Raw genomic sequence first — 121896 nt, 5'->3', positions numbered from 1 at the left:
CTTACTAGGTAGAGGAAACATATTTTTGTCCTCATTTTGCAGATAAGGATATTGAGACTTTGAGGATTTCATTGATTTGCCTAAGCCAATGTTTAAGGTCAAAGTAGTGCTTGCTATGCTAAAAGAATCAGTAAGGAACATGGACATAACTTTTTTTTTTAAAGATTTTATTTTTCCCTTTTTCTCCCCAAAGCCCCTCCGGTACATAGTTATATATTCTTCCTTGTGGGTCCTTCTAGTTATGGCATGTGGGATGCTGTCTCAGCGTGGTTTGATGAGCAGTGCCATGTCCGCCCCCAGGATTTGAACCAAGGAAACAATGGGCCGCCTGCAGCGGAGCTCCCGAACTTAACCACTCGGCCACGGGGCAAGCCCCATGGACATAACTTTTTTAACCTGTTAATATTAACTTTTATAGCGATAGATAGAATTTCCACTTGAATTGCTCATTTGAACCCAGCATCTATATGTGAGCTATTTTTCCTTCAAATGAATCTGCTTAATTGAAATTAGAGTAATATATATTTTTTTGGTGTCACAAGAGCACATTAAAAGTTTGAACAGAAAAGTATTAAAATATGTTTTACTCATTAAATAATCTTCATGCCTGTTTAGGCTGATGTCTGTTGACATTTTATAAACTGAGAATTCTCTTTTGAGAGGTGTATTTCAAATTTTTAAAAACTCAAGAAACTAAAATGAATACTTCAGTTGCTATTTTTGGTGCCCTTAATTCTGAAAACAGGTATTTTGATAAAACTAACACTTCAAGAGAATCTGAGTATGAGGTAGCTATCAAGTGATGTTTAATGAGATTTTGCTAACTGTTCTTTACATTGTTAAATGGAGACTGTTTCTCAGTTGTTTGATAAATCTCTGGTAAGATGATAAATGATATTATCATAATTTGACATTTGCTCCTAATCTTTTTGATAAACTGTGATCCCTAAAGCTCTTTGGGAGAACTTTAACTTTACTTAACAATTTGTATGTTAATAACCTTTCACCACAGTTCCTCCTCCACTACTTCCCAAAAGGTGAGGGGCTTGAAAGTATTTGTAAACTACTTTGCCCATTTCAAATTAAGTATCTACTCTGCTTTTTTTTTTTTCCTTAAGATTTTATTTTTCTCCTCAAAGCTCCCCGGTACATAGTTGTATATTTCGTTGTGGGTCCTTCTAGTTGTGGCATGTGGGACGCTGCCTCAGTGTGGTCTGATGAGCAGTGCCATGTCGGCACCCAGGATTCGAACCAACGAAACACTGGGCCGCCTGCAGTGGAGCGCGTGAACTTGACCACTGGGCCACGGCGCCAGCCCCTCTACTCTGCTTTTTACCTGGGGAAACAGCACTGCTGTAACAGGACCTTTAGGCTACTCTAAGCTTAATAACTACATTAAAAAAAAAATTTTCAGTTGGTAAATGTGCTGCTTTTTATTTTCATTTAATGTCCTCTTATTCTTGTGCCAAGGAGAAATTATTATAAACACATCTTAATTGGTTCTTATTTTGTTCTAGGTTATTCTTTTATTGTCCTGTGGAAGTCATAGATGGATACAAAATATCATATTTAATAATTACTCTAGTCTCTCTTCTAATGATTTTGCTTCTAAAAGGCCCCCCTTTTTTTTTTTCAGCCCATGAATTTTTCTTCAGCATGATTTTAACTGAAGGCTGCATTCAAGGTGAGATATGCCCTTTATTTCTCTAGCTGCAAGATGCTGTTTTCTGAATCCTCTTCTTGTCAGTTGCCCCTTTTAATGCAATTGAGCTGAGCCTCTTCTGTTTTTCATGGTGACACTTTGGTCTTTCCCAAGAGGATTCAGCTATTTCAGAGCCTATCAGGTTTTAAGTGAGTAATTTACATCATATTTTAAAATGTGTTTCAAATTGTGGTTGCTTATATTGAAATTCACGCTTCATGGAAAAATGCGCGTCAGTGCAACACTTGACAGCAGCCACGTATACAAAACTACACAGTTCTTGGGTTTAGGTAATAGTGTGCTGGCCGTCTGACATTCCTCGCATGATAATTGTTACAGAGAAATGGCCAAATGTAAAAAGGCCAATCCTACATCTGAATATAGGTTGATTTGCTTTTTACTTCAACTGAGGAATCAATTTCACAATACTTTTTGTTCTTGAAAAAACTACTCGGAGCTTTGCTGTCTGTGGAACAAAAGAATTTAATCATGCACAGGTAACGCCAGGTGTTAGTGCCATTGTTTATGGTGAGCATATTTTCCAACTCAAAATAGCATAGTTTGATGATAAGTTGGCTTTTTTAAGGAAACAGTGAATGAGACCACACATTTAAGATCTTCTCTGTACCTGACGCACCACACCTCTGGTATTTTACTTCTGAAGATAAAATATGGAAAGGAAAGTTGAGTTGCTGACCATTCTAAACAATTCAATTTTTCTGGACTCAGTCGCCTTAACTTTGTCGGGTTTTCCGGGGGTTCTGTAAAAAAAAAGTTCCACTGTAGGCTTTAAAAGCCCTTAGTCCTGGAAAGGCTGGAGGTCTAATCCCTTCCTCTACGCAAATGTTAATTTATAGCAAATCCTCTGAGGAGAACAGTATTAGACATGAAACCCTCCCATCTCGGTCCTATTCCTGCTATACCGTAACGATCAGCAAGATCCTGCATAAAATAAAGTTGCTTAACGTTACAAGCTAATGACCCTTGGGAGGGATGGGTCTCTGAAGCCGTCACTGCTTAGCTGGGCGGCGAGAAGGGCGGCCTCTGACACTTTCCCAAGCAGGCGGGGATCCAAGTGCCCGGAAACGGCCGGGAGCTGGCCGAAGGGGGAGCAGGGGAGGAGGTCCCGGCTTCTAGGAGGGAGGCCTCGGCAGCCGCTTTGACACGCAGCCGTGTCAAGACCAACCCTCTTTCTCTCTTTTCTCCTGCCAGGCCAGCACCCAGGACCCCGGCTCCGGCGGCTGGAGGCCGTGCCTGCCTCTGCACGCTCGGCGCCCGGGGCTTGACTGAGCGCCCGCCCCGCGGCCGGCTCCCCGTGAGGCTGCGCGCCTGCGCACCGTGACCGAGCGCGCGAGCGTTCCTCCCCGGCCCCGCGTTCCTCCGTCCTCCGCGCGCCTGCGCGCCGGCTGGGAGGAACTCGGCGTCTCGGCCCCGGCGGGCGGGCGGACGCGCGCGCGCCCGCGGCGAGGGAGGCGGGCCGCGCGCGCCGGTGGGAAGCGTTCGGCTGCCACAGCGCCAGCTCAGTCGTAGTCGCTGCCGCCCAGGTCCCGCTCGCCCCTCCTCCCCGCTCCCCCGCCCGCCGCCGCCCGGGCGCATGCGCCGCCGGAGCGCGAGGGTCGGCTTCGGGTGTGTGGTGGCGGCAGAGCCGAGCTGCGAGTCCCGAGAGTCAGAACCTGGGGGAGAGGGATGGTCTCTGCACGGGGGGGAGCCGGAGGAGCCGCCGCCGCTGCCGACGCCACCGCCGCAGCCGCCGCCGCCGCCGCCTCGGCGCCCGCCTCCCGGTGCTGACGGGCTCGTACGAAGCCGGCGAGGGGGAGCCCGCACTAGCGGTCGCCGGCGCGCCGCCCAGCATGGTCCGGGAAACCAGGCACCTCTGGGTGGGCAACTTACCGGAGAATGTGCGGGAAGAGAAGATCATCGAGCATTTCAAACGGTGAGTGACACGAGACCCGGCCGCGCTCTCCTCGGGCGCCGCTGCCCGCCCCGGCCCGTTGCCGGCCCCTCCCCGTGCGCTGGACTGGTGCGGGGACCCGGGCCAGCCCCGCGGGCGGGTGCGGAGAGCGCGGGCTGCCCGCCGCCCTCGGTCCGCGTCGCGGCGCCCGGCCTCAGCGGAGCGGGTCCGGCCGCCCTCGCCCTTCCCGGGGAGGAGGCGGCTGCGGCTCGGTCTCCGCGAAGCCAGCGCCGGGAGGGTGCCTCACGCCGGCGCGGCAGCCGCGGGGTCGCGTCCTTGCGCGACACGCCGGACCGAGCGGCGGCGGCCGGGACCCGACCCCGACCCCTACCCCGCCCCGCGGCCGCTCCGGAGTCCGCTCCTCGCCCGGCGGACGCGTGGAGATGTCTCGGCTAGAGAGGGGTTGGTGCGGAAGGGGAGGCTGTACACAAGCAGCGGTCCCGGTAGGTGCTGGGGGGACGTCCCGGAGCGGGGAGGACGCCGCTGGGTTCCAGGGAGCCCTCACGGAAGGCTCCCAGCCTAGACGCTGGAGGGAAACGGCCAGCGCTCGGTTTTTGCTTTTTTCCTCGTTTTGCGCGGTCGGGTAGAGGATGGTGTCTGAAACAAGGCGGTGCGCCCGTTCGCGCTGCCTGGCCTTCCCGCGGCCCCCGCGCCGGGGCGGAGGACCCTGCGGACCCTGCGACGTGCGGCGGCCCTCCCGCAGCGGCCCGCGCCGCGCCTCCCTCCCGCCCGGCGCTCTGCCGTCGGCGCGGAGACGGGCGAGGCTTTTCGGGGTGGAAGATGTCGCTTTCTAAAAAACTTCCCCAACATTTTTTGTGTAAGAACTACAGGAATAAGTGTCGTTCTTGATACATCTTACTCAGCGCCCGCGTTCTCTGCGAAATGTCAGCGCTACAACTGAGCGTGTGCTCGGCATAAATCTGAAAAGGACGAGTGACTTGGCCTGGTGCAGATTGAGGGGGACTGTAGCACATCCATGACTGTCCTCGAAAATCACTGTTTCCCCCGACGTTCAGGACCCTGCGCGGGTTTCAGTGTGGTTTATTCTGGGTTCCTCTGCCTGTCCAGTGAGGGAAGGGAATTAGGGAGCGCCCTCATTAGTGAGTCACCATGGGAAAAGTCGATTGCGTCGCTCGCCGGGAGCAGCTCGGATGAGGAAATGGAAGCGGCGGAGCTCCGCTCTGGCTTCCAAATGGAGGATCCTCGCCTGTCGGAGGCTGCTGTTCCTGGGCATTAAATCTTCGCCGCTGGAGCGCGCGTCTGCGCGTGTCCGCGTGTGAAAGGAGCCGGGAATAGCGAGGCCATTCATAACCTGCTACCGCCGTCCGCGGCGGGGCTGGGGGAGGCGCGCTTCCAGGGACTCTCCCGGTGTTTACTACGTCGCGCTGCGGAACCAGGCGGGGGGAAGGCCGGCGAGAGCCCGTCTCTGCCTCCTGTGAGAGGCGAGGGCTCGGGCTCGGCTGGGAAGCAGATGGGAACTCTTTCTCCCTGGCGCTGCTGCACGCCTCCTTCCCCCAATATCTTCAGTGTTTTGGTGGAAAATCACGTAGGTGCAGATTATTGGAGTGGAAAAGCCAGTTAGCTGTGCTCACTTTTATCTCCCTGTGGATTTTCTCTGGAGGGCTCCGCCTGGGAAATTCGTGTGCGCCGACGTGCAAACACGTGCATTGCAGCATTCGCTTTGCTCCTCGGTGTTCTGTGGCCAGACGTGTCATTTTGTATTAGGCAGATTCCGGAGACTTTGCATGCCTATCGCGGCGAGTGTGATCCCTCTGCCAGATGAAGGGTTGGGGGAGGAAACGAGGAAATCATCCAAGGGAGTTTGGGAAGGTTTTTAAGTGGATGGTGCTGCGGTCCGGCTTGTGTGAATGACTTTCTAAAATGGCGGCCAGGACCCACTTTATGTGGGAATCAGCAGAGCAGATCTCAGAATGCACGGAGGGAGGAGGGGGCGGAGGAGGCGAGCCGCCGAGGGAAGCGGCGGGCTGGAGGAGCGCTGCCGTGTTGAAGAGGGCTTAGTTGGCACGTTGCTCGCCACTGCGTTCAAAGGAGTGTCTTACCTATCGCAGAGCAAAAGCAGATGCGACTGATAAAAGATTATTTTAAAACTAAACAGACTGTGTCCTTGAAACTGTTTTAGTTTAAAAACGACTTAAAATTTAAACAAATTTATTTAGGTCTTTGAATAGGTCGTGCATTCATATGGGTTTAAAAAGTGTAAAAGGTTTTCGGAGAAAAATCTCTCTTTCACCCCTGACCCTGGGATTCCCAGTTCCCATCCTCCCCTTCCCACCCTCATCCCTCAAAAGGTAAGCTCTATTTCTAGTCTCTTGTTTACCCTTCAACGTGTACAAGAAATGTTCTTGCTGATCCAGCTGTGGAGCTAAATGTACCTTGTTTGGAGGAATTCAAGGCCTTTATCCTTGTTGTAGAGAACGTTTTGGAAAATGTGTGATTGCTACCGGGAGGGGAACTAAATCTGGATAATTTAATTGAAAGGGATAAAAGGGTAATTGTACCAGAATAATAGCCCTGCAAGAAAATTTGAGGATATTCACTTCTGGTGTCTTCTAGAGATCAGAATGAGAAAAACCGTGCAGTACGTGTGTTACAACTGAGGTTAAAGTGCTTGCATTTACCCTTTTCCCTAGCCGATTACAACATTAACTAATAACTGTTTTACAGGATTAAGAGGTGTAGCTGGGAATACATTACATAAAACGTTTTCAAAATGAATATTCCTGTAACAGTGATTACGCTTTGTTGTAAGTGTTTGGGTTTTAAAAAAAAGATTAAACCAAATGGCTTTGGGAGCAGGGTGTTTAGGGGCATTTGGCAGGGCGGGGAGGAAAGAGAGCCAGAGCCAATTCTTTGTTTGTTTATATTTCGATCAGTTTTTGGTATAAAATAGATTGAAGGAAGGATGCTGATTTGGCTTTTTTCCCTCCGTGCCGAAGAAAGACCAAACCTTTAAAACGTAAGCAGAGCAGTTTCAAAATTTGGCTTTCCCTTATTTCAATAAGAATACATCTATTGTGTTCATTATTTTTACAGCTTTCAGTATGCTAGTTGAAAAAAATTAAATGAAGATGATTTCTGAATCAGATTTTAGTTAACAAAGGTTCATTGCAGGGACTGCATTTGCACAATAGAGAAAGTCCTTTCCTTTGTATGTTAGCTGGGTTGAAGGGGGAAGGGAGGAGTAATACAACAATTGGTTGCTGTCTTTTAGTTGTAAGGAGAGAGGTGTGTGCAAAGGCGACTCCCTGAATTAGAATGAGCAAATAAATAGAACCTTTTAAAGGATATGAAAGTCTATATCATTTTCAGGTTTTAAGTAAATCACATATTCAAGTTCTTCCCAACCATCCCTCAGTTTTAGAGAATAGGTTAAAAATGCTGAGGTTGAGCAAGGTAGCAGCTCATGTAAAAATTTTGTCAAAGGATGAGACCCAATTAAAGATGTATTTTGTATTTGCTAATTTTGAATGTCTTATCACGATGTTTTTCCTGAGTTTAAATAGCTGGAATATACATTGTATGTTACATGTATTTGGATATCTGTACTTCTGGGACACAATATAAAATATTATGGAAGAATTCCTTGTCAGTACAGATTCCATAACTAGAGATATTTTTAGACTTAAGCAAATTTGACTCAGGTAGCCTACGTTACTGCTACATCTTTCTTCTTTTGAGCCTAGCCAGTTTCTATGTGGAAACACCTCTGGTTTTGAATATTGTCATTTTGGATATCTATTTTCATGATAGGCTTCTGCACATTTTAGAAATAAAATTAAGAAATTTCAGAGTATCTTGAGAAATAACGTTAAAAAGTTAATACAGAACACTTAATATGTTGTGTTTTATTTCCTGAGTAGAATGCCTCTGGCAGATTGGAAGAAAACTTAGGGCTCAGTGCCAGGAAAAATGATGGCATTTGACTTGTGTAGAGGACATCTTTTCCCAACTACCTTTCTTGTGGACTCTTGATTGCTCAGGCATTGGGTGGTTTGTTATATTTATGAAGATATTTTTGGCTTGATTTATGAGACATTTTTAATCCTGTGAGCACTGATGCTTTGGGAAGATTTATATAGAAGTTATAAAGATAGTGGTAATGTGAAAGTTTTTCCAAATAGTCATTCAAGTCTTACTTTCTCCTTAGTTTGAAATTTTGCTTAACTTTTAAAAGATATTTGAATGTTGTGAAAACCAGCATAACAATTGGAGACTATATATTTCTCTGCTTTTACTTTTAAGAATCTGTAGCGTTTGAGCTGTAGTTAACTAGTCCACAGTATTTAAACATTCTAGTCTTGGGGCCAGCCTGGCGGCATAGGGGTTAAGTTCACGCACTCTGCTATGTGGCCTGGGGTTTGGACCTGGGGCATGGACCTACACACTGCTCATCAAGCCATGCTGTGGCGGTGTCCAACATACAAAATAGAGGAAGATTGCTACAGATGTTAGCTCAGGGCCAGTCTTCCTCAGCAAAAAACAAACAAAACAAAACAGACAAACATTGTAGTCTGAAAATACCTTGAGTGTATATATTCATTAAAATTGGCTTTCTGAATTTCATTATTGGACGATTTGAAAAAAATATTGTTCAGCACCTTGAAACAGATATACATTAACTGGTTGAACAAGGAGACTAAATAAAGTAACATTTTTCTGTAGTTAAATTTCTAACCTATACTCTTTGTTTTCATTATTTATTATTATTACTTACCTTACAGCTACTCATATTTTGAATGAAAGCATAATCTATTGTGGAAACATGATGTTTAATCATTTTATTAGAAACCATCTAATTTTTGTTTGCTGTCTAGTTGGCTTTTAGTGTGTGGAAATATGCTTTGCAGTGAAATTATATCTTGATATAATTTTACAGTATTGTAATATTCAGATTTTTCCCTGTACATGTGTCTATGTCTGCCAAGTTGAAAATTATAAACATCTTAAAAATCTACAATGGAATGTCTCTATAAAACTTTAACTTAAATTTTGTGAATTCTTGGATTTAATTACTTAGGATTTTATTTTGAGTATAGAGATGAATTGACGTCTAGCATATTTAAAGATTTTTATTATATAATATAAGGAACTGCTTCAATTCCTACAGTTAGGGAATATTTGTGGGAAAATTCAAGTGGGAAATACTTATTATTACTTGTCCTGTATACATGGTGCTAGATTTTTAGGCCAGCATTAAACTCTAGGGGTATGTATATGTCCTTGTGTCTATGTATTAGATACTGAGTTTGGATTACTTGAGAACATTGACAAATGAAATGATCATTTTCTGATTATACCTTGTATTGACTTTGTTACATTCCTATCACGTTTACACACAGTATATGTACTTTGGCATTTAATACATTTATAGTTTCTTTGATTCTTAAAATTGAGTCAGTGATTTCTTTAACCTTCATCTCATCATTTTATTCCTTTGATTTAAAAACTAAGACATCTGTATTCTTATTAAGAATATTCTGTACTTTACAAGACTACATTTGGCATATAGTGATTGTCTTTTATAAATCAATAAATTGGTAGGTGGTAGTTTTTTTGTCTCAGCCATAAATCTTTAAAAACTATACTGTCTGCAGTCAAGTCTCTTGCATTCAAGATTATTTAAATCACTTTGGATTGAAAGAAAGAAGATTTTAAAAGTTTATTACTTAATTAAACTAAAAGGATGTTAGAATATTCAATGAAAACTATTACCATTTAGACCAGAGTTTAGGAGGAGGTACTTAAACTGGTATAGGAAGCTATATCTTTATTTTCATTAACCTCTTGCCAGAATTTAGTAATTATAAGATTGTAGTATCGTGGTAGTATCAAGATAGTAGTATGAATAGTATACCTCTGATTTCACTGCCAACACAGATCAGATGTATTTTCATATTTTACATTATGGTTGTTGCACATATCTCATTTATGCTCATAACAGCTTGGAAGTTACAGTAGTTATTAAACCTGCTGCTAGATACTTTTATTTAATGCATTAATAAAGACACATATATATTACCATATATTATCATACGGTTGATGTGTGTTGCAGATGTTTTTAAAATTCTACCTTGGAGAATTGAGCATACACAAAAGTAGAAAAATAGTAAATGAATCTGATGTACCCATCATTCAGCCCCAACAACCATCACCCATGACCTGTCCTGCCTTATGAGGAAAAATAAAGCAAAGAAGGAGATAGAGAGTATTGGGGGTGGGGGTGATGAGGAAGGCCTCTTTGAAAAGATGGCATTTGATGTACCAGAATGAAGGCCTGTCCACACCTAGATCCACTTCTCTCTTTCTTGTCTTACTTTTTTCATTTAAAATTTATTTTGAAATAGTTCAGGAACAGTCCAAAGAATTCCAACATCCCCTTCACCCCAATTCCCCAGTTGTTAACATTTTACCACATTTTCTCTGTTACCCTCTCTTGTCTTTTTGTGGCGCGGTATCGTATCACCCCTAAGTGCTCTAGTGTATACCTCCCCAAAGGACGCTCTCTTGCATTGCACCATATAGTCTTCCCAGGTAGGAAATCAGCATTGGTTCAACACTACTGCCCAATCCATAGCGCTCATTCAAGTGATGCCAGCCATCCCAACAAGGTCTCTTTTTCCTTTTTGGTCTAGGGTCCTATCCAGTACCACGTGTTACCTTTGGTTGTCATGTCTCATCAGTCTGGACAGTTTTTCAGTCTTATTCTAATTCTCATGTACCTGATAGTATTAAAGAGCATAGGTCTTTCATTCTTGAGGATGACTCTCCACCTGGGTCTGTTCAGTATTACTTCATGACCAGATCAGGTCATGCGTTCTTGGCAGGAATGCCACAGAAGTGATTCTATGCCCTTCTCAGAGTATCATATAAGGAGGCAAAAACAGTATCGCTCCATTCCACTACTGGTGATGTTAACTTTGACCACCTAGTCAGGTTAGTGTCTTCGCCATTTTCCTTCTTCTAATATTATGCTGATAGTCTCTTCATCAGCAAGCCTACACTCACTAGCCTTAGCATCCATTCATAACTCTTGCCTCTATTATATACCGCTGTGATTGTTACCAAGTGATTGTCTATTACTACAGTTCCTTCTACATTTATTCTACTGTAGGTAAGAACTTTACATAAATACATAAAACACTCATGATTCCTATTTTTTCAATGGGTTTTAGTCCAAGACTTACTTATTTTGATACCAGATTGTCCTAGATTTGACGAGTTGGAGCTCCTTCAAACTGGCTGTTGTGTCCTTTTGATATCTCCTCCTCATTCTTTAAGCATTTTTTTATTTCTGGCACAACAGCGGCTCATCTTGTACTTTCCCTGCCCCAGTCCTGGAATCAGCCCTTTCTCCAAGAAGCCCTGGTTCCTTTTAGTGTGGGTTGGGAAACCAAGATCTGAGTACTCAGTTTGCCCATCCCTACACAGCTAAGAAGATGTGTGTTATGTGTGCACACATGTATGCGTGTATGTTTATATGTACACAATACATGTACATCTGTGTCATGTTTAAAACCTGTGGGTTCATACGTATTCTAGAACATGAGGATTCTTTCTAACATCCCCATTTCCGTGTTTGTAAATCCTCAGAAGGTGAGAAACCCCCCGTTATTCTCAGTATATTTACTTATTTGTCCAATGTTATGTTCTCAATGTAACTAATATCCCAACCATTCTGCCTCCCTGCCTCTGCCATCTCTGGGTGCGTTGCCCCTGCCGCCTCTGCATCGAATTCCCTCCCTGTCAACTACTCTCTCCTTTGGAAGCCAGCATTTAGGGAGTGGGGGTAGTGACAAGGGAAGGGAAAGAAGGTGGGACTAGGAGTGACTGCATGTTTTTGCCGTCAGTTTTTTCTCTCTTAGGAGACAACTTGTGGATGGATGAGTTACCTGCTTCTGCTGACAGTTTTAAGCAGATTTAGAGCTACCCCATTCTTAAAGTTTTAGTTTTGGTTCTATTTCTACCACTGACTTTGTGATGTGAGCTTAATCATTCTGTCAGTCTGAGCTTTATTATGTGCTGAGTCGCACAGAAGAGGGGGTAGTGAGAAGGGAGTTTATTTCTTAGGAGTAATATTAGGAATCATCATTGCTCCATTTATTTGGGTGTCAGTCACCTGTTTTCTGTAGTATCTCAGCAAAATTTTGCCCTGGCGCTGCCTCCCCCCAAACCTTGTTGACCTCAACCTTTTTTCTTTCTTTTTTTTTAATTTACTTTTTTTATTGAGCGATCATTGACATATAACATTATATTAGCTCCAGGTATAACATAATGATTTAATATTTGTATATATTATATTGCAAAATGATCACAATAAGTTTAGTTAACATTTCACCATACATAGTTACAAAAAAATTTTTCTTCTTGTCATGAGGACTTTTAAGTTTATTCTCTTAGCAACTTTCAAACGTGCAATCCAGTGTTAGTAACTATAGTCACCATGCAGTGTGTTACACCCTATAACTGACTTATTTGATAACTGCACCTTTACACCTTTTGATCCCCTGTCACCCGTTATGTCCACCCCCCACTCTGACAACCACCAATCTGTTCTCTGTATCTATGAGCTTGTTTTTCTTTTTTCTTTTAGGATCTACATATAAGTGAGATCATACAGTATTCGTCTTTTTCTGTTTGACTTACTTCACTTAGCAGAATACCTTCAAGGTCCATCCATGTTGTCTCAAATGGCAAAATTTCCTTCTTTTCTTTTTTTTTGAGGAAGATGAGCTCTGAGCTAACTACTACCAATCCTCCGCTTTTTGCCGAGGAAGACTGGCCCTGAGCTTCATCCATGCCCATCTTCCTCTACTTTATATGTGGGACGCCTCCCAGAGCATGGCTTTTGCCAAGTGGTGCCATGTCCGCATCCGGGATCTGAACCGGCAAACCCCGGGCCACCAAGAACTGGAACGTGTGCACTTAACTGCCCCGATTTCCTTCTTTTCTATGGCTGAATAATATTCCGTTGTGTGTGTGTATATATATATATATATATACACACACACACACACATACACACACACCACATCTTCTTCATCGATTCATCAATCAGTGGACACTTAGGTTGTTCCCATATCTTGGCTATTGTAAATAATGCTGCAGTAGACATGGGGATGCATATATCTTTTCGAGTTAATGTTTTCCTTTTCTTGAGATAAATTCTCAGAAGTGGAATTGCTGAATCATATGGTCATTTTGAGGAACCTCCATACTGTTTTCCATAGTGGCTACACTCAATTTTATTTCTTTTTTTCTCCTTTTACACTACTCTTGGCCCCCAACTAAGGAGTTCCTTAGTGAATTAAGACCCCTTATTCCTTGGCACAAGCTCCAGAATGTTGGAGTTTGTATAATTTTGAAGTTGATTCCAGACATCTCATTTTATTCATAAATATTTCTTTTCTTTTCTTTTCTTTTTTTTGAGGAAGATTAGCCCTGAGCTAATATCTGCTGCCAATCCTCTTCTTTTTGCTGAGAAAGATGGCCCTGAGCTAATACCCGTTCCCATCTTTCTCTATTTTGTATGTGGGACGCCTGCCACAGCATGGCTTGATAAGCAGTGTGTAAGTCCACACCTGGGATCTGAACCAGCAAACCCTGGGCTGCCAAAGCAGAATATGTGAACTGCTGTACCACCAGGCTGGCTCCTATTCATAAATATTTCACTATTTCTCTCTAGAAGATAAGGACTGTTTAACAATACTGTGGTATATCCCTATTTCAAATACCCAGTCAGTATTCAAGTTTGTGTACTTGTTTTCTTTCTTTCTTTGTTTTGGTGAGGAAGATTGGCTCTGAGCTGACATCTGTTGCCAATCTTCCTCTTTTTGCTTGAGAAAATCTTTTACTGAACTAACATCTGTGCCATTCTTCCTGTATTTGCTTGAGAAAGACTGTTGCTGAGCTAACGTCTGTGCCAGTCTTCCTCCACTTGTATGTGGGACACTGCCACAGCGTGGCTTGATGAGCGGTGTGTAGGTCTGCGCCCACAATCCTAACCTGTGAACCCTGGGCCACCAAAGCAGTGTGTGAACTTAACCACTACACCACTGGGCCAGCCCTGTAGTTGTTTTAAGAATCTTTTTTTAACTCAGGCTCTAAATATGTACATAAATTGTGATTGATGATATATATATATATTTTTTTAAATTAGGTACAATTTGCATATAATGTACCTCTTTTCGGTATAGAATTTGTTGAATTTTGAAAAATGTAGGTGTCCTCTTAATCACCACCACCACAGTCAAGATACCACACTTTGTTTATTTACTTATCGATGGACATTTGGACTATTTAAGTTTTTAAAATTTTTTTTAAAGATTTTATTTTTCCTTTTTCTCCCAAAGCCCCCCGGTACATAGGCGTGTATTTTTAGTTATGTGTCTTTCTAGTTGTGTCACGTGGGATGCCACCTCAGCCTGGCCTGACAAGCGGTGCCGTGTCCGCCCCCAGGATTCAAACTGGCGAAACCCTGGGCCATCAAAGCAGAGCATGTGAACTTAACCACTCAGCCATGGGGCCAGCACCTATTTAAGTCTTTTTTAATCTATCGGTTTAATCTTTCTCTCTCCTTCAACTTAATTTGTTGGAAATTAGGTTGATTGTTCTGTAGAGTTTCTCACAGTGTGCATTTTCCTGATTACATTCTTGTCCTGTGGTATACATGTGGTTAACATGGCTTTTGTCCTCTGTGTTTCCTGTATGTTCATATGTGGACCTGTTCTTAGATATTTTGATTATTATATTTCAATACGATTGGTTTTCTTTGTAATTTTGTAGATTTTATTTTATTGACTTACTAGTATTATTGTGAGAAAGGGTTTATATAGATTTCACCAGACTCAAAGCAGCCCTTGGCAAACCATTGGTTTAGACACACTATTAAGAGTAGAATGCTAGCAGCATATGTAAGTATTAATTTTAGCTTTGATATAAAAAGGTTGAGGTGACAAAGTTAAAATCACCAAAAAACTTTGACTAGAAAACGAAACGATAGTGTCCTATGAATAGCTTGATTCTTTTCCCACCTTTTTTTCATATTGTACACTTAATAACTAGAACTGCTGTTTTATTGTGGAGATTTTTTTCTGTTTTTACATTACCCCTCCCCAGTTTTATCCTAGAAATCATGGAATGTTTAGATTTTTAAAGTTGTTCCTTTTAGTCAGCTTGAATTCTTTCAATGAAATAAATTTCAGGCACATCCATAGTTAGAATTAAATACCATAATAGATACTGACTTCTATTAGATAGGTGGGCTCAGCTTTAATCAAAGAAAACAAAGATTGCAAAAATCTCAAGTTGCTAGAGAGCTCCTAAAATTCAGTTAGTATGTGATGCTATGTATAAAGTAAGACACTTGAACTCTTCAGTAACACATTTATTATCTAAAGTGGGCACATTTGATTTTGCCCATAGGAGCTGGCCCTGTGGCCAAGTGGTTAAGTTTGCCTGCTCCGCTTTGGCAGCTCTGGGTTTCGCTGGTTTGGATCCTGAGCACGGTGCTGCTCATCAGGCCATGCTGAGGCAGCGTCCCTAGAAGGACCCACAACTAGAATATACAACTACGTCCTGGGGAACTTTGGGAGAAGAAGAAGAAGAAGAAAAAAAAAGATTGGCAACAGATTTTAGCTCAGGTGCCAGTCTTAAAAAAAATTTCTCCTGTAAATTGAGTGGGTTGGATTATAAGATTTCTAAGGTCTTTTCAGTTTAAGAAATCTTGTTATAGCTGTCATTCTTCATAACACATAAAGGTCACTGGAATGCTATGATGATATGAAAAGTATGTATGTTAATGGTCAGTTGGATTATAAAAGAGTTTAATACCTGGAAGTACTGTGTAGCCATCATACAAAACATTGATGTATCAGGTACTTTGCAATGCATCATCGTGCTAACCAGTTATGATCAATCAAAAATAGCCTTCCTGGGTCAAGACTTAAGTGGTATATGAAAACTTTCAAATAGTTTTAAATTACATTACAGTTAAATTTTTTTTCCTTCCTTCCTCCCTTTCTTTCTTTCTTTTTTATTTTTGGTGAGGAAGATTGGCCCTGAGCTGTCTGTTGCCAGTCTTCCTCTTTTTGCTTGAGGAAGATTGTCACTGAGCTAATATCGGTTTCAATCTTCCTCTATTTTGTATGTGGGGACACCACCACAGCGTGGCTTGATGAGTGATGTGTGGATTTGTGCCTGGGATCCGGACCCGTGAACCCCAGGCTGCCAAAGTGGAGTGCATGAACTTCACCACCACACCTCCAGCCCGGCCCCTGCAGTTAGTTTTTTAAAATGGTGTATGTACTTCCTTACACTAATCTAAGGTATATAAGTATTTCTTGTCATTTTCACCTCTCTTTTTCTTATGAAGTAGGTAACCCTTTCCACAATGGTTTTTGATAGAGATCATTCCTTTTTGGTGTAAATTTGCTTTGTCATTCTAAAAGTGGATGTATAAAAGGAACTTACATCACAGCTTTGGGTCTTACAGGGTTATGACATTTCATTTCCTTTGTGTCGATTTTATTGGAAATTTGTTTTTAAAACATTTTTCTGAGAGGATTCATCCTAAAAGGCTTTTTGTTTGTAGAAAAAGCTTTTTTGTTCTAGAGATTATAATTAGATTAAAATATTGACTGGGGAAGTTTGCATATTTAATAAGTTTAAGGTATAATTGACATAGAGACTAGTGACTTATTTTTTAATTTCATGGTGTTAATTTCATGCCAGAGTTCTTTGTTGGGAAGCATGTTTACTTAAAAGTTTATAAAACATTGGGATTGAATAGAAAAATCCAAACATCTTTTAAGATTGAAGAGTGTTAAAGAAGAACCTATTTCCTTAATCTGGAAGTAGAGGCAGTTTTCAAAGATTTTACAAAAATACTCATTGTGGTCTATGAAAAGAATATGGAATTTATATTTATTACAGGTAGGTGGGATCACATTTTTCTCTTGATTCTGTTCTGTCTAAAAAACCGTATATTACGAAATAAGGATAAAAGTCACTAGTCAGGCCGGCCCAGTGGTGCAGCGGTTAAGTTCCCATGTTCCGCTTCTCGGCAGCCCCCGGGTTCACAGGTTCGGATCCCGGGTGCAGACATGGCGCCACTTGGCAAAAGCCATGCTGTGGTAGGCGTCCCACATATGAAGTAGAGGAAGATGTGCACGGATGTTAGCTCAGGGCCAGTCTTCCTTAGCAAAAAGAGGAGGATTGGCAGTAGTTAGCTCAGGGCTAATCTTCAAAAAAATAAAAAAAGTCACTGGTCAAGTGAAATATTAGAAGTACTCATGAATTTCCCAAAGTAATTTTTTAAATCATAATTTTACTAAGTCATAAAGTTGGAAGTTAATTTTCTCTCAGCAATGGTACAGTAAATAATAGTCCTGTTAAGCAAGGTAGGAAGAGGCCTTTGCATTCACACCAGGGACTCTTGATGTGGACTTTTGCTAATTTATTTTTTAGTCTCTTGGCTTCTGCTACTTCAACTTTGTTGTCTCCAGCCTTTGCTTTTTTTTTTTTTTTGAGGAAGATTAGCCCTAAGCTTACATCTGCCAATCCTCCTCTTTTTGCTGAGGAAGACTGGCCCTGAGCTCACATCTGTGCCCATCTTCCTCTACTTTATATGTGGGATGCCTACCACAGCATGGCTTGCCAAGTGGTGCCATGTCCGCACCCGGGATCTGAACCGGTGACCCCTGGGCCACCGAGAAGTGGAACGTGTGAACTTAACCACTGTGCTACTGGGCCAGCCCCCCAGCCTTTGCTTTTTGATCAGCTTGCCTTGCTCCTGTTTTCTTCATCTAACTGCTTTATTTATTGCCGTTACTTTAAGAAATAGTTAATCATGCTCATTTGCATTCTATTTACAATTATACTTGAGCTTTACCCAGAAAAATACTATGTAAATCAGACACATTTATGAAATTATTCATGAATTATTATGAAAATAAAGGTCCAAACATTAACTTAGTGGTTATCATGAATATCTATATTCCTGCAGACTTCTCCCTCCTGTTCTCTTGAGAAGTACATTATGAATTCTTTCTAAGATTGTATAAAAGATTCGGCTTTCAATTTGATTTAACCAGTAGGATCTAAAGATTATAGAATCTTTGAAATTTTTCTCCTCATAGTGGGATAATCTTTTAGAAATTGACATATCAGTTGAACACTATCCTTTTGTTAAAAATTAATTTTACTTAGTAAATAGATTCTCATTAGATTGGTATAAAATAATGCACGTATATATATTTTTTTTCCTGAAGTAGTGCTGCCTGTAATAGTTCTGAAGAATTTTGTCATTCAAGGCTTTAGTGAAAACATTGCCATTTCCCAAGAGTTATAATCATCAAATTTTCATGTATAGGAATCTAGGCACTCACTACAGATTCAGTAAACAGATGATTATGGTTTTATTGGTTTAATTAAGCTTATCTTCAGTCTTCAAGTTTTCTTAAACCCCTTCTAATTAGAACCAAAAGGTAGTTTTTCGTGTAAAAAAAGTATTACGTTCATAGCAGCATTATTCACAATATGTAAAAGATGGAAGCAACCCTGGTGTCCATGACCTGTGAATGGATGAACAGGATACATACAATCAAGTATTATTCAGCCTTAGAAAGAAAGGAATTTCTGACATGTTTCAACATGGATGAACCTTGAGGACATTATGCTAAGTGAAATAAGGCAGTCACAAAAAGACAAATATTGTATGATTCTACTTATATGAGGTAGCTAGAGCAGTCAGATACATAGAGACAGAAAGTGGAATGGTGGTTGCTAAGCAGTTTTGTACACTGCTTGCAGATGTGCAGTTATACATGTATGATAAATTCCTATGAACAGAATTTCTGGGGATGTGTACTTAGTTCTCAATGCTAGATACTATCAAATTATCTTCCTAAGAGGTTTCTCTAATTTATACCCCAGACACTGTTGTGAAAAGTGCCTATTTTCTTGTACTCTTAGTAATACCTACGTATTGTTAAAATTTAAGTCTTTGTGTTATATGGTACTGTTCTTTAAAATTTGGATTTTCAAAATTTTGAGTGAAATTGAGCAGCTTTTTTGTTTCATTTTGATTTTTTTGGTGGGGAAGATTTGACCTGAGCTAACATATCCATTGCCAATCTTCCCCCCCTTTTTTTGTTTTTACTTGAGGAAGATTAGCCTTGAGCTAACATCTGTGTTAATCTTCCTCTATTCTGTATGTGGGATGCCTCCACAGCATGGCTGATGAGTGGAGTAGGTCTGCACCTGGTATCCGAACCTGTGAACCTGTGCCGCCTAAGCGGAGCCAGCGGAACTTTTTTTTTTTTTTTTTGAGGAAGATTAGCCCTGAGCTAACTGCTGCCAATCCTTTTTGCTGAGGAAGACTGGCCCTGAGCTAACATCCGTGCCCATCTTCCTCTACTTTATACGTGGGACACCTGCCACAACATGGCTTGCCACATGGTGCCATGTGTGCACCCAGGATTCGAGCCTGTGAACCCCGGGCTCCTGAAGCAGAATGTGCAAACTTAATTGCTGTGCCACAGGCCGGTCCCGCCAGCAGAACTTTAACCACTCCACCATGGCGCTGGCCCCTGAGCAGATTTTTTGAATGTTTTTGTTCTGTTTTGTTTACCAATTGTGTGTATGTGTGTATTTTTTAAAAACTTCCTATTCATATATTTTGCCTGTTTTTTGTTTGGGCCTCTGTCTTCTCCCTTGATTTGTAAGAACTGTTTGTATATTGAAGAAATCATTTATTTCTTATGCATTGCAAGTATTTTTCCCCATTTGTCTTTTGACTATATTTTGCTATTCAGGAGCTCTAGTTTTTATGTATTTGATTTATGTGGTCTTTTCCTTTATGACTTAGGGATTTTACCTCATGCTGAGAGTCTAGACCCAAGATTATACAGCAAATTAATAAAGTCTGTTTGGGAGAGGTTGGGGAGAGAGAGAACACAAATCAGCAAACTATTATGGATCATTCCTTCTCTTCCTTCTTTTTCTCCCTTCCCCCACACCTCTCCAAGTGGAGACACATCAGGGTATTAGCTTTTTCTAAAATGAGACTAGGGCTCTGTGGTTGACTGCCTCTTGCCAGCATTAGGGACTCTGAGTCTGTCTTTTGCCATCTTGGTAATTATTCGTCCTTCCTCAAAAGAGTGATTAAAAGAAGAATATATTATTTAAGAATAGTTTATAAGTCTATTTTATATGTTTATTTCACAGTAGGTTTCCTGAAAGAATTCTGTATCACCATGAAATGAAAAGAGCAGGTTTTGAGTGTCATCAGTAATGGGTTACTTATCTTCCCAGTCAGGCATGCTTGAAATAGAAAATGTCTTCCAGGTTTGCCCAGTTAGAGGAAACGTGGCATATTGTTGATTCATGTTGAGATAATGTAGACACTTGTGACTAAAGGAGATATAAAATCTTTTGTATTAAAGGACAGTGACAGATACTATTTTATATCTTTTAATGTTTTATCAAGACATAATTCATATGGCATAAAATTCATCCTTTTAAAGTGTACAATTCACTTATTTTTAGTATATTCACAGAGTTGTGCAGCCATCACCATTAATTTAAGAACATTTTATCACTTCAGAATGAAACCCCATACCCATTAGCAATCACTCCCCTTTCTCCCTTCTCCCCAGCCCCTGGCAGTCACTAACCTACTTTGTAGTTCTGTGGATTTGCCTGTTTTGGACCTTTCATGTATATGAAATCATAATATGAGACTGGCTTTTGTTACTTAGCATAATGTTTTCAAGGTTCACCCATGTTATAGCATGTATTAGAGCCTTTTTCCTTTTTATTGCCAAACTATATTCCATTGTACAGACATACAATATTTTTAAAACCTGTTCATTAGTTGTTGGACATTTGAGTTGTTTCCACTTTTTGGGTATTATGAAAATGCTGTTATGCACCTTTCTGTACCTGTTTTTATGTGGACATACATTTTCAGTTCTCTCGGAGTAGGAGAGGGATCGCTGGGTTATATGGTAATTCTAAATTTAACATTTTAAGGAGGGGCTTGCCCCGTGGCGGAGTTGTTAAGTTCTCGCGCTCCACTGCAGGCGGCCCGGTGTTTCGTTGGTTCGAATCCTGGGCGCGGACATGGCACTGCTCATCAAACCACGCTGAGGCAGCATCCCACATGCCACAACTAGAAGGACCCACAACAAAGAATATACAACTATGTACCGAGGGGCTTTGTGGAGAAAAAGGAAAAAAATAAATAAATAAAATCTTTAAGAAAAAAAATTTTAAGGAACTGCCAAACTGCCACGGTGGCTACACCATTTTACAGTCTTACCAGCAATGCATTAGGGTTTACATTTCTCCTTGTGATCACTTGTTATTATCTGTCTTTTTTATTTTAGCCATCCTAGTGGGTGTGAAGTGGTATCTCATTGTGGTTTTGGTTTGTATTTCCCTAAAGACTAATGTTGCTGAGCAAATTTTTGTATGTTTGTTGGCCATTTGTATATTTTCTTTGGAGAAATGTGTATTTATATCCTTTGCCCACTTTTTTTTTTTGAGATTTTTTATTTTTCCTTTTTCTCCCAAAGCCCCCCGGTAGATAGTTGTGTATTTTTAGTTGTGGGTCCTTCTAGTTGTGGCATGTGGGATGCCACCTCAACGTGGCTCAGCGAGCAGTGCCATGTCCGCGCCCAGGATTCAAACCGGCAAAACCCCAGGCTGCCAAAGCAGAGGGCATGAACTCAATCACTCGGCCACTGGGCTGGCCCTCTTTGCCCACTATTAAATTGCATTATGTCTTTTTCATTGTTGAGTTGTAGGAGCTCCTTATCAGATAAATAATTTGCAAATATTTTCTCCCTGTTTTCTCTGTGTTTATATCAATTTTTGATATTTATCTTGGATTGAGTAAACCATTAACTTTTAATTTATCATTGTCATGCTAATGATATAAATTTGTCTTTATCATTGTAAGTAACTGTTAAAACTTAAGTTTTAGTTTTGGTTTTAACTTACTTTAACTGTTATAACGAGACATGACATTTTACAGATCTTGCCATCTTATTTGGTTATGTCCAAATTGCAGTTTTGCAATCTAAGTATATGATTCTGAGTTTTACACTGTATTTAATGTGTTGACATATGGAGGTGTCAGTAATTGTGAATGAGGTAGCTTTAATATCTACCTCTCTTATGTTGATGACAAGCAATAGCTTTGATTAATTTTAAGATTGGAATTATACAGTTAAAAATGGTTAAAATAGCTAGTTTTATGTTGTATTTTATCATAATAAAATTTTTAAAAAGTTTGACCTGTGATTATATAGGAAAATGTGGCCAGCTCTGATTTAAGTGCTATTATAATGTAGTATTTAAGTTTCTAGGGATTCTGCCTTTTGGTATACTTGAAGGATTTTCAGTCGCTGATATAGGAAATAAAATAAAGGTCTGACACAGAGATGAAACCAGTCTTTTGATCTAAATATAAGATCAAGTGCGTTGATTTATAAGTTAGTAATTCCTTTGTAAAAATTCTTGCTATAAAAAGGTAGTATAAGTGTTGATGTTACTGCGTTATTTCAGATGGTGTGGTGGTTGTAATGGATATATTTATGACCCCACTGAGTTCGAAAGAGGAGTGATTTTTAACATAAAAAAACAAACAGACACAAGCATTTATTGTCTTTAGTATTATAGGTAGCCCAACCAAGCCTTAATATTCATCTTTTAGGCCTTTTTATTCCTTTTTTTAAAAAATTATTTAATTTTTTATTTTTTTGAGTAAGATTAGCCCTGGGCTAACTACTGCCAATCCTCCTCTTTTTGCTGAGGAAGACTGGCCCTGAGCTAACATCCGTGCCCATCTTCCTCTACTTTATATGTGGGACGCCTACCACAACATGGCTTGTCAAATGGTGCCATGTCCGCACCTGGAATCCAAAGTGGTGAACCGCTGGCCACGGAGAAGCGGAACGTGCGCACTTAACTAACCGCTGTGCCACCCACCCGGCCCCAGGCCTTTTTGTTCCTTATGGTGTGTTCATTTGCTCTTTGCTTTCTGTTTATACTTATTGATCATTTTCTGTTTCTTTTTTTCTTTGTCTCCCAAAGCCCCCTAGTACATAGTTGTGTATTTTTAGTTGTGGGTCCTTCTAGTTGTGGCATGCGGGATGCCGCCTCAGCATGGGGCCGTGTCTGCACCCAGAATTTGAACTGGCGAAACCCTGGGCCGCTGAAGTGGAGCACACGAACTTAACCACTTGGCCACGGGCCGACCCCCTAATAAGAACTTATACCTTTTCACTTAAAGGAAGCACTTTACGACTTGGCTTTGGCATATCCAAATTGCCAGCATCACTATTCTTGTGCTTTGGGGCCATTGTGAAGTAAAATAAGAGTTACTTGAACACAAGCACTGTGATGCAGAGACAGTTGGTCTGATAACTGAGATGGCTGCTAAATGACTAACGGGCATATAGGTAGCATGTACAGCATGTATGTGCTAGGCAGAGGGCTGATTCACCACCTCCCAAGCAGAAGGGAGCGAGATTTCATCACACTACTCAGAATGGCACATGCGATTTAAAACTTAGGAATTGTTTATTTCTGGAATTTTCCATGTAGTATTTTTGGGCCATGGTTGACCTGGTTGGTATGGAAGGAACTATTTCAGTTTTTCAGTTTTCTTTTCCAAATTAAAAAGGTCCTTTCAGCAGTTCATTTACACCAAATAATTTTGACCTGAGAAGTGAAACCATGAATAAGGAGGGGACTGCTATATTCCATTGTATGTATATACCACATTTTGTTTATCCACTCATCCTTTGATGGACACTTGGGTTGTTTTCATCTTTTGGCTGTTGTGGATAATATTGGTGTACGTATTTCTATTTGAGCCCCCGTTTTCAGTTCTTTTAGGTATATGCCTAGGCATGGAATTGCTGGGTCATATGGTAATTCTCTGCTTAACTTTTTGAGAAAATGCCAAACTTTTCCACAGCGGCTGCACCATTCTACAGTTCTACGAGCTATGGACAAGGTTTCAGATTTCTCCATATCCTTGCCAACACTTGTTCTTTCTTCTCTTTTTTTTTCTTTAAATAATAGCTATCTTACTGAATATGAAGTGGTATCTCATTGTGATTTTGATTTGCATTTCCCCAATGACTAATGATTTTGAGCATCTTTTCCTGGTTTTTTTTTTTGCCATCTGTATGTCTTCTTTGGTGAAGTGTTTTGCCTATTTAAAAAAAATCGATTGAGTTGTAAGATTTCTTGTATTCTAGATACAAGTCCTTTGTCAGATACATTGGAAGGTATTTTTTAATGTTTATATGAAAAGAACTATTTCAATTATTATCAGTTTTCTTTTCCAAATTAAAAAGATCCTTTCATCAGTTCATTTACACCCAATAATTTTGTTACTTCTAGTTCAGTTGTGTGATGAAACTGGATTTTAGTATTATGTTTCCCTTGTGAGAGCTAATAACTTAAACTATACTAGAGGATATAAGAAGAAAAGTTCTGCTTTCTGATAGTGCTGCCAGCTTCTTCAGGGGAAGTGCAAAATTATGATCTTGGATTGTCAGCAAATAAGAGTGCTATATTTGAAAGTGCTGCTCCTGCCGTTCTAAAATGCCAAATTATAAGTGCATAAAATATAATTAATTCCCAGTGAAATTTGTAGAATATTCATGAATTATTTTATTCCAAATAATTATATTTCTTGTATGTATGCTTCAAAATATAAAAGGTGCCTTAAAATTTTTCTTTACAGACATAGTAAACTTTCTTTGGAATAAAAATAACATATGGTCTATCATAGATTTTCTCAGATTTATTAATGAAAAACACTTTTAATTATACCTAAGTTATAAATTTTAAGTTTTCTTTTAACCCCTTGAAAAAGAAAATTCAATAGCAAAAAATTTCATTAAAATTTTAGACTGTCACTTGCAAATGGACACACAAAATATTTATCTTGCCTTCAAGTAAGCAGTGTTGCAACTCATCTCTTTTTCAGTAAGATCATTTTCACTTAATGAATTAAGATGGAATTTTTATAAAGTAACTTTCTAGTTTCAGTTTTTACTTTAATAATCTTTTAAGATTTGTAGGTTACTTAGATCAATTTTAGGCTCAAGATCCTTTTTTTAGAATGTAAAAATTCCTGAAAACTTCTGAGAGATTCATTTGAGCTAAGTGTTGTAGAAACGTAAAAGACAGTTTAGTAACTATTATATTTAAGAAATGAGAGCAATAAAATAATGTGATTAAAACATTTGTAAATACTTGCCCCAAGAAAGAACAACATGAGTGTAGAAGCCATTTTAAATGTTACTTTGCAGCCCCTCCCCCATACATGCATAATGTAAATTGTCTAAAAATAAGAAATTTTCAGAAACTGTTTTTGGAAAATTATTGCTGTGCAACAATAATGTTGACTTTATCTTTTCCAGATATGGCCGCGTGGAGAGTGTCAAAATTCTCCCCAAGAGGGGATCTGAAGGAGGAGTGGCTGCCTTTGTGGATTTTGTGGACATCAAAAGTGCACAGAAAGCTCACAATTCAGTCAACAAAATGGGAGATAGAGACCTACGCACGGATTATAATGAACCAGGCACCATTCCGAGTGCTGCTCGGGGATTGGATGATACAGTTTCCATAGCATCTCGTAGTAGAGAGGTTTCTGGGTTCAGAGGAGGTGGTGGAGGGCCTGCTTATGGCCCCCCACCATCACTTCATGCACGAGAAGGACGTTATGAGCGGAGACTTGATGGGTAAGTTCCAAGGTTTCTCTAGGCAGGTATTTTGTATTTGATATGGTGAGAAACAGAAACTCGTATTTAGGGGCCCCAGATGGATTTAAAGTTTTGGGCATTCTCAATGTTTCCTATTTTGGGTTGGAAACGGAAGTGATTTCTATCCCAGTGGCTGGTATCTTATGGAATCGTAGAGGATATTTCCTGCAGCTGGTTGGATATCTACTCCTGACATATAAAGTGGTGGAAGATTTTGTGTGGCAGCATCAGTTTTGGAGTTACCTGTCTTCTAGAATTAATTATTCCTTCTCTTGGATAATGTTAAGGCCTTCCTTGGATATATCCCTTCTACCTGATGGAGCTATTTGGCTACAGATTTTGTGGTTGTACTATATGGAATATTTCTGGAATATTAGAACCTACCGATTCTTTTAGAAGTTGATATCTGCTTCTCAGTCTTCACCACATCAAGTGTACAAGTGAATTGGATTGTCACCAAAAAACCTAGCAGACCATAATGATTCAACCACTTGGATTCTACAAACAATACTTTAACCTGGAAATGTGTATTTGGATGAAGAAGAGTGAAGTCAGTGTCTGATTTTTCCATTTTGGATCTACACAATTTCCGTGTTGGAATTATACTCCTTGATGGAATGGGGAAAAATCGAGATGATGGACGTTCCTAAAACCTGGAATATAGCCATTCTTTTCTAATTGCTGGAATGTATGGGATGTCACGCAGTCAAGATTCCATTAGCCCAGGGGAAGAGGATTACTATCTTATTTCTTAAGCAAGTTGCTATCCAATTAAAGGTACTTTAGCTTTGAACACATGGTGACGATCAGTTGTGGATACAGCAATCAAAATTGACTGTGCTGGATGGCTACAAAGGTGAACTATTGGCGAGCAACTGTGCCTTCCTCATTTGGTGGAATCATAGAGGATATTTCCTCTTCTGTCAGCTGCCTGATTCATACTTAGGGCTGGAAATTTTTATGAATGTGGATCAATTTATAATTGTCTACTATCTCAAGAAAGAAGTCTGGGGGTTTGAGAGTTACAGTTTGTCTGGGACTGCTTGCTTCCAGTGGAATTATTTTATCTGGTCACTAAGATTTTTTTTTTCCTTGTGGTTCATCTAAATATCATTTGACACCCTTGCCCATTAAGAAGGTGGATTACCCCCATAAGAGGGGCCAAAATTGGGGAAGTTATGTTCACAATTCTCTCCCTAGATTTAATTGGGATTATAGGTCGTGTTTCCACAGTTGGAAAAGGTTGGTATGTCCTGACCTGTGTATATTAGCCCCTCTCCTAACCCAAGTCACACTTTCTCTTTTTTCCTCACTAACTCTAGAAGTATTTAGTACTAATAGATGAATCAGAGAATAGTTGTTAGATTTCAGCTCTGCTAGCTCTTGTGCCTGCCTTCTGTATTTTCCTAATGGATAAGAACTTGGCGTATTTATAAAATATCAGCTGTAGCAGTAATTCTCCTAGAACTATTGCCTGTTGCTTCTGTTATATCATTAATAACAGCTTTCACTGATTAACATTTGATAAGGTGCTAATTGAATTATTTATGAAATTTTCTCTTAAGTACCAAAGGAAACCCTCTTGTTTGTTAGACATTGAAATAATCTATCCAAATTCCAGAAATGTAGTGAAAGGAGAAAGTCATTTAATACATTTAATTAGGAAAGATTTTTTTTTGCCATGCCAGTTGCTTTTCATAGTAGCAGCGAAAAGCAAAAATAGCCTAGGAAGGTATGGTTGCTAATAAGTGAAATGGTGAGTGAAGATGAAGATTAGTTGGAGATATTTGGGATCTAGGCACATATTGGGGACATTGTGTTAGTTGTAAGATTTTTGCTAGGTATTCTTCTTTGGAGAGATTGTAATTCTTCTATATCTTTCATGATTTCTTAATCTCTTTTGATAGAAAACAGATCCAAAGATAAGGTTGAGAAGAAACTCAACCTCAACTTGAAATTCAAGTGAAATGATCTTTTAGGAACTCAGGAAATGAGTTCTGGTCTCCGCAAAACTAGAGAACTTAAGATTTCTTTATAGGATTAGAATTGGTTTTTAATAACGCATAATTGCAGGTATGCTAAGGCTGACAAATATTCATGTCCTATGGAAATATTTTTTAAGTTAAATCATTGTTAATAGCAACCTTAGAGTACCTTACAGTTCCTGAAGTTGCCTAATTTTATGATAGGCAACTTGAGAATAGCTAAAACCTAAGAGAACATATTTCCTATAACCATTAAGATCAAACATTAACAAATTGAATCATGGAAGAGGTGTTTTAAAAATTCTGTGCAATTTGGTAGCACAAGGAGATAAAATAACCTTTGTTCTTTAATTAATAAAATTTACCATAGAATAGCATGTGGCAACCCAATATTTTGATATCCTAAGTGTTTTTTGTTTGTTTGCTTGTCTCTTTAAGGTTCTTTTTATTATTAAAGTTGATTGGGCACAGCAATTTACATAACCTAGTAATTTTTATAATTACTCAGCAAGTTGAAAGTTAGTGAGAAAAAGTTATTTAAATATTTTTCTGAACTTTGAAAATGCCCTCCTGCTGCTGGGACATGCATTTCAATAGGGCTTTCATGTCTATGTTAAAATGTATCATGGAAATTTTGCTTAAAATAAATTTGCAAAGAAAATAAAAGTTTGGCATATATTTTAATCAGATGAAAGTATAGAAAACTTTGATATTAAAATAACAGTCTCTTCTTGTTCCATTAAACTTAAAAATGAAAAGGAGGTGGCATTTGTATATTTCTGTATATAAGTCAGAAAATCCCTAAAAAAAAAGAGCAACTGATTGGCAGAACACTAGTCATGAAAGCCCAGTCTACAATTAAGACTATGATTGCTCAGCTGTGAAAATAGTCTCTGGAGTCAAGTAAAATGTTAAGCTTGTTAGTGTTTGCTTACTAAGTAGGTTTATGCTGTTCAGAAAATGACCAGTTGCAAAGACAAAAGACAATGCTGAAGTGAATGTTTGCATGACTTGCTTTTAGTTTTGCTTGCCCCTTTCTGATTGATTAAATATTTTTCCCCCCTCCTAAATGCAGGGCTTCAGATAACAGGGAGCGTGCTTATGAACATAGTGCCTATGGACACCATGAACGGGGGACGGGAGGATTTGATCGGACAAGACATTACGATCAGGATTACTATAGAGATCCTCGAGAACGGACTTTACAACATGGGCTCTATTATACTTCTCGGAGTCGAAGTCCAAACCGTTTTGATGCTCATGACCCCCGATACGAACCTAGGGCTCGGGAGCAGTTTACACTGCCCAGTGTGGTACACAGGGATATCTACAGGGATGATATTACCCGGGAGGTCCGAGGCAGAAGGCCAGAGCGGAATTACCAGCACAGCAGGAGTCGGTCACCACATTCATCCCAGTCTAGAAATCAGTCTCCTCAGAGGCTGGCTAGCCAAGCGTCTAGACCCACAAGGTCCCCTAGCGGCAGCGGCTCTAGGAGTAGATCCTCCAGTAGTGATTCAATCAGCAGCAGCAGTAGTACCAGCAGTGACAGGTAGGTTAACAGCCTTTTGTTATCACAGACGAGCTGTTGAATAAATTGTCACAATTTCTGCACCATCAGTGATAATGATTTTTAGCATAGTAATATATTTAAAAGAAACTAATCTTGGATCATGTATTTAATGAGTGAAGAAACTTTGATTAGCCTGCGGCCATTGAATTAACCATTCTGTCAAGTACTTGAAACTAAGTGATGATCTGCAGATACTGCGTCATCCTCCAGATGCTCAATATTGAAATTGCCAACTAGGAAGAAAAGTGGTAACTTTAGCTGTGTGAAACGAATCTGTGCCACTGAAAATGTGGCATCTCTTTGAAATTTTTAATTTCTTACATGTATAATAACTTCTATTATTTTGGTTGAAAGTTCGTAAAAGCTGTTTGATTAAAGACGTACTGGTGAAATATGTTGTTGACACTTATTATCAACGACTAAATCAACTTATGAACACATTTTAACTAATTTTAGCATCAAGGTGTGGTAGCCAGTTTATAGACTCAAGTAGAAAAACTTTCTTTAAATGCAGGTTCTAACTTTGCTGTTCACTAAGCCTGAGTAAGCGAATTTCATTAGTTGAAGTTTTTTTTTTTTACGGAAGAGTTTTATTCTAAAGACGAAAATAATAAATTGAAGGTAATCTTAACAGAAAATAGCTTAGAAGTTAGGTATATGGGTTTTGAAATCATAGATCTAGGTAGATGGTGTGCTTTACTACTTTTATAATCTTGGACAAGTTACTTAAACTTTCTAGGCCTCAGCTTCTCATGTTTTATAAGAACCATACTTCATAAAGTTATTTTGAAGATTAAATGAAAAAATGTGTGTAAAGTGCTTATCTTGATACCCATATACGTTATATAAATACTGCCTTTAATAATTTCTAGTTCTTATTATTACTACTTTAGATGTTGATAATCTTTGAGCATTTCCCATTTCCAGTTATTGTTATTCAACCTGTTAATCCCAGATATCCTAGTTTTAAATTTAGATGATATATATTTTAAATTTACAGGATACAGATCCTTTGACCTGATTACAATGACCAGATTAGTTATTCTTCTTTTAGTGTTGCCTGCTTAGAATTAATTTAAGAAAAGTGAATGATTGTGTAATTTGTGAATGGTTCCTTTTAGGTCTCTTAAATTTTCTAATTCAAAATAATAAATGGAAACATTTTATACATCTATTATCTGTCTAGATGTAATTCAAACATTCTGGAAGATGTAGCATATTATGATGAAACAAGCACTTAGTTTTAGGAAATCAGGAGAGTTAGGTTCTGTCTCCAGCTTGCAGCTCTGTGACATGAATGAAAATCCTTAACTCCTCTTGATTTCATTTGGTATATTGTTGAGATAAATGATTGACAAGATTCATTTGAATTCTATAAACTGATTATAAAATCTTGTTCTGTTCCACTTTTTCCTACATAGAATTGTCTAAGATATTCAGGTTTTAGTCATTTCCCCCAAACCTCCCTTTTTAAAGGGATGCCACTACATCCCACTGGCTCAAAATTTTTTGAAGAGCCAACTGATTGTGGAGGCATTGAAGTTAGAGGAGAAACACGATACAAGGCCTTCAGGATGGTATTGTACTTTAGTGGGAGTTAACAGTGGTTTGGGATCTGGCCCTTAGCATTGTAGACTCAAAAGCTTGAACCCAGAGGTGATCTGGTGGAATTTAACAGAGCTAATTCCTGTTTATATAATCAAAAGAAACAGTTGTATGCTTCTGACTATTTACAGTCAAAAAGATAACTCCCACAAATGCAGGATGAGCTTAGAACATCTATGGTGGCACTAAATTACAGTTGTAGAGGGTATTTCCTCTTCTGTCAGCTACCAGATTCATACTTGGAGCTGGAGATTTTTATGATTTTGAGCTATGAAGGATATGTAGGACTTGAGCAAGAAGAGATGAGTTTTAGGCTAGACAGGGAACATTGTGAGCAGGAGGAACAACTTGAAGAGATACAAGTGGGTGGAAGAATGTTTTGAGAACAGCAAATAATTTAGGATGACTTGACCACGCTAATGATTTTGGGTTTTATTCTTGATGCAGAAATGAGCCATTGAAGGATTTTGAGAAGGGAGATAGCTTGTTGATATCTGTGCTTTAGAAAGGCATCTGGTGACTTAGAATAGGAGAGAGATTCCGGTTAGGAGGCTATTTCTATAGCTTGGACAAGGAAAACTTGGACTGTGAGAGTGCCTAACGTGGCACACGTGGGAGAGACATTGTATTAAGAATCAGATTATGTTGATTTATGAAAAACAGAATGAACTTTTTGGAGATTTGACTGAATAATCAGCATTTTGATGCTATCCTGTAGGAATAGGACCAGGTCTTCCTTCATGCACACTGCAGAGTCTAGTATATTGTCTTTCTCAGAGTCATGTTCAACAAATAGTTGAAATACATAGACACAGTTCTTAGTTTACAGGAAAAGTAAAGCAAAATTGATGTAAATAGGTAAAAGATGTGATCATTATATTGTGATTGAAGCAAGTACACAGAAATAAAATCATTTGGTATTCAGAGCATATCCATTATCCCTGGGTTCAATCTCCCTTATCAGATGTCCTCTATAATTATGTTGACTTCCACGTGTAGTATTATGAGATGATATTTGGATTCAGAATGTTCAATTTCCTTTTGGAAGAAATAAGTTCTCTTTTGTATCTTTAAAACTTTATGATTGTGAAACTGACATTCCAAGTCCTTTAAAAAATGTTTAAAATTAGCATCTTATAGTAGACAAAATATAGCTTGGTTTTATCTATAGAAACAAGTTTCTATTCTGTCTGCATGGCTGACTGGGAAATTAATCACCCTCTATCACCCTTAATTGTTACAGCTTTAGTGAACAGATTCCTAGCAGTGCATTTCAAATGAGTAAACATGGGATTAATGGCAGTCTAGTTGTGAAGTCCTTATAAATGATAGGCTTAGTATTCAACTAGTGAGAACTGGGTTGTTTTTGTTTTTTATTTTAAAGATTTTGTTTTTCCTTTTTCTCCCCAAAGCCCCCCACTACATAGTTGTATATTTTTAGTTGTGGGTCATTGTAGTTGTGGCATGTGCGATGCTGCCTCAGCGTGACTTGATGAGCGGTGCGATGTCCGCACCCAGGATCCGAACCGGCGAAACCCTGGGCCACCGAAGCAAAGCATGCGATCTTAACGACTCAGCCACGGGGCCAGCCCCAGAACTGGGTCTTAGTAAACTTTCCTATGTGCAGCCCTGTGCTGCTGTATTTCTTTCTTTCTCTGTAATGGTCATTTAGGGAATCACTTTTCCTTTCAACAGAAAAATTTAAATACACAAATTCCACAAAAGCATTTATTTTAAAAGCCCTTCCTTGAAGTTGAACATGCTTTCTTTCTATAGTTTCCTCTCATTGGGTGTTTTTTCTATCACGTTTTAAGAATTTTTTTAATATAGGCTAAAGGAATTGAATAATTTGCAGTTAAATTAATTCATAAACTTTCCTAACACCTTAAAGTAGTTTTGACTGAGTTTTGTTTCCCGGTTGTTTACTTTGATTACCACCAGAGACAGTTGGGCTGGCTCAAGGTCCCTGAACTTGCATGGGGGAAAAAAATTACATCTTTTTACTAACCTATAACTGAAATTAAGTGTTGCCTCCCATTATGAAAATAGGCAACAAAAAACCAGTAGTATTAACAGTATGAGTTACTTTGTTACCAATATAAATCCATAAGCAATTTATTATTATTATAGTTGCACATATCTCAAAATTGGGCTTATAGTCATCATTACTGGGAAATAGTTATTAAAACTCAGCATTAGGTATTGTTTAATGTTAATAAAGACATACATTACTGTATCACCGAAATTGAAACATTTTAATTAGTGTGTCAATATAATTGGTTTTCTTTTTATCCCTATTTATTTTACTTTTTGCCTTTAGAAACATTATTCTGAAAAATGGTCCGTAAACTTCAGCAGGTTGCTGAGAAGACATTCTGGCACCTTCATAGCTGCAGTTAGCCCTGGGTTCTACAGCATATAAAGGTTTACTGAATGAATGGGGGGAAAATGGATGAAAGGGTAATGGGAGGGAGTTGAGAGTTGGATAATCCAAAACTTTTCTTGTTCCATCCCCTCCCCTTCAATAGGTTACTTCCCGAAATCTCTTTTTAGGCTAAAGTTAACTTTGGAGTTTACATTTAGCCATCTATTTATTTAACGAATAGTGCTTTTTTTGTGCATTAAATTTATGGAATAAGATAGCAGGTTGTATGAAGTCTCAAGAATAGAGTCAGTTTTAATTAAACACTGGCTATGGCTAATCCAAAACAGAAAAATCTACATGTGTCTAATTAAGAGTTAGCTTGTAATTAAATTAATCTGTGTGTCTATGGCTACGTGTATCTTTTCCAGCTTTACCAAAAGCAGCCCCATCTTCTGCCCTCTTAAAAATTTTTGGGCTGGTAGTCAGCCTTTTCCTTTTCCTTTGAACCCTTTGGTTTGTTTAAAGATGATGTTAGGTAACTACAGACTTTTTTTCTTTCTAGCCACAAAAAAAGACATTTAGACGGAAATTCTTAAAATGAATGTAGTAATAAGAAAGATAACTATATGAAAATAACTGTAGTGGGTGACATCTCATTGTCTCTTGTCTCTGGCTTTCAGTAAGCCATGTGGCCTTAAATTGTGCTTAGTTAGCTGTTAGGAGAAATTAGAATTTTAGAGCAATCTTTCGTAGATAGATTTTAAAAACTGTAATAAGTTGATTTTAAAAATGTATTTGATGAAATTTTCCTCATATAGTTATTACATTATTAGAATTTCTTTTTAATTGTCATAAGTTGAAAGATATAATGAAGAATCTTGGGGACAGGAAAGGAAGAGAGGCATGCTTTATGTACCTCTCTTGTCCAGTGTATTAGCTTTTCATTAGCATAATTTACTTTTTATTGAAAGAGAAATGAAAAATATTGTTTTTCTTTTTTTTTTTTAAGATTGGCACCTGAGCTAACAACTATTGCCAATCTTCTTTTTTTCTTTCTTTCTGCTTTTTCTCCCCAAATCCCCCTAGTACATAGTTGTATATTTTAGTTGTGGGTCCTTTTAGTTGTGGCACGTGAGATGCCACCTCAACGTGGCCTGACAAGCGGTGCCATGTCCGCGCAGGATCCAAACCAGCAAAACCCGGAACCGCAGAAGTGGAGTGCGCGAACTTAACCACTGGGCCACGGGGCCGGTCCCTGAAAAATATTTCTTATTGCTAGGTATTTGTAGAACTTGTTTGTATATTTCTTTTCTTTCTTTTTTTTTTTTTTTAAGATTTTATTTTTCCTTTTTCTCCCCAAAGCCCCCCAGTACGTAGTTGTGTATTTTTAGTTGTGGATCCTTCGAGCTGTGGCATGTGGGATGCTGCCCCAGCATGGCCTCATGAGCCGTGTCATATCCGTGCCCAGGATTCGAACTTGTGAAACCCTAGGCCACCGAAGCGGAGTGTGCAGACCCAACCACTCGGCTATGGGGCTGGCTCCATGTATATTTCTTTTAAATTATATATGTTGAGTAAATTATATCAAGTTGTCTACAGCCCCACTCATTTTTTTCTAATGTTAGTTAATTTAAGATTAATTTACCTGAATTATAGTTAAACAGTAATTAGAATATTCAACAAATTCTGGATTTTTACAACAGATATAGTTAAAAGGAATGTGACCTTTTTAACTAAAAAAGTGTTAGCATGAAAATCCCTAATCTGATAGGAAGCTTTTTTTCCCCTATAAAGACCAGTTCTTTTAATCATTTTCCGAACAATCTAGATGTTATAGGTTACAGTTTCCTAGAGGGAGAATTTTATTCCAGTATCCTTTTGTGTAAGATTTCATGAGGAAGTTTTGCAGTTCATTTATTTTAGTTATGAGAGATAATTTCTTTTCATGTTCATGTAGACAGTTCAAAATTGATGTCATCTTGCAGCCTTGTGAAAGAACATGGATGAGAGTGAAAAGGTGAGAAAGAAACCATTGGGAATGGTAGCGTTGCAGGTATCAAAGTGATAGTGATAGTGTACCTTCCATTCCTCTGATTTTACAAGTATGCTTATTTAGAATGTTGATTGGGGGAAGATATGCTCATTTCATTACCTGGGTGTACAGTTTGTTATGATACATATTTTATGCTGGAAACTGTCAGATATGGCAGCAGTTTTAATACACACATGAAGTAAAAGTCAGTTTCTTAAAGTGTTAAAGGAGTTAATATTATTAGCAATTTTTTGGTAATTGTTGCAATGTTTAATCATAAAGACTTTTTTCTGAATTATCATCACCAAAAGTGTTCTTCCCTATAATGAATAGGGAGATAATTTCTGGACGCAGTTGGAGATAAAATTTTGTTTTGTTGCACTGTGATTCCTTATTCTCAGATGTATTTTGTGGGGCCAAAATAGTTTGTATATCACTAAAAATAATGTCTTTTAACCTCAGAGAAAATGACATAACTGAAATTAAACCGTACTTCAGAAATGGGTGACTAGAAACTATGTTTGTAGCTGCATAGGATTGAAATGAGAGTAGAAATTAAGTAGGTTTTATTGCATAATACCAACTTTCTCCTCTTTGCTACTCTGTTTATACCTGTTTGAGATGAATCACTTTAATTGAAATGGGATTTTTTTGTTCTTTGAGTGTATAAAGAGAAGATACCTGTGCTCAGAGACCACTGAAACATACATGATACTAACTAAAATGTGAAAATCAGCGATCAGATGCTCATTGATATTGGGGATAACAAGTGAAGTATATGTTTTGGGAGCATTCAGAGAACTTTCAGAGAGGACCACTAAAGGTTTCTCTAAGACTTTAAGAAGCCAAAGTCAAGAATAATAAACATTCTTACGAGGGGTGTAACTTTTCTTTTCTTTTTTTTTTTTTTTCTTCTTCTCCCCAAAGCCCCCCAGGACATAGTTGTATATTCTAGTTGTGAGTGCCTCTGGCTGTGCTGTGTGGGACACCGCCTCAGTACAGCCTGACTAGTGGTACCATGTCCATGCCTGGGATCTGAACTGGTGAAACCCTGGGCCACCGAAGCAGAGTGCACGAACTTAACCACTCCGCCATGGGGCTGCCCCCTCCCCCCACCTTTTTAAGGAGGGATGTTTCTTACTTTATCTTTTGCCCCTATTTTCATTTAAAATGAAAATATCTGCACTCTTATTTAAACCTAAGTAAAATACCATAAATTTCATTTTAAATAGCAGATTTTTTCTGGATTTCACAACCATTATTTGCCTGTTTTGTCCTTCTGCCTCAGTTTTACTTTTTTTTTTAAATGCATTTTCTTTTTTTTAAAGATTTTATTTTTTTCCTTTTTCTCCCCAAAGCCCCCCAGTACACAGTTGTATATTCTTCGTTGTGGGTCCTTCTAGTTGTGGCATGTGGGACGCTGCCTCAGCATGGTTTGACGAGCAGTGGCATGTCCGCGCCCAGGATTCAAACCAACGAAACACTGGGCCGCCTGCAGCGGAGCGTGCGAACGTAACCACTCGGCCGCGGGGCCAGCCCTCAGTTTTACTTTTTTAGATAGTTGAAATTATCTGAGAATTCAAAATGTTTTGCTAAAAGATCAATGTTAAGAATAAAATGTATTCATTGCCGGGGACCTTTCCAGCTATTAAATGCAATTTTTATCTTGAAATTTGCAGCTCTTATTTGTGATGGAATTAAGTGAAAGCCAACTAGTGGTTTTATGGACTGTATGATTAACTGTTCTCTCTCCTTGAAATATTGGTATCTAAAAGTTCTTTAAAAAGTTACCTACTTGGAGGGAGACGGGTTGGTGGAAAAAAAAACGGCAGGCATATTAGTGTGTCTGCAGTCCTGAAGAAAGCCATTAGATTTAGCACATTGTCTTGCCTCATTTTGAGTGGCTGCCTTAAATACCTACTACTTTCCAAAATAATAAGCATTTGCTCATTCCCTGCTTAATGCAGTTTTGGGGCTGTTTAGCAGCATGGGATAAATGTTTAGCAGTGTGTGCTTTGGGGAGAAGTGCACCAAATAAGTAAACACACACACACAAAGACAGACAGACACATATATATCTATATTTTTGGTAGTATTCTTTTCATTCCCATCAGTGGTAGGCAAACTGCAGAGATCACTTGAAGAGCCCCCATTTTTGAAACACATTCCTTTCTAGGCTGCTGTATAGTTTGTTGTTGGGCAGTAAGCTACACACAGTCTTTTGGAGTCATGTTAACCAGCCAAGCCTTTTTTGTACTAAATTATGGAAAATGGAGGTATTTGCTTTCTAATTGCTCTGGTGGGCTTAGCTTCCATTATGGAGATCTATAAATAGATCAGTTTCCTTTCTGGTTTTCCTTTTTTGTCAAGTACAGCATTTAAGTAAGGTTTTAGAGAGGTGTAGGTATTGTCAGTATTAGGGTTCTGTATGGAATAGGCAGTTTTAGAAATAAGTGCTGGCCTAACCCATATTTGCTCTGTGATGGGCACCGTACTTTCATTTAAGATCCCCTGATGTTAGGGAAATGAGAACAAGGTAGACTTTACTCTGAGAGTAAATCAGGAGAGCTCGTTGTGTGCTGCCTGGGCAGCCTGTGTGTCTGAATATTGTGGAAAAAGCTAGGAACTGCTTGTTTGTGAGTCAAACCAGCCTAAACTGGAATCATCCAGTTCGAGTTGGCTGCTTGCCACCTCCCAGAGGCTTCCTTATTTTGCCAGAGTTTCTGCCCGGCCCTCAGTCCAGGGGGCGGGGCCAGGCAAGGGGGAGCAGGCGGGCTTCAGCGCTGCGGGGAGGAGCAGCTGTGGCTGCCAGTTAGCCGGGTTCACTCCTAGAGAGGATGCAGTTCAGATACAGTAAGAAGCCAGCCCAAAACTAGAAGCTGGTGTGAACCCTGCTATTTTCAATACATCTTCCCATTATTACTCCTTTGATTTCACTGTAACTTTTTGTCTTCTGCCCTTTAGAAGCTGTCTTGAAAAGCAGCTTCTGCCATATCAAACACTGCTTGGGTACATGACAATATGGTCTGCATTTGGTGATAAAGAATTTCTTACCAAAAAATAAGTTAATGACCAAAGTTCCCCATGATCTTAGCTTTTAGTTAAGTTAGTCTGTTTGAAGTAAAGAACTGTCTCTCCTTTCCCCCTTTTTGTTCTTCTCACTTGGGTGGTGCTGGGGTTTATTTTGGTTTGATTGATTGTTAGGTAGAAGGAATGAAAATAGGTTTGTTTGGTTTTTTAAGATTTTATTTATTTTTTCTTTTCCTCCCCAAAGCCCCCCTGATACGTAGTTGTGTATTTTCAGTTGTGGGTCCTTCTAGTTGTGGCATGTGGGATGCCGCCTCAGTGTGGCTTGATCAGCGGTGCCATGTCCGTGCCCAGGATTTGAACAGGCGAGACCCTGGGCCGTGGAAGCAGAACACATGGACTTAACTGAAAATAGGTTTTGGGGTAAACATGTCACTTGGTATCTCTGTGTTTCAATTTAATCTTGATGTAAATATTTTTAAATGTTTTGAAAATTAACAAAATAATTCAGATTAAAGTCCTAAACAACAAATTTTAAAATTAAAAATGCTATGCCAAGTTGTGCTTATTTGACTTGGAAGCAAATTCTTAAAAAAAACCCAAAACTGGGGCTGGCTTGGTGGCAGTGGTTAAGTTCCCGAGCGCTGCTTCAGCAGCCCAGCGTTCCCAGGATCGCATCAAGCCATGCTGTCGTGGTATCCCACATACAAAATAGGAAGAAAAACCAAAACAGTATTATGCTTAAATTGCAAGTTTTTAGTGTCGCGGCTACTTTGTGCATAAAGGGCCTCTTTCTTAGCTTGCCTCTTTGAGAAATAAGGGGTTAAGTGATTAAACATGGCCTGATTCCTGATCAGAGAACATCTATAAGTCACTAAGCAATATTAAAGCCGCAAATAAAAGAGTACATTTATTTTTGTCTTTCTGGATGCCAGGTCTATATAGAAAACATAAGTTTCCATAACCTTGCTTATGTTTTAAACTTTTGGAATGAGCCTGAAACTTCAGCTCGTCTTTTTTTACTTATGGTGAAAGATTACTCAGAGCAGTTTTGGTGATCTCTCTGTTATCCTTTTTGGGTTGTTTCACTTGGAGGCTTTCTATGGTCATTCTCAGAAGCCGTGGTATAATTTCACCCAGCCCTGAACAAGAAATAAAGACACAGAAATAAAGGAAAATGTGGTATTCTCATTTAAAAATAAATATTAGCATTTTCTGAAGCTCAGAGTTAGCCAAGATTTCTTTACAGGCACCCTGCCCCTAATTTTTTTTTTGTAAATCTGTGTCTTAGAGTATAAACTGAGTGATTGCGTTTATCTGTAAAGAGTAGTTTTGTGATTGCTGCTTCTGTGAGAAAACAGAGAAAGAGCACCCTCTGGTAATTTTACTTAAATTATTAGTCATTCATTAAGTTATATGCTACTAGAATTTACTGCTGCTAGAAATTGCATACAGTCACCTTTATAGAACATTTTTCTAAATCCACTTTGTACAATAATGAACTTACTCTTTCCAGGTAGATAAAATAGTAAGTGAAATATATTTTTAAATTAACTTTGTAAAACAGAGTGGGTTTTTCCTAAGAATCTCAGAGTCGTACTCTAAAAACATTTCTTGGTGTAGAAGAGGAGATTAGAAATATATGTTAAGATCAGGGTAGTGACATATATTGTTAGAATCAGGTGGGAAAACATATATAGCTCCATAAAATAGGGTTGGACATTTTTAGAATTTGTCTTAGTTAATAACTATTTGAATTTTTCTTAATGCCATTAAATTAAAAAAAATTTTTTTTAACTTACGTGCATTGTTGATATAATCCTGACCAAGGGATGGTGGGTTTTTTAAAAAATCATTAACAAAGATAGATCGTAAAGTTTAAAGTGGTAAGTACCCTGGAACTGAATTCCACTTTTTGTATTAATTCCTCTGTACTTTTAAAGTGGAAATTTATGCAATTAGGAATCATTTTGCTCATATGTTGGAGTTATCTGGAATTATGAGAAATATAAGTGACTTTATCAAGGTAACACCCTGATACAGGTTTTTCTCAATGGTTTTATATATACTATAACAATTATTTTTAAATGTGCTAAACCTCTAAAGCGTTACCTCTCATAAGTGACATTTCTTTAAGGATTCTAATGGCTTTAATTTGGTTTCTTATTTAAAGGACGATATGCTTGTTTATTGGGCATATTTTTGGTTCTAGAACTAGCTTGTCCCATACTGTATCCACTAGCCACATGTGGCTATTGAGCACTTAAAATTTGGCTAGTCTGTGTACCAGTACTGAGCCATGCTATAGCACGGATAAACCTCCAAAAACATGCTAAGTGAAAAGCCAGTACAAAAGACCATGTTATATAACTGTTTATATGAAATGTCCAGAATAGGTGCATTTGTAGAGACAGAAAGCAGATTAGTGGTTGCCTCTTGCTGGGGCTGGAAGAGAATGGGGAGTGACTGCGAATAGATGTGAGGTTTCTTTCTGGGGTGATGTGTAGCTACTAAAGTTACATTATGATGATTGCATAACTCCATAAAGATACTAAAAACCATTTATTGTACACTTTAAAATGGGTCAGTTTTATGGTGTTAAATTATATCTCAGTAGAACTATTTAAAAAAATAGACACTGAATTTTGAACACGTAGCAAAAATGTATTAATTTTTATGTTAAGTGCATGTTGAAATATCTTGAGCATTTTACATTAAATAGAATACATTATTAAAATTCACCTATTTCTTTTTACTTTTTAAAGCATAGCTACTTAAAAAATTTAAATTATATTTTTGGCTTCTATTAAATTTCTATTGGACAGCACTGTTCTAGAACCAGGTTGTATCAAGATATAACATCATGAAATAATTTGTACATCCATTTAGTTAAGTGCTTTCCATTTTGCTTAAAGAAGAATAGAATCCGTTATTTTTCTTTCTTTTTTTAAATTCTCAGGACCCTTCTATCTTTTTTAAATTATGGGTTAATGGAAAAGGCTCTTGGGACTCTTAAGCCTAAAGTATTGACTGAACTACTTTAACAAATTTGGTATTGGTCAGGCTAAAATACGTGTTGATTTCCAGAGTGACCAAGAGAATGTTTCAGCTGTTGAAAACTTTAATATCTAAGCCCCTAAATAAATTAGTTTAATCCCCTAAGAAGAAAATTAAAGCATTTTAACCAGAGTAATCTTTTTTAATTAAAAAAAATCTTAACCTGAAGATAAATTTTTATGTGATGGCTAATACTTTTGATAGAGGTTTAAAATATGTCTGTTAATATACAGTGGAATTCTAGTGTTGGAATTAGAATAAGACACACATTTAATAGACACCCGTGTTGCTTCTAGACATGATTTATATGACCAAAACTGGAGAGTTCCAAGATTCTTGGATGTTATTTTCAGTGCTTGGTGGAGGGGCAGACTAACCTCCTGAATGTGCTGTGTCATGGTGGTTGGAGCAGTTTGGACTGTAGCTTTGTGTTTGTTTCCACTGGAAGAAACTGCAGAGGAGTTGTTTAAGCAAAACGACTGTACCACTTTACGCTGGAGTTTCGTAGTGAGTAATTTGAAGTCATTTATAAGTAAATAAACAAGTGCATCAAACAGTAGATGACTTTAGGCTTCCTGGTGGGGAGTTAGGTTTCCTTCTAACCTCTTGGGTCTGGAACTGCTTTGAAAGTTCAAAAGTGGGAAGTAGCAAACTTCTTCTTTATTCTGGATAGGTAGGAGATGTAATTAGTACTCAAGTTAAATTGGAAAAAGGCAAAACCCAAGGTTCAAATTTAATTTTGTTTTGGTAAAGTCTCCAGCAGTTGTGTGTAACCATTTGGAATAAAAAAAGCACAGTTTCACTCAATCTGTACGCTTTCTTGGTTTATGCCTTTTGAAACATTTTAGTTGTTCATACAAGAAATATATCTGGTTTTCTATACTGTGTACAGTTAAGGGAAGGAGAAAATCCCATTGTTTAATAATTGGCAATTTAGATTTCTCTTCAGTCTGTCTCTTGAATAAAGCATCCCATGATGTGGCTTTGTTGCCATGCAGAAGGATTTTTTGTTCCTTAGGCAGACACGTTATATCTGCTTATTACTGTCACAGAGCATGTATGTTTGATGCTTTTTGTTTTGAGTTACTTGAGTAGCGGGTTTTCTGAGTTTTAAGAGATTGCCAAGAATGCCGTGAGTTTGTGGGCCCACGCTCTTTGGAATTTAAGCTAAAAGTGTACTCTAGGGCCAAGGTTGTTTTGGATAGAGTGAGAATACTTAGAAAAATATTTTTTTCACTTTACCCACTATGCGTTTTGTCCTTAGCAGAATCTGATCATGTATCTGCCTCCTCAAAAATCTGAACATAAAATGGTAAGCAGCACTTTGTGACTAGGTCTCTGCTAGTCCATCATCTTACAGTTCTTAAAGTTAACTAGGGAATTTTAGGCCCCCTTAAAGCCCACCAGAAAATAAGCCACATGCTTCTTAGTAATAGATTAATACGAGCATAGCCTCTTTCCATTTTTGCTGTTATTAGAAAAATTGTTGTCATTACTATCAATCCTCTCCAGAACTTTTTTAAAATTTTCCTTGAGATTAGGATAGTTTACAACCTTGTGAAATTTCAGTTGTACATTATTGTTTGTCAGTCGTGTTGTAGGTGCACCACTTCACCCTTTGTGCCCACCCTCCCCCCTTTCCCCTGGTAGCCACTAATCTGTTCTCTTTGTCTACGTGTTTAACTTCCTCGTATGAGTGGAGTTGTACAGAGATTGTCTTTCTCTGTCTGGCTCATTTCACTTAACATATTACCCTCAAAGTCCATCCATGTTGTGAATGGGACGATTTTATTCTTTTTGATGGCTGAGTAGTATTCCATTGTACATATATACCATATCTTCTTTATCCAGTCATCAGTTGATGGGCACTTAGGTTGCTTCCACGTCTCGGCTATTGTAAATAATGCTGCAATGAACTTACGGGTGTGTGGGACTTTTGGAATTGCTGATTTCAAGTTCTTTGGATAGATACCCAGTAGTGCGATGGCTGGGTCATATGGTATTTCTATTTTTAATTTTTTGAGAAATCTCCATACTGTTTTCTATAGTGGCTGCACCAGTTTGCATTCCCACCAGCAGTGTATGCCTCTCTAGAACTTTTTCATCTTCCCAAAGTGAAACTCTGTAGCAATTGAACAGGAACTTCCCCTTCTTCTCTCACCCAGTCCCTGGTAACCACCCTTCTATTTTCTATCTTTATGAATTAACTACTCCAGGTACCACAGATAAATGGAATCATCTGATATTAGTCCTTTTGCATTTGGCTTATTTCACTTAGCATAATGTTTTAAAGGTTATCCGTGTTGTAGCAAATGTCAGAATTTCCTTCCTTCTTTAAGACTGAATAATATTCCTTCAGGTTTTTTGGGGTAAGCTTTATTTATCCGGCAGTCATCCTGTAGATTCCCTGCTTGCGTATTCCTTTTATTTAACCTCACCTAAAGACAGTAGTGAGCTTTATAACATTAACTGCAGCTGTAATTGCATCCCACCCCACGGTTACTTGTTCTTAATCTTTTGTGAGAAAGCTACCACATGTAGCATGTTTAACCTCCATTTTAAACATTACTTCCTGCCAAAATAAGGCATTCTTTAAAAAGTAGTTTTTAATGATTTTGTTTTTTCTCTCATTTATGTAAACTTTTGGATTTAAGACTAGGAAGAGAAATAAAACCAGTTATTTTAGTAGTTGTGGTTGAATTTACCACTACTTTAATGACCATGAACAATAAATAGGTTTATATTTAGTCTTAATCTTACCTACCTATAAAGTGGAGCCAGTACCTATCTAAGGTTTAGACATGCTTGATATTTATAGATGCTCATAGGTAAAGGCTAGATGAAACTAGAACTCAAGAAAAGTTAATTTCTGAGGTCTAGATTTTCTACTAAGAAATCCTTAGGAAATAAATTATTCATTTTTTATATCAGCAGTAAAAGCTGATTGCAGTAAAAAGAAAAATGACTGTCAGTGGATTCTGGTTCTCTTTCTGCCTCTACCTTTGTCTACTAAGAGAAAGCTTTCCTTTTTTGTCATTTTCACTCCAATTCAGTTAATCATTATCTTTTTAAAAAATTAGATCTTTTCCCATTAGAAGTCTTTGTAGTTTCCAATGATAGAAGAAATCTGTGGGCCAAAACAAAATTAAAGTATTGGTTCCATAATAAAAATGCGTTTTCATTCTTTAATGTATCAATACAGTTTTTCTTTTCTTTTTCAAGATTGGCACCTGTTGCCAAGCTGCTGCTGCTTTTTTTTCCCTCCTCCTTCTCCCCAGAGCACCCCCAGTATATAGTTGTAGATTCTAGTTGTGAGTGCCTCTGGTTGTGCTCTGTGGGACGCCGCCTCAGCCTGGCCTGATGAGCGGTGGTGCTGTGTCTGTGCCTGGGATCTGAACTGGCAAAACTCAGGGCCGCTGAACTGGAGTGCGCCAACTTAACCACTCAGCCACTGGGTCGGTTCCTAGTTTTTCTTAATGAGTACCCTAAATTTAAAGAATTTAGACAACTTCTTATTACCTTTGACTCTAAAGAGCTTAATTGATCATTTATACAGTTGTCTTAACAGTGTTTTCCCTGTTTCTTTTGCAGTAGTTGCAGTATCACCAGGTAGAGCTGACTCATTTCTCTGAAATCATTTCTGAGGAACTTTACCTGGATAAACCAGGTTGTAAGACCCTTGATTCAGCAGAGCTTTTTTGACAAAAAGCAGCAGGTAGCCTGTTAGGTCCACTGGTTTGGAATCTCATCTTTTTCTAAGGAACAGAGAGAAGAACCGCTCACTTTGTATTTTACTTCTTAGGTCATCTTTGTGTGTGTGTGTGGTAAAATAACATAAAATTTATCACTTTAACCGTTTTTAAGTATACAGTTCAGTGATTTTAACATTCACATTGTTGTGCAGCTATCACCACCAGCCATCTCTAGAGCCTTTTCATCTTTCCAAACTGACACTCCATGTACATTAAGCAACAACTCCCCCCTTCTCCTCCTCCCCAGCCCCTGGCAACCACCTTTCTACTTCTGTCTCTATGATTTTGACTACTCTAGTTACCTCACATAAGTTGAATCATGCAATAGTTGTCTTTTTGTAACTGGCTTATGTCACTTAGCATAACGTCTTAAAGTTTCATCCAACTTGTAGCGTATGTCACAATTTCCTCCCTCTTAAAGGCTGAATAACATTCCATTGTATGTAGATACCGTATTTTGTTTATCCAGTCATCTGTTGATGGATACTTGATTGCTTCACTTTTTGGTTATTAATTCATGCTGTGAATGTGGATGTACAACTGTCTGTTCATGTCCCTGCTTTCGGTTCTTTTAGTGATACAGTTGGCCCTCCGTATGGGAGAGTTCTGCACCGACTGCGGATGGAAAGGCCTACAATGGTTGTCTCTGTACTGATCGTGTACAGACATTTTTTTCCTCGTCATTATTTCCTAAACAATAACGGTATAACAGCTATTTACATAGCATTTTACATCATATTAGGTATTATAAGTAATCTAGAGATGATTTAAAGTATATGTGTAGGTTATATGCATATACTACTCCACTTTGTATAAGGGATTTGAACATCCCTGGATTTTGGTATCCTGGGCAGGGAGTCTTGCAACCAATCCTCCCCAGATACTGAGGGATGACTGTATACCCGGAAATGGAATTGCTGAATCATATGGGAATTCTGTTTCAGAGGAACTGCCATACTGTTTTCCACAGTGTCTACATCATTTTACCTCCCCACCAGCAGTGCACAAGGGTTCCAGTTTCTTTACATCCTTGCCAACACTTGTTTTATTCTGTTTTTTGATAATAGCCATTCTAATGAGTGCGAAATGGTAGCTTTTTGCAGTTTTGATTGGAATTTCTCTAACGTTTAGTCATGTGGAGTATCTTTTCATGTGCTTTTTGGCCATTTGTATATCTTTGGGAAAATAACTGTTTAATTTCAGAGGTGCCCATTTTTGCATCTGGTTGGTGGTTTTTCTGCTGTTGAGTTACATCGTCATTTTTAAAGGCAAATTTAAAGTGTCTTAAAGTTATAAAACAAAATACCCATTAAGCTTTTTATGCAAAATAGAAGTTTTACTAATTTCTCCTGGACATGGTTCTTTGGTGAGGAAAAATCTAATTGTGATACTAAACTACCACCTTAAATCCCTAGTTTGAGGGTAAAGAAAGCTATTGAGCTAAGAAATCATTTTAATTTGAATGGAATAGTTTTCATTGATGTAAACCTTACTAGAATAGGGGTAGCAGTACTGTATATTCCACTCATCATTTGTTTAAAATGATGAAACAGTTTTGTCTACAGGTGCTTTGACCTATTATTGACATGGCCAAGCACGTGTTGTAAAAAGCTATTTGCGGTTTCCCTTTTTATCGTAGTTTCCAAAGTTGAGTCACACCAGGATATTTCGGATCCCGTCTTCCTCTTGAATAGTCTGGTTTTCAGAAGTTGACCTTTATTCTTCACTTTTTTGTCTTCTAAGTTTCGGGTTATTGAAAGATGATTTATGAAATGATTTGTTAGTAATAAGAATAGTCAATTTAAGGATCACGTTTGAATTGCAGCTTAAAATTAGCATGTTAGATTTTTCAGGAAAAGGGAAAGCAGACAGAGAAATAATGTAGCAGAGTTTGTCAACTTTGGCACTATTCACATCTGAGGCCAGGTAATGCTTTGTTGTGAGGGCTGTCCTATGCACTGTAAGATGTAGCAGCACCCCTCGCCTCTACTCACTAGATGGCAGTAAGCCTCACCCCACTCACAGTTGTGACAACCACAGATGTCCCTTGGGGGTCAAAATCTCCCTCAGTGAGAGCCACTGATGTATTCATAATTATAGGATTTGTGAATGAAATAGAATAGTGCATCCAAAGTCTCTGGACTTTGTTAGACGTTTAAAACATGTTTTTGTGATTGTTTTAATTGTGCTTTTACTTTCATCCCAGAAAATGTATATTTTTAAAAATCATCTTCCACAAAGTTCTAGATAATGGGATCTATGAGGCATTTTTGTTTTTACAGATATCAGTGATTTTTCAGTCAGGTTATTAATATGTGTCAGTTCAAGTTCTAGAACCTTAGAACAGCCATTATTTTTCTTGAATAATTAATGAAACTTTAAAGAAGAAATACTTTGCAGTCTTCAACAAAGTAACATTTTATCAGAAATTTTCATTTCGCTCTTAGATACCGAGTTTAGTTAATACCTTCTTTTTACTGAGCTTGGTGTATTTTCCTAGGCATTAATTTCAATTGCATACACAGTTCAAATCAGTAATTTCTTGGAGGTACATCCCTTACATATCGGGCACCATACTAGGCTCTGTGTTTACAAAGATGAATCTAGTATTGGACTTTCAAGAGGCTAGTAAATGAGTAGTTACAATACGGAGTGAAGGGATTTGAGATAGACATTGTAGTAAAAGAGGCTTAGAAATACACAATTAAGAGACCAGTGAATGCTGTGGGGTGGAGTCAAACAGCTGCAGAGCAGAAGGTTAACTTTGGAGCTAATCCTTGAAGGCAGGGCAGTCAAGGAGGGTCCCTTCAACAGGAATGGGTATGGACGAGAGCTCTCATATGCTTGCTATATGCTTGGCAGAGTGCTAAGCACTTTATAATGGTTAACTCGATAAATCCTCACCTCTGCTCCTCACATATGGTAGGTATTATCACCATTTACATAGTCATGAGTTGCTTGGGTGGCGGCGGGGAGGGAGGATACTCCTGAGAAATGCATCGTTAAGACGATTTTGTCCTGCAAACATAGAGTGTTTTCACACAAAGATGGTAAAACCTACTACACACCTAGGCTGTCTGATACTACTAATCTTATGTGACCACCGTCGTATATGCAGTACATTGTTGACCAAAATGTCATTGTCCATGTCTGTACAAGAAAATTAAGGTTTAAAGAAGTAATTTAACCAAGGACTTATATATCTAATCAGGAAAAAAAGGTTGTAAAGGATCCTCTTTCCCTTGTTTAAGAATGTGGACTTGATCCTGTAGGTGTTTCGGAGTTATCAGAGATGGAAGGTTGGAGGTAGGTGGAGAATCATAGAACCCTACAGTTAGCAAGACTTTGAAGGTCATGAGGTCTGGTAACCCACTAGGGAAATTAAAGTTTAGAGAGGCAAAATGAGGTACCTTACTAGACCACACATTTGAGTATTTCCTTCCTCTTTTTCTTATAAAAAACAAAGACTTAATTCAGGTTACATCAGAAGTGGTAGAGTTAAAAATGGAATTGGGATCACATAAGACTGTCTACTAAACTAGTGTTTTTCTTTTAACTTTCTGGGCGCAGGACCCTTTTAAACATTCTTGAATTAGTTTTTGTTTATTGTAGGTAATGTCTATTAACATTTGCCATATTAGAAATTAAGACTTTTAATTTGAATTTTTTATTAATTAATTTATTTGACGTAACTCTGTTTTAATTTTAATAGTTTGTTTTAGCAAAAATCGACTTGAATGGGCAGTGCCAAACCGGAAGTGGTTAGGAGCACTCCACCAACAAGAACTAGGGGAAGTTTATAGAGAAAAGGCAAAAGCAAAACAAGGAAATTATTTGATCGCTTATAGCTTAAGCGTTTGCCTTATTTGGAAAAGCCTAATTGGCTGTTGATAATTGGTTGTCTTTAGGTTTGATTTCTTAACCTTGAGGCATTTACAGGCTTAGCTTTTGCTTTCCTTAGGTAGGCTGCTAAGGTATGAGAACCACCCTCAGTCTAATGGCCTCCCTGTTTAATTAATTTATCAACTCTTCTCTTTTGGTCATCCTCTCATACTGAGAGGTTAACCAAAAATTTGGTACTAGTGCCACTCTTGGTCACCATCAGGTTGTTGTCTTGTTCTTGTCTTGTCGTGAAACTCATAGGTTATGATGTCAGTCTGTGGAAGAATTATTTTTGCTGTTCATCTTGTTTCTGTTTCTCCAAGTGCAGTGAGACCATCTGATGTCCTGCTGATGGCTGCAAACATGAATTTAAGACTTGAAAGAGCATAGCCCACCAGGGAGACTACAATGTGGCTATCAGTTGGCTAATACCAAGAGACTGAAAAGTATGCTCCTTAGTCAGGGCCCCCTATGAACCAAACCAATAAAATAAAAAAATGTACCTGAAGGGGTATCAACCTGGTTTAGCCAAGAGGCTTGTTTGTTAATTTCTTGTATTTGCTACAATATCAGAGCTGCTGATCCAAGTCCAGCAGGAAGTATTTGCTATGGCATAGACTTATGGCTTGTTCAGCCAATAAGTAATCTTAAGCAATTATGTTATCTAGAACCACCTTAGCGGGGCCGGCCCCGTAGCTGAGTGGTTAAGTTTGCATGTTCCTCTTCTCCGGTGGCGGCAGCGGCCCAGGGTTTCACCTGTCCGAATCCTGGGCGCGGACATGGCACCACTCATCAAGCCATGCTGAGGCAGCATCCCACATGCCACAACTAAAAAAAATACACAACTATGTACCGGGGGGCTTTGGGAAGAAAAAGGAAAATAAAAAATAATTAAAAAAATAAAACCGCCTTAGCAAGACATTCTAGGGTCTCTGGTTGTGCAGCTATGGCCTTAGTGGTAGGTTTAGCGACAGTTGCAGAGTTAAGAAGCATTGTCTTCCTGTGCATTAACAGAGAAAAAAAGCAAGTAGCGAAAACACAAAAGGAATAAAGGTTTCATACTGGAGGTGAAGATCTTCATCCATGATCTTGGGAGAGCCATCTGCCTCAAGATGTTGTCTGCTTCTGGGGAGGAACCTCTCTAGTCAGTTTTAATTTTAGATCTTTAACTGGTATGACATAGCTTTTTTAAAGCAAAAAATAGTGAGATGTGGGGCATTGTTGTATCTTTTTGCACGTCTCTTTAGTGTCTGGCTTAATAAGATAGCTAGATTTTCATAACTACATCTGTATTCAAACTGTGATTATGAGTTTTTTGTGTGAAGTATATGAAGAAAATCTGGTCTCACACAGATATATAATGGAAATAGGGAAGACCTTCCCGACCCCCTAAAAGGATCTTGGGGGCCCGCACAGGTCCTCAGACCACATTTAAAGAACTGCTGCACTAAGAAGATATGATCGTCTTGAAAATTTGGACCTGTAAAAAATTGGTTATAGACAGTTTATTATCTCATGTGAGGATACATTTCATTTAAGAAATTAGATGATAATCCTCCTCATTTGATGGAAGCATCGAGGACAGTGGGCACATTTTGAATTGCCCAAGTCTGGTGGAAAATCTGCATTTTGCGTCTTTTCCCTTTTGACTCATATATATTGATTATGTAGAGAGAAGAAATTATTAGCTCCTGGTAGAAGAGAATAGAGATTGTTGGAAAATTGTCACTTGAGATTAAATCTGCTCTTAACAAATGGGCCCTCTTAACTTCTAATTGCAAAATTTTCTAGTTGCTTTAATTGCTTCTTTTTTTTAAAAAAAAAAAAATCCCTTTATGCCAGATTTTTGTCTCTTAATTTGGTTAAATGCTTTTTTTTTTTTTTCCCCCTTTTCTCCCAAAGCCCCCCAGTACATAGTTGTGTATTTTTTGGTTGTAGGTCCTTCTAGTTGTGGCATGTGGGGTGCCACCTCAGCATGGCTTGCTGAGCAGTGCCATGTCCAGGCCCAGGATTCGAACTGGTGAAACCCTGGGCCGCTGGAGCAGAGCACGCAACCTTAGCCACTTGGCCACCAGGCTGGCCCCAGTTAAATGTTTTTTAATCTTCTAGCTTTAAAAAAAATGACATAGATGCATATTTATTATAATCAAATGTTTACAGATAATATAGGGAAATGGATGCAGAAGTCAGTTCTTGGATGTTACTCTTGTGTCTGAACAAGTTTAGCCCTGAGTCATCTTACAAATAGTACATCCAGCGCCTACCCATTGACGTTTTCAGCGTTAAGAGTCAAATACTTCGGATAGTTCTGTGTATAAAATGCCTGTAGAAACAGGGATAGTTGATTATTTGACGTGATAATTTGGTTTAAGAGAATCCTGGCATCCCATGTTCTGTTTGTTTAACAAGAGTTTTGTAAGCAGTTGCTTATTCTTATGTTTCTCAATTAGGCAAATTTTGATCAGATCTGCTTCTTAGTTTTCCTACTAATTTTAATCAAAAATTATAAGGACATATAAGAAGTACTTCAGCCTTAATTGTCCTATGTGCTTATGAAAAGTATAACTAGACTTCTTTTAAATTATATTTCTCTCAAGTTCGTTACCATTTAGACTTTTAATTGGCATTGAAAATGTGATATTGATGTGGCAGGTAAATTTAAAGTCTCCTTTCCTAAAACTGTTAGCAGATGTACCATCATTACTGCTTCTTGAAGACAATTTAGATTGGAACAGCTTCTGGTTAAGTAATTTTGGCTTTTAAGAAACAGCTAAATACTATATATTATATGGTTCGATGAACTGTTGTGACTCTTGTAACAAAATTATGAAAATAAGAATTTTTAATATTAAAATTGACACATATTCTGGACATTTGGGCTTTCTGCCATTTTGTAGGACTGAAAAGTATTTGAGGGGGTCTAAATTTGTGACCTCATTTTGACTTAGGATTTTGAAATTCATAGTATGTTTAATAGACTCTACTGGAAATGTACATTGCAGTTTAGGGTTAGCATATCAAAATGTGACCTCAAAAGTTGTATCATTTTATAATTCACCTTTCCCCCTTTCTAGTTATTACTTTAAATTAGTCAGCAGATAATTTTCCCAGTTAGATTCTACATCGTTTTAAAATTGGCGTGGTAGCAGGGAATTCACCAAGTGTGTGATGACGCTTAGAACAAGTCTAATTTCTGTCACTATTTTGTACTTTAAAATCATAGTTAGCGTTGATTGATCATCTTTCTGTTCATTTTTATAATACAGACTTACACAGAACTTTCTTTTTGCTGCCTCATTAATTATTTCGGTAGCCAGAAATTCTACTCTTGCCCATATTTGTTTACTTCTTTACCCTTTATTGCTCAGGAATTTTGGTGTATATAATATTAGTGTTACATAGTATTGTAGTTAAAGGATTTTCCTTACTGGTTATTTTATGATTCATTGGAATTAAGTTGATAAATCATGTAACATTTTCTATACTGTAGTCATCTAGTGGCCTTGTGAATAATCTTGTGTTGCTGGGAGTACTTTAACACATATGATAGACTTTTTTTCCTTCTGTGCTAAAAATAAAAGATTAATTTTGTTAACCCTTAATTTAAATGAAAATATAGTATCCTATTCACTTATTACTAGTAACACTGCTTTTTCTGAATGATCTAGAGAAAAATTTCTTTTTATGGATGGAAAGACTGAAGCCCAGTCATTTATAGGAGGCGTGGCAATGAGGACTTGTAGTTCTGTTGCGAGGCTTTTATCCCTAGTAGTTCGTATTTTGTAACTTAGATATCTCTTTTTTAGGTCTTACTGGCATAGGTTTAATTCCCTATATGTTTCAAACTGCAGAAAGCTGTGATAAGCCAGTGAAGTTTTCATCTTTTGCCTTAGCCCATGAGAGCTAAATAAAAATGCTGTGTAAGTTCTTAGTTATGGCAGTCTGTTTTCTTATAGTATTTATGTCTTTACTTTTTAAAAATCAATAGCAAATTTATCTCAGATCTTAGGGTTGGACTTATCCATCTAGCTGGCTTAGAGATTGTCTTGGATGTGAGAGCTGTCGTCTTAGCAACTATCGGGTCTTTCCTCTGGTGAATGTGCTTAAGGTGGATTAACCCCCTGGAGTTACTTGCTTAAAGGATAAAGCTTCCACAACAAGGAGGGTAGAGTATGAAGTAAAATTTCAGAAACCTGTAAATAGCAGAACCTATAAAATAGCTTTTTATTAATTTATTTGAGGATATTATAAAAGAACTTAAAACACACAAATCCAATCTTCCACATCCAGTCCTGAAAAGAGAATTTTATGTTTCTCACATAGTTCTCAGGCATAATAAACTTGTTTAAGTGTCTCTTTTTTTTTGAGGAAGATTAGCCTTGAGCTAACTGCTACCAATCCTCCTGTTTTTTCTGAGGAAGACTGGCCCTGAGCTAACATCCATGCCCATCTTCCTCTACTTTCTATGTGGGATGCCTACCACAGCATGGCTTTTGCCAAGTGGTGCCATGTCTGCACCCGGGATCTGAACCGGCAAACCCCGGGCTGCTGAAGCAGAATGAGTGCACTTAACCACTGCGCCACTGGGCTGGCCCAGTATATCTCTCTCTTAATCTGACCATGTTGGTAACATTTTCTCCTTATCTTTCAACTAACTGTCTCCCACTCTGAGGATTATATTAAACTGAAGAGAGTTGGGGCCAGCCCTGTGGCCGAGTGGTTAAGTTCATGCACTCAGCTGCGACAGCCAGGGTTTTCGCTGGTTCGGATCCTGGGTGTGGACATGGCACCGCTTGTCAGGCCATGCTGAGGTGGCGTCCCACATGTCACAACCAGAAGGACCGACAACTAAAGTATATACTATGTACCAGGGGGCTTTAGGGAGAAAAATCAGAAAAAAAAAAAAAATTGGCAATAGTTGGTAGCTCAGAAAAAAAACGAAATGAAGAGAGTAATAAATTCAATTTCAGTGACTCTCATTTCCAACATTATTCACAGAGAAAAGAGCCTAAACTAACAAACCTCAAGTAACTTACATAATATTTCTTCATTTAGTCCTTTAAAAATTTAAATTACCTGGCAAATTATTTTGGATATTTATGTTTTCCTAAAAATTAATTTACCCATGAGGTAGTATAGTAGTAGTAGCAGCAGCAGCAGAAGAGTGTCACTTTATTTATTATTGGTTTTTAAAATGATTTTTAGTTTTCTTAGGTTTTTTTTTTTTAGTAGGGAAAGATTTGTCCTGAGCTAACATCTGTTGCCAATCATCTTCTTTTTTTTCTTCCCTCCCCAAAGTCCCAGTGCATGGTTATATATCCTAGTTGTAAATCCTTCTCACTCTTCTGTGTGAGCCACCAGCACAGCATGGCAACTGACAGATGAGTGGTGTGGTTCCACGACCAGGAAACAAACCTGGGCCACCAAAGTGGTGAGAGCACTGAACTCTAACCATTAGGCCGTCAGGGCTGGCTCCACTTTATTTATTGAATGCTGTGATATTCCAAACTCTGTAAACCTGTGGGTTATTTTATTTCATTCTTAACCTAATGAGATAGGTACTCTTAAATTATTATTTCCATTTTACAGTTGTGGAAACTGAGACTTAGCAAGAGGTTAAGTGACTTGTCCAAGGATACATGCTGTACAGCTGAACCAAGATTTGAATTGAGATTCCTGAATCCAAAACTCATATATCCACTATTTTATTGTTATTACCCTTAAGTGAATCACATTTACTAGTAGTATTTCATTTCGAAAAATTTGTTCAAATTTTGCACAGAATGAAACATTTGTCTTTAGGTGGCATGTGGTGGTAAAATGTTGTTACTTTTGCTACTACATTCTCAGGCCAGTGTTTGCTGTCTTCTGCCGTCTCTGAAGGTGGAATATCAACGAGATGTGGAGAAGATAGGGTATCCACAAATCGTAGACCTAAAATTAGGACCTTTTAATTGTTGCCACTTGTCGATTTTGAGAGTTTTATATACTACTCATTTTTTGTTTGTCTTTTCACTAAAAATTTTCTTTGCCCTTCTGCAGCACTGATTCTAGCAGTAGCTCAAGTGATGACTCTCCAGCCCGATCAGTTCAGTCTGCAGCAGTCCCAGCACCCACTTCCCAGTTGCTTTCAGCCCTGGAAAAAGATGAGCCTCGTAAAAGTTTTGGGATCAAGGTTCAGAATCTTCCAGTACGCTCTACAGGTAAAATTTTGTGTTGCTGTATTTTCCTTTCTGCTACTATTGGGGAATGAGAGACTGAGCAAGTTGAATTTTATACTTTGTAGTGACAACAAGCTTTGTTTTTGTGGTTCATTAATATTTAATGCCATGTAAGAAAAAGTAAAGGAGTATTATAACTTTATGTAGTTTCTAGGTTGTTATATATATAAAGATTGCCTGTTATTTTATTTGTACTTATTATATACACATATATATGTACGTATACATTATTATGCATATATATATACACACACACACACACACATAATAATTGTATGGTACATGTTGTATAAAGAAACCATGGTTTACTTTTGAATAAACCATGCTTTCTGGATTTAGTATTTTGATATTAGGGGAAATTTGATATGATGAAATTGTAGAAATACTGCTTCTAGTTAGATTTATTATATTGGTCTGGAGTCCCATGTTACGCGAAATAACTTTGGACATAAAATTATGATAGGAAACCCGTTTCAAAATATTAACATTTTAAATGAGGAAAGTCATGAATAATGGAAAAGTCTAGTTAAAAGCTATACTGTCGTTTTTCCTTTACTTCTGATATCTTTAATTGACAGTTGACCATAATATACTGTTATTGCTACATTAGGCATATTGAGTATGTAAACAACTGTTAGTAGATGGTCATACCAGCAAAGACCAATGTAAGTATTTCTTAGCTTAGTGTATTTCAGTGATTACTGATTTATTAAAACAGCGTGTAAGATCTACATACCAAGTTTGTGAATAGAGATGTTGTACACAAATATTGATGAGCTTTTGATTTGGATTACTTGGTAATTTAGGAATGGATGGGGGTAAAATTGGCTTGTCTTTCTGTACTATTTTAATTTTGAAAATGAAGCAAATAAACACAAGACCCCCGGATGGTATGATTCATCTGTGAAAGGCCTTAAAGTTGTTTAGCATGTTAACATGCTACTTCCCATGCAGTTTTATCATTGACATGACTCTTGGAAAGCTAGAAATATGAAATATGGCTTACTTTCTCAAGTCTTTAAAAGCTTTATATATGTATATGTACATATGTGTGTGTCTGTGTAAAGTTTTTATTATAAAAATTTAAACATACCCAAAAGTAGGAGTAGCAAAATGAACTCCCCTTACACCATACCCCAGATTAAAAAATCATCAGTATTTTGCCACACTTGCATTATCTGTCTCAGTTCTTCTTTCTTGTTTTTGTTGCCTTTTCTTTCTTTATTTTAAGGTGAATCCCTGATGTTACATCATTTCATACCAACTTTTAAAGATACTTTTGTATTTATCTATAAAAGATAAGGGCATTTTTCTGCATAACCATAATATCATTCTTACCTAACAAATAATCAGTAATATCTTCTAACACCTAGTTTATTTTCTGAATTGTACAGTAGTCTCCAGAATGCCTCTTTAGAGTTATTTTATTTGAAAAAGGTAATGTTTTAATGCTAACAAAACTTAGGTCAAAAATCAGGCTAAAGATTTAGTAGCTTACTTATTGAGTTGTAACTAAATTAGAAAAATAAGCAACTTGTTTTTGTTTGGGGGTTTAGATACAAGCCTTAAAGATGGCCTTTTCCATGAGTTTAAGAAATTTGGAAAGGTGACTTCAGTGCAGATACACGGAGCTTCAGAAGAGAGGTATGGTCTGGTATTCTTTCGGCAGCAAGAGGACCAAGAAAAAGCATTGACTGCATCGAAAGGAAAACTTTTCTTTGGCATGCAGATTGAAGTAACAGCATGGATAGGGCCAGGTAAGAGACAAGGTAGCTGAGTGTAATTTGTATTCCAGCTTATGAAAGGGCAGCATATTATCCGAATGTGGACACTATTCCAGCTTTATTTATTGGCGCTCTTCCAGCGTCTTCTGTTTTAAAGAGTGTTACATTTATTGTTCAACTTAATAAAAGATGTAGTTTTGGTTAGTGAGGGTAAAGATTGTTCTGTTTCTCTATATGGGAGAAATGCTGACTTTTAAGAGTCTGAAAGGCAGAGTTAAGCTAACCCTTGTTAATTCCTGCCTTCCCAAAAGGATTGAATTGATTGAGATAAGGAGATAGGTCCTAGGAGAATGACAACAGAATTATCATGAATTAGAAAACAGACTACTAGTTAGATTGATTTGAGATCCTAGTTAGACCTGTTGTCTTTCCATTATGCCCAACATAAATTGCGCCTGTTATTCTAGCTTCCATGACCCTGAAAGATAAGTGACAAAGAAACAAGACTAAGTCTTAGGAGTGCAACCCATTGAGAATATCAAGGGGACATTTTATTAGCTTGAACCTACCTATAAGACCTATTTTAAGGCAGGAAGTCTTCTCAGGCATGGCTTAGGTCAGTATTTCTCCTGTTTCAGAACCACCCGCAGTGCTTGATTAAAATGCAGGCTCTGTGACCCCACCCTAGCATACTGGTTCAGAATTCAATACTCAAGATTGGGAACCCCTGATTTAAGGCAACCTGTGAGCAAATTTGTAGAGGAATGAATAGAAACGTTAAAATTATGCAGTCACGTCATGCAGCTGAGACAATTGAACTTTAAGATGTTGAGTGGAATTTATAGGGTAAACATAGCCCCTTATCTTGGAATAGTCATTTTATTTGACAATTAAGAGGAAAAAATAGAATTTCCCTGACAAGAACGTGTAAGTGTTATTTGTGTATTAAAATAGGCACAGAGTTGTTAGAATGAAGACTGCAATATGCATAATTTTATGATAAAATGTAGGAATTCAAAGGAATATTATCTTTTCAAAGGAATTATAGGTTACGCCTTCACATTCCCTCCTCTGCCAAGTTTGAGATGTACTGTCCTAAGTTATACGGGCTAAGAGCAACTCAGGAATTCTTATTTAACACATTTGGAATAGGTCAGAACTGACTTGAATAATATTTAGAATGTCATATAATCTATACAGGTTTTTAGAGCCATATATAATTATTAAGTAGTGAGGATCTAATTCAGGGTCGTTATCAATAGGTGATCCTCTGATCTCCAAGTGGTAGGGCTAACTTGAGATTTTTATTGTCAAAAAGCATTTTACCTAATTAGTTAGCACCCAGGATGTCACTGGGCTTTAACTACCTGCCAGTGAAGATTTTGGGAAGCTTGGTTAGTTCAGGATAGGAAAGCTGAAGGTACTTTGTCCAGATGGGACAACATGAAACACCAGTGGAATGAGATATTTGAAAGCAGTTGAGTCTGAATATGGAGACTTGGTTGGAATTATGCTCTTGGATGGTTAAGTCATAAATGTTTTGTATTGAAATGTATGGAGCTGATTGCTTCTTAGGCCAAGGACCTCTTGGAATTAAAAAGATCCAAATCTAAGAAACCCAGCTTTGCAGTTAGACCCCTGGTGGCTTCTGAGATTGTGCTTTCTTGCTCCTGTGCACCGTATTAGAAGCCCCTAGACATGAAATTACAGGAAAGAAGAGTTTTTTTCAATGACATGTGGGTATTAAGACTTAAACTAGTCGTGAAGATTAAATAGATTACATGTGGAAAATATACTCTTTTTTTTCTTTCCTAAACTGAATTTCTGATTTTGAAACTTTTGCTGAGCTATGTGGTGGAAATGAAGTTGTTACAGATTTTAATGGTTGCAAATCATGCTTTTTATCCTTCTGATGCTGCCTTTTGGAGTTCCAACCTCAAGATGTGTCTGAATTATTTTTTCTTTTCATTTTTCTTCCTTTTTAAATATTCCTAAATATGTGCCCTCTGTTAGTTAGTTTGAAGAAAACCTAGTTGAGCTTGAAATGAGATAAACCCCTGTGAGATATGACGAAAATACAGAGACAAGCATATGAGCTGTGGGCAGTTTCTGGGTCCACCTGACTCTGTGAAAGTACATTTTCTTTGATGACACTGGCAAGATTAAGCTGAGCTACCATTACCTCTTATCCAGCTGGAATCAAAAGTGAGATGTGTTCTGGCTGAGTTCACTCAACAGCTCAGAAGTTGAGTCTTTTTAATACCAGTGTTGTTCACATCATCAGTAATATTCCTTGGCTGACACCAAACACTTTGTTTCAGACTGTTGATTAAATATTAACTTTTTTGGATGGGTTTGTTTTACATTAAGAAAAGAGTACATAGGGGCTGGCCCCGTGGCCGAGTGGTTAAGTTCACGCACTCCACTGCAGGCGGCCCAGTGTTTCGTTAGTTCAAATCCTGGGCGCGGACATGGCACTGCTCATCAGACCACGCTGAGGCAGCGTCCCACATGCCACAACTAGAAGAACCCACAACGAAGAATACACAACTATGTACCGGGGGGCTTTGGGGAGAAAAAGGAAAAAATAAAATCTTTAAAAAAAAAAAAAAAAAAAAAGAAAAGAACATATAGGCTGTATTTTTATTTTTTAAATTTTAATTTTTTTATTGAAGTATAGTTGACATCTGTATTACAATTATTATCAAGAAAATGTTGAATGTCCTTCTCTGCACCAAGGTAATAAATGGAGCTTCAGAGAAAGCCTTTGATTGAATTAGACATTAAACCAGGGCTTTTGATCATAAGAAATAGAAACCTTAGAGTCATTTAGTCTCTTTCTGAAGTGCTGCTTCAGTCAATTTTCCTACAGTTATTATTCTTGTATCTAAAAATTGCTGTGTTGAGACAGTTGGGTTATGCTAATTAGATGAAAAACATAAAATGCCAACTATTTTATAAAATGTTGAAAAGTAAAATAATGAAGCTGGGGACTATTTTCTGCTAAATTTTATGTGTGTTTGAGACTGTAGTCTTATATTCCACATTGAGAGCTTACTACAAAATTATGGAAGCTGGGGCCGGCCCCCTGGCCAAGTGATTAAGTTTGTGTACTCCCCTGTGGTGGCCCAGGGTTTCACTGGTTCGGATCCCGGGCGAGGACATGGCACCGCTCATCAGGCCACACTGAGGTGGTGTCCCACGTGCCACAACTAAAAGGACCCACAACTACAACATATGACTATGTACTGGGGGATTTGGGGAGAAAAAGCAGAAAGGAAAAACAAGAAGAAGAAGGTTGGCAACAGTTGTTAGGTGCCAATCTTTAAAAAAACAAAAAATTAAATAAATAAAAATTTTGGAACCGAAGATTAAGCTCAAATAATTACCATTTTTGCTGGGGTTTAAAAGCTGTTTTTGTGTTAGTGACTATTTTTAAAACAAATCAATTTAGCAGATTAAAATTCAGTCCACTTTTCTATTTTAAAGATCAAATGAAGTGTACTTCTCCCTAATTTTTTGGACAAATTTCTTTAGCCTTTGTAGTCCCCTTTTGCTTTGGAGTTAATAAGAGTCAGCTATTTCTGAAGGTGTGTATAATTTTTCAGGTTGTATGAGTATTGAAGCTTAACATTTCAGACATTTAGTTTCTTAAATGTAGATTTTCCCATGAAATATAAATACATATTACAACACTCTCTTCTGTTTTTACTCTGCCCGCATCCCACTTACAGAAACGGAAAGTGAAAATGAATTTCGTCCTTTGGATGAAAGGATAGATGAATTTCACCCTAAAGCAACAAGAACCCTCTTTATTGGCAACCTTGAAAAAACCACTACTTATCATGATCTTCGCAACATCTTCCAGCGCTTTGGAGAAATTGTGGTATGTTGCTTTTTACAATAAAAATAGTTTTATTAGATCTTTGTCATAAAACATAAACCGTAGTACAGATTATATTTGGAAAGGTGATGTTTAAATAGGGTAATGAATATTTTTCTCATTTGCCCTGTGTGTTTTTAACTCCTGCTAAAAGATGATTTGGCAAAACCCATTGAGAACTGTTTCATATGTGAATGTAAAAATATATATTTGTCTTTATCTTGTTTACATATATATTTCCCTATCCATTTTTCTTATCTTTCTTTGTCCATTGAGTTCTGTTTTAATGACATCTCTAGTCCTGTGGGTTGAAAGGAAAATCTGCAAGAGAAAGCATGCTTATAAGCAAACAGCAGCACATTAGGGTATGATTATTGTCTTATCACAGTGCACATGGGAAGTACCTTAGGGATTGCTAGAACGTGGATATCATGCTGGAAGCTCAGTTCTATTTTGAAATTTTAATTAGAATCATTTTTTGTATTAGGCAAGTCATTGTTAGATTAGGATTAGAAGGATTTTTCTGTTCCCCATAACTCAAAACTTGAGTCAGTTTATAGTGACAATAATTTGGTTGTAGCTTTGTACCCTTGGCATATACTATTTTGTTTTGTGTTTGAAAAAATAGGGAAATTACATCTGTCTTTCCTAGACTTTCTCTATATTAATAACAGTGAAGAAACTGCTGTAGTATACTGGGACTTTGGAGAGTAAAAAAATGTTTTGGGTAAGAACAGCTATTGTTAATATTTCAGGGGTGTGTGTGTGTATGTCCATTTGTCCATTCATCTGTCCATCCTTATTTATACTTTAATGCTCTAAGCAAAAGATGCTTATTTTTTTTAACGACATAATCTAGTCTTGTGAGTAAAACATTATCTGTCCTTATTGCTGAATCTAAACCTCATCTTATAGGGACTGGAGCAAGAGATAGAAGTGGTTGGTAGAAAGTAAAGAAAAAACAGGGCCGGCCCGGTGGTGCAGCAGTTAAGTTTGCACATTCTGCTTCGGTGGCCTGGGGTTCGCCGGTTCAGATCCTGGGTGTGGACATGGCACTGCTGTGGTAGGCATCCCACGTATAAAGTAGAGGAAGATGGGCACGGATGTTAGCTCAGGGCCAGTCTTCCTCAGCAAAAAGAGGAGGATTGGCAGCAGATGTTAGCTCAGGGCTAATCTTCCTTGAGAAAAAAATGGGGAAAAAAAAAGTAGTAGTAAAGAAGAAACAGAGAAGCTATATATAGACAGAGAAATATACTAGCAAAACATTCACCTTCCTTTTTCAGTTATTTTGATTTTTTTAAGTTCTTTTATTTTTCTGAGACTAGTATATACTCTGATTCTAGCTCTACTGCCTACCTAGGTGAATGACTTGGAGTTCACTTACATATTTGGGCTCCATCTTCTTCTGTCTTTAGACAATGATCGCCTATTTAATTTGCTCTGTGGCGTTCATGAGACTATGTATTGATGAAACTTTCAGACATACTTTTTTTTTTTTTTTTTTTTTGGTGAGGAAGATTGTCACTGAGCTAACATCTGTGCAAATCTTCCTCTATTTTCTGTGTAGGACGATGCCCCACACAGCGTGGCTTAATGAGCTTTGTGTAGGTCTGCGCCCGTGATGCAAACCCGCAAACCCCAGGCCACCAAAGCAGAGTACGCAAACTTAACCACTACACCACCAGGCCAGCCCCTTGGACATAGTTCTATTCGAATGTAGCTGATACTTTAAATGTTGGAAGAGTCTAAAAAGTTGTATTTGGGCACATGGATACATTTTCATCACCAGGGTTGCTAAAAATGGAATGATTATGGTGTTTTAAGAGCTGTGCTTCTCAATAAGGTGGACGTGTCAGTATTCTGTGTGAAAACCATCTTAGCATGTTTGCAACTGTTCTTGAGTGTCATTATTTTAATGACACACAACTTTGGGAAAATGGTCTGCTGCTTATTGATAACAGATTATGCTATAGCCAGAAGAACCTATTTAATGAGTCTGCCCACCAATATTCTTTGGAGACCATGTCTCTTAAATAGCGCTTTCCTGGGTTATTACATTCTGCATAATAGAAATCAGCTCCTGTTTACCATCATTTAGAACAATTTTGAGTGTAAATTACGCTTTTTTAAAGGACTCATCAAACAGCTCCTTAAGTCCATTACTCATTTTGCTCTGTTTCAGGTTTTGATTATTGGCTTGTGGCCCTTCAGAAGGCTTAGATAATCACAATACTTAATCTGCAAGATATGGCTCAGGTCATTATTGTTTAAGTTCAGGTTTTGCCATCTAGGTGTCTGGTTTCTCCAGACCATTTCCATGTATAAAGCAGGTTTTTTCACCACCTCCTCTAAGTAGGCAGGATCAGAGTGTCAGGTGTGACTACAGGTTTTCAGCATTCAAAAGGATGGGGATGTTCCTTTATAGAGTGTTTCTTTAATTATATTTATCAATCACGAGGCTTGGTTCAGTTAGATATACTGATAGAATGAGTGTTCTAATTCAGGATTGCATATTTTAAATCACTTTTTGAAAACTTGATTATCATTTTTACTCTTCTCTGATACTATATTTTATATGACTTGTCCCTAATAAAGATTTTAGATATTGCAGCAGGGAATTATTTCTTAAGTTTTCATTAAATAGGCCGCCTTTTCTTTGTTATCATAAATTTGCCTTAACACGGGTATTGTGGATTTTAAATTTTGAATTTTGAGTTGCACTGCAGTTGCTCTTTTGCAGAGCTCCACATGGGAAGAATTTCATGGTTTGTGACTACAAATGCTGTGCTATATAGTTTTTAAGACTATTAATTTATCGTTGTGTTAAGATGTATAATCTTAAGTAAGAAAATGATTTCTAGGAATATGACTATTTTGGGAAATGTACACCTCATATGGACTTGGTTTATTTTGATTTATTTTCTTGTTGGCACATCACTAAGTGGTATCCATTGGCTTTTTCAGGATATTGATATTAAGAAAGTAAATGGAGTTCCTCAGTATGCATTCTTGCAGTACTGTGATATTGCCAGCGTTTGTAAAGCTATTAAGAAGATGGATGGGGAATACCTTGGAAATAATCGTCTTAAGGTAAAGGAATTTGTATAAGTTATTGTGCTGTTATAATTTGCTGTGTTTTTGAGATTTGGAGTTTTTGTGCTTATGTCTGATTATTTAAAATTGCAGTAGTAGAGTTAGATACCCATAAAAGTAATGCACTTCTTTGCATCCTCATCCTGTTTTTCTATAATCTGAATTAATAATTGCTTAGCCAGGCAGGGTTACTTTTTTGTAAATTTCTATTTGAATTTAACCAGGTGATTCTCACTTGAGATGTTGATTTGGTAAGATCCTGCAGAACACACGTTTTCTCAGAATTCTGTAGTTGAATAATTGGTGACTTCAGTAATAGAAATTTCACCTTTTATATCCAGCTGGGTTTTGGAAAGAGCATGCCTACAAACTGCGTTTGGTTAGACGGGCTTTCTTCAAACGTGTCGGATCAGTATTTAACTCGACATTTCTGCCGCTATGGGCCTGTGATAAAGGTAAGTGCAAGGGTGATGTGTGATTTAAAGTTACTTCTAACTCATTTTTCTTGTTATTCTGTCCTTTCAGTCCCAATTTCTAGTGCTGACCTTTTCTTTAATAACTCATACATTAAAATTCTGTTTTCCAAAATTTGGTCTAGAAGGGCATTTGCATCTATTAGCTTATGACATGAGTATTTTGAAAACCTATTTTGACCCAGCTAAGATGATTAATTTTGAAACTAATCTGCATAATACTATTATTATTATTATTATTTTTTTTTTGAAGGAAGATTAGCCCTGAGCTAACATCTGCCACCAATCCTCCTCTTTTTGCTGAGGAAGACTGGCCCTGAGCTAACATCTGTGCCCATCTTCCTCCACTTTATATGTGGGATGCCTACCACGGCATGGTTTGCCAAGTGGTGCCATGTCAGCACTGGGGATTCAAACCGATGAACCCTAGGCCACCAAAGCAGAGTGTGGAAACTTAACCACTCCGCCACTGGGCCAGCCCCTGCATAATACTATTAAATAGAATGTTTCTTAGGGATTTTTATAATTTTATCTCACAATAAAATTAGATTGTCTTATTATGTGATTATTCACATTCACACTAATATGTCATTAGACTTGATTTTTTTTTTAAATGATTTTACAGGGACGTTAACACAACTGAGTATTCATCTAACCAATATTTGTTATGTAACACTCCCACACACATAGCAGGAGAAAGGTCTCTGGACCTCATCCCATTATGTGAAGGTAAAGCTTTAACTGCTTGAAAACAGATTGACACTGTGATGAGTATGTTGCATATCTTCGACATTTCTTTAAATGTAGCTTTTGTTGTTTGAAGAAGTACACTATCTTAAAGACTGCTAATATAAATAAAACTCTAGCAGCTTTAAGACAATAGTGCTACTTTTGGCCAAAATTCACTGAAATTTATTGTTGATTCAGAGTACTCTACATTTTTTTGCTTTTTCAAGGATGTTGATTTTTTGAGCCAAAACTAGAAGCATGCTTATTTAAATTAAGTACTCAGTCAACACGGAAAACAAAGTAAAATACAGAAAAGCAAAATAAAGGCATAATATACTTCAAGCTACAATAGTCATGATTTTAAACAGTCCCTACACATTTTATTGTGTTTGCACTACAACATGCATCATCAGGAAAAGCCTGAAACTTTTTCTAGAATAATATATATTTTTTTTTCTTGGCAGTGTTCTTGTGACTTAGGATTTTGTTGGGACTGACACTAAGACTAGTGGAAGAAGCTCTTTTTTTTCTTTCTTTCTTTCTTTTTTTTTTTTTTTTTTAAAGATTTTACTTTTCCTTTTTCTCCCCAAAGCCCCCTGGTACATAGTTGTGTATTTTTTTTATTTGTGGGTCCTTCCAGTTGTGGCATGTGGGATTGCTGCCTCAGCATGGCTTGATGAGCAGTGCCATGTCTGTGCCCAGGATTCGAACGGGTGAAACCCTGGGCCGCCGAAGCGGAGCGCGCGAACTTAACCACTCAGCCACGGGGCCGGCCCCTGGATGAGGTTCTTATTTGGTTTTTGTTTTGTTTTCTTGTTTTTCACAGGTGGTGTTTGACCGCTTAAAAGGCATGGCCCTGGTTCTCTACAATGAAATTGAATATGCACAAGCAGCTGTAAAAGAGACCAAAGGGAGGAAAATTGGTGGGAATAAAATTAAGGTGTGCAGAATGACTTTAAACAGAAGCAAAACAAAATCGTATTCAGATCCCACTCTTAGTTACTGGCATTTTGTAGGTGGCCAGCAAGAGGAATAGTTTATAGGACGTGTATTGTATGTCCTCAGTTTTTAAGGGAGTTTTTACAATTTTAATACTCAGCTACTTGAGGGCACAGGGTCTTTTAAAGTATTAGCCACAGAACCTTTCCTAAAAATCCTCTCATTCGAGGAATTGTACTTCCCTCTGCCCCGGGTACCTGATGCTCACGTGTATACTCTTGGTGCAGGCTGGCCCGCAGTCACCTGTGGGTATCTGCACACCCAGGAGCTTGAAGTGTCAGTCCAGCTTCCTGAATGATGCTTTCCTCTTCTTTCCTTCTCTCCTAAAGAGTGGGTAACCACTAAAAGTATGATCTTTTGTCTGATGTTTTTGTTTAAAAACTTTTGTTCATGAAGCTTGAAGGAATTTATGTACTTAATAACTGTGATGGTTAGGTTGAAATAAGTCTTGAAAATGAGATAGTGACACATGATGGGTATCATAGCTCCAGTGACTGAGTAAAGTGAGCTGTGAGTAAAGTTTAAATGTTCTTCCACATTTAATTTTATGTTCTAACTATGGTTCCAGCAAATTTATGTACAACAGAGATTGCTGGATTTAGTTGATCTGATTGTTTAATTGACAACTTAGAATTCTGATAGGTATTGTTGCCGTTTCTAGTTTGCTTTTTCCACTCCTTCAGGACTGGGTTCTGTAACTTTAAATTATACTTCTTTATCAAGATTTGTGTAGAATTTGAGAGAGATTTCAGGTTAACAAAATATAGTTTCAGTTATGAGGACTATTTCATTTAATTGAGATAGATTGCTTTTTCTTAAAATTTAACCAGAGGAGTTTGGGGAAGAATTTTCAAATTTGATAACACTTTCCCTCATTAAAATATGAAACTTGAATCAAACATCTGTTCTTCTTTTTTTTTAGGTGGATTTTGCAAATCGGGAAAGTCAGCTTGCATTTTATCACTGTATGGAAAAATCTGGTCAAGATATCAGAGACTTTTATGAAATGTTAGCAGAAAGAAGGTATGTATTTTAAACCTATCAGCATAACTTGAATTTTAAAATTTCTAATGCATAAAGTTTAGATGGGATTAAGTTTTATTTTTCACCGCTTATTTCTACTCTCACCCCCCAAAAATCTCTTCCATTTTATCCCCTCAAAAACAAACACACAAAAACGTGGAAAAAAATTATTTTTATGATTCTAGTTTTCATGTGGCTCATGGGAGTTGGGGTAACCTATTTACATCTCTCACGGAATCCTCCTACAATTTGAAAGAGTTACTGTTTTGCCAGATTATAACTTTTATGTACAAGTCATCCTGCCTTACAGTTTTGGATTAAATATAACATGTTGAAGTGCATTAAAAACTATTAAATACCCTGTATATTTAGTAATGACAACATCTAGGTTGTTACCATGCATGTGCTCATGCAATTAATAATAATAAAAAGAACTTTCAAAAGGCTCTCAAGAGCTTTGGTTTAAATTCAGATCTCTTAAATAATTTGTGAGTTAGTGAGCCAAAGTATATACAAATTGGTAACTTTAGCAATGTAAAAAGTAAACCTTATTGAGGCCAGCCTGGTGGCGTAGTGGTTAAGTTGTGTGATCCACTTTGGCGGCCCGGGGTTCGTGGGTTTGGATCCCGGGTGTGGACCTACATATCGCTCTCAAGCCATGTTATGGCAATGTCCCACATACTTGGCTCAGATGTTAGCTCAGTGACAATCTTCCTCAAGCAAAAAGAGGAAGGTTGGTAACAACCAGCTCAGGGCCAGTCTTCCTTACCCCCCAAAAACAAACAAACAAAAAAACTTATTTCTCGTTGATAATTTTTTCAGTCATGGCACTGTAGTATCTGGTATTTTTTTCTGCTGCTTGTAGGAAATAGTATACTTCTCTCTCAATCTAAATCACACTCTCCATTAGCTAAAGACTTTCCCAAAACTGTGCCTGGTTCTTTTTTAGACAAGATATATTAAAACATTCTAAGATAATGTTAGCAGTTTCTTGAATAGATGATCACAGTTAAAAATGGAAATTATACATATGATCATCAAGCTGTTTGTCCAAACATGCCTCTGTGATTGAGTCTCCTGGAATGTGACCACTGGATCTCCACCCTTACATACATGCGTTAGACAAAAGGCCATATGTGAAATATGGCTTTAGAGGCTCAAGTTCACGTATAAAAGGGCTCTGTGACAAGGATGAGCCAAATTCTGATTGTGCTGCCAGAACCTGCTGAATGCATTCCCTTTTTACTGCCTCTTCTTGCCACTTTGTTTTCGTTTAAATCACAGAAGGTAAATATTTCTGAGTCACTTCCTCATGGAATGTTGTGTAATAGTCATTGAGTACTTGGGAGGTTTTTAAATGAAAAATGTCCCTCAAGCCAAATTCCCAAAAGCTTGAACTTCTAAGGTTTTGATGGAATCCACATTCCAGAAGATCAAAAATCAATAGTTCTCCAGCCAAAAAGTCTTGATCCAAGACTTCTTCTGTATCAGTTGTGTGTATGTGCGTGTGTGTGTGAGAGCGAGCGAGCATGAGCCTGTGTGTGCATTTGCAGGAGAATATCTGTGTCTGTAGAGGGAGAAAAAAAGTTCTCAATCCTGGCTCTGCAAGTAGTCGTTTGAAGTCATCGTTAGTACTTGAAGTGCTGATGGGAATTCTGACCCGTAAGTGAGTGGGAAGTGTGGTGGTCTAGTGGTGCCTAAGACATAAAAAAATCCATTAAAATCCTCTGTGCATACATTAAATATTTTTCAAAGATGAGTGTCTTATCAGAGTTGGATAATGCTATGTGGGTGTTAATTTTTGTATATTACCCCTTAAATTCACTCATTTTACTGATGATCCAGCTCTGTTCTTCGGTTCTTACCCATGGGTATTTCTCCCTGTTGAATGGAGTTGATCTGCTAAAGGAGGAAGCAGGAGGGTGTGGGACTTCACTGTGACCCGGTTTTCCGCATTTGGTTTCAGATGACAGTGCTTGTGGAATGCATTCCTTGCAGTAGAACTTGAGCATCTTTGGTCTTTCCACAGAGTGGAAGGAAGTCATCCCACTGAATAGTTGATGCATGAATGAAAAAAGTACTTTACTTCTAATGCTAGTTGAGCTCAGGAGAATGCAAACGATAATCCATTTTCATAGGGCTCTGCAGTGTAAGAATAGAATGTATTTCACTTATTCCCGCAAATACTGTGTCAGGGAGGTAGGGCCACGACTCTTGTCCTGTGTTACTTGTGGTGGGAATTGAAGATCAGATCACTCTGCTGCTAAGGTCACAGGCTACTAAACCTTTGGGCTGGGAATAAACCCAGGGCTCCTGCCTCCTAGTGCATTGAGCCTTAACACTTAACCAGAGTGATTCTCAAGATGAATTTACAGGGTCACAATATGCTTAGATAAGTTTCCCACCTACTTGTGGTAGTTTGGATCATGTGAACAGAGTTCTTTCAGAGTTCCTCGAGGACCCTGTCAGAGTCTTCTGTGCGTAGGACTAAGTGCTCAGTTGTGTACTATCTCCTGCGTAAGTTGAGTGCCTTGAGGGCAGGAACGCTCACTTCTTTTGGTAGTCATAGGGCCCAGCAAAATAGGTGCAAAGCCGTGATTTATTAAAGTGACCAGTGCTCCAGCACTAATGTTTACACATAGACCTTTGACTTCTATAACTTTTTTGGTATTTTCGGATATAATTTAATTAGCTTAATTTCAAAAATATCGAGACTATTTAAAATATGAGTTCAAGCCTACTATTAATCTGAGCAGTAAACCAACGACCCTTTTCGGTGTCTTAATCACTTTATATTAGAAAGCGTGTAGTGTGTTCACTTCTACATATGAAAATGATGCTTCCTTGGAGTTTGTATTTATGGTGGTAAGGAGTTAAGCTAGCTTAATTTCATGCCTAGTAACATTTATTTGCAAGATGCCTGGCCAGTATTTAGGCAAAGAATCTGATTCCTGTGGAACTGTAGAAGGATCATCTTGAATCCAGTTAAACCAAATCTCATAGGTCATAAAATATTGTCGTTGGACTGAGAAAGTTCAGTATAAGTGCATATAATAATGTGTTATTTGATGCTTCCAGTGTTTGAGTGTTATGTCTAGGTGCTTCCTTTGCTGTTGAAAATGGGTTGGAACATCACACAGTAGCAGCTTTGACATATTTTCCTAAGGCTCATTCTCTCAACAGATATTTGAGTGACTGCTTTGAGCCAAGCACTGTTAAAAGAGCTAGAGAAATTGTGGCCAAGAAGACAAAAGCTCATGCCCTTAGGGGCTTCAGTTCTAGATTCGTTATGTTTCAGTGAGCCACTAATGGCAATACTCTGTAGAAGGAGCAAGCCATACCTGCTTGAGAGAACAAAAACTGAGAGTGAACAAGAGTGAAGGAATTGACCTGTTAAGACGAATTTCATTTTATACACCCTACATGGTCTTGTGTGCAAACTTAATCCTATTTTGAATGCACTGGGACATGTCACTGTGGGAGAAAAGCCATGGTGAATAATTCTTCTTCTTCTTCTTCTTTTTTGGTGAGGAAGATTGGCCTTGAGCTAACATCTGTTGCCAGTCTTCCTCTTTTTTTTTTTTTTCCTTCTTCCCCAAAGCCCCAGCACATAGTTGTATATGCTAGTTGTAGGTCATTCTAGTTCTTCTATGTGGGATACCGCCACAGTGTGGCTTGATGAGCGGTATGTAGGTCCACACCCAGGATCTGAACCGGTGAAGCCCAGGACACTGAAGCAGAGCTCGCAAAATTAACCACTTGGCTATGGGGCTGGCCGTGGTGGTGAATTCTTTCACAGTTGAGGAATCTTCTCACAAAGCTTATAATCATCGATTTGTTAGTTAGCAGTTGGGAAAAAGTAACATTAACTGAAAGCCAAGTATGTGCCTTGCATTATGCTAGGAAAGTTTTTACAAATGTTATCTTATTTAATCTTCTTAAGAGCCTTATGAGGACAAGTTATCGTTTTACAAATGACGAGACTGAGCCCATGGAGACTTGCCCCCAATATGTGTTTTTTAATTGTGAATTGGAGATAGAGGTGTTATCAGTATCATACAGGTCACATAGATGGGAAGATTTTAATTAAATTATCTGTTTTTCCAAACAGTGCATTTGTCTCCCAAGTTGTGCTAAGAATATCTTTTGGCAAGAAAAGTAATTATGAAAGACTTAGAAATGTGGGGATGTGACACTGTCTAATACGGTGCTCATTATAAGTCACGGCTGAAGCTCTGCTGTCCAAGAGAAACCATGCAAGTTACAGAGGTGCTCTGAAATTTTCTAGTAGACACATTAAAAAATAAAAAGAAAAGGTGAAATTTTATTTAACTCAGTATGTCTAAACTAACATATTATCATTTCAACATATAATCATTCTAAATAAATTATTGAAGTGTTTCTTTTTTTTTAAGCTACATCTACCAAGTAGAGTGTATAATGTACACTCACATCTCAATTCAGACTAGCCAAATTTCACATTCTCAGTAGCCACAGGGGGCTAGTGGCTATCATATTGGACAGTGCAGGTCTAACTAATGATTAAATAATGGCAGAGATTTTCAGAGGCAGGACTTTGTAATCTTGTATGCATGATTTCATGTGTAAGTGGCAAGGAAACAAAAAGAACTAATATATTCTTTTTTGGTTTTTGGCAGAGAGGAACGAAGGGGATCTTATGACTATAGCCAAGATCGTACATATTATGAGAATGTTCGTACTCCAGGTACATATCCTGAGGATTCCAGACGGGACTATCCACCTCGAGGGAGAGAATTTTATTCAGAATGGGAAACTTACCAAGGAGACTACTATGAATCACGATATTATGACGATCCTCGGGAATACAGGGATTACAGAAATGATCCTTATGAACAAGATATTCGGGAATACAGTTACAGGCAAAGGGAACGGGAAAGAGAACGTGAAAGATTTGAGTCTGACCGGGACAGAGACCACGAGAGGAGGCCCATTGAACGCAGTCAGAGTCCAGTGCACTTGCGACGCCCTCAGAGTCCTGGCGCATCTCCCTCACAGTCAGAGAGGTTGCCAAGTGATTCTGAGAGGAGGATGTACAGCCGATCCTCAGACCGGAGTGGAAGCTGTAGCTCACTTTCCCCTCCAAGATATGATAAACTTGACAAATCTCGTTTGGAACGTTACACAAAAAATGAAAAGACAGATAAAGAACGAACTTTTGATCCCGAGAGAGTGGAAAGAGAGAGACGCTTAATAAGGAAGGAAAAAGTGGAAAAGGACAAAACGGATAAGCAGAAACGAAAAGGAAAAGTTCATTCCCCTAGTTCTCAGTCTTCAGAAACAGACCAAGAAAACGAGAGAGAACAGAGCCCTGAAAAATCAAGGAGTTCTAATAAACTGAGCAGAGACAAAGCTGACAAGGAAGGAATAGCCAAAAACCGCCTAGAACTCATGCCTTGTGTGGTTTTGACTCGAGTGAAAGAAAAAGAAGGCAAGGTTATTGATCACACTCCTTTGGAAAAGCTTAAAGCCAAGTTTGATAATGACACTGTCAAGTCTTCTGCCCTAGATCAGAAACTTCAGGTCTCTCAAACGGAGCCTGTGAAATCTGACTTGTCTAAACCAGAATCTGTTAGAATGAAAGTGCCAAAGGAAAAGGGGCTTTCAAGCCACGGAGAAGTGGTAGAAAAGGAAGGCAGGCTTAAACCCAGGAAGCACCTAAAACCAGAGCAGACTGCCGATGGGGTCAGCGCTGTGGATCTGGAGAAGCTGGAAGCAAGGAAAAGGCGTTTTGCAGATTCCAATTTGAAAGCAGAAAGGCAAAAAGCAGAAGTCAAGAAAAATAGTCCAGAGATGGAGGATGCTCGGGTGCTTTTAAAAAAGCAGCCTGACATTTCATCTAGAGATGTCATTCTGCTGAGGGAAGGAGAGTCTGAAAGAAAACCTGTGAGGAAAGAAATTCTTAAAAGAGAATCTAAAAAAATAAAATTAGATAGACTTAATGCTGTTTCCAGCCCAAAAGACTGTCAGGAGCTTGCCAATATTTCTGTTGGAACTGGCTCAAGGCCCAACTCAGACCTGCAAGCAAGGCTAGGAGAACCAGTAGGTGAATCTGTGGAAAATCAAGAAATCCAATCAAAAAAACCCACTCCTTCAAAACCACAGCTCAAACAGCTGCAGCTATTAGATGATCAAGGACCAGAGAGAGAAGATATTAGGAAGAACCATTGCAGTCTTCGTGATGAAACACTTGAATGTAAATCAGGCCAAGAGAAACCACATTCAGTAAATACTGAAGAAAAAATTGGCATTGATATTGATCACACACAGAGTTACCGAAAACAAATGGAGCAGAGTCGTAGAAAACAGCAGATGGAGATGGAAATAGCCAAGTCTGAGAAGTTTGGCAGTCCTAAAAAAGATGTAGATGAATATGAAAGACGTAGTCTTGTTCACGAGGTCGGCAAACCTCCTCAAGATGTCACTGACGACTCTCCTCCCAGCAAAAAGAAGAGGATGGACCATGTTGATTTTGATATCTGCACCAAGAGAGAGAGGAATTACAGAAGTTCACGCCAAATCAGTGAAGATTCTGAAAGGACTGGTGGCTCTCCCAGTATCCGACATGGTTCTTTCCATGAAGAAGATGACCCCATAAGCTCCCCTAGGCTAATGTCAGTTAAAGGGTCTCCTAAAGTAGATGAAAAAGGTCTCCCCTATTCTAATATAACAGTCAGGGAAGAGTCCTTAAAGTTTAATCCTTATGATTCTAGCAGGAGAGAACAGATGGCAGACATGGCCAAAATAAAGCTAACTGTTTTGCATTCTGAAGATGAACTAAATCGCTGGGACTCTCAAATGAAACAAGATGCCGGCAGATTTGATGTGAGTTTCCCAAACAGCATAATTAAGAGAGACAGCCTTCGAAAGAGGTCCGTACGTGACTTGGAACCTGGTGAGGTGCCTTCTGATTCTGATGAAGATGCTGAACACAAATCCCACTCACCCAGGGCCTCTGCATTATACGAAAGTTCTCGATTGTCTTTTTTATTGAGGGACAGAGAAGACAAACTACGTGAGCGAGATGAAAGACTCTCTAGTTCTTTAGAAAGGAATAAATTTTATTCTTTTGCATTGGATAAGACAATCACACCAGACACTAAGGCTTTACTTGAAAGAGCTAAATCCCTCTCTTCATCTCGAGAAGAAAATTGGTCTTTTCTCGATTGGGACTCCCGATTTGCTAATTTTCGAAACAACAAAGATAAAGAAAAGGTTGACTCTGCTCCAAGACCTATTCCATCCTGGTACATGAAAAAGAAGAAAATTCGGACTGATTCAGAAGGAAAAATGGATGATAAAAAAGATGATCATAAAGAAGAAGAACAGGAAAGGCAAGAATTATTTGCTTCTCGTTTTTTACACAGCTCAATCTTTGAACAAGATTCCAAGCGACTGCAGCATCTAGAGAGAAAAGATGAAGAACCTGACTTCATTTCTGGCAGGTTGTACGGGAGGCAGGCATCTGATGGAGCAAACAGCACAGCTGATTTGATTCAAGAGCCAGTAGTTCTTTTCCATAGCAGATTTATGGAGCTCACACGAATGCAACAGAAAGAAAAAGAAAAAGACCAAAAACCCAAAGAGGCTGAGAAACAGGAAGATATAGAGGATCATCCCAAGACCCCAGAATCTGCTTCTGAGACTAAAGAGTCAGAACTGAAAACTCCATCTTCTGTTGGGCCTCCTAGTGTCACAGTTGTAACGCCAGAGTCAGCAGCATCAGTGGAGAAGACAGCTGGTGAAAAAACAGAAGAGGCGTCTTCAGTGACAGAAGAGAAGAACATGGAGCCAGCCTCTGTCTCAGAAGAAGCAAAACCTGTATCTGAACTGGCTCCCATTGCTGTGGAGCAACCTGAACCAGTTGACTTGCCCCCAGGAGTGGACACCAAGAAAGATGCTGCCGGGACTCCTTCAGTTGTTGAAGAAAATTCATCAGTTGATCAGCTGCCTTATCTGGATGCAAAGCCTCCAACTCCTGGGGCCTCATTTTCCCAGGTAGAGATCACTGCAGATCCAGAGCCTGATAGTACCCAACCACTTTCAAATCCGACTCAGAAGCCTGAGGAAGCTGATGAGCCAAAAGTGGAGAAGCCAGATTCAACTGCTAATGTTGAGCCTAATGCAAATCAAAAAGCTGAAGTTGTTCCTGAGGTTCAGCCTCAAGCTGCTGAAGATGTAGAGGTTGATCCTCCAGTTGCTGCAAAAGATAAAAAGCCAAACAAAAGTAAACGTTCCAAGACCCCCATTCAGGCAGCTGCAGCAAGTATCGTGGAGAAGCCTGTCACAAGGAAGAGTGAGAGGATAGATCGAGAAAAACTCAAGCGGTCCAATTCTCCGCGAGGAGAAGCACAGAAGCTCTTAGAATTGAAGATGGAGGCAGAGAAGATTACAAGGACTGCCTCTAAAAACTCAGCTGCAGACCCTGAACACCCTGAGCCAAGTTTGCCCCTCAGCCGAACAAGGCGCCGGAATGTAAGGAGTGTCTATGCCACCATGGGTGACCACGAGAGCCGCTCTCCAGTCAAAGAGCCCACCGAGCAACCGAGAGTGACAAGGAAGAGATTGGAGCGGGAGCTTCAGGAGGCTGCAGCAGTTCCCACTACCCCTCGGAGGGGAAGGCCTCCAAAAACACGCCGTCGAGCTGATGACGACGATGAGGCCGAGGCGAAAGAACCAGTTGAAACACTCAAACCAGCTGAGGGATGGAGATCCCCAAGATCCCAAAAATCAGTAGCTGCTGGTGGCCCACAAGGGAAAAAGGGGAAAAATGAACCAAAAGTTGATGCTGAACGTCCTGAGGCCACCACCGAGATGAGTCCCCAAGGAAACGTGAAAGAAAATAGCACAAAATCCAAGACTGATAAAGAAGAAGCAAGTACTGAACAGAAACGTGACAAAAAGGAAATTAGCACAGACAAAAATCCACCTGAAACCCCTCCAGTTGAAGTGGTGGAGAAAAAAACAGCCCCTGAAAAAAACTCCAAGTCAAAGAGAGGAAGATCTCGAAACCCTCGGTCAGCAGTGGACAGATCTGCAAATCTGAAAAATGTGGATGCCAATGCCAGTTCCGCTGTGGCTGCAGGCTCTGCAGGGCTGGCAGCAGAGAAGGAACCTGGGGTTGTGGCAGTCTCGCCTGAGAAGAGCGAGAGTCCCCAAAAGGAGGGTAGTTTATCATCCCAGTTGAACAGTGGTCCAGCTGATGCAGACAAGGAACCAGAGAAGGAAGATGTGCCTGCCTCTAAGCCGTCCCCAGAAGCCAAGCAGTTATCCAAGCAGATGGAGCTGGAGCAGGCCGTGGAGAACATCGCCAAGCTCACTGAAACGTCTGCCGCTGCAGCTTTCAAGGCGGCAGCCACAGATGCACCAGAGGGCCTTGCTGAGGACGGGAACAAGCCTGCACACCAAGCAAGTGAAACCGAACTGGCTGCGGCCATTGGTTCAATCATCAATGACATTTCTGGGGAGCCAGAAAACTTCCCAGCACCTCCACCTTACCCTGCAGAATCTCAGACAGGTCTGCAGCCCCATTCTCAAGTGCTGCAGTCTCCTGAGGAAGGAATGGAGCCTGAGACCGATGAGGCCGTATCTGGCATCTTGGAGACTGAGGCTGCTACAGAATCTTCCGGGCCACCAGACAGCACCCCTGACCCATCAGTGGGCTCAGCAGATACCAAGGAAGCCAGAGGGAAGAGCAGCGAAACCTCCCACCCAGTGCCAGAAGCCAAAGGATCGAAAGAAGCAGAAGTTGCTGTTGCTCGGAAAGACAAAGGGCGCCAGAAGACAACTCGATCCCGCCGCAAACGGAACACAAACAAGAAAACAGGCAGTACTGCAGAGACCCGTGTCCTGGCACCTGACCAAGTGCCAAGCACGAGTCCTGCTACAAGTGAGGGGACGACGACACAACCCCCAGAAACTCCACAGGAAGAAAAGCAGAGTGAAAAGCCCCAGTCCCCTCTCCCTGAGTCCTGTGCTTCTGACCCAAGCAAGACTCCATCCGTGGAAAACTTGTCCCAAGAAAGCAGTGTTGAAGAAAAGACTCCAACCAAAGTGTCTGTGCTCCCAGACCTTCTCCCCCCATCGCAGCCCGTGCCCATGGAGGATGAGCCTCAGGCCAGATTCAAGGTGCATTCCATCATTGAGAGTGACCCAGTGACCCCCCCCAGTGACTCAAGCATACCTACCCCCACAATTCCTTCTGTAACTGCAGCAAAGCTCCCACCCCCTGTTGCCTCTGGGGGGATCCCACACCAGAGTCCCCCTACTAAGGTGACAGAGTGGATCACAAGGCAGGAGGAGCCACGGGCTCAGTCCACCCCCTCTCCAGCTCTTCCCCCAGACACAAAAGCCTCTGACATCGACACCAGCTCCAATACGCTGAGGAAGATCCTCATGGACCCCAAATATGTATCTGCCACGGGCATCACTTCCACAAGTGTCACAACTGCCATTGCTGAGCCTGTCAGTGCTGCCCCTTGCCTGCATGAGGCGCCACCCCCTCAAGTTGAATCTAAAAAGCCTCTTTTAGAAGAAAAACCAGCAAATCCAGTAACAAACACCTCCGATACACAGGCCTCAGAGGTTCTAGTAGCCACTGACAAAGAAAAGGTGGCTCCAGTCATTGCTCCCAAAATTACTTCTGTCATTAGCCGGATGCCTGTCAGCATTGATTTGGAGAATTCACAAAAGATAACTCTGGCAAAACCAGCTCCTCAAACCCTGACTGGCTTGGTGAGTGCACTTACTGGCCTGGTGAATGTCTCCTTGGTCCCAGTGAATGCGCTGACTGGGCCAGTGAATGCCCTGAAAGGCCCTGTGAAGGGCTCAGTGACCACGCTGAAAAGTTTGGTGAACACTCCTGCGGGCCCCGTGAACGTCCTGAAGGGGCCAGTGAACGTTCTGACGGGGCCAGTGAACGTTCTCACCGCTCCGGTGAACGCCACTGTGGGCACCGTGAACACCGCCACGGGTGTGGTGAGTGCCGCTGCTGGGGCAGTGAATGCCGCCACAGGTGCAGTGACAGTCACATCAGGTGCGGTGACTGCTGCATCTGGTGGTGTGACTGCCACAACAACAGGTGCAGTGACTGTGACAGGCGCAGTGATTGCATCCTCAGCAAAGTGCAAACAGAGATCAAGCAGTAACGAAAATAGTCGGTTCCACCCAGGGTCTATGTCTGTAATTGACGACCGTTCGGCGGAAACAGGCTCTGGTGCTGGGCTGCGTGTGAACACTTCAGAGGGGGTTGTCCTTCTGAGCTATTCAGGGCAGAAGACTGAAGGCCCACAGCGGATCAGCGCCAAGATCAGCCAGATCCCTCCAGCGAGTGCAATGGACATTGAATTTCAACAGTCGGTGTCCAAGTCTCAGGTCAAGCCCGATTCTGTAGCACCATCGCAGCCTCTGCCCAAAGGCCCTCCAGCTCCTTCGGGCTATGCAAATGTGGCCACCCATTCCACTCTGGTACTGACTGCCCAGACGTACAATGCATCTCCTGTGATTTCATCTGTGAAGGCTGACCGTCCATCCTTGGAGAAGCCTGAACCCATTCACCTCTCTGTGTCCACACCTGTCACCCAGGGTGGCACAGTGAAGGTTCTCACCCAGGGCATAAACACACCCCCAGTGCTGGTTCACAATCAGCTGGTCCTGACCCCAAGCATAGTCACCACTAATAAAAAGCTTGCTGACCCCGTCACCCTCAAAATAGAGACCAAGGTCCTTCAGCCAGCTAACCTGGGGTCCACTCTCACTCCCCACCACCCTCCTGCTCTGCCCAGCAAACTGCCTGCAGAAGTGAACCATGTCACCTCGGGGCCCAGTACCCCAACAGATCGAACTGTCTCCCATTTGGTGGCTACAAAGCCAGATGCACATTCTCCTCGACCCAGTGGGCCTGTTCCATCTCCGTTCCCAAGGGCAAGCCACCCCAGCACCACCACATCCACTCCTCTCTCTACTAATGCCACAGTCATGTTGGCTGCAGGCATTCCTGTGCCTCAGTTCATCTCTAGCATACACCCAGAGCAGTCTGTCATCATGCCACCCCACAGCATCACCCAGACCGTTTCCCTTAGCCACCTGTCCCAGGGCGAGGTGAGAATGAACACACCCACGCTGCCCAGCATCACCTACAGCATCCGGCCAGAGACACTTCACTCTCCTCGGGCCCCACTGCAGCCCCAGCAAATAGAGGTCAGGGCCCCACAGCGTGCGGGCACACCCCAGCCAGCCACAGCTGGTGTGCCTGCCCTGGCCTCCCAGCACTCTCCAGAGGAAGAAGTACATTATCACCTCCCTGTCGCTCGAGCCACAGCCCCTGTGCAGTCAGAGGTGCTGGTCATGCAGTCTGAGTACCGACTGCATCCATACACCGTGCCCCGGGATGTGAGGATCATGGTGCATCCCCATGTGACGGCAGTCAGCGAGCAGCCCCGGGCAGCAGACGGGGTGGTGAAGGTGCCACCAGCCAGCAAGGCCCCTCAGCAGCCAGGAAAAGAAGCTGCCAAGACAGCAGATGCCAAAGCAGCCCCTGCCCCTGCCCCTCACGGTGAGGCCCGAATCCTCACAGTCACCCCCAGCAACCAGCTCCAGGGGCTGCCTCTGACCCCACCTGTGGTGGTGACCCATGGGGTGCAGATTGTGCATTCCAGCGGGGAGCTCTTCCAAGAGTACAGATATGGAGACATCCGTACGTACCACGGCCCGGCTCAGCTCACACACACACAGTTTCCTGCTGCTGCCCCCATTGGCCTGCCTTCCCGCGCCAAGGCTCCTGCTCAGGTGAGAGTGCCAGAAGTCACCGTTCTGGTCCAAATAATAGGTCAGGTGCCAGTCAGGTCCCTAAAATACGTGGCTAAGCTTAAAGAGCTTCCTGAATTTGGGGACGAAGGGGGCAGATCACAGCATGGAGAGCTGACGGACTTGGGAAAGTGCTCTTTGTAGGAACCTGTAGTGGTGGTCCCTGCTTGCGGGGGTCGGGGGACAGGGAATAGGTGACCTCGTTTTAGCAGAACTGTCAATCCTGAATGCCCGGGAGCATCACAGTCAGGCTAAAGCCCCTTCCCTGGGCCTGGCTGACAGGAGATGCCCTGCCCCTAACCCTGCCCAGGGCCCATGGCCAGTTAGTTAAGGGCACAATGTTGTGCTTAACAGATTCTGACTGTCCTTTTCTCTTCCTGCCCAACTCCAGGGCCCCCCTCCTGAAGGTGAGCCCTTACAGCCCACTCAGCCTGTGCAGTCTACACAGCCTGCCCAGCCCACACAGTCTACACAGCCTGCCCAGCCTGCGCAGCCCTCCCAGCTCAGCCAGCCAGGCCAGCCATCAAGCAGCAAGATGCCTCAGGTCTCCCAGGAGGCGAAGGGGACCCAGACAGGAGTAGAGCAGCCTCGCCTCCCAACCATACCTACAAACAGGCCAGCTGAGCCTCATGCCCAGGTTCAGAGGGCACAGGCGGAAGCAAGCCAGACCTCTTATCCTTCCCCCGTGTCGGTCTCTATGAAGCCTGACCTCCCGGCCCCTCTGCCTGCTCAGGCTGTCCCAAAGCAGCCGTTGTTTGTCCCCACAACCTCAGGCCCCAGCACCCCTCCAGGACTGGCTCTGCCGCATCCTGAAGCCCAGGCCACCCCGAAACAAGATTCCTCTCCACACTTGACTTCCCAGAGGCCTGTGGATATGGTCCAGCTTCTGAAGGTAAGCCTGGGCAGGGGTCTCCCCTACTGCCCTCCAAGCTGTGAGCTGTGTTAAATGTCCTAAGATCCCCGCTTGACTTAGACCGGCGAGCTGCTGCCTAGGGCCATGTCCAGCATGGCTCTGCTCTCCAGCCATGAGCTCACTATCCTGTTTGTTTCCCTGTGAGCAGAAGTACCCCATTGTGTGGCAGGGCCTGCTGGCCCTCAAGAATGACACAGCTGCTGTGCAGCTCCACTTCGTCTCCGGCAACAATGTCCTGGCCCATCGGTCCTTGCCCCTCTCTGAAGGAGGCCCCCCACTGAGGATTGCCCAGAGGATGCGGCTGGAGGCCTCACAGCTGGAAGGGGTTGCCCGAAGGATGACGGTAAGGCTCAGGCCCAGGTGAGCAACTGTCCCACCCACAGGGATGGAAGTGATGGGTGACCTCCACCTGCCTGTCTCCTTGGCTTGTCATGGGGTGCAGTAATGGCTTTTTTTTTTTTTTTTTTTGAGGAAGATTAGTCCTGAGCTAACATCTGCTGCCAATCCTCCTCTTTTTGCTAAGGAAGACTGGCCCTGAGCTAACACCCGTGCCTATGTTTCTCTACTTTATATGTGGGACGCCTGCCACAGCATGGCTTGCCAAGTGGTGCCACGTCGGCACCCGGGATTGGACCCGGCGAACCCCGGGCCGCTGAAGCAGAATGCGTGCGCTTAACCACTGCACCACCGGGGTCGGCCCTGCAGTAATGGCATTTTTGAAGTGGTTGATGAAGGTCATGTTGTCTCCACTGGGGGTATAAAATGTCTCTAGACCCAGAAATAAGGTGCTTTTTCATTCAACAAACATGAGGGTGGACTTTGTCATCTCAGAGGTAGGGACTTTTGTGGATTTAGGAGTCAACTCCCCTGGGTTGGGCAGGCCTCCGTGTGGGCTGCTGTTTTGGGAGGAGGCCCCTGATCACTGATAGCTGCCTCTGCCCCAGGTGGAGACAGATTACTGTCTGCTGCTGGCTCTGCCATGTGGCCGAGACCAAGACGACGTCGTGAGCCAGACCGAGTCCCTCAAGGCTGCCTTCATCACCTACCTGCAGGCCAAGCAGGCGGCAGGGATCATCAACGTTCCCAACCCTGGCTCCAATCAGGTCAGCCCACTGTCCAGTGTCCTTCCTCGGTGCACACACCCGTGGGGCTGGTCTCGGCTAGTCAGGCAGTCTGAGTAACCTGGTGGCATTGGCTCCCAGTGCCAACTAGAGTAGTCCAGTAAAGTTTCCTAGACAAGGTGGGCAAAAGGGCATTCCAGATAGAGAAAACAAACAGCGTATGGGTGAGGCTGCCATTGCCCATCCTGGAGACAGTGAAGGGACAGCTGAGACAGCAGAGGTTTCTCTTTAGCTTAGTGATACAGAAAAGGTTCATGTTGGTTTTCTGACACCTCCTAGTTTTCTTACGGTAGACAAAATCATGGAGACATTAGCTGGGCCTCCTCAGGGCCCCTAGTTGGAAATGTTTAAAGGAAGAATGGTGGTGGGGTGGGTGATGTGAAGACAGGGGTCCCACTTCTCTCTCCCGTCGTCCCCTTCTCCAGCCCGCCTATGTGCTGCAGATCTTCCCGCCCTGCGAGTTCTCCGAGAGTCACCTGTCCCGTCTGGCCCCTGACCTCCTTGCCAGCATCTCCAACATTTCTCCCCACCTCATGATTGTCATTGCCTCTGTGTGAGCCACTGAATGGTCACCACTCAGTGTATTTTCCCGAGGCTCTGCAGCAAAAAATACAAAGGATAACCCAGCCAAGTGGAGGAAGAAGCTGCCGAAGGGACAGACTCCACTGCCGGACGCCAGCCTCGCCCTCCTGTCCGCCCGCCCGCCCCAGCCGGGCAGGCCCTCTGGGCAGTGGTGCTGCTGCCTGTATGTTTACATGACGTTTAACCCAGGACAGACCGCCAGCCGATGGGCTCGCAGACACCTCGGGGCTGGGTTTCTCCTTTTTTGGGAGAAAAGGAACATGGCAGTGGAATTAATTTTTTTGTTGTTTTTGTTTTTAAGAAACAAGAAAACAGAACTGCCTTTGCACTAAATTAGTGACTTGGACTTTTGCACAGTGAAGACAGGCTGTGGCACTCTGGACTCTAACGCAGGACTTCAGACTTCTGCTGAAACCTTGGGGTCAAGGAACATTTCATTGGGTTGTTTTGTCCCCACTCCTCCCTCCCTTGCTCATTTGGATGTGTCACCTTTCTTAATTCTCCTGCTGCCACCATCTCTGATTCACCTGGGATTGTACAGTTTACAATCGAAAACGAGCAAACAGGATTTCCTTTCTTGGTGGGATACGCAGAACTTGGGATGTGTGTATATATAAATATATAATATATATAAATATATATAATACTGACTTAAAAAATCAAATTCCCCTGACATACATTTTTTTTAATCTGTGCCAAAAATGTGTTTTCAGAGAAAATCTTATTTTCATACTCAGACTTTGTATTGTCACTCATTTGTATAAGTGCGCTTCGTTACAGCACGGGCCCTGCCCCCGCGATTTGGAAGTGTCACACACACAAAAAGACTGTACAAAAAGACTGGCTTCCCCTGTTCCTTTTACCTTGACCTCTCCCCCAACTTCCTAACACTTATTAATTTATGAAACTTTTTCTCAGCGCAGTTTTGTTTTGTGTGTCCATTGGATTACAAACTTTATTAAAAAATACAAAACACATCAAGTGTGGATGTGATTGTCACCTGGGTGGGAGGACCAAGGGTCCTCAGCTTGTAGGAGCAGCTGGCCCTCATCCCACTTTTGCTTGCTTTCTCACCCCCCACCACCAAATCTGTATATGGAACCTAGTTCCTTTCTGCCACTTAATCCTCCCCAAGGATTATTTTATCTTCTACAAAATGAGATTTTCATCACAGACTGAACTTAAACCATTTTTCAATACTGTGGTGTAAATATCTGTGACACTTCAAGGTCCTGATTGATTCTTGGGTGATGTGGAAGGCACTTCAGTTTGGATACAGAATAAAAGCCACCCCCACACAAACTCAGAAGCATCTTAAGCAAGCTGTGGTGCCTTGCCTCTTCCCCTGCCTCCTCCGGTAGGGTGCAGGCTGGCCCTGCAGCAGCAGCAGTGGCGGAGCCTGGCCTGATGGTGCTCCTGCAGCTGCCTTTAGACAGGAGGGTGGGGTGGTGGGCCAGGCTTTCCCAGCTGGACCAGTACAAGCCTGGCTGGGGTGTGTGTGTGTGTGTCAGAAACAGAGACCACAGAGTTGTTCTCACTTGCAATATATCCATCGGGCTCCTCCACACACTACACTCTGGGTGTGAGAAGATGGTGCCATCTCTGAGTGAGGGGTTACAGCTGCTGGGGGTGAACTGTGTGGAAAAGGGGCAGCGACGGCATCTCCTCTCCCTGCTGACCTGAGTAAGAATGAGCTCCTCCATGGCCCCGGCCTGCTGCTCCTCATTTCAGCAGGGCTGTGTCTCCCACCTCCCCATCAGCTCATTCCTGACCCTCCAGGTCCTCAGCCTGGTGGTAGAGACACCAATGATTCAGGGTACGTAAATGTTCCAAAGGATGGCACTGGCTTGGCCTCGAATACTCAGGCTGGGTTACTGTTAGGCGAGTGTGGAGTCCTCTTGCTTCCCCAGGCCCAACAGAAGCAAGCACGTGGCCTGTTGGGCCTGGTGCCCTCTGCCTACCTTGCTGCTCTGGCTGAATGAGTCCCTGAGCTGGGCCCTCTCTTGGTTGCCTGGATCCTGGTAAGTAGTTGTGGCCAGCCCCTGCTGACCCAGCTCCCAACCCCCTGGGCAGAGGGGAAGCAGGGTCCTAAAGCTGAATAGATGAGAAGACCAAAGAGGAGACTGGATGAGAGGGTGGGGCATGTGGAGCTGTGCTCTCTGGCCACACCCAGACTTGGGGCAAAGAAGCCAGCTTGCTTCTAGACAGGTCCCGGGGCTGCAGTTCCATTCCAAAGGAGGGACAGCCTGGCGTTCCTAAGCAGCAGCTCTCTGCCAGCTGGTCCCTGGCTGGAGCAGCCCTTCCATGGCATCAGCCACAGCTGCCAGCTCCCCATCCCACCCCATAGGGAGCTATAGGCAGCATTAGAAAATAATCGAATTTATTCTCTCTAGGGAATGGGGCCACCCCTCTCAGTCTAGGGTGGCATCCATCCTTAAATAAACAGTCAGGACAGGAGATGCCTGCTCACTCGGCAGGCGGTGGACATTCAGGAGCTGTGGGCGGCGTCTCTGCCAGAGCAGGCTGGCCGTCGGCCCCATCCCGAGGGCGGAAGACCAGCTCCCCAGCCTGCAACACCTGCCCGGCTGGCCACGTGCTGCCTGGCCCGTACTGCTGGTAGAAGTCCGCGTCTGTCTGGAACATGACCAGTGCCTGGGCCGTGTGGATCCGCACGTGCTGAGCCAGGCTGTTGGCATCCAGGAACTTGTCCCCACAGGAGTCACAGGCATAGAGGATGTGGGTGTTGGGGTCTGTGGGAGTTGGGGGCTGTGGTGAGGATAGGAAGGACCCTTGGGGCCCACCAGCTTTCACGCCCTGGGTGGCCCTGCTTACCTTCTTCCTGCACTTGCTTCACAGCTTTGCTGATCTCAGCTTTCAGTACTTCTGTCTCATCGGCAGTCACCGCAGCCCCCACCGGTACCACTGGGGGCAGAATCAGCAGGGCCTGAGGCCAGAGGCACCTGCCCCATTGTTGCCACCCCAGAGACAAAGTACCCATGACCACCCTCTGCTGCCCGGAGCCCGCACCTGTGAGCTGAGTGACAGCTGTTGCTGCCAGTGCCTCGGTGGCCAGCGTGACCATGTCATCAACAGTGACCACGCTGACCTCACCACCCTCCTCTGGCTCCAGGATTTTGATGCCTGCCTTCCCCTGGTGCACGGTCTTCACGTGGGAACGCAGATTGTCCACCCGGTTGAAGCCACGACCGCACTTGTCACAGAGGTAGGGCTTCTCTCCTGGGGGAGGAGGCAAGGTTCTCGCCTGCCATTGGGGAGGGGGGGACCTCAGTGGCCTCCAGCTTCCCCGGCAGCCCTGTCTTTTCCAGCAAGTGCTCTGGGGCGGCTACTAGAGCTGCACAGAAGACTCTAGTGGCCCCTGCACCTTATGGAAGCTCTAAGAAAATGGGGTCCTCATGTGAATCGAACTTCCTTCAAGGCCACCTGTAGCAAGTGCCAGCACTCAAGGCTGGGCTCTGGGGGTACCTCCCTTCCCAGCAGTCCCACCGAGAGCAGGGTTTGGGAAGGGACAGACGGGCGGGGGGCACATGCTCACCAGTGTGGATAATGATGTGCTTGGAGAGGTCCCCCACGTTCACGAAGGCCTTGCTGCACACGCTGCACTTGTGCGGGCGGATGTTGTCATGGTGGCGAATGTGATTGGCCAACTGGCTGGACTGGACAAATCTGCAGGGCCACAGAGGGAGGGGCTCGCACTGAGCTGCCCAAGCCTGGGGCCAGGGGAGCGGGGCTGGGCCTCCTGCCTCATCTTCTAGGCTGGAGAGAACTCCTGGGGCATATGCCGGGGCTAGGACGGCCGTCTGCCTAGCTCCCAACCGAGCCCTAAGTTTGTTTCTGACCCCTTCACCGTGCAGAGTGCCAGGGACCCCACAGCACCCCGGCCATGGGTGGGATGGATGGGGCAGGACCTCTTGCCACAGCGTTCGCAGACATAAGGCTTCTCCCCAGTGTGCTGGCGCACGTGGGCGATGAGGGAGCTGGCCTGGGTAAAGGCCTTGCCGCACATCACGCACTGGCATGGTTTCTCACCTGGGGACGGGACAGCAGAAGGTGTTAGCACCTACTTCTCCTCCCCACATGCCTTCCCCAGCCCCAGGCACCACCGGGCTTGCTCACCCACCCGTGTGGATACGGACATGCCGCTGCAGAGCGCCAGGGTCAGCAAACTGCCGCTGGCAGTGGATGCACACGTAGGGCTTCTCCCCACTGTGGATCCGAAGATGCCGCTTGAGGTTCCCTGGGGCAAGACCAAGGGAGGCCGTGGCATGAGGCACCACTAGGTGGCTGAGGAGCAGAGGGGCGTGAGGGCAGCCAGGGCAGCCCTGGCCCTACCTGAGGTGGTGAACTGCTTCCCACACTCTCGGCACTTGAGGGGCCCATCTGCGATGTGGATCTTCAGGTGGGCCTTCAGATTCCCCACCTGTGCCCAGGAAGGGGGTCAGAAGGGCCACCCCATAGAACTGGGCCTCGGGCCGCAGCAGCCCCTCCCAATGCGAACAATTGATTCTCGGTCCTCCCAGGGGCCTGTGGATGGCTCCATCCTTCCTCGAGGCCAATGGAAGGTTCCAGATCCCAGCAGTGAAAGGGAAAACCACTCCACTCCAGTTCTTTCCAGCCCGAACCCCACCCTGATTCAACCTGCTGCCCCAGTTTCCTCAGCAGAGCAGTCCAGAGCTCCGTCCAGGGCAGGGTCACTTTCTACTCAGCCACCACCACCTACTTTTTCCCGAGCCTGTCTCTCCTGAGACGAAGCTCCTCCCCCACCCCAGCCTGCAAGGGCCCGGATGCCTGGGCGCTGCCCGTGGGCTCGCTCCCGCAAGGTTCTGCACACCTGGTTGAACTTCTTGTCGCAGTGTGGGCACTTGTGCTCCTTGTCGGTGTCGTGGGTCTCCAGGTGGCGCATCTTGGAGGTGGGGTCGGAGAAGGAGCGGCCGCAGTAGTCACACTGGTAGGGCTTCTCGCCGCTGTGCACCAGCTGGTGCCGCTTGAGGTTGCCCGAGGTGGTGAAGAGCTTGCCGCAGTCCTCACAGCGGTAGCGCGCCTCGCCCGAGTGCCGCTTCTTGTGCAGGTTCAGCAGGCTGATGAGCCGGTAGCTCTTGCCGCACTCCTCGCAGCCATAGGGCTTCAGCGGGCTGGTGGTCAGGAGGCAACAGGGAGAGGAGGGGTCGCTGGGTTCCAAAGAGGGCCGGGGTGGGGGGCGAGGAGGCCAGGGCCTGGGGCGCCGTACCTGTGAGTCTTCTCGTGGGCCTTGCACGCAGCCGGGTCGGAGAAAGCCTTGTTGCACTCCCGGCAGGAGAAGGGCTTCTCCCCCGTGTGGATGCGGATGTGCCGCTTGAAGTTCCCTGTGTGCGTGAACTCCTTCCCACAGTCCTACAGGGTGCAGCAGGGAGGCGTGAGGGGGCTGCGGGGCTGGGGGGGTGGGGGTGGGGGGTGCGGGGTAGGACAGAGGCCAGCACCCCCTGCAGGCCGCACCTCACACTTGTGGATGACGGAGCCATAGGCCTTGGACTCCGTGCGGTCGCCGTAGGTGCCCGAGCGCAGGCCCCGGGCCTCCGCCCCGAGCTCCTGGCCCGAGTCCGTGCTCGCTGACTCCTCGCTCTCCTCAGGAGCCTCCCCCTTCTGCAGCTGCGGCCCCTCTTCCTTGACGGCAGCTGGCGCGGCACCCTCCTCCTCTAGCTCTTCTCCCTTCCTGGCTGGCTCCACCTCCATTTCTGCGATGAGAAGGGCGGGAACTGAGGCAACCGGGAAGATGAGAAGGGGCCTCCAAAGGGCCATGACCTCAGAGCCAGGCAAATGCCAGGAAGCCAACCTGGCAACTGACCAAGTCAGGCCTAGGGCTGTCTCATCTCTCACACCCCCCCCTCTCTGCATGGGCACCTAGTAGGGGCCCAGCAGTGTCCGGGAGTCACTAATATATGGTCTCCAGCAACAGCCAGAGGAAGTACCAGTGGTCTTGCCGACTGGGACATTCGCTGCTTGGAGGATGCAGGTGGGCCTCAGTCCAGCCGAGGCCCCAGCTGCCTGCACAGTGGGAAGGGTGCTGTCAGCAAACAAGCAGGGGGGCCGATGCTGTGGGTACTCAGTGCCGGGAAGAAGCAGAAGGGCCACTGCCGCATCAACGATGCTTCTGTGCTAACAGCATGGCCAGGGTGCACAGCACTAGCAACTGATGTCAAAATTTGAGAATGAGAAAAGATGACATCGGCCCAAAGGCTAAAGTGAAAGGGTGGCTCAGAGCGGGATCAGCTGGAGGTAGGAGGAGAATGAGAAAAGATGACATCGGCCCAAAGGCTAAAGTGAAAGGGTGGCTCAGAGCGGGATCAGCTGGGGGGATGTGTGAGTTAGGGCTGGCCCTGGCTGGGGGGGGATACCTTGCTCCGAGCTCTCTGACAAGGCCGCCTCGGCTTCAGCAGCAGCCATGCCACTCGTGGGGTCAGGCTTGAGCTCCACGGGTGGCGGCTCCCGGGGGGCATCAGCCTTCTCCGTCTGCTCTGCACCTAGGGTAGGAGTTTGGGGACACCGAGGGTGGATTGAGACCCTCTGTCCAGGGGCTGGATGGCTCTTCTGGACCAGGTCCCTGGCAGTGGCTGTGGTCTGGGAGTGGGCGTGGTGGGGGTGGGGGTAGGACATCCAAGTTCAGGCTGCTTGTGCCTCTGCTCTGGCTGGAACAGACGCTCTAGAACAATGGGTCATCTGGGTGACTGGAGCTCAAGGGGTACAGTTGCCTGCGCCACCCTCCCTCCCTCCCCAGGAGCCTCCTGAGAAAGCCCCTTACTGCACTGGGGCCCAGGCTGCTGGGTGACAACTGGGCAGCCAGCTGGGTCCTCAGCATCACAACTCACCACTGGCCGCGCTCTCGGCCTGGCCGCCTCGCTCCTCTTTGGGCTCTCTGCCTGGGCCCGTGGGTGGACTGCTTCCGGCCGGGTCTAGCTCACTCAGCATGGTGGCAGCAGCCTTTTCCTCTTTGGCTCTCTTGTCCCCTCCTGGAGATGGAAGAGGACAGACCTGCCGTTTCCCATCAAGTGCCCACCACCTGGAGGGGTGAGGGGGCCCAGCACTTGCTGCTCTTCGGGGTCCTCCCAGGGGTGCATCTAAGTAGTGGTTTGTTGGTTTGTTCATTCAACCAGTTATGCACAGGGCGCCTACTGCACAGGCTGCTGGCGGGGCACAGGACACAGCAGCCACAGACTAGCTGGGGAGACAGACCTCACACACGCAACGAGGACGCTGACAAGATGCCAGTGCTAGGAGGAGAGGGGCATGGCTCTCTGCACATGGAGTGCAAGGACTCTGGCCCACCCCAGTACAAGGGCCTTTCGGAGGGGGTCAGGGGAGCAGAGGGAAGGGCCAGGGAGAGGAGAGCTGGAGGAGAGGCAGACCCCCTGTGCAAAGGCCTCGAGGCAGGCACGGCTCCCCGGCTCTCTCGGGCAGCAGCACACACAGGGAACTGGCAGAAGGCAGGGGGGGCAGGCAGAAGAGCCCTGAGAGGCCTTTCTCACACTCTACTGCAGCTAATCCTCACCAGCACCCACAACGCAGGCAAGGCCAGATGAGGAAACTGAGACTCAGAGAGGTGACACAGAGAGTCAGAGGCAGAGCCCCTATCAAAAGCCACCTGCTAAGGCAAAAGCCTACCAATAATCTTACCTTCCATGGCTGAGACCTCTGTATTCTCCCCAGGGCTGGCGGCCAGCTCAGCAAGTGACTTGAGGGCATGGCAGGCTGTGATGATGTCCTGCATCTGCAGGAAGCTGGCCACAGCCAGCACATCGTCCACGTTCTCAGAGCTCAGGCTCAGCTTGGCTGTGTACATAAACTCCAGCACCTGCCCCAGGCCTGCCAAGGACAGACAGCCATCACAGACCCACCTCAAGGCCTGGCACCAGCAACCTGCCCAGCTGCTCCACTCAGAGGCAGGAGCCAGGGCTTTGTGAAAAGCAGAGGGGCAGGCCACCATCTCCCCATCTCCTGTGCTGGCGGAGAGGTGGGCAACCTGGGGATTCTCAGCCAGACAACAACCTCCAAAAAGAAGAACACCCACAGAGGACAGAAGGTGTGAACCTCCACCCTGCATGAAGACAGAGGGTGTGGGTGTTCGCCCTCAATGGAGGACGGGGGCGGGGGATGCTTGCCCGACACAGAGGACAGAGGGTGTAAACGCCTACCCTGCACAGAGAAGAGGGCTGAAGGGAGGACAGAGGATATGAACACCCACCCTGCACGGAGGACAGGAGGTGTGAATGCCTGCTCTGCACAAAAGATAGAGGGTGTGAACACCTGCCCTGCACAGAGGACAAGTGGGTGTGAACACCTGCCTTGCAGGGAAGATAGAGGGTGTGAAAGTTCCACCCCGCAAAGAGGACAGAGGGTATGAGCCAAGAGTGTGAACACCTGCCCTGCCTGAAGGACAGAGGGTGTGAACATCTACCTTGCATAGAGGACAGAGGGCGTAAATGCCCAACTGTACACTCTGTACCCAACCACTAGACTTCACTGCCAGATGACACTCCAACCAGAGTGTGCCAGCACCAGCTTTCAGCAGGGCTCTGCTGCAAACTCTCTATCTGACCTTCAGGCCAGTCACCTGACCTCTTTGGGTCTCAGTTTCCACAGCTGTAAAATGGGGAAACAACACGTTGCCCCGACCTTCTCACGGCATGTCACGCCATTCTGGTTGGGAGCCCAAATCTAGGACCAGTTCCTTCCTCAATCCCAAGGCCTTCCTGACACCCCTCCTGGCCCCAACCCTTGCCGTCTCCATCATGGTGAGCACTGGAAGGGGGTTCAGGACTGACTCAACAATGAAAAGGGACCGGGGGGCTCTGAGCCCACCTGTTCTCTGCCCCTCTTGATGAGCTTGTCCCATGTTCACTCCAGCCTGGAGCTTACCATGAACTCTTCCTGCCAGTTGTCCCTTACCACCCTGCGCCCTGTCAAAAAGTGCCCCCAAACATGCTAGGAACTTGCTACTCTGCTCACGGCCAGAGGCCTGTGTGGGAGGCCCGGCACACCGCACTGCTTGAAGGTGCTGCTCCCAGGAGGGCAGGAGCTGTGTCAGGAGGACCTTGCATGGCACAGGGCCAACTACAGCTTCTGGCTCTCAACAAGCTCGGCCCTGGACCCAGCGGGGTACCTGCCGCGTTACTGATGTCCAGGTGCACCACATCCTTCTGGTCCACGAAGAGCATCTTGAAGTACTCGCTGCAAGCCGCCAGCACTGCTTTATGGGCCTTAAAGTCGACGCCGTCCACCACAAAAGTGCAGTCACACAAAAGCCCCAGCTGCCGCTGCTGGTTCAGCTGCTCCAAGACATGCTGGCTGTGCTGGGGAAAATCCATGGCTGGGGAAAGCCAAAGGGCCTGTGTGTTAGCACCGAGAGGACACCAACCACCTCGACAGTCAACCCCGAAACTCCCGGGTGAGCAATGTGGGGAGACAGGGAGAATTAACACCAGTCCACAAAGGGCAGAGAACTCTGGATACCCTCAGCAAGCCAGGACCGGCCAGCAGCTCCCAGCTTCCCGGGTTTACTGGCCAGGAAAGTTCCAAAAACCAGAAAGCATCAAGGGACCAACAAACAGCCACCTTTGTGTCTTGCCAGGGAACGACATTAGACAGTAAAAAGATAAACACAAAACACTGATTACTGTCAGCATTTCAAAAAAAAGACATGGTCAGTTTAACATTTTTTATAAAAAGAATGCATGACATAATCATAGAAAAAGGACAGATCTTTCAGTTAGACACATTTGGCTTTATGAAAACCTTCTTATTTTGTTCTTATGTCTCTTCTGTCATGCACAGGTGAAATATGCCTTTGGAAGGCAATGTTTCAGCCCCAGCATTTCAGGCATCGGGCCCTCTCCCGCTGCACCCACAGCGCTTGGCACGAGTTTCCCTGTCCACTGGCAAAGCCCTGCCCTCAAGGGCAGGGATCCACCCCTCCCTCTCCCCACCCCCCTTTCTCTGATTCATGGGTTCAAGGAACTACATAAGTTGAGGAGTCCGCTGCCCCTAGAAACCTCTCTAGGCTGTCCCTGGAGAAAGAATAAACTCTGATCCTGACCCCAAGAGCTGCTGGCCTGGCCACAGTTTCTCTGTCAAAGGCCTCAGTTAATGCTGGAAATCCCACAACCGTCTCAAGTAAACAGGCTCAGAAAGATCCCATGGCCTGAGCCGAACAATCCTGACCTGCACAAGCCACGACTAAGTAAGTGTCTAAGTCAGCTCCCCTCCTCCCAGAACCACACCAGAGTCAGTCTCAGCATCAGCATTTTCTAGGGAAAATAAGTAGGCCCTCCTTTTGAGAAACAACCAATTTCACAATAAAAGTAAACGTCCATTCCTGGGACCACATTACACAGATCCAACAGGGTGAGGCCATCACGTCCTGGCCCAGGATCTGAAAAGTGGCAGTGGTTTCTCTGCCAGCTCTTCCAGAACCTCTTCTCTGAGGGCTGGGTCTGCTCAGAGCTGCCCCAGGCTGTTTCTGAGGAGATGAGAGTGACACTTTGGGGATCTCAGCCTCTAGGTTTCAGCAGCCCCTCACTGGCTCCTGTTCCCTTGTTACATCAGCCTCCTGGGGGTGAGTCACCGTGCTGCAGCTCTGGAGCCGCAGTGACCATGTATGGCTGTCTGGCTGTGATGAACCGCAGCGAAAGCCACGCCCCTACGCATGTGGCTTAGCCAGCACGGATCAGTTTCGAAGGATGCAAAACCCAGCCGCCCGTGGTGTCTGGAAACTTTTCAAAAGTAGGGGTATGCAGTTGCTGAGCTGGGGGAAGTCGCTGGGTGGATGGGCAGGGCTCCATCAAGTAAGGGAACGTGGCACATTGGCAGCGGGCCATGCGCCACAAAGTGCAGGCCTCTGAGTGATGAGTTCAGAGTTGTGGCTGGTGGGAACCTAGAAACACCTTTTCCCTTCCTCCAACATCTCCAGGCTGTCCGTTGGTCCCAGCCTCCAAACACAAGCTCCCAGACAAAGGCACAGCTTCTGGGATCTCTGAGTTATATCATAAGTGCCTGTGGCTAGAGCTCTTCAGCATTATCAAAGAAGAGCCAGAAGCCACCCCTGGAGTCAAGAACTAAGACAGGAGGGCAGCTGGGCCTTCTGTGTCTGCCCAACAACCTGCTCCGGAGCCAAACCAGCTGGCAGCAGCACGGAGCCACCGGACCAAAGGCCACTACCAACACAGGACACCTCAATCCCGGGAAAAAACAAGTTCCCGTTTGTGACCTGAAGGAATACAAGGGACAATTTTGGCTGCTCTAAAACAAGAAGTTTTTGGAGAACATGGAAAAGAACCAATGTCCAGTCCATGGGTTAAACACCCAGGCCAAGGCACTCTGGCCTGGGCCCTGAAGCGAGCACCCACCAGGTGAGGTGTAAAGGGAACCCAGAACAGGCGCTGAGGGGAGGTGCAGGCCAAATCAGCCCAGAGCTGTCTTCTCGCGGCCGTGGAAAAAGCCACGTGAGCAGACAGGTGTGTGCGTGTGTGTGGGGGGAGCCCAAGTCCCAAGCACCAGTCACCTTCCATGTCAAGAGCCCCAGGTGAAATCCCTCCCAAGTACAGAAAGGGAGGGAACACAGGGGCCCACAAGGGCCAAGTGCTCAACCAGCTTCACAATAAGCCCGTTTGGATCTTGTGAGTCAGGTCCTAACTCTCCCCTCCCGGCAGCAGACCCGGCTCCGTCAGCTTCATCAGGAGCCAGCCCGGACACTGAGCTGGGAAGAAGTGTCTTGGAGACTCAGAATCAACCAGGGAGCTTCGGCTGAACCCCTCCAAGGGACAGGGTTGTTCCCAGGCCCCTAGGCTGGAACCTGCGGAAAGCAGAATCCTCCAGCCAGAAAGCGATCTGACTTGCTGGGAAGATAAATGTGAGAAAAGACTCCCGGCCAGCAGGGTGAAAGGGGCCTGCCGGCTCAAAGGTCAGGGATTAATCAGCCTCACCTGGGACCCAAGGCTGCCACCGCCTTCCTGCTGCCACCTACCCGGGAGCTGCCAGGAAAAGGACAGCAAAGCCCAGCTCTCCTGGGGCTGAACCCCTGGGGGGCAGGGGTGCACTCACTTTCAGAGGCCTTGGGGGGAATGCCGCTAAGGGTCCCTGGGAAAGGGTGGATGGTGGCACAGTCCCCCCAGTCCGCCACCCACACCCACACAGGAGAGCAGCTGTGTGCTCATGACTCATGCTTTCCACCCAAAGCTAACTGCACTCTTGTGACTCGAGATGCCCGCCCAGAGGTGGGCTCCTCCCCAAATGTGGGTGTCAGGAGGAGAAAACCAGGGGCCTCTAGAATTCCTCGGAGACAGCCTCCAAAGCTGTTCCAATGGAGAAATAACCCTAAGAGAGCAGCTGTTCTGACAAAATCAAAGGCGGCAAAGGAAGAGAGAAAACCGAAGAGGATAAGAGAAGGAAGAAGCAGGGAAAGATGGGGAAAGTAGAAAGAGGAACTAAAAGGAAGGAAAAGAAAAAGGCCGTTCCCACAAACAGATAAGCAGCCTTAAACATACGCTCACAAGCCCAATCCTGTGATCAGCCCCCAGGGAGTGTGAGCACAGCCCCGGGGGGCTTGCCGAGTGCTAAATGCTGTCACCCACAGAGATGCTATGGGCGCAGGCACTGTGGATTTTATAACCGCACCCCCCTGGGGGCAGGTGGAGCTCGGAGGCCCCAGCCCCACTGTCTCTCAGCATTCACCTCCACCAGCTGGCTGCCTGCTGAAAAGCTCAGTCTCTCACTCCCCAAGGCGATGTGGTGAGCAGGTGAGGGGCCAGCAGGCTTGGTCCTTTCCTCAGAGGGGCTGAGCTAGGACCAGGCAGTCCTCTCCCTGCAAACCTATATGAAATTCTCTAGAATGATCATAGCAATCCTCCAACTGTCTGCTGTTTCCTCTTTACACTCTACAGGGACAGGAACCCACCAGAATCTGGCCAACTTAGACAGGTCCAGGAAAAGAGGCGAGAGTATGAAAAGTGATTCACTTGCCTGGGCCACACAGTAGGACATGTGGGTACCAAGGGAGGTGGGACCTGCCTGTCCTGAGTGCACGATGAGGGGGTCATTGTCTGAGGAGACAAACACAATAATAAGATCCACAGCCATCTGCTGCTCCTGACCAACATCGATGTTTAAGTGCTGTCACCATCGGCCCCACCCTTGGCATGCAGTGCCCTCACTCAAGCACAAGTGTGGGATCCCTTCCTCCTTATTTCATCTTGCTTTAAGGGTGATAAATGTGGGCCCTTAATTACAGCTACTTCTAAGACAGACCCTAAAAACTTAGACCTACAGAAAACACAAACCGAACATGGCCACAGAGCGCATCGAGCCCACAGCCGGCATGTAGATGAGAAAGTGAAGCCCCAGGGCAGCGCACAACTTGCCAGAGACTGAGCTGAGCTTCTGACACAAACTGCTGAGTGGTGATGCCGCTGGCTGCTCAGCTGCTATCCTTGACTAATGGGGGAGACCTCAGGTGTCAGGGCTGGGATGCTGTCCTGAAGACCAAAAGCCTGGCTGGACACACAGCCCTGGCCCGCCTCACGAGGAATTCATTTGAGAAGGAAAAATGGAGAGGCCTGGGGAAGCCCTGCAGCGTGACTCCAAACAGGCCAAACTAAACAACGTGGACATGGATGGGGCCACCAGTCTCCAAGGACAGCCACCAACAATTCCTCCATCCAAACACATCTGCTGTGAGATTCCAACTGAATCTGTGTGGCCCTGGGATGACTCTGACCAACAGGATGCAGTGACTCTGTGCCAGTTCCAGGCCTGGCCCTTAAGAGGTCTAGAAGATTCTGCTTTACTCTTTTTGAACCCAGCCACCCCGCTGTAGGGATGTCCAGGCTCTCCTGTTGGAGAGAGAAGACATATGGCAGGGCCCTGGAGGAGACGCTGACATGCACACGACACGTGAAGAAGAAATGAGATGCCCCAGGTGACAGCACCAAGGCTCCGGCATGAGAGTCGCTTTCATGGACCTTCCGGCCCAGCTACCAGCAGGGCGTTGTCACATGAATGACACCAACACCTCAACACCTCGTGCAACAAAAAAAACCTGCCCAGTCAACCCACAAAATTAGAAGAAATGATAAACTGCTGATGGTTTACGCCACTCCGTTCTGAGGCGGTCTGCTTAGAGCACGAGAGAACTGATACAGGCGGCGAAACCAGAGAGGGAACGGTTCAAAAAAGTCACTCTCTCTGGACGGAAGGAGGGGCCATCAGGGTCTTCTGAGATACCGCGAGTGCTCTATTTCTCTACTTGGGTATGCCTAGATTTATTATTTTTATTATTTAAACTCAATGTGCACATTTCATATACTTTTGTAATGGGACATTTTTCAAAATTTAAATTTTTTTCTTCTTAAAGATAAAGCTAACATCTGTTGCCAATCTTTTTTTTCCTTCTTCTCCCCAAAGCCCCCAAGTACATAGTTGTCTATTCTAGTTGTAGGTCCTTCTGGTTGTGGCATGTGGGGTGCTGCCTCAGCATGGCCTGACAAGTGGTGCCATGTTTGCATCCAGGATCCGAACCTGTGAAACCCTGGGCCGCTGAAACAGAGCACACGAACTTAACCACTCGGCCAGGGGGCCGGCCCCTAACCACATTTTCAATAAGAACAAAGTGCAGTACAGGCACCACACTCAGTCTATGCAAAGACAGTTGTTTCTACCATGCTCCCAGCTGCCGTGCCCAGGGCTGCGTCCCGGGGCCTCATGTTTCAGCGGAGCTGAAAGAGCCACAAAGGCTCAGGAGCAGGATTCAGGGAGGATGGCCCAGAAAACACAACCCATCTCAATTGTCCTTCAGTTCCAACACATCTGTAACAGACTGCTGACATAAGAAAGGGTTCTCCCTTGGGGCTGGCCTGGTGGCCTAGTGGTTAAAGTTCACACGCTCCACTTCAGCAGCTTGGGGTTTAGGGGTTCAGATCCCAGGCATGGACCTACATACCACTCATCAAGCCACGCTGTGGCAGCGTCCCACATACACAAAATATAGGAGGATTGGCAAAGATGTTAGCTCAGTGACCATCTTCTTCAGCAAAAAAAGAAAAGAAAGAAAAAGTTCTCCCTGGGTCAGGAAACCACTCTGCTCAATTCAACAAAACTGGAACCCCAGATTTCCCCTGTACCAAGGAAATGGCTTTTATGGAGTCTCTTCAACACGCCAAGCAACATGGGGCCAGGCGTGGCACAGCCCAATCATCTAAAACTAAGAACTTGACTACTCTGGGTGCCAAGCTCTGCACTGCTGCCTCCAAGACTGAGGGATTCCAGAGGAGGTGCAGCACCGGGCAGGCAGCAGACCCTCTGGGGTCAGGCCAGGAAGGACCTGAATCCAGCTTCCCCACCTACATACTAGCAGGTGGTCTCCACCAGAGCTTCTCCTCCGGCAAATCGGGGCCGATGGGACTACTTCCCACATCGTCCCAGAATTAAGTTAGATAACGTTAAGGAAAGGGCCTGTGCGGCACCGGCATACGGTAAGCACTCAACAAACTATTGTTACCAGGAAGCAGAGATGCACATTAGGGGTTTTTTAAGGCCAAAGATCATATCAGTGGTTTCTGCTTATCCTTTTATGCTGGGTACCTCGGGTGCAACTGATAACTATTTAGTGACTTGACCTTGTTAAGAAGTTGTCATCATAACCCATTATTCCTTCTGAAGGCAATCTGGAAAAATCCTGGAGCCCGATTAACATTAAGAGGGAGGGAGTCAAGAGAAGGGCACCAATGGCAAGAACCATTCAGAGCGATTTTCTCTGTCGGGGAAGCACTTTATATTGAACGACTGCGCTGTTAAACCCCGAGAGTGCTCCTGGGTGAAGTGGAGTGCCTGCCCAGAGCTCTCAGTGGGTACACAGAGCGCCACTCCAGCTCATAGTCAGATGGGCACATGTCAAACATGAAATATCACCCAGGTTATTAGCAAGCACTAAACTGCAGGCAGCGTTCCCAAACTCCCACCCAGGGGGAAGCCATTAAGCCAGGGAAAAACTGGCCTACCACAAGGAGACGCTGATCTTGACAAACAGCAGTTCCTGGCTCCCAGAATATGCTGTGCCAGCTGGAGGCCTGGACATGACACAGCTATCTCGTGTCCAGGGGCCTTGAGGCGCCTGAAGCAGGTGAGAGGAACCACCATTTGGCTTCCAGTTGCTCAGCAGTCCTGATTTTCTGGAAATGCAGGTGGCTCCTGTTTACAGCTTAGCGCACAAAGCCTCAGGCCGAGGAAATCGAAATTCACAGCAGGCCAGCCTTGAAAACATGAAACTTACCTGCCCAATCCCACCACCCGCCCGGTGTGAAAACTCACCCCTTCTCAGCGCAGCCTGGCAGAGACGCAAATGTCAACAAAACCAGCCCTTCTGGCACTTTCCTCCCTGCCCAGCAAACACAGCTCTTAGATTAAGTTTGTGTTTCTCGAACTTGTAACATCAATTTACCCTTTAGATAAGCATACAAACCTGACTCAGCCCTTCCCAAGAGCCCCACATTTTGATACTTCCTCTTCTACTGAATAGTGGCCCCCGCCCTGAAAATCACTCTACATAATCCCACCAGCCAGGATTCGGTAGTAATTTCTTTGCTGAAGTTTGTGTTATAAAATACATTGTTTTTTAAAATCTAAACATAATATCTAAATATAAAATTAAATTGTGATATTGACTTTGCTTTACAAACTATACAACTTTCACTGTTTCTGAGATTTAACCACACTTCTGAAGAGGGAGTGGGCATCCCGGCGCCTGACCCCTGAGGGACCCCCAAGGCTCTAGGAATAGGGCTGAGCGGGAGGGCTGGCTGGCCCGGAAGAAAGTGCCATCCTGCATCCCAGTGCGTCCATCCCAGTTTAGAATCCACTATGCTGGCACTTGCTCCGGGGGCTCCTGAAGCTTGACACAGAGCAAATTAAAGGCCTTGCTACCAAAAACACAAAGTTAGAACATCTGGGATTTGCAGGGTGTCTGATCATTCTCCCAACACCCTGCGCCCCCCCCACCCCCCATTCTCCCTGAGCAGTGGTGACACACCGACACAGCCTGAAATTACACCGCTAAGGTGCCTCGTCTCCCCTGTACCGAGTTTAATAAACTCACTGCTGGGTGGGATGACTTCTTAATTCTTCCTTACAACTGTTTACAGCACCTACCCCAGGACCTTGCTCTCAAATGGTTACAAATCAAGTTGGGGAACGGGCATTGTATAGAGTGACGATTCCTGACCTTTTTGAGTATGACTAATTCAAGATCAAAATAGTCTGTGGACCCTTACAAAATGATAATTGTACTTTTGGTGCTTGTTAACTGAGAGAACAGTAGACAAAAACCACTATGAAAAATGAGTTTCAGTCTTATTAATCACAACGGCATCTATATGTATTTGAGAAACAATTCTATATACATGAATGAGAAATCTCCCCCAATATACAGAAAATTCACAGTGTGATACACCCGCACAACTACTCATACGTTCCCCTCGAGGGGTTCTCAGCCCATAAATTAGGAAACAGACATAGAGAAAAGACTAAAGAATTTCACACACGCTTAACGAGTGCTGACTCTCTGCTTGTCTTAGGTGCTGTATTGGAACCTCGAGCCCAGGGGGGAAGACAGGTAATAAGTCGATATGTATGTCACATACTGAGTGCTATGAAGAAAACTAAAGCAAGCTGAGGGGTCGGAGAGGCAGAGGCTATTTAATACTTTTTAAAAGGGTCACGGAGGACCTCTCTGAGGAGGTGACTTTTAAGCAAAGACCTGAATGAAGTGCAAGAGCGAGCCATGCCACCATTAGCCCAGGGACCGTGACAGACACAAAGAGCAAATGCAGAGGCCCTGTGACAGGCGTGGATCAGCGTGCCTGGAGAGCAGGGGAGGGTGGGGGAGTGAGAAGAGCCAGGGCCAGCAGCAGCACTGACTGAGACCACTCAGGGCCTTAGAGGCAAGGGAGACTTCGGGGTTTCTTCTAGGTATCCTGGGATGCTCTAGAAGAGTTGAAAGCAGACGAGTGACTGCAAGGTGGCAAGAGTGGATACAGGAACCCCAGTAGAGAAGCAAGAGATGGAAGTGGCCTCCACAAACGTGGCACCCTAGTAGAGAAGCAAGAGATGGAAGTGGCCTCCACAAACGTGGCAGCAGGAAAGGCGAGAAGCAGTCAGATTAGGGATATGTTTCGGTAGAGCCAACAAAATTAGCTGAGCAAGTAGATGTGGGTTGTGAGAAAAGAAAGGAGTCAAGGAGGACACTAAAAGCTTCAGCCTGAGAAACCGGCTGAGTGGCAGTGTCATTCACTGAGATGAGGAATGATGGTGGGGCAGAGATTTGGTAGGGAAAAGCCAGAGTTCTGTTTTGGCCAACTACAGTTGAGATGTCTAAAGGAGAGATAATTAAAGCCACCGACAGAATGGGATCTCCGTGGACGTGAATACTGGATAAAGAAGATAAAGACCAACGGACTCAGAATCAAAGGACATGCATTTGAATCCCGGCTCCAATCTTACTAAGGTGGCCTCAGGCAAGCTTCTCTGAGTTTTGGACTGCTCACCCAATAAATAGGAAAAACACCATATACATGATGATTGTGAGCATTAAAGAAGATAAATGAAAAATAGGAAGGATTGTGCAAATATCGGCAAAAGTGGAATTAGACATTCTCTAACACAAGTCTGTGACTAACATACAGTTAAACACAAATGTTGGAGAGGGTGTGGAAAAAAGGGCACCCTCATACACTGCTGGTGGGAATGCAAACTGGTGCGGCCACTACGGAAAACAGTGTGGAGATTCTTCAAAAGACTAAAAATATAAATACCGTGTGATCCAGCTACCCCTACCGGGTATTTATCCAAAGAACATGAAATAAACAATTTGAAGAGGTTTATACACCCCTATGTTCACTGCAGCATAATTCACGACAGCCAAGACGTGGAAGCAACCCAAGTGTCCATCGACTGATCAGTGGATAAAGAAGATGTGGTATACATATACACAATGGAATACTACTCAACCATAAAAAAAAGACAAAATTGTCCCATTTGCAACAAGATGGATAGACTTTGAGGGTATTATGTTAAGCAAAATAAGCCAGACAGAGAAAGACAAACACTGCATGATTTCACTCATATGTAGAAGACAGAGAAACACATGGACAAAGAGAACAGATTAGTGGTTACCAGAGGGGAAGGGGGTAGGGTTGTAGGTGAAAGGGGTAAAGGGGCATGTAAGAATGGTGACGGATAAAAACTAGACTGTTGGTGGTAAGGACGATGCAGTCTATACAGAAACTGATATTAATAATGTACACCTGAAGTGACACAATGTTATAAACCAGTATGACCTCAATAAAATAACTGAAAAAAATAATAATACACAGTGAAACAAAAAGGGGAAAAATGAATTAAAACAAAACAAACAAGGTGATCCCAAGTGAACTCTCTTGACCAGTTAAGCACGTGGCTCCCCTCTGGCCAGGCAGCTGGTCAAAGCCTGGGGAAGGCAGTCGGTGGTGGCCAAGCCTGGTAGAACACGACAAGAAAGCACACACACTTTGTTCCCATCTGGCTTCCAACCTCTGCTGTCAGGCCTCTGTTATCATGAGACTCAGAGCAGAAAGCCTGGGAAGAATCGCCCACTCAAGTTAAGTACAGACGGATTCAGGGGTCCAATCTTCGTTCTTGGTGGGCTGAGAGGACAGTGAAGCAGACATGCAGTTCAAAGTCAACTGCAGAGCACTACCCAGTGCAGGCGTCCTGCGGGGAGCTGTGGCTCCACGGGGATAAGGCCGAGGCTCTCTGAGCACCCACCCTCAAGGACCTTCCACCAGGGGAGAAAGACTTGACTTTGTCACTAACCTCTGATGAGTGCTGAAAAGGCGCCACCCCTGGGAGGATATGGTACCTAGCCACATCTAAAAAGACACATGACCAAAGGCAAGGACATACAGGCAATGGTGTGCATGCATGACAAAGAATGGCATGCATGCTTGGGGGACCCGCGGAGCGGGGACAGCACACCTCCTCATAAGTGGGGCGAAAGTGGTGAGAAATGCAGCTGGGGGGACAGGCTGGAGCCAGGCACATGAGGCCATGCCCACCACACCAGGCCTCAGCACTCATCCTCGGCAGTCAAGAGCCTGGCCAGGCAGTTAAGCAAGAGAGGGCCACGGTTTGGCTGACATTTCTGAAAGTTACTCTGGCTGTAGGAGTATAGAGAACAGACTGAAAGGGAGAGACCAGAAGCAGAAAAACAAGTTAGGAAGTCCCACAGCTCTGGACCCTTAGGATACAAAAAATGGGACAATGTCACCCCCAACTGGCACTGGGAGGGTTTAGCTGGTGCCCAGAATCCACCACATGCTTACATGGATCTTTCTGAGTAGGCTGTGTACGTGGCCCTCCCACTAAATATTATAACAGCCTTTGAAAGTTTTAAGCGCCTCTTCTTGGAGTGGCTCAAAGTCCTTTAACATTTAGTACCTGACTCTTCCTTTTTTTTTTTTTAAAGATTTAATTTTTTTTCCTTTTTCTCCCCAAAGCCCCCCGGTACATAGTTGTATATTCTTCGTTGTGGGTCCTTCTAGTTGTGGCATGTGGGATGCTGCCTCAGCGTGGTTTGATGAGCAGTGCCATGTCCGCGCCCAGGATTCGAACCAATGAAACACTGGGCCGCCTGCAGCAGAGCGCGTGAACTTAACCACTCGGCCACGGGGCCAGCCCCAGTATCTGGCTCTTCCTAAAGGAAACTAGGCCATGCTGTTTGTCCAAAACCACAAACCCAGGCTGAGAATTCATATCTCTTCTTCACATCTAAAAGAAAGCATCCAGGTCTCTGGCCGGACATATAAGGAACTGGTAAGGGGATCCTTGCATAGCAGGGAGCGGTGGAAAGCAGTTATACTCTTCACTGTGTACTCCATCTCTATTTTTTGTTTTACCATTTGTAAATATCATCTATTAAAAAATTAAAACTGAGGGGCCAGCTGGGTGACATAGTGGTTAAGTTCACACACTCCACTTCAGCAGCCTGGGGTTCGTGGGTTCGGATCCTGGGCACGGACATACACCACTTGTCAGCAGCCATGCTGTGCCAGTGTCCCACATACAAAATAGAGGAGGACTGGCACCGATGTTAGCTCAGGGACATTCTTCGTCAAGCAAAAAGAGGAAGACTGGCAACAGATGTTAGCTCAGGGCTAATCTTCCTCATCAAAAAAAAAAAAAAAATTAAAACTGAGAAAGTAAAAAAAGGAAGAAAAGGGGAAAGAAAGAAAGAAAATGCCTACAAAGTCAGAGCTCCTTCGTTTCTATTTACCATAAAACCTTTAAGATATTTTCTAGAAGACCTGGTGACAGACAACATCTCAACAGGAAAAAAATTCTCATAAGGGAAATGGAAAATTATTGTAATTTGCACAAAGAATGTGTCACTCGGGAAAACTTTATGAGCAAAAATTCCTTAAGGGGACAAAATTGAAAATCCCCTAGAAGAGCAGCTGGTCGCCTTTTTCAGACACCGGTGAAGCCCTCTGACACTGTGATGAAGCTGAAGACGACCTCTCCAGGGAGGGAGACGTGCGCACACACGCAGAGCTCTGCATGCGACTTCAGGGAGTTTACTGACTTCCCTGGACCAGTTAAAGCTCTGGGCTTGGAACTGACCCAAGGCTAGTTAAGTACCTTGAGCAAGAGTACTTCATCTCTGCGCCTCAATTTCCTTTCCGTAAAATGGGATGATAATCAAAGCTTCCACTTCAAAAAGTTACTGTTCGCCATCATCATTCCTATTATTACATATAAACCCATGCCAGCAATATTGCTAAATTAAAGAAAAAAGGGGAACCTAATGCTCTAACCCTATCTTCGAAAAATGGACGTAAAATCTCATCAGTAATCCAGGCACGCAGCACAGACGAAGTTTCAGCCTGAAAACAGACCAGGAAGAGCTCCTGCACACCGCACTGCTCACTCCACCAACAGCAATGGCAACACGAGGCAGAGGGGCTTCAGACTTGATACTTTTGAAAAAGAAAGCCACTTTCTTTTTTCCTTTTTTTTGGTGAGGAACATCTGTTGTGAATCTTCCTCTTTTTTTTGTTTCCTCCCCAAAGCCCCAGCACATAGTTGTGCATCCTAGTTGTAAGTCCTTCTGCTGCTTGTATGTGGGACGCTGCCCCAGCACGGCTTGATGAGCGGTGTGTAGGTCTGCACCCAGGATGCAAACCGGCGAACCTCAGGCCTCCGAAGTGGAGCGTGCGAACTTAACCACTATGCCACCGGGCCGGCCGGAGAAAGCCGCTTCCTTTCCACAAAAAACACCATGATTTTGGGAGAGCAACAAGGCTTTCATTGAGAAACAACACAGAACATGACACTTCCAAAGGAAGGATTAGTTGTCCCATGATACTAGTGAAGATCAAGAATGCAAGCCAGGGCTGGCCCGGTGGCACAGTGGTTAAGTGTGCACGTTCCGCTTCTCGGCAGCGTGGGGTCTGCCAGTTCGGATCCTGGGTGTGGACATGGCACTGCTTGGCAAAAACCATGCTGTGATAGGGGTTCCATATACAAAGTAGAGGAAGATGGGCACAGATGTTAGCTCAGGGCCAGTCTTCCTGAGCAAAAAAGAGAAGGATTGGCAGTAGTGAGCTCAGGGCTAATCTTCCTAAAAAAAAAAAAAAAAGAATCCAACACAAGGGGTTGTGTTGGCCCCATGGCCAAGTGGTTACGTTCACACACTCCACTTTGGCAGCCCAGGGTTTCACTGGTTTGGATCCTGGGCACAGACATGGTAGCACTCATCAAGCCATGCTGAGGCAGCATCCCACATAGCACAACTAGAAGGACTCACAAGTAAAAATATACAACTATGTACCGGGGGGCTTTGGGGAGAAAAAGGAAAAAAATAAAATCTTAAAAAAAAAAAAGAATCCATGCCGAAAGAAAACAGTAGGTTGAATACCAATTGTTTGGAAGTGGATGTATTTGGACTTAATGTAGCATGTGCTTTTCACGTGACAGATTTTTTTTCTGGATTTGCTTCCTCATTAGGAATGAGGACTGCTAAGGACACTTCTAGTGTTAAGATTTAATAAATGTTGAGTAAATGATTTCATTAATAAGATTGCTAGATTACAAATGGATGCATCTGAAGTATAACAGATAGCGTGTGAGTGACAATCAAAATGAGGTATTTCCCAGGGCTGGCCCCACGGCCAAGTGGTTAAGTTCCACCACTCTGCTTCGGTGGCCTGGGTTCGCAGGTTCGGATCCCAGGTGCGGACCTACTCCGCTCATCAGCCATGCTGCGGCGGCATCCCACACACAAAGTAGAGGAAGACTGGCATAGACGTTAGCTCAGGGCTAATCTTCCTCAAGCAAAAAAGGAGGATAGGCAACGGATGTTAGCTCGGGGTGAATCTTCCTCACAAAAGAAAAAAAATGAGATATTTACCTACCATTTAGCAGATATTTTTCATTTAAAACTGTCCCTACTCTGGAAATCTCCAGATTTCCAACTATGAACGTGAACTGGATAGGACACGAACATCAACTATGAACTACACGTAGCAAAAGCCAGCATCGGATAGTACAGGGACTGCTCCAAACAGGATTAAACTCAAGTTAATATTCTGTAAAACTTGACTGAGAAAAACTAAATGACTACAAGGATATTTTAGAGGAGTATTTTGGGGTATCTCAAAAATTTACATTAGGCCTGGATAAAAAGTGGGCAAGAACTCAATGTCTCAATTTCCACCTTTCTAAGACTGCGGGGCCCCTCAAACCCAGATGCCCAGGTGCTGTTCTAGAACAGCGTTTCCGGGCAGCCCAGGGCCCCAGCGCTCACCCTTGTCAGAGTGCTGCCGCCTCGGCCCAGCAAATCCCCTCCACCTGCAGCGTGACCCAGCAAAGCTGCTGGAAGCCTTTTAATGATGACTTGCAACCCTGGCGGGTTCTCAGCCAGCCACTCTGAAGTGCAAGCTTCTGAGAAAAACTTGAAAACCACGCGCAAGTGCTCCCTGGTTCCTGGTCCTAAGGCAGGCAGCCTGAGAGAGACAGAGACAAAGAAAGAGAGAGAAAGACAGACAGAAACAGACAGAGACACAGACGGAGCATGTGCGACACCCGGACACACTGTAAGGTGTGCAGGCCAGCCCCAAGGGGCTGCTTAGTGGGGTGGCGGTGGGGAAGTGGGGGTACACAAACTTAATTCCGAGGGTATGAAAGACCACTCAGAAATATAAATGTTCTGTTTCATTCACATTACCCTTATCTTCCCAACTTCCCAAACGCAAATATAAACTAAGGGAAAATATTTACAGCCTATATGGTAAACAAGGGTTAATAGTCCTGATATACAAAAGGCTCTTAAAACTAATCAACTATGAAAGCATATGTCCACACAAAAGCTCCACACAACTGCGTCAACACAAATGTTCACAGCAGCATTGTGCATAACAGTTGAAAGGTGGAAACTACTACAGATGGCCATCGAGTGACGAATGGGAAATAAAACGCAGTATGTCCATACAATGGAATCCTATCTGACATTAAAAAAGTACTGATACATGCTACAGCATGAACAAACCTTGAAAATATTATGCTAACTGAAAGAAGCCAGTCATAAGAGGCCGTAAGTTGCCTGATTCCATTTACATCCACATTTCAAATTGTACACTTTAAATGGGTGAATTGTATGGTATGTGAACATCTCAATAAAGCTGTTATAAAAAATTAATCAACAAGAAAAAAATCTCCCAACAGAAGAACGAGTCAAAGAAATGAACAGGAAATTCATAAAAGAAGAAATACAAGTGGTCAATATACTCCATACAGAAAAAAGATGTTCAGGCCGGCCCGGTGGTGCAGCAGTTCAGTGCGCACATTCCGTTTCGGCGGCCCAGGGTTTGCCAGTTCGGATTCCCGGTGCGGACATGGCACCTCTCGGCAAGCCATGCTGTGGCAGGCGTCCCACATATAAAGTAGAGGAAGATGGGCATGGATCTTAGCTCAGGGCCAGTCTTCCTCAGCAAAAAGAGGAGGATTGGCAGCAGATGTCGGCTCAGGGCTAATCTTCCTCAAAAAAAAAAAGAAAAGAAAAAAGATGTTTGACCTTACTAATAATCAAAGAAATATAAATAAGCACAAGATACCACTTCTAGTCTCAGACTGGCAAAGATTTACAAGACTGACAGTTTCCACTGTGGGCCAGGACATGTTCCCAGCAACCGGGGGCATAAAATGGTACACTGTGTCTGGATGGCAGCCTGCCAATATTGGTGCAAAATTTTTTTTTTTTAAGGAAGATTAGCCCTGAGCTACCTGCCACTAATCCTCCTCTTTTTGCTGAGGAAGACTGGCCCTGAGCTAACATCCGTGCCCATCTTCCTCTACTTTATATGTGGGATGCCTGCCACAGCATGGCGTGCCAAGCGGTGACTTGTCTGCACCCAGCATCCCAACCAGCGAACCCCGGGCCACCGAAGCGGAACGTGTGCACTTAACTGCTGCGCCACTGGGCCGGTCCCTTGGTGCAAATTTTTAATGCATTCATTGGTTGGGTAAAAATTAGTGATTGGATGTGAGTGACTGATGAGAGAGTCCTCGGTGCAAAGGCTACATTTCCCAACGTGATGGAGTATTTCACCCGGTTCTAAGGAAATTGTGGGTCTTGGTAAAGGACGGTGGGACTGTGCCCAGAGAACACGGCCTTGCTAACAGTAAGGCCCACCACGCTGTGCACTCAAGGGGAGGGTCCTGACAGAGAAATCACAGCCTTGCTAACAGTAAGGTCCACCATGCTGTGCACTCAAGGGGAGGGTCCTGACAGAGAAATAACAGGCCCGTCGTTTCCAAGGGCAGCAGCACGCGGAGAGAACCCCAGCAATAGAGGCCCCGAAGGGAATAAGCAGAGTAGCTGCTATGGCAACCTACGCCCTGTGTTTCACATATAAACGCTACCTCATCAATACCCACAATAATCCTGGGAGGAGGATATTCAAATGATCATCCCACTGTGCAGATGAGCAAATCGAGGCTGAGAGAGGTTGTCCCCTGCCCTAGGTCTCACTCACATGCCAGATTCAAGGCCAAGTCCATCATACTCGGAAAGGTGTGCCCTTTCCATTTAGACAAGGACTAAATTTCCAGGGACAGACTCGGAATACTAGGCTCAAGAGATCCTTAGTCTGTCCCCAAAGGGCAAATTCTCTGTCATTAATTGGCACTAACTCTCTTTCCTTATACTAAGGAGTGCTACAAAACATCTTATAAAAGCCACAAGTGAACATTAGTAAGTCTTAGTTCTCATCTTCATCGTTTGCTGCTGCCAGATGAAACATAAAATTAAAACTCGGAAACATCTTAATCTCTGGAAGCATGGCACACCAGGTACCCTAGCCGACTCTCACTGCAAACAGCTACAAATGCCAAAGAAAAACTGTAAGACATCTTTTAAAACTCACCAAAGAACTGGCAAGTCAGTAAGGAATACTGAGAGGTCAAAAAAAGTTCAGCAAAGGCCGGAATCCAGAGAGCAAGCGGAGTTTGGAGGGTGGGTATTCAGGGCATTTGCAGAACTGAGCAAGCCTGAGCTCCCCTCCCCCCAGGGATGGAGGTCTCAAAGAGGGACCTCCAGAATACAGCCAGGACCCCAAAGGGTTACACCTCAGCGGAAAGAAGACTGCACAGAAAACTGCCTGTAACAAATCTTGGTGCCAAATGGAGGAGGTCAAATCTCCCTTGAGAGTGGTTAAGTTCATGCTCCCTGCTTTGGCAGCCCAGGGTTTTGCCAGTTTGGATCCTTGGCGCGGACATGGCACCGCTCATCAAGCCATGCTGTGGCGGCGTCCCACATGTCACAACTAGAAGGACCCACAACGAAAAATACACAACTATGTACCAGGGGACTTTGGGGAGAAAAAGGAAAAATAAAATCTTTAAAAAAAAAAACCCTAAAATATACTGCCATAGAATAAAAGTCGACGAGGGAGTGAAAGGAATGAAAGTGTACTAATGTCCTTAACTGTTTGAAAATAGGGTGTAAAGCCACTGACTAAAGTTAGACTTTGGTAAGTTATGCAAATTGAGAGATATACTATGTTCATGGATTGGAAGACTATCATAAAAATGTCAACTTTAATCAAACTGATATGTAATAAATTCAAAGCAATTCTAATAAAAGATCCCAACAATTTTTATGGAATTTGACAAGCACAATCTAAAATGAAGATGGAGGGGCTGGCCCCGTGGCCAAGTGGTTAAGTTCCACGCTCCACTGCAGTGGCCCAGGGTTTTGCCAGTTCGAATCCTGGGTGCGGACATGGCACCACTCATCAAGCCATGTGAGGCGGCATCCCACATGCCACAACTAGAAGGACCCACAACTAAAAATACACAACTATGTACCAGGGGCTTTGGAAGAAAAAGGAAAAATAAAATATTTAAAATGAAGATGGAAGAGCAAAGAGTCAAGGCCTTAGATACCAAGAATTGTTATATAAAAATTTAGCCATTAAGTCACTGTGGTATTGGCACAGAGAGAGAGAACAAACAGTAAAGAGCCCAGAAACAGACCCACACATTTGTGGACACTTGCTACATGATAATGGTTACTGGTGACACTTACAGATCCACATGAAAGGAATGCATTTTTTCAATAAATAGTGCTGGGACAATTTGGTACACTTACAAAAGAAAAAAAGAAATCAGCTCTTTATCTCACACCATACATAAAAATAATTTTAAGTGGACTAAAGACCTTAATGTAAAAGTCAAAATCAGGGGCCTGGTGGCGCAGCAGTTGTGTGTGCACGTTCTGCTTCAGTGGCCCAGGGTTCACTGGTTCAGATCCCGGGTGTGGACATGGCACCGCTTGGCAAGCCATGTTGTGGCAGGCGTCCCACATATAAAACAGAGGAAGATGGGCACGGATGTTAGCTCAGGGCCAGTCTTTCACAGCAAAAAAGAGGAAGATTGGCAGCAGTTAGCTAAGGGCTGATCTTCCTCAAAAAATAAATAAATAAAAATAGGCAAAATCATAAAATATTTGGAAGACAATATATAGGGAAGTATATCATAAACTTGAAGTAAGGAGGAAGTTCTTTGTTTTTTTTTAAAGATTGGCACCTGAGCTAACAACTTGCCAGTCTTCTTTTTTTCTGCTTTTTCTCCCCAAATCCCCCAGTACATAGTTGTATATTTTAGTTGTGGGTCCTTCTAGTAGTGGCATGTGGGACGCCACCTCAATGTGGCCTGACAAGTGATCCACACCCAGGATCCGAACCAGTGAAACCCTGGGCCACCGAAGCAGAGCGCGGGAACGTAACCACTCAGCCATGGGGCCGGCCCCAGGAGGAAGTTCTTAAAAAGGAACAAAAAGTGCTGACCATAAAAGAAAAAAATTGATAAATGACATTAAAATTAAGAATGTCTGTTCATTAAAAAAAAAACCTACAGTGAAAAGACAAGCCACAAACTGGAAGTGGGTAGTTACAACACATAACTGACAAAGGATTAGCAACCAAAAAAACAAACAAGAAGTCTATATATAATAAAAAGGCAAACAATCCAATAGGAAAATGAGCAAAAGATTCAAGTGGCTGTTTCAGAGAAGCTGAAACCTGAATGATCAGTAAGTACAGGAAAAGACGCTCAACCCACTGATAATCAGGACAATGCAAATCAAAACCACGAGACATCACTGAACTCCCATCAGATTCGTAAAAATTTTCAAGTCTGTTAACACCGTTGTTGGGAGGATGTGGAGCAAACAACACTGTCAGTTGAAGAGTACACTGGGGAAGCGACTCTAGAAACAATCTGGTATTACTCGGTCACACCGAAGACGCACACACCCTGCGTGAGTGCCAGTCCCGGGAGGTACTCTGGACAGGCTGCACACGTGTGGCCCAGGAACGCTCACAGCAGCACTGTCTGTCTCAGCAAAACAATGGAAATGACCCAAATGTCCGTCAGCAAGAGAAACGAGAGAGAAATTCTCATACAATGGAACATTATGCATCAGCGAAAATGAAATACAACTATAAGCAACATGTTTTAATCTCAAGAACATATGTAAAGCAAAAATTTAAGTCATTAAAAAAATGACAGGATTATATTAAGTTCAAAAACATGCAAAATTAAACAAGACATTGTTTAGCAGGACAAACACGTGGCAAAACTATAAAGAAAGGCAAGAGAATGATGAAAGCAAAACTCAGTGACTATGTGGGGTGGGGATGGGACAGGGAGAGGCACTCTGAGTGATGGGTACATGGGTGTTCCTTGTATCCTTATTCTTTATACGGTACATATTTTTTTGTATCTACTCAATATCTAACAAAAACAATTTACAAAATTAAACAATGTTCTTTCTGATTTTAAACAATGTTTCGAAGAATTAACTTGGGCAGCTGACTTGAGTTACAGTAAACCAGGAAAGTCCCTGACAGGCCCGAACAGCCCCAAGACTCCTGAAATGAGCAGCACTTCACCAAGCTGGCTTCTGAGCCCGGGAGTCCAGCTCCCCACTGGGCACAGGAGCCTTCCATTCAGGACAGGACAGTGACGGCTCAGATCACAGTTCCCATGGAGGAAGTGGTGCGGGTGGGGCACAGGTTCTACTGCCAGACCTTTTAAGAACAGAAGCTGAATATGTTTTTCATATTCAATGAAACCCCCAAGCATACAATGAACCCCCCAAGCCTGCTTTCTGGCCCGGTCCCTATTCTCAGCTGGAAATGCCACCTCTGAGCCTCTGCTGCTGCGTAGACGTGAGTGAACAACCGTCAATTCTAACCATGCCCTTTGCTTCCTTCCTTTGAGGCTCGAGGCTTATCTCCGCCAATTCCTAACCAGCAGGTTTGAACTAAGAGCCCAGGCCCTGGTCTTCTCCATGCATCTGTGATTACACTACTGAGGTCAGCGTTAACTGGCCCTCGGACTGTTAAGTTATTGATACCCATGGGGACCTCAGAGAGTGCCAGGCACCTATGCTGACACTCAACACACACATCTGGAGCAAATGCTGAAATCACTCAGTGCTAAAATGCTTACTCTATGACCACTATTACTTCAATCATTTAAAAATTGTGGCCAGGAAAAGAAGGAGGTTATGGTCTCCAGGACAATATGCTTTATGCACAAAGCGTATTTGGAGTCTTTCGTTTTCCCTAAGGACACTTCCCTTATGTGGTGTCCACCACCCTGCCAGACACCACCTCTGAGCACCTCCCTGCCACCCACACAGGCACCATCCTCGGGGAAATTCCAGGCCAGGAGAGTGGGCCACCCGGTCTTTCTCACGGCAAACTGTTAACACTCTGAAGGCCCACAGAGGCCGCCCTCTCAGCATTCGAACTGGCAGGGTTCAGTTATGAGCTGCAAATCAAGCCGATTGACTCTTAAAAAACGCTCCTCCTATATATACCTACAGACATATGTATGCACAGAACAGCTCTGGAAGGTCACACAGGCACTATTCACAGTAATCTGGGAGGGGAACCAGGTCAGGCGTGGGGGATGACTTACTTCCCACAGTACCTTCTTTAGAACCTTCTGATTTTTGCACCTCGTGTATGTATTCCCATAGCAAACATATTTTTCTCCCTTAACTCTGCACACTTTCTTTCTCATCCCTCTCAAGGGTCATCCTCTCCTAACCAACACCTAACAATGCTAGTTACCAATTATGGAGTCAGGGACTCGACTAAGCATTTTACACGCATTACTTCATTAATAATTCCACCCAGTAAAGTGACATGTGAGGGCATCACCATCCCCATTTTATACCTGAGGAAACTGAGGCTTAGAGAGGTCAAGTACTTTGCCCAAAGGCACACAGCCAATAAGTCTAAGAACTAGCGTGAGTCCAGGTAGGTCTGACGTAGAAGGTCCTCCTTCTAGCCAGCACCCTACACCGCAGGACTTCTTAGGTGGGGGCGATTTTGCCTCAAAATCAGTTGACAACGTCTGGGGACATTTTCTGATGTCACAGCTGGAGGGAAGTGGGTACTACTGACAGCTATAGGTAGAGGCCAGGAATGCAGCTAAACATCCCAAAGGACACAGGACAGTGCCCCACAACAAAGACTTACCCAGTCCCAAATGTCAATAATGTCAAGGTTGAGAAACCCTGCTCTAATGGAAAAAGACAGAAAGACAAAGAAACTATCTTCTCATAGTTTAGGTCATAGTTCACCATGTCTCCAGCCCATATGACAGCCAGATACCAAATAAACCATCAGGTTCTCCTCTCTCTTCAACCAAAAGCATACCCACCCCACATCACCCTGGAGTTCTCTCCGGCCCCAACTGCCAGTTCCTCTTCAGCCAATCAAGGCAGATCATCCGTCCATCCAACAACATTTACTGAGCACAGCTATGTGCCAGGATACGAGCACACACGGGGGAAGACCTGGAGAAACGAGATCCTGTCCCTGCATGCAAAATGCTGTGGTCTACCGGGGAGACAGACAAGAACACCTACGACTGCAACAGGAGGTGAGAAGGCATTCAGAGATCAGTGTGGACAGCCAGGAATCAGGGAGGAGCGGCTCCAACTGGGGCTGGGCGCTGGGCAGGGCTCAGAGAAGGCTTTCCAGAAGCATTTAGCTTAAGGGAATTAAACAAGCAGAGGGAATCCTTCCCTTCCCAAAGGACCCCTCACCGGACCTTTCAGAGTACGGTCTCTGAGAAGCCACAGACCGACAACTTTAATTAGAAAGCATGGTGGAACTCCTGAGAAAAACAGGGAGGGCACAGAGCCCTCCTCGATGCTCAGTGTACAACACGGATAATCCCCGCCTCAAGGGAGGGTGGCAGCCTGGCTTCCCCATAGGTTCAGGTGTTTTTCCACCGCAATCCTAACCAGCCTCTCTGGCTTCCAGCCATGCTGCACCACTCGCACAGCAGGCCCTGTGGATTACAGGCTTGATCGCGTGTGTTCTCAGAACAATTCTGTGAGGTGGACACTGTTATCCCTGTTTTACAGACGAGGAAACTGAGGCACAGCAATTCAGTAACCAGCCCTCAGGACACAGAGCCACTCAGCAGGGAAGCGGGGATTCACGCACAACTCGAGGGTCCTCGCTGCCTCCTTCTGAGGGGACCCTCCCAGCCAGCAATCCAAAACACAGCGTTCGCTCCACCACTCCCCAGCTCGGGAGGGCCGGCCACCGCCCACCACCCTCCTGTGTGCTACACACTTGTGAAGAGACCTCCGCGGTGTTCTTTGCGTTGCATTGTGATTATCCATACAGCTAAGAGCTCCTCGCTCCCGAGTCCAGTCCTACGCATCTCCACGTCCCTAGCACCTAGCCCAGTCAGTGTCTGACACGCTGGGCGCAGAAAACGCTGAATGCATCAACAAGCCTGGACTCCATGGGCCCAAGCAACACAAACCTCCCCAAAGCCAGAGCAGCACACCCAGCTTCTTTCATCACAGTGACCTCCCCTCGGGCTGGGCCCACGCCCCAAAGTCAGCAATCCAGTCACACTGGAGACAGGACAGGTTCCCTCAGCCAGCTTTCCCTCCAGCATTGGAACAGTCATGATTTGTTCTTTGGTTGTTCATCAGATGCTTATGTTTGGGGACACGTACAAAAACGTCTATCTTTAAACATCAGAAACCTAAAAGGAATGAGCGTGTGCTCCCCGCTCTATCTTTCCCTTTCTGCCAGATGGAATGCATACACGATGGCAGGAGCTGGAGCAGCCACCTCAGACCATGAGATGGAAGCCTGGGTTTGAGCACGATGAGCCACATTATCAGTGGAATCCTCCTCCTGGATGGCTTCACGGAACAGTGAGCTGCCCGGCCAGCTCTGCACTGCCCACTTCCAGACTGCTAAGGGGCAAGAGATAAACTCCTATTTTGTTTTGGCCACTGTATTTTGAGATTGCTTTATTGGAACATTTTAGATTGTACTTAATTAAAACAAGGTGTAGGCACTGCCCAGTGACTAAGCTAGTCTGGTCTTTGTTGGTAAAACAACAATAATGATATCAACAATTTCCCAACCGAACTAGCTAGGGTTTTGTCACCACTATATAATTTTAAAGAAAAAGCTACCTTGAAAGGGTGATTTGAATCACATTGAGCCTAAAGAAGAAGGCCAAACTGACCTCCTGGTTTGTTTCATCCTTGAGTATTAAAGACATACCTCAGATTTCCAAGAAGCGCAGGCTACTCTTTTCTGGCCCTTTGTCTGTGGATACTCCAGCTTGGCTCTCCTCCTCCAGCTCATGACCTGCACCAAGGACACCCAAGTGAAAAACGTGATGAGAACTCGAAGGGTCCCTGCTCCCTAAGAGCTGGCCTTTCATTCATCCATCAAACACAGGCAGATGCAGAGCACTGAGCACAGAGCCTAGCACAGAGTAAGTGCTCAACAAATGTTAAATTGGCTCATTACTGGCCTGCTGCATGCCAGACGCTCTGCTGGACACTCGGGGCACAAAGATGAATAAATCCAGTCCCCGTCTCTACACTCAGGAACTTGTATTTACTCAAAGACTTTATACAGTGTTGATAAGCAGAAACAACGAGGCTGTGCCCACGTATTACTGCAGCATTAGCATCCCTCGGGCATGTCCCAGACACTGCTTCTCGTTTCATACTCTCACTCTAGGTGAGCACATCCCCTCCCATAACTTTAGGGACTTTTGATATATGACAACTGCTAGATCACCACTGGACAGCTCCACTTGAATGCTTTACAGGCACCTACTGTCAACATGTTCAAAACTAAATTTCTCTTCCCTCCTCAAACCTGCTCCCCATCCTATTCCCTATCACACTGAGCAGCATCACTACTCATCAGTCACAAACTTGGGGTCAATCTTGACTCCTCCCTGCCCCTGACTCCCTCATCTAAGTAATTACCAGCTTTGGTCAATTCTACCTCCAGAACATCTCTCCCCACCCTCTGCCTCTAACCTACCTCAATGCCATCCTCATTTCTCACCTGGATTATTCTAGGAGCCTCTTAATTGGCCTCCAGGCCCACACTCTTTAATGCATTCTTCACCTGGCCAGGGTGATCATTCTAATCCACATATCTGATATGTGAACGGCTTCCCATTAACCTAAAATTGAAAGTCCTTAACTAGGTTTACAAGGCCCCCTAGGACCAGACCACAGCCTGCTTCTTCAGTCTTACCTGTCATCTCTATCTCCAGACAGAGAACTTAATTCAGTCATTACACAGGCCCCCGAGCTTTCTCACAAACTCCATCTTTGACGGAGAATACTCTCCCCTTCTCCCCGCCTCCCCTTCCCTAAGCATCCTTTAGGCCTCAGCTTCCTGGGGGGCAGGAGCCTCCTTGGGTTCACCTAGAAGAGTGAGGTGCCTCTACTCTGCGTTTCCAGAGCAAGGAGGGTTTTTCTTCCATCACAGCAGTGTCAGAATTGCCTATTCGTCTCCCACGTGAGTCTCTGAGTTCTGGGTGACGATGATATGAATACATAATAGGCACAACAAACATATAGACCATTTACTTTGGCCAGGAAGTGTTCTCAACACTGTCCACCTATTACTCACTTAGTCTTTATAACAATCTTAGGAGGGAGATTTTATTATCCTCTCTGCTTTAAGGATGAGGAAACCGAGGCACAGAGCGAGGAATTAACCTGCCAAGGACACACTTGGCAAGCAAAGAGTTGGGATTCAAATTCGGGCCACCCGACTCCACAATTAACACTTTTAGTCACACCGCCAGGATCAAGTCTGCCTGGATCACTTGCTCTATCCTCAGAACCTATCAGGTGCTGAAGCACCGTCTGTGGAAGGAAGGAATGAATGAATGAATGAATGAAATAATCTTGGCAGGGCAGCGTCGGCCTCCTACTCTGCCGGCACCTCCTAGGCCCTGCAGGCCTGTGCCCGGCCGGCCGCTGGGCGCTGCCCCGGCACCCCTCCACCTCGCGGCCGCAGAACGCCCACCCGCTGCGGTGCGCGGGGTCAGGGGGCGGTGACAGCCGGGCGGCGGGGGCGGAGATGCTACCAGCTAGGGTGTCACCCAGCCCGGGAGGCGACTCGCGCTCCCTAGCCAGGACGGCAGTCGGCCCGCCCCCTCCCGCCTGCTGGCCCGGAGGCGCCCCCCGCCCAGCTGCCCCGCACCCTCCTGCCCCGCGGGGTTCCCTCGGTCCAGGTTCCCTTCCCAGTTCACTTCCCTCCCCTCCCCCACACAACCGTCCCCGGCGTCCCGCCGCGCCCCATCCTCTGCCGCGTCCGCCCGGCTCCCGGGACTCCCCCGGCCCCGGGCGCTTGCTGACCCTCACCTGCCATGTCCCGGACCACACCGCCGAGGCAGGTACATCACGGCCGCGAGCAGGCCGGGGACGGCACTTCAGAGCAGACAAAGGGCGCCGCCATGTTAGAGTCGGGCGGAACCGACCTCGCTGGCTTCCCGGCTGCAACTTCCGGCGCATGCGCAGCGCCGGGGCTTGCAGAGGATCGCGGACAGGCGCATGCGCCTACCTATCCAGAAGTTCTGTATTACAGGAGTTGGGCGCTGAGAATTGTCCTCATTGTAACCCTTCCTTGGCTTTCTTTCTTTTTTTTTTTTAAAGATTAGCACCTGAGCTAACAACTGTTGCCAATCTTCTATTTTTTTTCCTGCTTTTTCTCCCCAAATCCCCCAAGTACATAGTTGTATATATTTTTTTTTAACTTTTTGCTTTTATTGTTTTCCTTTTTTTTTTCTCCCCAAAGCCCTCCTCCCCCTCGAATGAGGCTGATCCTGCTTTCCCTGGAGAGCGTGAAATGACCTCGTCTTAAGAAGTTACATTGCAAGGAGATGCTGATTCCTCCGAGAGACCACTCTGCCACCTTTCATTTGTCTCCAGATCCATGAGGAGAGTCCGATTCCAAAATGCCCCAGGAAACGAGCACATAGTCTGACCATAGATGTGACTTATACACAAAAGAGAGGAAAAAAGAAAAGGAGGGAGGGAGGGAAGAAAGTAAGCCTTACCTAATAGATTAACTGAAATCTAGGAAATATAGGTGTAACTGGATTCTGATGGTGCTAAGTCAGGGAGGAAGGAAGATAAGATTAGATTTGGCTGAATTTATCCTTATAAGTGCACTTTACAGAGATTTTGGGGTTTTAATGTTCTAGCTCAAACAATGGAGAATGGTTCTAACAGCACAGTTGGTTGATTGAAACCTGGACCCAACAGTGGTCTTCGTTAAATGAAGCTGAGATGCCAGAAACCACTTAGAATAATATGTAGGAAGGAACCCAGACATTTGGGCTCGTTGCCTGGGACGGGCAGGAGCCAGGTATACATGTGTGGACTGAATGAGTGAAGGATTATGACTTGCCTGGTTTCTCAGTGGGGCTATTGCTCCAGTATATTACCAACCAGCTCCCTCAGCCCCCACCTTCTCGCTCCGGTGTCCCCTTCCTCTTCATTGTCAGTGACGCACAGGGCCCCTCACCATCTCTGGAGTCTCCAGCCTGAACCTCCTCCACCTCCTACCCCAATGTCCTCGCAAGCTCAGTTATTATTCATGCGTGAGTTACCCGCATTTTCCCAATAAGGAGAATTTTTTAAGTGGTTGGCCAACTTGTAGACATAAGCTTAAAGAGCAGCAGATAAACAGACAAATGTCTTTATACAATTTAGCTTATCAGTTTGATTACACACATCTTGAAAGTCATGAATTATTTAATATAGTATATTAATTTATAAACGCTGCCCTTTTTTCTCTGCTCACGTGTCATGAAATGATTTTCTTAATTCTTCATGGGGACCTTTGACATGCACTTTTTAATTCCTCTCCATTTTTAAAATATTGTAAAGTACAGGAAAGTCAGATAAAATAATAAAATATTTTCTGTATGTCCATCATCCAGATTCGATAATTGTTTTGCTGCACATACTCAATATATCCTTCCTTTCTTTTTTCTTTCTTTCTTCCTTTTTTAATTGCTGAAGTATTTTATTTATTTATTTATTTATTTTAAAGATTTTATTTTTTTCCTTTTTCTCCCCTAAGCCCCCCAGGACATAGTTGCATATTCTTAGTTGTGGGTCCTTCTAGTTGTGGCATGTGGGACGCCGCCTCAGCGTGGCTCAATGAGCAGTGCCATGTCTGCGCCCAGGATTCGAACCGACGAAACTCTGGGGCGTCTGCAGCGGAGTGCGCGAACTTAACCACTCGGCCACGGGGCCGACCCCTAACTGCTGAAGTATTTTAAAGCAAATCCCAGATATCGTGTCATTCCATCTTTACATATGTGTGTGCAACTCTTAAAAAATGATCTTAGATTTCCACAGTGCCCTGGTCATGGCTAACAAAATTACGAATATTCTTTGGAATCATTTACTATCTAACCACAATCAAATTTCTCTAATTGTCTCAAAATGTCTTTTTATGATTGCTTTGTTCAAATCAGGATTCATACAAGGTCCTCTCAGTCACAAAGGGTAGGTTTTTTGTTTGTTGTTTATTTGGTTTGCCTTTGAGTCCCTTTTATTTGAAAGCAGTCCTTTCTCCTTGTTTTGTTGTTTGTTCCGCTTCGTTGCCTTACTGCGGCAGTGGGTCAGTCATCCTGTGGAACGTCCCACATTCTGGATTTCTTTGTGCTGTCTTTGCCCAGCTCCTCTGTCCTCTTATTTCCTGTAAATTAGCTGTAGAGGTCTGAGCAGGTTCAGATTCAATGTTTTTTCCTAAGAACATGTCATAGGTGCTGCTGAGCACTTCTGCTGAGTCACGTCAGGGACCCCTTTAGTGATGCTAAGCTCATGGTGGGTTTGGGTGGCAGCAGCCTGATTCCTTCTGTAGAAAGATCCCCATCAACCTTCCATGTCATCGTTTCTTCCTTTGAAGAGCCTTGAGTAAATGATTTAATTAGAGATTAGAAAATGATGCATTTCTGATTCTATCATTCTTTCCACATTTATTAGCTGGAATTCTTCTGTAAATAAGAACTTTTCCTCATCAACTAGGGCCATATGGTTACCTGGAAACAGCATTCAGGAAAAACAGGATAGAGCTCATTTCCTTTTTTAGATTGTTTTTATTTTTTTATTTTTAAAATTTTTTTTAAATTATTTTTTTAAAGGTTTCATTTTTCCTTTTTCTCCCAAAGTCCCGCGGTACATAGTTGTGTATTTTTAGTTGTGGGTCTTTCTAGTTGTGGCATGTGGGACACCGCCTTAGCATGGCTTGACAAGCCGTGCCGTGTCCACGCCCAGGATCCAAACCAGCGAAACCCTGGGCCTCTGAAGCAGAGCACGTGAACTTAACCACTCAGCCACAGGGCTGGCTCCTCGTTTCCTTTTTGAAAAATAACAGCTTGATGAGATATAATTCACATACCATACAATTCACCTTTTTAAAGGGTACACTTCAGTGGTTTTTAGTATATTCACAGAGTTGTGCAACCATCGCTGCTACCTAATTTCAGAACATTTTCATCACCCCAAAAAGAAACTTCATCCTCATTCACAGTCACTCCCCATTCTTTCGTCCTCCCAGCCCCTGACAAGCACTAATCTACTTTCGGTCTTTATGGCTTTGCTTGTCCTGGACGTTTTATATAAATGGAATCATACGGCATCTGATGACTGGCTTCTTCCACTTAGCGTTCAAGTTTCATCCATGCCATAGCATGTCAGTACTTGACTCTTTTTTATAGTCAAATAATATTCCCTTGTACGGATTTCCACAGCTGGTTTATCCATTCATCAGTTAATGGACATTGGAGTTGTTTTCACTTTTGCTATTATGAATAACACTGCTATGAACATTTGTGTACAAGTTTTTGTGCGGACGCATGTTTTCATGCTTGGGTATAAGCCTGAAATTGCTGGGTCTTAGGGTAACCCTATCTTTAACATTTGGAGGACCTGCCACACTGTTTTCCAAAGCAACTGCACCATTTAACAATCCTACCAGCAATCTGGGAGGGTTCCAATTTCTCCACATCCTCACTAACACTTGTTATTATCTGTCTTTTGGATGTTTATTTCCTTTTCCTTTTCAATTTTCAGAGTAAGGAGAAGGTGTCCTGGTTACTTCCTTTGGTGTCCAATGAGAGTCCTCCCCACTCATTTTTTTAAAGTACATTTTTTTTTATTTCAGAATAATTTTAGATTCGTTAAAAAGTTGCAAAGATAGCACAGAGAGTTCCTGTACCCTCCACACCCAGTTTCCCATTTTGTGAACATCTTACATAAGTGTAGAACATTTGTCAAAATAAGAAAGCAACTTCGCTACGTGACTGTTCACTAAACTCCAGACTTTATTTGGATTTCACCAGTTTTTCCGTTTATGTCTCTTTTCTTTTCTTTTTTTGTGGAAGATTAGCCTTGAGCTAACATCTGCTGCCAATCCTCCCCTTTTTGCTGAGGAAGACTGGCCCTGAGCTAACATCCATGCCCATCTTCCTTTACTTTATATGTGGGACACCTACCACAGCATGGCCTGACAAGTGGTGCCATGTCCGCACCCAGGATCCGAACCAGCCAACCCCCGGCCACCGAAGTGGAATGTGCAAACTTAACGC

At 43.3% G+C, this 121896-nt stretch overlaps 3 protein-coding genes across 18 annotated transcripts in view; 2 read left to right on the top strand and 1 right to left on the bottom strand.

The window, feature by feature from the left end:
* Positions 1–1641: 1641 nt before the first annotated feature.
* Positions 1642–82460, top strand: SPEN (spen family transcriptional repressor). 9 transcript variants are annotated; one of them, XM_044769761.2, is made up of 15 exons: positions 1642–1684; positions 25121–25441; positions 28523–28999; positions 54783–54943; positions 56518–56718; positions 60420–60571; positions 63533–63658; positions 64003–64116; positions 65690–65803; positions 66785–66885; positions 71544–79710; positions 80120–80620; positions 80790–80984; positions 81586–81744; positions 82188–82460. In XM_044769761.2, exons 2-15 carry the CDS (start codon positions 25242–25244, stop codon positions 82317–82319), a joined length of 10800 nt encoding a protein of 3599 aa, XP_044625696.2. In that variant the 5' UTR covers positions 1642–1684; positions 25121–25241; the 3' UTR covers positions 82320–82460. The 9 variants fall into 9 exon arrangements, with proteins under 9 accessions (XP_044625696.2, XP_044625693.2, XP_044625697.2 ...); XM_044769758.2 differs by lacking the exon at positions 1642–1684 and adding an exon at positions 3051–3635; XM_070510976.1 differs by lacking the exon at positions 1642–1684 and adding an exon at positions 3287–3635 and having other exon boundaries at positions 25121–26704.
* Positions 82461–84707: 2247 nt separating this feature from the next.
* On the bottom strand, positions 84708–117791 carry ZBTB17 (zinc finger and BTB domain containing 17). 8 transcript variants are annotated; one of them, XM_070510980.1, is made up of 17 exons: positions 117656–117791; positions 115536–115622; positions 95350–95429; positions 91496–91702; positions 90010–90198; positions 89205–89345; positions 88734–88859; positions 87835–88073; positions 87590–87732; positions 87194–87494; positions 86695–86782; positions 86483–86599; positions 86271–86391; positions 85898–86028; positions 85372–85581; positions 85177–85266; positions 84708–85094 (listed from the first exon to the last, which is right to left on the bottom strand). In XM_070510980.1, the coding sequence occupies exons 4-17, from the start codon at positions 91698–91700 to the stop codon at positions 84811–84813; spliced, it is 2385 nt and encodes a 794-aa protein (XP_070367081.1). In that variant the 5' UTR covers positions 91701–91702; positions 95350–95429; positions 115536–115622; positions 117656–117791; the 3' UTR covers positions 84708–84810. The 8 variants fall into 8 exon arrangements, 7 of the variants coding, with proteins under 7 accessions (XP_070367081.1, XP_044625698.1, XP_070367085.1 ...); XM_044769763.2 differs by lacking the exon at positions 95350–95429; XR_011503606.1 differs by lacking the exons at positions 95350–95429; positions 115536–115622; positions 117656–117791 and adding an exon at positions 98382–98595 and having other exon boundaries at positions 85372–85606.
* A 2544-nt stretch (positions 117792–120335) lies between these two features.
* Positions 120336–121896, top strand: part of SRARP (steroid receptor associated and regulated protein) — a 7286-nt gene continuing 5725 nt past the window's right edge. The window contains exon 1 of the mRNA XM_014836216.3: positions 120336–121896. This exon is cut by the window's right edge and continues 2425 nt beyond it. The gene's annotated coding sequence lies outside the window, so the exon portion shown is untranslated.

The sequence above is a fragment of the Equus asinus genome, chromosome 5 (assembly GCF_041296235.1).
Source record: "Equus asinus isolate D_3611 breed Donkey chromosome 5, EquAss-T2T_v2, whole genome shotgun sequence".
Classification (NCBI taxonomy): domain Eukaryota; kingdom Metazoa; phylum Chordata; class Mammalia; order Perissodactyla; family Equidae; genus Equus; species Equus asinus.
This window is presented reverse-complemented; position numbering and strand designations above follow the sequence as displayed.

What these genes read in the sequence shown, in the direction of transcription:
- SPEN (XM_044769758.2), top strand. Translation starts at nt 3,553, where the DNA reads ATGGTCCGGGAAACCAGGCACCTCTGGGTGGGCAACTTACCGGAGAAT. An exon ending in AGTAGTACCAGCAGTGACAG is followed by an intron (nt 29,000 to 54,782) that starts GTAGGTTAACAG and finishes GCCCTTCTGCAG; the next exon opens with CACTGATTCTAGCAGTAGCT. An exon ending in AACAGCATGGATAGGGCCAG is followed by an intron (nt 56,719 to 60,419) that starts GTAAGAGACAAG and finishes TCCCACTTACAG; the next exon opens with AAACGGAAAGTGAAAATGAA.
- ZBTB17 (XM_070510979.1), bottom strand. Translation starts at nt 98,520, where the DNA reads ATGGTGGTTCCTCTCACCTGCTTCAGGCGCCTCAAGGCCCCTGGACAC. An exon ending in AAGATCAGCGTCTCCTTGTG is followed by an intron (nt 91,703 to 98,381) that starts GTAGGCCAGTTT and finishes GGCTTTCCCCAG; the next exon opens with CCATGGATTTTCCCCAGCAC. An exon ending in GAAGCAGTTCACCACCTCAG is followed by an intron (nt 86,600 to 86,694) that starts GTAGGGCCAGGG and finishes GTCTTGCCCCAG; the next exon opens with GGAACCTCAAGCGGCATCTT.